The sequence below is a fragment of the Ovis canadensis genome, chromosome 4 (genome assembly GCF_042477335.2).
Source record: "Ovis canadensis isolate MfBH-ARS-UI-01 breed Bighorn chromosome 4, ARS-UI_OviCan_v2, whole genome shotgun sequence".
Taxonomy (NCBI): Eukaryota; Metazoa; Chordata; class Mammalia; order Artiodactyla; family Bovidae; genus Ovis; species Ovis canadensis.
In genome coordinates this window covers 76,887,503-77,010,220 of record NC_091248.1, presented here as the reverse complement: position 1 = coordinate 77,010,220, position 122,718 = coordinate 76,887,503, and the positions used below count along the sequence as shown (strand labels likewise).

The 122,718-nt window shown below is 39.2% G+C and overlaps 1 protein-coding gene across 2 annotated transcripts; it reads right to left on the bottom strand.

The window, feature by feature from the left end:
- Nucleotides 1–1,333: 1,333 nt before the first annotated feature.
- On the bottom strand, nt 1,334–97,155 carry DPY19L1 (dpy-19 like C-mannosyltransferase 1). 2 transcript variants are annotated; one of them, XM_069586702.1, is made up of 23 exons: nt 96,502–97,155; nt 78,151–78,175; nt 77,469–77,556; nt 73,407–73,544; nt 70,541–70,661; nt 69,756–69,849; nt 55,829–55,886; nt 44,321–44,412; nt 42,025–42,124; nt 39,725–39,802; nt 33,896–33,982; nt 31,717–31,776; nt 31,095–31,175; nt 25,654–25,755; nt 21,883–21,954; nt 20,483–20,532; nt 16,211–16,235; nt 15,243–15,362; nt 14,384–14,558; nt 13,538–13,637; nt 12,037–12,162; nt 3,946–4,127; nt 1,334–2,490 (listed from the first exon to the last, which is right to left on the bottom strand). In XM_069586702.1, exons 1-22 carry the CDS (start codon nt 96,797–96,799, stop codon nt 3,971–3,973), a joined length of 2,247 nt encoding a protein of 748 aa, XP_069442803.1. In that variant the 5' UTR covers nt 96,800–97,155; the 3' UTR covers nt 1,334–2,490; nt 3,946–3,970. The 2 variants fall into 2 exon arrangements, with proteins under 2 accessions (XP_069442803.1, XP_069442802.1); XM_069586701.1 differs by having other exon boundaries at nt 1,334–4,127.
- Between the last annotated feature and the right edge of the window lie 25,563 nt (nt 97,156–122,718).

The following is a 122,718-nucleotide window of genomic DNA, read 5'->3' as shown; positions in this document are numbered from 1 at the left end:
AATACTTAAGTGGTCCATACTACCTGTTCAGCACAGTGCAAGTGAGCTATACTGTCTGATTAAAAATTACCTTATTTGTTCTTGGTTAAAAAGCACATTATCTGTTCTTTGCTCCCTGCAAATTCCGCTGAAGCATGCTCCCTAAGAGGCAAAGAAAGAACTGTAAAATTCAGATCCCGATATAGGGACCCTCTAGCCTGTCCTGGTGGGATAAGCACTGTCAGGAATGGAGCGCCCCCTAGAGGCCAGTATTCCAGATAGTCCCTTCTCATCCATTAGAACAGCTTTTCTCAAGAATACTCCCTGTAAGAACAGCATAGCATTACCTGAGAACTAGTCAGAATGCAAATTCTGGGGTCCTATCTGGCTTACTACTTTTGGACTACTATAACAAGATACCACAAACTAGGTATCTTAAAAAGAACCGAAATTTCTTACAGTTCTGGAGGCTAGAAGTCTAAGATCAAGGTGCCAGCTGATTATTTGGTGGGAGCCCACTTCCCAGTTCATAGACTGCACCCTGTAGCTGTAATCTCACATGGAGGAGGCAGCGAGGAAGTTTTCTTGGGCCTCTTTTATAAGAGCTCTCATCCCATTTATGAGAGCTTCATCCTCATGACCTAATCACCCCAACTGCCCCACCTCCTAGTATCGTCGTCTTGGGGATTAGGGTTTTAACACATGAATTCTGGGGACACAAACATTCAGATGATGGCACCACCTTAGGCCAACCTTTGTTATGAGTAAGAAACCTTTGTGGTGAGGTGCAGTAGTTGGTTTTAACACGCCCTCCAGGTGATTCTGATTCTCACACTTTCAGAATTAATCTCCTCAAACATGTCAGAGAATGAAGGTGTTACTGTGTAAAAACTTAAAGAGGCATGAATTAAGCTAACCTGTCTTGCCTCCTAGCAGATTAAAAAAAAAAAAAAACTAAGTTGATGCTTGTATCAAACTAATACAAGGAGTTATAATTTAGAAAATGTCATGAGGTCAAACTGTGGTTTAATGTACGAAAAAAAAGCTTTCAGCAACTCTGGAATTACCCTGAAAATATGACTTTAAAGAATGATTGTGTCCCTTGACATAAACAATAAAGTAATGTTAATTGTATATAATGCCATAAACACGAGAAGAGTGTGGGAAACCTCAACAGCTATTCCACCACTGATGAAGAGGATTGAGTAGCTCCTAAGACCTTTAACCCTTTCCCTTTATTCAGGACTGCAATCTTCCATAGACCAGTTCGTGGTTATCTGACCACAGAATGAGGCTAAACATATGTACAGCTAAGAAGGAAATGAAAATAAGAATTAAAAAAAAACACTTTCCATATTTTTCATGATCTATTTTATTTAACATACATAGTACATGTAAACAACTGGCATAAAATTCATAAAAATACAATTCCCCTATGCATTATCAATTTACTCTTGATACATTCTTTCATTTTCTCCTTAGTATCATTGTCCTATTTTAACACTACACTGTTTCTGCTAAGCACTTTTAAGAGGCTTATCTTTTTTTAGGAATACTGCCCCAGCTTTTTTTTTCCTTTCCTACTGTCATAGCAATAGCTATTTTTATCACTGCCTTGCCCATCCTAACCTTCCTCACACTAAAGCAAAAATATTTTTAAATGCTAAAAATGCATAAAATACTGAGCTCTAATACTGTTTATCATGTGTATTGAACTTACTACTACTCTGTGTTGCCATAAAAGATATTTATAACCTTCAGCACCGGCTGCTACAGATGTGACCAAGGCCGAGTGTGCAGTGTAGCCCAGGGCGTCTGTTCTAAACTGACTGGCCTAAAACATAATCATAGCTTGCTGGTGGAGCTACATGAATAAATACTGCTACGAAAGGAATCTTCTGAAAATAATAATTAAAAAAAAACCTCTAATTTGACGAGTTTTACCTTTTCCCAGCATATAAAACAGTTATAACACTCTTTTAATGTTTTTCCTATGTGGAATTTCAAATAATTACATACATGTAAACTTACTGGGAAGGGAATTATTTAAAGGTGGGAAAAATAGAGAATGACTTTAAAAGTAAAATTTTAAAAAGACAGTAAATGCTGGATGTACAAAACACATTTCTGTGAGAAACAATGGGAAATAAAGCGGAGCACACACTTGTCCTCTCCCCACCCACGGCGGCTTTCATCCTCCCAGGCCTCAAGTGCCCACTTCCCGCTTTTCTGCATTGCTGCATCACTGCTTAAGTTCTCCTAATCCAAACTCCCCAGATGTTTCCTTGTTTTCTAAAACTGGCTAAAGACCAAGACCAAGAAATAAGTCACCCAGTGAGCAGGAAAGAGGGAGAGGCACCTGAAGCCACTGGCCATCTCAGCCAGGAGGCCCTGGGAAAGACGCGCTCTGGGGCAGGCTTGGGGCTGCATGCTCCTCAGCCTGGGCTGTCTCGGCAGCTGTCTGTTCTAAGCAAGCTAGTGCTTCCCCCAGACCAGGCTTGTCCTTGGGCCCTGGAGAGAAGGCAGAAAGAGAACAGCTCTTCAGAGGCTGCCTAGAGAGGGCCCCGGAAACCACCCCTGAGGACTCAGGTCTCAAGAACAATCCACAATGAGGTTAATCTGCCTGCGGTTAATAAAGAGAACACTGCGTAACTCAATGTGTAGTCTGCCAGTCATGGTTTGCTTAGAACGTTAAATCTTAAAACCATTTCTCAGAACTATGAGGGTTCACTGTTTTGTGGAATCTCATTTCACACAAATTAACTTCTAAGAAACAAAAATTCATACTAGGAATTTAAAGCAGGTTGGAAAAGTTTCAAGATACAAATAAACAGATAAGAAAAAAGTAAAGAGGAAGACTGAATATATTAGTTCCTCATAGTGAAATGATGGTTTTTTAAACCAAAATTATAACATAAGGTTTAAGGCTTCGTCTTATTAAAGACAGGCAATTTTAAAAGTAAAATATAAAAACTCCGTTCGTTTATCATTATTTATTTACTGTGTGACCAAAAAACTAGTCATATTTTATGGTATCTTAATAATAAAAGAAAAATTACCATATACTACAGTCTTCCACTATAAATTATATCTACTCACATACACATTAGTTGCTAGATGCATCTGTAGTTGTTCAAAATAGCTTTTCTTAAAACAATTATACATGAAAAATTTTAAGTGGTTAAAAGTTATTAAAATATAAACATTCGAATACTACTAAAAATGCGAAAAATACACAATTGTCATTAAACTTTTTAAACCAAGAATAAGTAACTGATAAGCAATTAAATGAGTAAATAGCACTTATTTGACAAAGAATATTGAGAAAGAAACAGACAGGCCAACATACACTAATGCCACATGGCTGGCAGTTATAGGAATCTGGTCCTAATGACTAGGTCCAAGAACTTGCATTTATAACGGGCAGGAAATGCTTTATTAACAAGGGTGACAGAGAACAGAGAATGTGAAGAAGGGAAATAAATTATAGGTCTACATAGCAAATATCCATGTCTGCCCCAGCTATTCTTACTGAAGTTGATGACAGGGGCTGACATGACTGAGGAGCTTACAATAATCACTGAAATGTTCCAAAGACAAGCGCAAAAGGCAGAGAACAAAGCAAGGGGCATCAATAGTCCACAAACTGTAAAATCAGCCGCTACACAGTTCAGAAGTGACTGTATTTTCACATCACCCTTGTAATGACCCATCATATTTTTTTATACAGGTAGCTTTGCTCACTTTAGGACAAATATTTAAGTCAAGTACAAGCATATACTCATTTGCATAGCAAATTTTAAGGGGTGCATTGAAATAGTAACCAACTGATAAAGGTATAAGTATTTTTACATTCAGACTGACCAAATAAGACGTTTTCTATTTGAAAACAGTTACCTATAAAAGTTTTGGGAATCTGAATTAAAAACAAGGCATGAGTTATTAGCAAAACATGGAAACCATTACTGGTGGAATTCTTTGTAGGCAGCAGTCACTCCTCTATAACTTCTAAGACTTTGTAAACACTGTTCTGGAATACAGTGGTGAAGTGAGGCTTGGACTCCTTTACTAAGAGGTTACATAAGGGAGGTTTCCCAGCATTAGCAGGATCTTCCACATCCCAGATTTCAGGCATACTGCATCCAGGCCTAGAAAAATTAATGTGCAGATTAAAAAAAAAATCACTGTATGTTACCTAATGGAAGATAAAGGAACACACTTTTTATGTTCCTACCCTCATTTCTTTTTCCACTTAAATTAGCTTTAAAAAAAAACAAAAAACACCCTACCATAGTTATTTTTAAGCTACCATAAATCCTTTCTAGAACAAGGTGAACACAGCAAAGGTGACAATAAAGACAGAAAAAGATATATAATACACGTGAGTTCAGGTGGTGGGGTAAAAGATCTCAGTTGAATTCTGCCTCAGCTACTTACCAAAAATGTGGTCTTGGGTAGTTCACTCAATCTCACTCTCCACACTGGTAAAATGGGACATACCCATGATGTAAGGGACTAAAGGAGAGATTGTATCCAGCATGATGCCCAGCACATAATAAGAGGAATACTGATGCAGATTACATACTGCATATACTGATGCAGAAAATCATACAGGATACCTCCAAGAGATCCCAGGTTTGGTTCCATACCACCGCAATAAAGCAAATATTAAAGTGAGTACCCAAATTTTTGAGTTGTATTGCCAAGTGCATGTAAACTTTATGTTTATGCTGAATTCTATTAAGTGTGCAATAGAATTACATATCCTAATTTAAAAATTCTTTAATGCTAAAAAGTATGTGAATCATCATCTGAATCTTCAGTGATAAGGCTTCATAATCTTTTTGCTGATGGAGGGTCTTGCCTCAATGTTGATGGCTACTGATCAATCAGGGTAACGGTTGCAGATAGCTGGGGTGGCTATGGAAATTTCTTAAAATAAGACAATATAATGATGCTTGCCACCTTAATGGACTCTTTCTTTCATGAACGATTTCTCTGTAGCACACAATGCTGTTTGATGGCATTTTACTCACAGTAGAATTTCTTTCAAAATTGGAATCAATATTCTCAAACCCTGCCACTGCTTTATCAAATAAATTTATGTAATATTCTAAATCCTTTGTTGTTATTTTAACAATCTTCACAGCATCTTCACCAGGAGTAGAGTCCATCTCAAAAAACCACTTTCTGTGCTCATCCATAAGAAGTAACTTCTCATCTGCTAGTTTCATCATGAGATGGTAGCAATTCAGTTACATCTTCAGGCTCTACTTCTAAAGCTAACCGTCTTGCTGCTTCCACCACATCTGCAGTCCCTTACTCTACCGCAGTCTTGAACCCCTCAAAGTCATCCAGGAGGGGTGGAGTCAGCTTCTCCCAAGCTCCTGCTAACTCTGAGACTTTGACCTCTTCCCAGGAATCACAAATGCCCTTAATGGTATCTAGATTGGTGAACCCGTCCCCAAATGTTTTTCAATTGACTTTTCCCAGATCCAACAGAAGAATACTGGCTATGGCAGCTACAGCCTTACAAAGTGTATTTCTTAAATTATAAGACATCGAAACGGAAATTACTTGAACTGTGGGGCTGCAGAATGGATGCTGTGTTAGAAGGCATGAAAACAACATTAATCTCATTGTACATTCATTCGAGCTTTGGGGTGACCAGGAGCATTGTCAATGAGCAGTTATATTTTGAAATGAATCTTTTTTCCCCAAGCAGGTCTCAACAGCTTATCACAGTCAGAAACCATATTGTGAACAGTTGTGCTGTCATCCAGGCTAGGAGCACAGGCAAAGTAGGTTTATCATAATTCAGTAGGGCTCTAGGGTTTTCAGAATGATAAATGGAGCACTGGCTTCAGCTTCAAGTCACCACCTGCTTTAGCCTCTAATAAGAGATCAAGCTCCAGGAGTTGGTTATGGACAGCGAAGCACGGCGTGCTACAGTCCATGGGGTTGCAAAGAATTGGACACAACTGAACAACTGAACTAACTGAAGAGAGACAGCCTGTTCTTGGAAGATTTGAAGCCAGGTATTGACTTGTCTTCTCTAGCTATGGAAGTCCTAGATGGCATCTTCTTCCAATAGAAGGCTGTTTCATCATTGAAAATCTGTTGCTTAGTGTACCCACCTTCAATAATGATTTCACCTACACCCAGATAATTTGCTGCAGCTTCTACATCAGCACTTGCTGCTTCACCTTGCACCCTGATATTATGGAGATGACTTTCTTCCTTAAACCTCATGAACCAACCTCTGCTGGTTTCAAACTTTACCACTGTGGCTTCCTCACCTTCTCAGCCTTTACGAAACTAAAGAGAGTTATGGCCTTGCTCTAAATTTGTCTTTGGCTTAAGGGGATGTTGTGGCTGGTTTGATCTTTCATCCAGACCACTAAAGCTTCTCCATATTAGCAATAAGAGTGTTTCACTTTCTTATAATTCATGTATTAACTGGCATAGCACTTTCTTTCAAGAACAATTCCTTTGTATTCACTATGTGGCTAACTGTTTGGCACAAGAGGCCTAGCTTTTGACCCATCCTGGCCTTTGATATGCCTTCCTTACTAAATTTAGTCATTTATAACTTTTGTTTCAAAGTGAGAGACATGCAACTCTTCCTTTCACTTGAACACTTAAAAGCCACTGAAAAATTATTAATTGGCTTATGTTTCACAGAATAGGGAGGCCCAAGGAGAAGGAGAGAGATAGGGGAACAGCTGGTTGGTGGAACAGTCAGGACACACACAGCATTCACCTTTGCCATCTTACATGGGTACAGTACAAGGTGCCCCAAAACAATTACAATAGTAACAGCAAAGATCACTGGTCACAGATCACCATGATAAATATAAAAATGAAAAAAGTTGAAATATTTTGAGAATTATCAAAATGTGACATGAAAGAGATGGGAATACCAGACCACCTGACCTGCCTCTTGAGAAATCTGTATGCAGGCCAGGAAACAACAGTTAGAACTGGACATGGAACAACAGACTGGTTCCAAATAGGAAAAGGAATATGTCAAGGCTGTATATTGTCACCCTGCTTATTTAACTTCTATGCAGAATATATCATGAGAAATGCTGGGCTGGAGGAAGCACCAGCTGGAATCCAGATTGCTGGGAGAAATATCAATAACCTCAGATATGCAGATGACACCACCCTTATGGCAGAAAGTGAAGAGGAACTAAAAAGCCTCTTGATGAAGTGAAAGAGGAGAGTGAAAAAGTTGGCTTAAAGCTCAACATTCAGAAAATGAAGATCATGGCATCTGGTCCCATCACTTCAGGGCAAATACATGGGGAAACAATGGCTGACTTTATTTTGGGGGGCTCCAAAATCACTGCAGATGGTGATTGCAGCCATGAAATTAAAAGACACTTACTCCTTGGAAGGAAAGTTATGACCAACCTAGACAGGATACTAAAAAGCAGAGACATTACTTTGTCAACAAAGGTCCATCTAGTCAAGGCTATGGTTTTTCCAATAGTCATGTATGGATGTGAGAGTTGGACTGTAAAGAAAGCTGAGCGCCGAAGAATTGATGCTTTTGAACTGTGGTGTTGGAGAAGACTCTTGAGAGTCCCTTGGACTGCAAGGAGATCCAACCAGTCCATCCTAAAGATCAGTCCTGGGTGTTCGTTGGAAGGACTGATGTTGAAGCTGAAACTCCAATACTCTGGCCACCTGATGCAAAGAGCTGACTCATTTGAAAAGACCCTGATGCTGGGAAAGATTGAGGGCAGGCGGAAAAGGGGATGAGATGGTTGGATGGCATCACTGACTCAATGGACATGAGTTTGAGTAGACTCTGGAAGTTGGTGATGGACAGGGAGGCCTGGTGTGCTGCAGTCCATGCTGTTGCAAAGAGTCGGACACGACTGAGCGACTAAACTGAACTGAACTGACATGGAGACACAAGGTGACCCTTTATTATTTACCAAATCCATTCTTACTTCCACTAAACAGTAACTGATATATTATTTTCAAATCTATTATATTACTGGTTTTATAGTCACCAATGTATTAATAATAACTGATTCAGGAAAGTAAGAAGTGGATGAGTGGATTCAAGAACTACCTGGTGAAAGGCTTTGATTATAAAGGACATTTATTTGTCTCCTTAAAATGGAGAGAGCTGGGGACATTCTTTAATCAAGTTATCAAACTTACCATTACCAATAACAGAACAAAGTGACAGGTATCTCCAAAAGTGACATAATGGAAGTACACAACACCATCTATACAGTGTTCTTGTCAAATTTTGCCAGACTGAATCTAATAATGTGGAATAAATTAGACAAATTCAAATGTGGGACATTCTTGCAAGACAACTGGCCTGGACTCTTCCAAATAAAATTTTCCATTTTTAAAATGTCAAAAAACAGAAAAACCAAGGAAAAATTATAGAGATATGACAACAGCTTGTGTTTTGTCATAGTTGCTTCATTTTTCTCTATAAGAGAAAACACCATTTCCAACAAGTCCCTTTAATTCCCAATGGCAGCCCCATGACCCTGCTCTTTACCACGAGGCAGGCACTAGACAGGAATGTACATGCTTTCTCCTTTTCAATAACATCTTTAATTTAAAGGGAACCTTCACTCAAAAGGTGTCAAAATATGAACCTATCAAAATAAACAAGTAGGCACTGTCACCTCAATGCCCTTCCTCAGAGGTGCTTCTGTAAACAATCCAGCATGCATTCTGCTTGACCTTTTTTATTCATGTTCAGACATACAAGCACACAAAAACATAGGCACAGACATTTATATTCACAGGTGCTCCTGGGTTGCTTTTACAAAACTGAGATTAACCTGGGACTCCTCACTTAGCAATAGAAAGTGGTCACTGTCCCATTTCATAAAGACCTACCTTATTCTTTTTCATAGGTGTAGTACTTTTATGTATTATTTAATCACTCTTTTATGGATAGATATCTTGGTTTTCATTTTTGTCATTATAAAACAATGCTGATATAAATAATTTTGTGCCTTTATCTTTCTATCAGCTAAGTTTTTAGAAGCAGTGCTATCACCATGTCAAAACGCTATTCAATTTTCACTATGCGTCTATCAAATTATCTTCCAAAAAGGTATTACCAGTGAGTGTTCCCACAAAAGAGTGTTCAGTGCACACTTTTCTTCACACCCTCGCTGATATGAGATTCTATTAACCTATGAAGATATGACTGGGCTTGGGTTTTCTATCTTTTAATTTTCTCACACATACCAAGGCCAAACTGTTATTATACTGCAGGCCAATGATAGTAGAGAATGAAACACCCATGAAGCACCAGCTACTGAGTTCAACTGCTTTCAGGAAAAGAAGAGGGCAAAGAGCCGCCTTTGTGAGCTCTCAGTATAACATCCTTTAGTCCTTATCTGAATTTTCTAAAGTTTCCCGAGGCCAGTCAGCTATGTATTTAAAACAGCATTAGTGAAAATCTCAATAATTTTCTTCTGAATCAATGTATTTTAATTTTATGTCAACTCTATTATGGGAATTAATGAGAAAGAGCAGAGAACTGAGAATAAAAAAGGAGCTAATTAAAAACTGAATCTATAACTTGTATTTGAGTATATTTTCCTACTTGTATTTGAACACAGGGTATCAAGTATTTCAAGAATAATCAAGCACACAATTAAGCCACTCTGTGAAGGAGAACACATATATATATAGTGCCCACCATGGCAGATATTAGTTTAAGCTCCAGGTGGATTAGTCCCTCTTCCTTTTCTTCTCCTATACTAGTTCCCCATTTGCTCCCCCTGTTCGGGCATATTTTTCTTTTCCAATCACATTCAACTGTCTTAGGCTGGCATGACAGAATTGGAGAGTGAGGGCCAACGCAGTAAGGCAGGTTCCAGCTCTGGTTGACAACTCTGGCCAGAAACTCAGTTCTTCCTACTGTGAAAGTAAGAGTACTGAGTATTAGTCCTTCCCTTCCCTCTTCTGAGCCCTCCATTTGCTTCTCTGTCAGAACAGAGAGCTCAGCTGTGTTTTGTTTCAAGCTTTGAGCAGAGTGCACCTGCCTAAGATTTCCTGAGACTTACAATCCTGTAGAAGATGGAGAGTGTCATTACTGAGGGGTAAACCAGGTGAGAGGAAGCCACTTCCTCTCCTTCCTCTCTCTCCACTCCTGCTGCCCCGAACACAACAAGGGCAATCAGTGCAGCAGGGGAAACCCAGCACAAACCTCCACCCCACCCAACTCTCAGCCTTGTCCCTGGAGGTGAGCTCCAAATGAAGATGATCAGAAGCCAGTTAATTCACTGCTGACTCTGTGCAGTGTGCAAGATTTATTGCCATACTTCCTAAATCTGTCTTTTGATCCTTTCTTGTGTACAAAAACCAGGGCTCTGCCCATCAGAACACGAGACTACAGCAATTATGCAACTCCAAGGAGCTCCATCAACATCTAAGAATGAAGGACGCTAGCCTCTGCAATTGTCACATATTCAAATATGCGTGGGTCTAGGGGACAATGAAGACTCTTGAATCAAGGTTCATCACTGGCTTGGGGAAGAGAACTCACAAAACAATTTTTATGTTCCAGTAACCTACAGGTGTTTCAGGTCGGCATCACTGAACTGGAGAGTCAGAAGGCAAACCCTGAGACAGTAAAGATCCCAATGCTGGCAGAAATCCCTGCCAAGAAACTGAGTCCTTATGACTGCAAGCATCAGGCCAACATTCATTCATTACAATGTCATCATCAAGTTGTTATGAGAGATGCTTACAACTTTTTGTCCTAAGTTTCTACAACAAAGTTAAAGGCTATGTATATAAATTTCATATATATCCTTATGTTCATAAAGATGTGGAGCATTTTCTCAATTATGACTCAATAACATTTTCTGTAGATCTTGATTAAATTCCAGTCACTTGGGACATATTCACTGGAAAATCATTCAACAGTAAACAATTATTTGAGTTTCTTTGTGGGCAACACTTGACAGATACTGCCTCAGAACTATTTTTACTCCTGAGTCAATATTTAATCATTTTATCTTAACACCTTCATGTATCACTGAAATACATGGTGAATGAGATTGATTAAGGCACAGATACAGCAATCTCCTGAAGATTTCTGTTTACTTAAAGAGCAATGAAAATTTTTTTTAAATAATAGTGTTCCATAAAATATCCTTGATTTCTGATAAAAACTACTTTCTATATTCCTTAAGGGATGATGCTTCAGTATTTTAGTAACAAGCTATCATCTGCTATCAAATCACCTAAGTGCAACAGTTCTAAACAGTCTACTTTAGAATTTACATTTGTTTTTAAAATCTTACCAACTCTTACTGCTCTAATCTGCTTAGTGAACTTCTCTGTGGAAATGGAAAAAATTTAAAATATAAACCCAAGAGAATAGGGGTTGCTGTAATGTTAATCATTTCCCCACTCAAATAAGATAGATATAAACAGTAAGATAGAAGTTTCACTCTAAGTCAGAAGTTCCCCAACCTTTTTGGCACCAGGGACCAGTTTCATGGAAGATAACTGTTCTACAGAAGCGGGGCAGAGGAGGGTTTCAGGATGATTTAAGTGCATTACACTTATTGTGCACTTTATTTCTACTACAAAGCTCCAACTCAGATCATCAGACATTAGACCCAGAGGTTGGGGGTCCCTGCTCTAAGGTGATGCTGGGAGAGGGTCCCCTCTATTCCAGGATAAATGCTGCAGAGATGTGGCATGGACAAAGCTGCTGCACTTCATTACAGTGAGACTCTCCATTACTTGGTTTCAACTCTGCAAGCCTTTTGAAAGAAAATACACCCAACTTTGAATTAGAGTTTTTCAAAAAAAAATCAAAGACAAATATGAACAATTTGGGAAATTATCAATAAGTGCACACGCAAATCATTATAAGTTAAATAGATATTTATAATGATTTGAAAAGAAAAAAAACTCCAAATATTTATCAGAAAGGTTTTTCGGCTTACACTTTGCTAAATATACAACTAGTAAAGCACTTGCCATGAGACTGAATTAACTTTAATGTCTTATGAATACAAAGTACTGTTGCTGAGTACTCACTTGGATCTTCTTATACACCACGATTCTTCCAGAATGTAGTAATTCACTTGTAACTTTATCAATTCTCGCTTCACTTCTTCAGCTGATTTTCGACTATACATCGAATATACTATTTTTGTTCTGGCTCTTTAAAGAAAAATAATTGGGCAGAAGATTTTCAAGATCAAAAGAATGCAATCAACCTATTTGGACAGAAGTACTGAATGGAACTAGAAGACTCTATAGAAAAATCAGGTCAAGAGAACATTCTTCACAAGAGTTCCTGGCTCAGGGGCATTGGGGAGGTCAACCAGAAAAGGCACAATAGCACAAGCGTCCTGAGAGAAAAAGTTCAGTTTAATGAATCCTTTCATCTCCAAACTTAAGTCTTTTGGTTTGTTTGATTGTTTGTTTTAAATTTTCCATCACTCTATCACTGATAAGAGTATGAGCTACACAAAGACAACTAAAGGACTACTTTAAAGGTGTGTTGTTAACTTTAAAGGTACGACAGTCCTAACTTTGATAACCAACAATTAGTATTAAATGGCTCTCCATTTTATTCATAATTAAAACAAAAAAATTAAATTTATTCAACACAATTGCTCCAGAAATTAGTTTGCTAAAATTGATTTTTTAATGAAAAAGCTTTTTATTTATAAAAGGTAGGTTCCACTGTTACACAAAATAATATATTAATAAGATTCACCAATCACTTAGGAAATGACTAGCTGACGAACCTAGAAATTAAAATGAAAGTTTAATCTTTTTCTTTTTCAGACAGAACACAGGCTTCCCTGGTGGCTCAGACAGTAAAGAATCTGCCTGCAATGTTGGGAGACCCAGGTTTGATCCCTGGGTTGGGAAGAACCCCTGGAGAAGGAAATGGCAACACACTTCAATATTCTTGCCTGGAGAATTCCATGGACAGAGGAGCCTAGTAGGCTACAGTCCATGGGGTCACAAAGAGTTGGACATGACTGAGCACTAAACATTTTCAAAGAGAATACAACATTCTAACTTATGAAAAAATAGTAGAAACAAAAAACATGATCATTCCAGTAGGGCTATATTGGTGAAAATTAGAGAATAAAAAATAAAACCTTGCCTTGAATTAGATTCCATTTCAACTGACTCCTCAGAGTTCAAGAAAAAATATCCTATGAGAAAACCTTAATAAAAACTATAGGCTAATGAGTTTTCTGGAGGAACTTACAGGTAATGATAACTAATAAGGACCTGGGTGTTTTGGAACCCTGTATAACACAGACACTGCATGATTTCCTTATGCTGCCAAGCAGAGAAGAGAACCCCAAAGACTGCAGGTTTCTTGTCCTATGGGGTCTTAACAGTTTGTACTGAACTTAACCATGTTATCTCAGTATTCTTTGTCCCCAGCCTCTACATACTCCAGTTTACCATATCCTTTTTGAAACACTTCTTGTTATGCTGCTGGTTCCCTCACTCATTTTCTATTTGTATGAAAAACTTGTTCTCAACAATGTGCTAATTGTGTACTAACCTTAAACCCGCATCTTCATAATGTGGATGATTCACAATGGGCCGAAGTGCGGAGAGTTTAACACTTGCCATTGTGGGCATGGCACCTGCAAACACTGCATCTGCAAAGCAGGAACAGAGGTCTTAGGGAGACACCTGGGGGATGTGACAAGCAGTCTCCCTCTGGTCAACTCAGTTACTTCCCAGGTAAAAAAGCTGAGGCCTGAATCGTGACGTAAAGATTCAGTAACAGAACCAGAATGAATTGGGTAGCTGATAAAATGGTGGTCAGCAACCAAGTCTGGATAAAATATTTTCCTTGTAAGACAAAGCCTCATCACTGAAGATTTCTGTTTCTTTTGGTTGTTTGTTTTTAGTGTCTTTTCCTGATTCTAAGAAGAAGTAACACATTGACTAGAGAAGTTTTACGGCACCAAGGAATTCTGGAAGATGATTTAATATTCAGTCACTTGATATTCGATGACAACAAAAAGTTCCCTTTGGATACATGAATCAAGTATCATATTCCTTGAGCTTATTTCAACAAGGAATGTGAAGGACTGAGATTAAGAATTTATCAGGAAAATAAGCATACCATAAATCATTTTAAACTGTGCCATGCAAAACTTCAGAAACATTTTTTAAAAATTAGAGTTTATGGAAAACAAATAAATTATTAAGAAAATACTTACAACATTTATTTTGCAAATTTCATAAGCAAGATTAACATTTCTCTCTTTCTGGATAATCGAGAAACCGGGTTTCTTAGAAAGATTAAAACCATTGGAAGTAACGTGAGTTGAGGATTGTACAGTTGTATATAAAACCATAAGGAAAACCACACCTAAATAATAAGACTTTTTTTTACCTGGTTTAGTACTATATTTAATCCATTCTATAAGTTCTTCTTGTGGCAAATTGCTGAATTCCCCTACAATATTCCACTGGGTTTGTAAATTTGCAGAACCTTGTATTGACATTGCTGCTAACACAGCAAAAACAATAGCACCAGGATGCACTTTGCAAAAGAGCCATCCGAACAGCTGAAATCAAATTAAGAACACATTGACAATGGTTAGTACAAAGCAGCCTGCATCCTGAAATAAGCAAAAGTTCTTCCCAGAGAAGAATATAGTCTCTGCTAGCATCCCAGATACAGGACTAATAATTCGAAGGAAAAGTTCCAGAAACAATAACCTGAGGGGTCAAAAGAATTCTACCATTAGCTTTACATAGGTGGGACATGATTTAAGAAATTCTTCTCTCAATTTGCTCTCTCTACTTCCAGATTCCAGTAAGGTCAGGCCTACCTAAATAATTTGCCTAACTCAGTGCAAAATAAAAACATGGGTTCATTGTCTGACAATTTTTAAGAAGTTCAAAGCAGTGAGATAGCAATGCATCAATCTAAGCGCACAGTCCTTCTGAGTGTGGGCCCCTGTGTGATCACTGCTTTCTGTCAATATCTACATAGTTACCATTCATGAATTTAGCCTGCACTGAATGAGTGTTTGTTGTATGCCTCGGACCATTTTAGAAGTTAAAAGGATAAATAATCTGCTTTGGCCATTAACTTTTGGAAAGATTATAACAAAACCATGAGGAACTTTAATTATAACAATTTAAAGAACTTTGGGCAATTTAATATTATTTTAGAGCCACTTAATAACAAAGGCTGGGGTAAAATGATCATAGCAGCTATAATACCAACATAACAATCATCTCACCTGTCTTGAGCAGATCAAGGAAGCCATAACGCACATGTGTGGTGTCAAGAAGAGTTTTAGTCTCATAATTAAAACACCAAGGACTGTATATGCTAGCAGTTGCAATGCGTGATAAACCAGCTGAAAGACAGAGAACATATTTTTTACTCCTAATATTCATGAAGTTAATATATTGTTAAACTGAAAAAGAGTAAAAAATTAGAAAAGAGTACTTTTTGTTAGAAACAATATTTTGATTTCTGAAATAAACAAGTCTTAAAATTCACTTTCAAACTTCTCCATTATATTAGAGGGCTAAAATTATAAAATCCTGAAGGCAAGTGGACCTATAATTCCACTCAGAATCAAGCCTAGGGTTAATAAAGCCAACACTTCTGAACCAGGTGGAAATATGAAATACAGTGTCATCAACTATAGTCACCACGCCATTGCTAAGAGGATCCTAAAAGTCTTCATCACAAGAAAAAAATTTTGAGTAACTATGTATGGTAACAATTTTAACTAGACTTACTGTGGTGATCAATCCACAAAGTATGTAAATTCAAATCATTATGTTGTACATTTGAAACTAGCATTATATGTCAATTATACCTCACTTAAAAATAAACAGGCTGAATCACCAGGAAATGGGAACAACAACCAGTCACATCTCTGAGGCCTCTGGGCAAGGTGAGCAGAGAGGAAAATGATCTCCAATCATGTGAAAGATACTCTGCAAAAGTGCCTAAATGGACCCCAGCAGTGAACTGCTATTACCTTGATGATGATCGAAACAGACCAAGTGAGTTTCCTAGCTACCTACTTTAACAAATAAATGGTCATGTTTGCAGTATTCTCATAAAAACACATACAGGCCTATTTTGAAGATGATTAGTGACTTACCAAAAGTGAGAAAATGAACTAGAAAGAAAGTCCAAATATATACAAACATTAAAACAAACCACATTTTGGCGATATTAAGTCTTTACCTCTCCATGGTCAAACTGGTGTTTTCTGAAATGGAAAAAGAAATACTACCATTGAATCACCATTGAAGCACTTCAATCATGCGCATTTTAACCTGACAAATGAGTTTTACAACTTCTGTAATATTGCCTCAGAACACATACGTGTAAACCAAAAGAACTAAAAGTTACAAACCAAACTGGTGCTACAGTCTTAAATCAGCTTATTTTGCACATCCTACATATCTGACTACAAAGGTATTTTTAGGCCAACAAGACTTGCTGGCCGCCATGTATCACACACCTCACGAGTAACAGCCTGACAAAGGAGAGAGTGGAAAGAAACTCTGAAGCCCTCGCAGTCCCAGAGCCCTACTTCCTGTCCCCAGCGGTCCCTCAGCTCCCACATAAACTATAAATGCCGCAGAGACAATGTAGGAAGCCACATGCAAGACTTTTTTACAGCAGCAGTTTTGAAACAAAAAATAGCCACAAAATGCCATCTTTAGTTTTGTTTGATGGTTTTAATTTCCTAAGAAAGGATATATCTTTATAGGCCCATCCTCCCCACAGCTCACTCTGGTCCCCTTCCCAGCACCCCAACCCTGTGTTGAGTCTCATCACAGCACTGAGAGCAAATTTCAAAAACAGGAATCCAGATATGCCATTCTTTACTTAAGACTTTCTAGTTCGTTGTGGGTTTGGGTTTTGTTTTGTTTTGTTTTGGTAATTACACATAGTCTTCTTTAGATGGTCCCCATCTTTCACCCTTGAAATTCACCTTCTACTGTGTTCCCTCTTGACTAACTGTGCTCCATCACACTAGACTCATTTTACGCCTTAAAACATCAGACAGCTCCTTTGACTCCCTCCCATATTCAGTGCCTCCCACCTTGATCACGCACACTCCATTTCCCTGTTTTATCTTCTCATAGAAAATAAAATGTTCAATTATAGGTTTACTTGAGTATCCTCTGAATTCCCTTACTGAGATGAACCCTTCAGGAGGACAGGGTACAAATCCATCCATCCACTCAATTCCACTGAACACTGAAGACACAGCAGTAAATAAGATTGGGGGCGGGGAAAAACTGTGCCCCAGAGTTTACATATAAGTTGAAGGAGACAAACAGAAAGCAAATTAGCAAACATTACATGGCAATAAATACCATGCAGAAAAAAGGAAACCAGGGAAAAGATGCAGGGAGTACTGCATGTCCAGGGTGGTATATATCAATCTGTGTGGTCACCAACTGAATGAACTCTGAGCAGAGCCTTGAGGACCCGAGAACTGGAGCCTGAGGATCCCCAGTGGAAGAGCACTTCAGGCAGAGAACAGACATGACAAAGCCTCATGGCAGCCGGCTCCTTGGCAGACTGACAGTAAAGACAGCATGATTAGGGAAGAGGGAGCCAGGAGGAAAATGAGCTGAAGAAGATCCCGCAGAAGTGTGCTGACAGGGAAGCACATTCAGAGGCTCAGTACTGCATTCACAGAATTTGAGATTCTCACCAGACACCCAGAGATGACAAACAGTGAGTCTATCTATAAATCTTAAGTTCAAGGGAGAAGTCTGAATCAGAGATACAAATATACAACTTGATAACACATGCCTTCTCTATCCTAAACACTGAAATATTTCAAGGCCTAGAACAATGCCCAGCAAATACAGTTCAATCTCTTTTTTTTTTTTGAATGAATGAACAAATGATTCAATTAACCCCTAATCTAGGTAATCTGGGTTACATAAAATCTGATGGGACTATCTGGTTTCAAAAATACTGATGTACTAGCAAAGAGTAAACATATTAGACAAATGAAGGAAGTGAATGGGTCCTCCTTTATTTTTCTTTCATTTCAAGTACAAATTTTCCATTACCATTTATTAAGCACCTAGAATGTTAATATGACCATTAACATTACATTAACTCTGGTCTTACAACTATTTATTATCCCAACTGACAGCTAAGGAAAGCAAGTCACAGGGCTAGTAAGCAGCAAAGCCAGGTCTATATATTGACTGGTTTCAGAATCAATACATTTTCTACTTCATAATGCTATCTTTATCCTCCTTTAACCCCTAAATCCCTGAATAAAGGAGACCCTGGTACTCCCATCTTGAGAATTAAAATGTGTATCCTACCCCTCCCCTTTTTATATTTGCATATGACTTTGGTACTTAATGCAAAACAAAATGTCAATGTGCCTTTCTCCTTTCCAGAAAGCTCTGATCCTACCTAGATTGAGAGCCCCATGAAGCTTAGTGTTTTTCTATAATTATTTCTATAGTTGAGTTATTATTGAAAAGACTCTCTTGTTTCTGTGAAAAGTTCCACCTTTCTCTTCTGGATGCATATTATAGTTATAACCTTTAGCCCTTTTCTGAGCTCTTAAAAATTTTTCATCTCAATCGAAGATAAATTTTGGCTTTATGTACTAGAAGCTTTTTCCTTTTCCCCAGCCCTCAAAGGTGTCAGGTAGAAGCAAGGGTACAGTTACAATAAATTGCTTCTAAATGAAAACAAGGATTGTCTCAAGAGTACGTGCAATAATTTATCACTGGGTAGAGGTTAAAGAATAATATATAAGGCTGTGTGTTATAAAAGAAAATATATAGACACACAAATTCAACAATCTCTACTGCCCCCAAAATAATTCTACAAAAGAATGAAACTAGAATTAAAACTTCCTTTACTCCATCCTCTAATCCCATCCCCTACTAATAATTATAAGCTTTATCTTTCCACATCCCTATGTACAAATAAACATATAAAATCTTCATATTTAAAATAAAAGTATAATCATCCTTTATATGTTTTATAATTTTTAATTCAAGGATGTATGATGAAATATCTCTATAAGGAATTCTACTTTCTGACTGGGTCATAATTAAACCAATACTACTGAATACTTTGGTTGTTTTCATTTTCACATTATACACACCACCACAATGGGCATCTCTATATCATCACCTCTGCATTTCTATGAGAGTTTCTAGGGGACATACTTGCACCAGTGAAACTGCTGGGTTAAAGGACAGGCCCACCATATGTTTTGCTTTATTGCCAAACTGCCTTACCACCCTTGCAAGCACTGGGTATTAATTTTTACAAACCTGTCAAGTAAAAAGGTTTCCACATTATCATGGGACTGAGCACTTTTTCATGTATCTATTTACTCATGCACAAGCCTTTATCACTCAACTACTATTCTTTCCTCATATGCCAGGCACTGCATATAAACTGCTGAATTGAACAGAAATGGCCATCTCCCCTTTCAGGAGATATAGGCAACAACCCAGCAGTTTGTAAACACATGGTGATAAATGCCGAGAGAAAGAAAAAGGGTGTGATGGTGGAGAATAACAAGCAAGGAGACAAGGGATCTACTCAGAGATGACTGGCAGAGAAGGCTTCTTATAGGAGGTGAGATTTCGGCAAGGATTAGAGAGCTGAGTCATGCCAAGACAGGCTGTGGGAAGCAGGGGGCACAATCACGGGCTTAGGGTACAACCACTGCAAGGGCAGGAAACCAAATTTCATGGTCAAAGAGCACAAAAGAGATCAGCGGGACACGAGGGTAGTGGGAGGGAAAATGGGAACGTGTTTTCTCAACTGCCTGTGTGTACCTTTCACTCATTTTTCAAATGGGTTTTTAGCATTTTTCTTGCTAACGTATAGAAGTTCTTTATGTGTGATGGTCATTACTACCTTGTTATGATCTGCAAATATTTCCCCCAAGTTGTATTTGCTTTAAATAACGCTTATGGTATTTTACCAAATAATTTATCTGATCAGCCATATCAACCTTTCCTTCTAGCTTATCGGTTTTATGCCATTCTTAACAAGGCCTCTAACCCTAACATTATAATAAACTCTTGGTTTATTTGGGAGTTTCATTTTTCTCTATATTTAAATCTTTGATCTATCTGGAATTTCTTTTACGTAAAAAGTGAGGTATAAGTCCACTTTTACATTTCCCTCTTCTTCTGCCAAAAGGCTGTCCATTGACTCTAAAACCATCAACAGAGTAATTTGCTTTACCTGCCAAACTGAGGCACAAAGCTGTGTCCTCCAAGTAGAATAGTGTAGGGCTACTGTCAGAGCATACTGGATGGGACTTAGAGACAAGTAAGTGATGTGCTTAGCTCTGCTCAGAGAGGGAATAAGGATAAAAGCAGAGAAGGGGGATGGCAACAACTGAAACATCAGTTCACATAACTATAAAATTAATACATTGTAAAAACCTACTTAGCAAACTGGAGGAAGTAACAAAGGCATTAATGCCATATTTACCTTATATGTGTCTGTTGTTTAGTTAAGACAACCCACATGTCACTCACAACCTGCAAATAGATTTTTAAACACTTTATAACAGCTGTACTGGGAAAAAAAATTCAAGTAACATATGTTCTAGACTTTCAAACTTTTACTTACTCTAAAATACAGAAGTATGGAGATGAGAAGTAACTCAGAAATAGTAATTATGACAACAAAATCTTACATTTGTATAATCCTATCTATAACCAACCCTGTTCAGATAGGTTTTATTACCATGTTATAGAGGAGCAACAGGCTCAGAAGGATTAAATGATCTTCCTGAAGGTGGACAACAACTAAGAAGGGTCTTGAAACCTGACCTTTCAGCTTCTAATTCACCTTTAGTGAATTCCACCATGTTCCAGTTTTTGGTAGTGCCTCTACTTAACTATACACATACAGGAATGATAACTATGATGCCCAAAGAGGAGGGTAAAGGGGCCGTCTGATTCTCACTCTTCCCTTGCTTTTTAATGGAGATGTGAGGCCAGTAACAACCTCTCCGGCCTTCCAATTTTGCATTTGCCAAAATGGTAATAATAGTATCTGTACCCTAGAATGTTACTGAAGAACCAATTGAAATAAGGTATGTGAAATATTTAGAGTGATTATAAATATATGATGTGAATAATAATTACAATACAGAATATTCCACAAATACATGACATTGTACTAACACAGAAATAATAGCTCTGAATTAGAAAACCTTTAGGGTCTATGATTTATTTTTCAATCACAGACTAATCCCAAGTCATTCACTTAAAACATTTGTAGTTATAAAGTTCACTAACTCTTGAGAAGAAAAAAGAATATTATCTCACTCTTTGCTAAAGATTGGAACTTCCTTGGCCTGATTTATATCTGGACTTAAGATTTCATTATCAAAGCTAAGTTGGCAGTCTATTTCTTTGGGTTTAGTAATACATTGTTAATATTCTATTTTTCCTTTTGATTAATAATAAACTCTATCCAGAATTTAACGAATACTGCACAAATGACTTAGAAAGGCATATGTTAAATATTTTAATAAAATATTACATAAAAGTTAAAAGTGAGTCAGTAATAATTTACATAAACAGACACAATTGTATGTGGGTCAATATGATCTCTCTGATCCTATCTTTCAAAATACATGACTATCAAAATGTAAGTGTCCTTTTCTTAGGTTTACTTTATGTTGGTAACTAGCACAATATTTTTTAAGATTTATAAATATTCATCAAAGGCTATTAGTAAGAAAATACAGAATGTGTTTCAATAAATCTATATAAGTATTGTGTTAGATTAACATGTAGCCTTGTATATGTAACTACTATGAAGAAATAAGAACATGTTTTATTATGAGAAAGTACTCATAAGGTAAAGGATAGACTTACCTTTCTAATGATTACAATAAACACAACAAGAACAACTGGAAGCAATAATGTCTTTGTATACCTCAAGGGAGTCTGAAATTCAAAGAAGTGTTTCGTTAGAGAAAAATGTTATTCCAAATGAAACTGCAAAGCATGAACCAAGTGAATTTTAAAACATGTTAAGAAACTTGTGCATTCACCAATCTACTCACTGATTCCCTTCATAAAAATGAAGATACATTTCCATAGGAATGAACTTCCCCAAAATGCTGAGTTGAAAACACTAACAGATACAGTTCCCAAACACTTGTAGTGTAAAGCACAACTAGAAACATTACTATTCACTTTTGCACAGTACTGTTCTAACTAGAGAGCCCAATATTCAACGAGGGTCAGCAGAATGGCAGGAGCTTTACTGTGCATTTTATCTCGAATAAAAATCACAAGCATGATGTCCACATACAAACACACACACACAATAATGATCAATGTTTATAAAAGGAGTAAAAACATTTTTACATTTTCTTCAGCAATAGGTAAAAAACTAAAAAAAAAACAACGCAACTTTTTTTAACTAAAAAAGCCCTACACATTGCAATCCTATACACCTCTCAATAATTTGAGATCACAGTCTCCAACAATTCTCAGCCTGAAATTTCTAAATTGTAATCGATTTGCTCATTATCAACACATTCCCTCACAAAAGTTTTATCATTACATGAAATTACGCATGCTTTCTTCAATATGTTTATAAACAGAAGGCTAGAGTCAACCATATTAAAAATACTGGTACATTTTAATTCTACAAAACATAAGGTAAGTAGCATTTTCTGATTTCCCTCTCCTTAGTCCAATTTTCTCACTTTCTATTCTGTATTAGATAAGCAATTTTGATAATTTATAATAACTATTATATTATTTCAAAAATTAGATATTTACTAATAATAACAATAAATATAAGAAAAGTAGTAAGATTGATGTTTTCTTTAAAAAGGAAGCATTTAAAAAATCATGTTTAAAATACTAAACAAAGTTTAATAGAGCTTAAACAATTTTAACATTATATTCTAAGAGTTTATTAGCGTGAAGTATGTCAGAAAGAGAAAAACAAATATCATATATTAATGCATATATGTGCAATCTAGAAAAATGGTACCTATGAACCCATTTGTAGGGCAGAAATAGAGATGGAGATGTACAGAACAGACATGTGGACACAGGGGTGTGAGGAAGGGGGAGTGGGGTGAGTTGGGAGATTAGGATTGACATACATACACCGCTACGTATAAGACAGATAGCTAGTGGGGAGCCTGCTTGAAGAGAGCTCAGCTCAGTGCTCTGTGGTGATCTAGAGGGGTGGGATTGTCGGTGGGGGGCGGTCTTAGAGGGAGGGGATATACATATACATACAGGTGATTCACTTTGTTGCACAGCAGAAACCAACACAATGTTGTAAAGCAATAATACCTTAATTAAAAAAAAAAGAACAAATGCAAAGGAAAAAAACCACAGTGAGAGATGTGTGCACATGCTTGTTCTATTAGAATTATAACTTCTTTTATTTTAATATTTCTCATAATTATTGATTTTATTCTAAGCATAAAAGCTACATATGCTCATTGCGAACACTAGAGAATGGAGAAAAAATAAAGGAGACAATGAATTTCACATTTTAATCAGTTATCAGCATTTCCTCCCTGATGGATTGTATATGTTCACGCCCTTTGCCCATTTCTGCATAGGTGGGTAGGGGGACAGTGTGGGGCTGTACTTTTAGTGCTGAGAAAGAGTGACGGTCCTTGATAAACTTCTATTGAACACTCTCCTAAACTAATTAATCTCTAGTTTCATTGATTTTATTTATCGCAAGAATCATCCCAGTTAGTCATTTGATTTTAATTTTTATAACATTTAATGTACAAAACTGTACATATAACAGTTTTAAGTAATATGCAGACAAATCTATTAATCATTCTTATATGCACTTTGTACTAATATGATGCTCATTAAAATATGAAGTTAAGAAATGTTTCTCAAATTAATTTTTCAAGCTTCATTTATATTTAACACATCAACTGAAATGAAGTTTGGCATATGATACAAACCTGATTTCCCACCCCAGTTCAATTTTTCAAATAATATTCACGAAAAAATGCATCTTTTATCATTTACCTGTGCTGCTCTCTGCTCTCTTCATTTCATACCAAGTACACACACAAAAACAAAGTTAAGTACATACAGATGGGGTCTATCCAGCATTGCCTATTTTTGGCCATAATGTTCCTGTTTTGATGTCTTTGTACTTTAAATACTGTTGCTTTCCATTTTCATATCTAAAAGGCAAAGATCTCCCTCACTGGTTTTTACTATCTTTCAATAGTACAATTCAATTAAAATATGACTACTATAGAAAATTTAGAAAATGCAAATTACAAAATAAAGTTAATCACTAATTACCTCTTCACCAAAAAAAAAAGAAAAGAAAACCAGTGTTAAAATTTTGCTGACACTTTATGTGTGCTAATCATAGCTCAATAAGATCACAGCATGTTGCTTACCCTATTATACATCTTAAGTGTCTTTCCATACCAGTATGATATTGCGTTAAATTGTTCCCTCTTCCCACCATGCACCAGATGCCCTCTCTCTGAGCCTGCACTGTGCTCTGTCTCTACAGCACAGTCCCTGTGAAGATACCTATGGAGATGAAGAATGGCAGGCTGGACACGGCTTTGCCATTTTCTTCAAATTGGCTGAAGCCACGCTGTGCCTTAGTAAACTATTTCTCCTATTACATAACTGATGATTCATACTCTCAAGGCTATGTAGTGGCGTGTTTATTTTCAACAATGTTAAAGGATTTACACTGAGCCCTAATTTCTCTGTTGATGCCTATACTTCCTTTACCATCTCCTTGAAGGGGTCTTGATCTGCTATACGCATGCATTTTAATGTTTTGCAAGATACTTTTCCCTATTTTCTTTCAGCAGGCTCAACATTATCACTTATACACTTTTTATCAGCCATTATGTGTCAAAACCACTTGCCAGAACACAGGAAATGAAGACGATAAGTCACTGGAGTAAAGAGTCATCTGCCATGTGGCACACTCTCTTCCAACTGGTCTGCAGTTCAATGGCTGACCCAGTGGGGATCAGGGAAAATGAATGTGTCAGCAGAGGACTATTGGCCAGTTCCGTACACACACACACACACACACACACACACACACACACACAGCTTTGAAGAAAGTCTCAGAGATAATTAAATAGCCTCATAAATCAGGGCCACATGGGTGGTGTGTGTGTAAGTAACACTGTAGACTTCTGTCTGACAATGCACTAAACTACTCTCAGATTTCCTTCTAAACACACGAATACAGTTTTAGAAAGACAAATGTTGTTGGAATGAAAAACCTGTATTCAATGATATTTCAAATCAATGAGATTATTCAAACAAACAATCACAAAGCAAGTGGAAACTGAAAAGCTTGAGAGTTTTACTGAATCAATGCTATCCTTGAAAGAAAGCAACTTGAAGTGCTTCTGTGTTTACTCATCCTAAAAACTATTGCTAGACTGAATGTATGTTTCTAAATTATCAAAATGAGAAGAGATCATATATTTCATGAGGCTGTGCTAACGTAAACAGGAACATCTTGATTTAAGCTGCAAGGTTTTCCTTTTCCTTCAAACTGAGATAAGAGCACAGAGGTAAGAATCTGAATAACAGGAGCACCCTTTATGAAAAATGAACTGACCAAAACCTAGAAAAGGATAAATCCCATCTTACCTCCTTCTCCATAAAGTCAAACTCTGCTGCACATGTATACAGTAAAGTGTCAAAATCCTTGTAACTGAAGAACTTTGATGTTAATAAGTTGCCAATATGAGCCTAGTAAGGAGTAAAGGGAGGCACCATTAGATTAGGCAGTACATTGCTATAACTCATTTCAATGTTAACAGCACCTAAAAACAGCTTCCAATGCATTGCAGAACTTGTTGTCCTAACACACGGCTGGTTTTGGACCCTCCAATTTCACAGTCTCTGTTCTTTGGCTAACAAGTGATAGCTCCAACAACACCCTGCCTTCCATGCACCATCAACAACATTCCACAGGCTTTCACCCTTGGGTTTTCCCTGCTCAAGGTGTTAAATCTTGTGAAATACACTACAAGGTATCCACTGGGCTTGGTAACACACACAGGCATCCATCAATCACAAAGGGACATCATGTTCTAGAGTAAAGAAAAACAAACATAATTCAGAATTTCTGAAAGGCAGACTGAAAAGACTTTTTGAAAGAAGCAGACAATGGGCAGACCTTGGAATAAAACACACCTTTTGACTGACAATCAGCATCTGTGTATTCTTCACATATCACCAAGTTCACACTTACATCACCTCATTTACTTCCCACAACGAGCCACGAGAGGAAGCTGGAATTATTTTCATTTAACAAATGAGAAAACATTTGCCTAAGTTTCAATTAATTATTGTCTAAAAGAGCAAGAACCGTAGGGAAGGGGGTAAATTATATCCAAAGCAAATCATGACTAAAATGATAAACAATACATAAACAAAGTGTGTGTGTATGGGGGGGTGTGGTCAGGGAGTGAATAGGAACTCAATGGCGATGGGATATCCTGAAGAATCTCAAATGCTGTGTCTTGTGGGGAAGAAATGTATGCTAATAAGTTTAAGAAACCAACAGGGAGAATACGTTGGCCTAAAATTGCATATGCAAACCACCAATCCAAGGAAAGGGAAAAGAATCTAAAAGGAAAGCAAATGCTTGGAAAATCTCAACAAAAGGAAAGAAAGAAGTCACAAAATAATGATAACTGCCATAAATGTAAAGACTTTTAGTTCACTAATTAAAGACAGATGCTCAATTAGAGTTAAGGGAAAAAATTCAGTATCATGTTGTCTACAAAAGATATGCTTAAAAGTTTGCAGAAAGGCTAAAAGCAGAAAAAGAGAACAAGATATACCAGATACAATAAACCACAGAAACTTGCATTAGCAAATGTAACGTCTCACAAAACCAAATTCAAACAAAAACACATGAAGAAGACAACAAATGACATTATATGCTCATAAAACGAACAACAAAGGAAGATTATACATATCATAAACATCTTTTCAGTGAATGGTATAGATTCAAAGTGTATAAAAGCACAACTGAAAAAGTCTCTAGGAAGAAAAAATAAGTTCACAGTATTTGTTGGATATGTGAATTTCTACAATGCAAATTATATTTTTCTAATCACAAATGCAGCAGAACTGGAAAACAATAACTAAGAAAGACTTTAAAAGTCCTTTCAGCTAGATACTGAATAACATAAAACTTATCTTCGGGTTAAAAAAAAAATCACAAAATAGTTCACTTGTAAGATGCAAAAGAGGTACTACTTTTGGGAAATTTATAGATTTGAAATGTGTTTATCATAATATAAGAGAAGTGAAAGCAAAAGAGCAAAGCACTTTCCCCCAAGCATCAGAAAAAGGTTCAGAGCAATCCCAAAGAAATAAGAATAAAGGAAATGAGGATGACAGATTCAGTCACAAAGAAAAATACAATAAAATCAAAGAGGAGTTTTTAATAAGTGATACTTTGGAAATATTAATATAATAAATAGAAAGTAGAAAACATAGCAAAAAATAAAAGCACCTCCTTATAGATTAATATAACATTGATTCTAAATCCAAAGAAGGAAAGTTAAAGAACATAAAAGACAATTTCACATATAAGTAAAAAATTTCAATAAGAATTTTTTCACTAACTGAATCCTATAATAATTTTTTAAAAACATGACCAATTTGATGACATATATGAAATGGGTGAGTTTCTACTAAAGATACAAACTACCAGTAACTTCCTAAAGAAAGTGGATTTGTAGTAGAAAATCTTCCCATGAACAAAACTTCAGATCCTGAGGGCTTCATGGTCAAATTCTAACAAACATTTAAGGAAGAAATAATATCAATTCTATATAAATTCTCACTGAGAACAGGAGATTGAACATTTTCCAATAATTTTAGCAAGCACAGAATTACCTTGAAACTAAAACCAGGCAAAAACATTACAAGAAAATAAAACTACAGATTAATGTTCTTAAAAATCAACAAAAGTCCTTAAAAACATTAGCTAACCAAATCCAGCAATATTTAGAAAAACTAATACATTGTAAACAAGTAAGGTTATCTGAGAAACACAATGTTGGATCAATACTCAAAAATCAATGAATGTGGGGACTTGCAGATACAGCAAAGGACAACATTAGTAAATACCCTCCTCCAGTAACAACTATGAAATTGGACAAAACTGTCAAAAATAATATTAGGTTCAAGAAAATGATCAAAAGGAAAACAAATGTAGAAAATTCATTTATTTTAAAAAAGGAAGAAAAAACGACCTCTGTGTGGAAATAGTGGGAGTTTGGGGCACTGTTGCTTTGGCCACTGGTATAGTGGCTACGTTGTGTTCAACTCTTGTTAGCCCATGCCATGACTGTACCCTGGCTCCTCTGTCCATGGGATCTTCCGGCAAGAATACTGCAGTGGGTTGTCATTTCCTTCTCCAGGGGATCTTCCTGATCCAGGAATCAAACCCAAGTCTCCTGCATTGATAGGCAGTCTCCAGCCATGCAGACAGATTCTTTACCACTAAGCCACCAGGAATTCCCACTTTGGCCAATAACACCCAGCATTACATCACCACTGCTTCCCTGAGCTCAGTCAGCCCAATGGTGGTAACTGGATGGGGCTGACCATGGAAGAACATCTGAAGGAGATGACTTGTTTGGGGGCAGAGAGAAAAAAAATCTGTGCACTGTCAGGGAAAGCAGCCAAGGGTTACAGCGTCAGTTTCAGTTTGGTGAACAGCAGATTCACAGACTAGCTAGAAATGTTAGAGTCTACAAAAGAGACAATCCATGAGGGGTAGATAAGTCCTCCCATCCCTGATGAATGGAAAGCTGTCCACAGAGGCTGAGGGATCTAAGAGAGCCCAAGCTCTCTACACATCCAATGACCGTCTGGAAGGTGGTATGCACATTCACGTAAGATCCAAGAAGGCGGGTAGGCACGGCAGAGAGGAAAAGAAGAGACAAACTCAACATTCAGATGAAAGTCAACAGAGCAGGTCTGAAGGGTATCCTTTGAAAAACCTGCTTGCAAGGTTGACCCCTGGCTGACATCAGGGAACCTGGATTCTGTAAGGACCCCACCACCCTAAATGATACTAGTGGCTTATACTGAACACCTACATTGCTTCTGGGAGTTTGGAATTTTGATATGTGTGAGGCAGAGGGTGCCTGTGTTATCAGCCCCCAACAAAAAGCTTGGGGCACTAAGTGCTAAACTTCCCTACTGGACAACATCGGTTTTTACCAAGGATGAGAAATCCAGGATAGGCCAATAAATGCCTCCTTGGATACCTAAAGGACAGGAAAGTATGTGTCTTATTATCTTAACAGAAAAAAACCCAATGCTTTTCAACAGCTATATGGCTTTGCCATTCTCTTTCCTCTGACCAATGTCAAAATTAAGAATTTGTGAGCTGATGTTCCTGATCAGTGTTACTTATTTCCAGAAATACCAATGCTGCCACTAAATTATTTCTGATTTAGACATAACTTTTTATATATTTTTTTTTTACCATGGTTCAACACCAGGCTGTTGACAGAAATGACAACAGTCACTTTAACCTGAATTAACAGTTTAACTGGATTGTCTTCCCCCGGTGAGTAGTCAGATTCCATAAACCTAGGATTTGAGCTATTTCCCATTTCTTCCTGCTCATTCTCTGTGTCCTGGTTGACTTAATCACCTTTTGGTGCTCATCTTCACAGCTGACTTCTAGGAACCTTCCTTGACTCCTCCTGTGTATTTGTGCAGCCCTCTGTACCTGTTTGTTTTCTTTTTTAATGAAGTTTTAAAAATACATTTTGCAGTTTTAAATTTTTTATTTATTTATTTTTGGCCATGCCACACAGCATGCAGGATCTTTAGTTCTCCAACCAGGGACTGAACCCATGCCCCCTGCAGTGAAAGCTCGGCGTCTGGACTGCCACAGAGGTTCCACTCTTTTTATCACGGCTTCTATTACACTGTTTTATAGTTGCTAGAAATTGTCCCTATATCCCACTAGACTGTGTCTTACTCAGTTTCGTATCTCTTGCATGCATTCAACTGCCAGGCCCAGAGCAAGTACACTGAATAACTGAATAAGTGCATTTTAGGCTATGCTTTTAAACTTTTAAAATATCTTTCCACAGGTTGTACACTACCCCTTTAATAGACCAGTGGTTCTCAATCTTTTTTAAGCAAACAATTCTCTTGTTCATACGAAAACGTGTATAGATGTCCACTATGTAACAGATTAAAGCTAGAATATCCTGGATGCAGAGAATCAACAAGGAGACTGGGAAGTAGACGGCCTCACCAAAGAGCCTGTGAAGTCCCAGAACTTCACAAAACTCAGTTTCAAAACCACACCTTAAATCTATTACAGGAGGAAGAAAGACAGTCAATTAAAATAAATTACAGAAAAAAAAAAAGTATGGTTTATGTTACTCTTTCCACGTTGGTTAGTGTCCTCTTTTAAGTAATGTACTCACCAAAATATCAAAATAAGCAAAATTACAGATAGGGTGAATCTTTTGCAATTATAAAACAGACTTCTCATTTTATTATCTCTCCTACCCAAATACCAAAGAAAGTAAAACCAATAACAAAAATAAAAATGTCTCTTGCAAGACTAACTTGGATTAAATCATCTATAAAAGCTTATAAATAAACCTTTCATAAGCGGTGACCAGAAAACTGGAAGAAAAAAAAAAGGAATGAGTCTATAATACAATTTATTATTTACGAGGCTCTGAAGGTGGGTGGTGTCTTTGTCTGTTGCAAAAGGGGATTATAAAGAAACCAGAGGAAAATAACTGCATAGGTCTTAACATTTAAGCTTAAGTCTCTAGGGCTTTCTTTAAAATTTTAAAACCTTTGTGATATAGAAAGACCAATAAAATAAGAGACTGTGTCAAAAATTAATTTTGATGAATAGACTATATACTTAGTCACATTTACTTTCTATTAGATAGATAAAATAACAGGTGAATAGACCCCACCTTAAAATTTAGCTTAAATAGTGGCACTTGGCAACTCTGGTAATGCATTCTAAGCCTGTTTATTTTAAGTCTTTCAAGTTTAAGCAAAAATATACTTACATCATCTGCAATACCAAAGATTTTAGATGTCAAATACTTTAGTATGACAGTTCCAAATAACCAAAAACATCCCTGGATAACCTACAAAAAAAAAATGTAGCAAAACAAAACTAAACCAATGCATCATACAGCCATTGCATAGACATAGCCTAGTAAGAAAAAAATAAATGCTTTAATCACATGTGAAGTTATTATCGCTATAGCCAAGAGAAAATGCTGAAACACATGCACCTTAAAATAAAGAATGTTACTTCAAAATCAACGGCTGTCACCAGAAAGAAAAATATATACAATCTTCTTATCAAAGTTAATATATTATAGGAGATTTACACAGCAATTGCAGTTAAATTCCCCTTCTACTGAAAGTTTCTTACACATGTACTGCTCCTCAGAAAAAGCATAGGTAATAAAATACAAAAATTGAAATTCTTTAACTACCTATCCAATATTAATCTTGCTTCACAAAAAGAGTAATTTGGCACATTAAAATTGAGCCCTAATATGTTATAAAACTGTTAGACCTTCTGCATTATATAGATCAATTCCTTGAAAGTAAAACATAAAACCAATGATATATTTTAGAGAAGGAAGAATGTATACATTCAAATAAATTGATTCTTACCCATAAACTAAGTTCAGATACATTTATTTTCAGGAAATATGGTTTCATTGCCAGTAAACCCTGCATGGAGAAAGTAACATAGCATAAAGTTAACAATTACAGACACAAATTCAGGTACCAAAAAAATACTTATAAATAACATGACCCTCAAAATCTAAAATTCAGCACAATTTTCATTGTTTCACATAGAATCAATACAAGCTTATTTGATTTCAAGAAGCCCTGTTTTGTCCAGAATATTTTAGGTCAGTCAGTCACTTTGTAAAGTTGAAAGAAAAATCTCCATATGTTAATTTCTATAATTGACTTCTATGACTGGTTTTGATTTACCTAAGAACCAAGAAATATATAACAATTTCAGAATTTTAGATAGGTGTCTTATAAGATTTTCCTTAAGTTAAAATATTACTAACTCCTTGAATAAACTAAAAATGAGTTTTTAATGAACCAACTAAATACTTCTCAACCAAATCTGATTTTTTTCCAGATACATAGCAAACTTCCAAAGCATAGTATCTATAAAGATCTAAATCTACTTCCAACTTGGCAAAAATATAGAGATCAAAAGATAAATACATGAACCCAAATTAAATCTTTTCAGAAGTTTCCGAGTATCTGAGAATACAAAATGTGTTACGATTAAGGTTTCAAAGTGATAACTAGAAATAAAAATAGACAAATGTGCATTTATAGGTAAATATACAAAAACAGTCTACATTCTGTACCTGTTGCCATCATTTATTTTTATACATCAAAATACTGATACATGAAATATGTAGCTTAATCTATACCTGAGACACACCTCAGTATCAAGCACCCAGCAGGAAGCCTAACACACTGTAGGTGTTCAACAGAACTGAAGAGAATTTCCTGCAACATGTACTTAAGGTTAGATTTTATTGATAGGCAATCTTCCATTCAATGGCTTTCCTGTACACAAGTACCAACAGTCATGTACTTCACCTTGAGTAATACCAGGACTTCCCCCATGTACACATGTAAATACAGAATTGAGTCTACTGTCACATTTCCTAATTATAAGCAGAATTCATGATTGTAAGAACTATCAGTAATAGCAAAGCACAGCAATTCAGTGAATGAGGGGTGTGTTTTAGTCATTATTGAAAACAGAGCATCAAACACATGATGACTGCTAATTTCTGTGCCAGAGTATACTCAAGTCGCACAACCTGAAAGGGATGGTGGTCTAGACTGGGAAGAGGTATTTGGGAAACAGAATCTTAAAAAAAAATTTACTTGTAAAATTGGACAAAGAAATAGCAGATTCCAAATTTGTTAATGGGTTCTAGAAATCAAGAAAGACAAAATGATCTGACTTACTTAAATGACCATTCTAGAAGTAGAATACATTTCAGTTAAGACAGTGCAATATGCTTTCATCTCCAAGAAACCAGTCTAAAACTAAAGCACATGTATGTTAAATATAAGGAATATTTTCTTTCCTCTTAGGTATGCAAAACATTGTAATAGAGAAATCCATTGACAAAAAAAAAGGAGTAACCACCTCTGCAAGTCTTTAAATTTAGAGAGACATATTATATTTAGAAAATCATTCTAATGAAACTGGCAGAAGGTATTAGATGACCCGTTACCCTAAGTCTGTAAGACTATCTCTCCATAATCTACATCTGCTCTTAGTGATCTAGAAAAATATAACTGAATCATTACCTGATTTAAATTATCTGAATAAGTCATACAAATAGACATGAAGGGAAAAAACTAAAAAAAAAACAAGTCCTGAAGCCTCTCTCTGACCACAGTGGAACAAGAAGGAGAGACTGCTGTGAGATGCCAAAACGAGGAAAGGGGGTAACAAAGTGGGGAAAGAAGAGAATAAACTCTGAAAAGAGGGGAGGAATCAAGAAAAAGAGGAGAGCATAGAAATCATTCTAAAATAAACCCTGGGCCAAAATTTAGGTGACATAAAAGATTAGAGAGAAAGGACAGATTGAGAGTACAAAGCAAAACGCTATGTTTTCAGGCATTAATTTTTGTTGTGTTTCTTTGGAAGTGAGAACTTAAATACATTATCACATTATATGTATTTAGTAAGACACTTGAAACAGTTCTTGAAAGATAATCCCTCATGAATCTCAAGCCAGCGATAAACTGGTAAACCATTAGTTTCAAAAACAGACATTTACTTAAGAACACTTACCCAAATAATTACCAAAGAGGAAGCATAATAAGAAGTTAATAACATTGAGTTTCCAAACATCAAAACAAAACAAAGTGCAAGAGAAATCTGAAAAAATCCAAGAAAAATATAATTAACATACAGAAAACCAAAAAAATGATTTCTATTCTGAAAACTGCACATGCCCATGATAAACAAAATTTGGACCATTCAAAAAGGAATATACAAGGAAAAGAGCCCGCATTCTATGCCCCACTTCAAAACCCCAGAAATCACCACCACCACCACCTCCCTGTGCATCCTTACATTCACATATACAAATTCTAGTTTATAACTTTTTAAAACCAGAAATGAAAAGTTGGTCCAGAAGCTATGCTATTGCTTGCTTTTATTCTCAGTTTGTTTCAAAGAGCTTTACGTATCAATTTAAACCAAGTTAATTCATTCTGTTGAATAACTGAAAAAAGTACCCTACTCTATAGATACGCCATAATTTATGCAACCAGTACTCTGAACACTTAAGTGCTTTCCGGTTTTGTCTTGCTGTTAGTTTTGTTTTTCCTATTATAAACACTGCTGAGAAAACATCCTTATGTATCTATCTTACATATTAGTACATGTCAACACATTTATGGGATAAATTACTATCGTGGGTCAAGGATACAAACATTTTAAAATTTGAGAAAATATTGACAAATTTCCATACAAAATACCATACTCTCCACTAGTAGGGTATGAGAGTTCCTGCCAATACACACTCCTACCAATATCATGCATTATTCTTTTTAAATATCTGCCAATCTAACAAACAAACAAAAAAAGGTTACTTCATTGTTTCATTTTTTTCTATTCACTTTTCCATTCTTAGGGATGAGACATACAGCATCTTCTATTTACTACTAACATGGTTTTGCGTGTATATGAATTGCCTGCTCCTAGTGTCCATTTTTCTATTGGGTTTTTGAAATTTCCTAAGCACTCCTTCATATATAATAGAGCACAGCTCCTTACAAAGCAAACATATTATAAATATTTCCCCAGTTCATTTTTATCTTTGTTTGTGATATTTATTATAACTGTTGCCTAAATTTTTACATTAGTCAGTTTATCATTCATTTCCTGTAAGACTTGAGAATTTACCTCCATTATAAGAAAAGCCTTTAAAAATAAAATAATCCATGCTTTCTTTCAGTAGTTTTATTTTTGATTCACATACATAAAATTTACATAAGAATTTTATAATCAGCCTAAATTTGAAAAAATGACATTTGTCTTAAAATTGCTTTATCCTATAATGTACATTACACTATATTTTAGCTACATCTGCCCACTATCAAATCTTTAGATTTAAAAATAGTACACATTGTTTCCATTTCTTTAAGTCTTCTTTTATATATATCAAGTGCGTAAAGTTTTCTTCATATAGATCCTGCCTATTAAGTTTATTTTAAAGTATATTATCTGTGTTGCTATTATATCAGCAATCTTTTCATATTTTTTGATTTTTTATATTTAGAAAAATTATATTAAGTATGAATAAATTAATATAAACTTCCATTGTTTCTAGTAGTAATTACTTTATTAATTTGGTTCTTTTAAGTATTCAAAAGCATATCAATTACAAACAATGATACTTTTATATCTTCCTTTTCTATCTGAGACTCTTATTTTTTAGTCAGTTGTATTAGTTAACATTTATGCAACAATGTTAAGAGTGGCAGAGATATATTTCTTAAATTTCTGGCATTAATGGGAATAGTTTTATTGATTCATCATGTTGCATGATACTAGCTTTTGGCTTAAAGTACATGTATGTATCAAAAGTTCAATGAAACATCCATCTATTTTCATTTAATTAAGATCTTAAAAATCAGAAACAGATGTTGACTTTATCAAATGCTGTTATAATATCAAAGGAAAAGGTGTTCAATACCATTAGTAAATGCAAATCAAATCCACAATGAGATATCACCTCATAATCTCACACCTGTTAGAAAGACCATTATCAAAAAGCCAAGAGATAAGTATTGGTGAGGATGTGGGGAATAAAAAGCCCTTTGTCCCACTATTGGTGAGTTAGTACACTATGGAGGACAGTATGGAAGTTCCTTAAGAAATTAAAAACAGAACTATCATATGATCCAGAAAATCCACCCCTGGCATATACCCAAAGGAAACAAAAACAGGATCTCCAAGAGATATGTGCACTCCCGTGTTCACTGCAGCATTATTCGCAATAGCCAAGACATGGAAACAGTCTAAGTTTCCACTGATGGATGAATGGATATGGAAAATGTGGCATACACACAATAGACCAAAACTCAGCCATAAGAAAGAAGGAAGTCCCTGCTATTTGCATCAGCATGGACGGACCCTGAGAACACTTACACCAGGTGAAATAACCCATTCAGGAAAACACAAACACCACATGATTCCACTTATATGAGGTACCTAGAGTAGTTAAAAGTATAGACATAGGAAGCAGAATGAGGGTTTCCAGGGCACTGGGGTGGGAGACGGGGGGAAGGAGTATAGGGAATATCTTGCTTCATTTTTATAAAATTAAAAGAGTTGTGGAAATAGATGGTGGTAATGTTTGCACAACAATAAGAAATGTACTTAACATCACTGATGTGTACACCTAAAACAATGAAGATGGTAAAGTTTATGTGTATGATATTATTTTATAATAAAAAATGAAAAAAATTTTGGAGGCAATTTCACATTTTCTTCCTTTATGTAATTATGGAGATTTAGGAGTTTGTAAAGCAAAGATAGTCCATAGTATGTAACTGATTCCATAGTTAGTAAGTGACATGATAAAGCATTTATCATTTACCCAAGATAGGTTCTACTATAAATTAAACCTGTGTCACGTTAGTACTTTTAAAACTAAAACTTTAAGTCAAAGTCCTCATCCATAGCTGCTTATGTGATGACAGACTAAGGGCTTAACAATTATTCTAATTTTTACTGCAATATAAAAAAGAAAAAGCATATTAAACACTTTGGGGGAAAAAAATCAAGTGTGAAAAAGGTTAAGTACTGTCCAATCCCATTCATACACAGGTTTGAAACTCTAACAAAATAATAGTAAATGAACCCAGGAATATATAGTTTTGCTTAGCTCAGAAAAGCAAGGTTGCTTAATGTAGAAAATCAATCAATGTAATTCTTCATAAGGTGAAGTCGCTCAGTCGTGTCCGACTCTTTGCGACCCCATGGACTATAGCCCACCAGGCTCCTTCCATCCACGGAATTTTCTAGGCAAGAGTACTGGAGTGGGTTGCCATTTCCTTCTCCAGGGGAATCTTCCTGACCCAGGGATCAAACCCGGGTCTCCCGCATTCCAGGCAGACGCTTTACCGTCTGAACCACCAGGGAAGCCCGTAATTCCTCACAGTAACATATTAAAGAGGGACATATACACAGGGTCTCTAGAAAGATGTAGAAAAGCATTTGATGAAACTGGGCCTTTATGGCTTTCTTCGAAAAAGTACGCAAAGCATAATGAGAACAAAAGACAAAGAAGTCCCAGAAAGTAGCTGGTCAGATCAGGACCAACGCAAGCATCAAGATAAATAATGAAAGTAGTGGATTACACTACAGTGAATTAAACAAATGACGCTTTTTCTTGGACACAGAGAGAAATTGATGAAAATTCGAATAGGAATGACACAAAGAGAAAAGACAAAGGGCCAGAAACATACCAAAACATGTTCAACTTTACTGAAAACCAGAGAAAAATGTAAATTAAGGTCATAAGATACCATTTTATATTCTCCAGATTGACAAAATTAAAAAAGAAAAAAAGATACAGAATAACAACGACTGTTAAATGTTATTGTTCAAAGTAGTCTAATCACTTTTGAAAAGCAATGTAATATTAAATTGTGAAACTGAACATATATTTAATTTACCACCTAAAAATTCTACTACAAGGTAAATAGCTTAGAGAAACTCTATATTTATGTCCCAGGAGCTATGTGGAAAAATGCACAGCATTACTCATAAAAGGAAAAAGAGGAAAAAAAATCTAAACATCTTTCAGTAAGAACATGGATAAACTGTTTAATTTATACAATAAGAAACATAAAGCAAAGAAAATGCCCAAACTCCAGTAACATACAAATTTCAGAAATCTGAGTGAAAACATATTTCACACAAAAATGAAACCATTTTATAACCTCAAAAACAATATAAAAACTTAATTATAAAAATCTATCATCTATGCATAAGTACATATATATGGTAAAGTTATAAAGGAAAACAATTATAATTTGAAAGGTCAGGCTCATGGTTATCTCCAAGAGAAGTGAGGCAGCTATATTCAGGACACAAGGGCTTCAAAGTAATGATGGTTCCAGTTTTCAGCTGGAGGGTAGGCTCATGATTGTTCATTTTATAACTCTGTTCATAATTTATCTTATAAATGTCCTTTTATAGGTACCAATTATTAGAGAACAAAAAATATATGGCTGTAGTATAAACCCTGATAGTTGGGATTTTTTTTCTTTTTAGTAATACAAGTGCCTGACTTAAGCTTTCATTGCAATCCACTTCAAATACAGCTATTTCTTGAATAAACATACTGCCAGCCGCAGGACTAGATAAAGTCAGGTCACCTGCCCCTACTGAGGCTCCTTTGTTTTAGAGATCTTTGTTAATTTCAATACCTGACCTCTGGGTCAGTCTTTTCCCTTCCTGTGATTTAAATTCCCACTCTTATGTTTTAAATCCACCAAAAAGAATGAGCCCTCAAAACCCTAGGCCATCATCCTAGATGCCAACAAAGGAAGAATCCCAGATGCACGCTTGCTCCCTCTCTCTCCTATACCTCCCCTTGTCCCCATGACCTAACTGCACGGTCCCAGATGTGCTGTGTAATTTCCAGGTCCTGTAAGTAATAAACCTTGATTATTTTTTCAAAATTTCCTGGTAATTATTGCTAAAAGGCATCTTTTAATGATAATAAGAACCACAAGTACCTGTCAAACCACAAAATCAGTTATTGATAGGCTAAGACTGGCACAAACCCATGGCATATTGTACTTACATTAAAATTATAGGAAAAAGAAAACAAAATTGTAAGAATTAATGATGGAGAAGGCAAATGTTTTTTAAAAAATCAGTATTCTTCAAAATCAACCATCCAGCCTTAAGACCTTTGCTCTATTTCATCAACCTGGAATAACTACTTAACTGACTCCCTCGCCTCCTTCCAGTCTTCGCTCCACTACCCTCCCCTCTTCTCAGTAAGACCTCTCCTGACCACCGCATTTGACATCTCAATCTCCCATCCACTGACAGCTGGCCCTCTTGACCTCCTTGGGGTATCATGGCTTATCCTTCTCTATAGTCCATACCACCTTCTAAAATACTATATAATTTACCAATTTACTACGTTTATTATTTATCTTCTGTCTTCTCTCCTTCCTCTACTCTTCTAGGATGTAATCCACATACATGCTGGGATCTTTGCAATTCTATTCACTGATATGTCCCATGTGCCTCAATAGTTGGTGCTCAATAAATGGATATTCCACTTTATTTTAACAGAAGGTTCCTGGATAATATACCATTCCATGGTCTCTTTCACGAATTATCTTTTTTACTGATAATGTATAAGTTGGGCACAAACTCAAATCAGGTAATATGACCCAAAATAAAATTTTCAGGGTGGCCTACTTAAAAACAAGATTTGTTAATTATATCACAGTTTTTGAGTAATACTTGTTTTAGTTATGGAACTATGTTAAAACCAGTTTCAGCCATGAATAAATCAAATATTAATCAGGAGCTTGTTTTAAGGTCAAGATATATGGAAAAAGCAAATTTAAAAATCATTACCATGTGCATATAAATGATCTTCCGTAACTTGCTTATGTCAATGTATCCCACAACATAGAGTGCAAATAATGATGCAATCTGAAATTTAAAAAGTTATGTGAAAATTTAAAATTATACATATATAATGAATAGATTGAAAAATTAAGAAAGGATTATCTTTATTCTGCCTCAAATTTATATTTATATAGAAAGTTCTTTAGTTTCCTTCTTACCTGCTAATTTATTATTAAACAAAGTGAATACCTTAATATAGCAAATATCAGTTGACTATTCTCTCCCAATTAACCATGTAAATTATCTGCTTTGCAGATTATCCAAAACAATACTCCTTTTAATGTCAGAGTGACTCTACTGCCAGCATGTATAATTACAAAGTGCCTTGCTCAAACATTATGAAAATGCAATTATAATGTGACAATTAATACATAATTGGGAAAGATACATTAAAAGCTAAAAAATAATTATTTAATGCATGTGTGTGTAAAAATATATTAGGTTCTGCTTGTTAGTCACACTTAAAAAGTATCTCCACTAGTGTTCTCCTTCATACTTGTACAAATATTCCAGTGTTGGCTATAATCAAATTTATCAAATTTCAAGCTAGACGTTCTTGTATTATAAAGGTATTAACTTTTTTTAATAGTTTTGAAGAAAACTGTGAATGTATTTTCCAAGAATTCTAAGAGTACTGGAGTTATTCATATGAATTAATTGATTATATGAATAAATTGATTAAATAATATACCTCTGAGTAAAATGGCTCAGCTAGTAAAGAATCCACCCACAATGTGAGAGACCTGGGTTCATTCCCTAGGTTGGGAAGATCCCCTGGAGAAGGGAAAGGCTACCCAGTCCAGTATTCTGGCCCTGAGAATTCCATGGACCGTATAGTCCATGGGGTTGCGAAGAGTCATACACGACCAAGCAACTTACACTTTCACTTTTTTAGGTAAAATAGAGAGGTATTCAAACAGTGTCTTTCTATCTTTCTTCATGGAAAAAGCAATTCAAATTAAATTCCATGCGTCTCTCACTACACAAATACTTTTCAAACAAACAGCAAAATAGCTGAATACTTATAAACATGTATCATAAGTTTTATTCATCAAGTTTTTAATCGCCAAGTAATCTACAATAAATTTTCCTAAAAGCAAGAAAACAATGTTTCCCTTTACCCAGATTTCTCCATGGGGACACATCATTGCTGAAGGGTGACTGATATGACACAACTGTGGACAAGTGTGCTGTTATTCAGTGTAAGCCCCCCCAGGGAAGCATATTACTGCCTCTTCTCCCTCCATGCAACTCCCCACGTTCCCCCTCCCCCAGATAGAAACCATAAAGCTGGCCATCTCCACTAACTGGAGGATAGGAACTCTCCCTTTCCATTCCAGGGGTTAAGCAATACACAACAGGCCTACAGGGTTTTAAGGAGTGACCCTCAGGGACATTTTAAACCCAAAACATTTAAAATGTCATCAAACTATAGAAGACGAGAAAGTCTAAAAGGTAAGATCAAATAAAGAATTAAGTACAAACAGAGCCACCTGCAATGCAGGAGACCCAGGTCCAACCCTTGGGTTGGAAAGATTCCCTGGAGAAGGACATAGCTATGCACTCCAGTATTTTTGCCTGGAGAATTCCATGGACAGAGGAGCTCAGCAGGCTACAGTCATGGTGTCACAAAGAGTTAGACATGACTGAGCAACTAACACTTTCACTTTTTCAAAGCTTCTCTTAAAAAAAAAATGATAGCAACAGCTAACCTGACATCCTGTTAAGTAGTGGTAATGTGTTAGGAGTCTTATAATACATACATGACCCCATCTGATCCTAATCACAACCCAATACAGTAGGTTATTTCATTGTCTCTACTTTATATATGAGAAAACTGAAACTAAGAAAAGTTAGGCTGTCTGTCCAACTAAGAAGCTAGTGAAGAGAGTTAGGTCTCAAGTCCAGGCTTGACGTCATTTCTCAAGCAAGACATTTCAAAGGACATTAAATAAACAACTCAAGTTGCTTTCTATGAATAGGAATAAGGCCAGTGTAAGAAAGAATCAAAGCAGTGGGTGCAGGGAAAAATGAGCTCATATTCTACTCCCCGTTCTCAAAACTCATTAATAAATAAATAAATCTTATTTATTGCCCTATCTTGAAATTTCTTTCAAAATATCAACTGAAAAAAACATTTTAGGACTTAGAATCATGTAACATATCAGTTCTATAATTTTAGATAACTAAGTTCTTATAATCAAATATACTAAACTTAATTCAGTTTACAAATGTAAGCACCTTACCTGAGTAAGAAGTACAAACTGAGCAAACTGCCAGGGAAGCATAAAAAATACATTGGAAATGCAGAGTGCAATCAAGCTTCCTCTGTAAAGTTTCGTAGCCCTTAAAAAGATAAAATAAGTTTAACCAGAAAAGATCCCCTGGAGAAGGAAATGGCAGCCCAGTCCAGTATTACTGCTTGGAGAATTCCATGGACAGAGGAACCTGGCAGGCTCTATAGTCCATGGGGTCACATAGAGTCAGACACGACTGAGTGATTAACAGACACACACAACCAGAAAACATTCTAACATGGCTCCAAACCGCTACAAATTAGACTCTCTAAACACAATCTGGTTGTAACGTATAAAATGAACCGATGGATTAAAAATTATGCCTACTGACAGCCAATTATAACAATTTCCTATGAAAAGTAAATACCGAGTATAACTGTAACAAAGGCTTCCCAGGTGGCTCAGTGGTAAAGAATCCACCTGCCAATGAAGGAGACACGGGTTCACTCTCCGGGTTGGGAAGATACCCTGAAGAAGGAAATGGCAACCCACTCCAGTGTTCTTGCCTGGGAAATTCCATGGACAGAAAAGCCTGGTGACTACAGTCCATGGATTTGCAGAAGAGTCAGAAAGACTCAGAGACTAAACAACAGCAATAACTGTAAAAAACAAAGTTTCCAAAGGAGAGAGGGAGAAATCAGAGTCAGTGTATCCACTGAGTTTTTTCAAACTATATTTTGGTGAATTCACAACCAAATATATATATGTAAAGCTGCATTCAATAGATTAATTTGGAGAGATAGATGATGTCTATGAAAAAAATCACAGAAGTAGCAGATTCTAAGCAATAAGTATTCTGCAGACAAGCAAGCAAGTGTTTAGGATATGGGCTGAGCAGCTGATAGAGGTTTCCTGGAGGAGATGGATAAAAGCTGGGTCCTGCATGAATAGGACACAGAAAAGAGAAGAGGAGGCAAAGCCAGGGGCGTTTCGATCTCTGATCTGAGCAGCTGTGGACAATCAGAGCATATTAGCAAGGGAATGAGAGGAAGAAAAAGTTTGCCAGCGCTGGATTTAAGACCGAAGCAGAGAGGAGGGTGAAAAGCAGAAAATAGAGACTGATGGGCAGTCTACTGTGTGCAATGTATTAGAGAAAAAAGCCAAGATCAAGAGAGTGGCTATGGAGACACAGCACGTGCAGTGGAGAATCAGGTGTTCCTTCAGCACATCACTTCTTCCCAAAGTGTTTGAGAAGGAAACATCTATCACCGTGCACCAGAACTAAAGGTTATGAATTCAGAGTTCAGCTTACTTGAATATGCTAAAGAAGCTCTCATTTCCATAATAAAAGAGGAATTTAAGGCAGAGCAATCAGGCTGGAGTTGCAAAGACTTTAAAAGCTAATACAAAAGCTGCCACCCATCCCATATTTTGTGAAAGGCCAGCCTAAAAACACTACCCAAGAGACAAAGCCACATATTCCTGCTAAGTTCATCATGGGGAAATCAACCACCCAAAGGGTTTGATGTAACAGACGTCAACCAGTTCTCCTGAATTCTGCACTGAATAGAGTTAGACTAGTCTGAGTCATCTCCATATTTTCATCATGCTTTGTTCTGTTGTTTCCTACACTCTATTTTCTTTTATCATCACCCTCTGAAACAAGGCAGCATCCATCTAAATTCTGTCTGTCAGTAGAAGGGGAGGGAACTATCCTCTAAACTCTCTACCAGTGTGATGCCTGCATCTCTATCAGGTCTCTAACTGAAGCCCAGAGAAACAGGGATGAGCCCAATCCAATCCTGCGTTTCTAGCAGGAATTCTAGCGTGTCTTTCTCTTTCTACCCCTGCTATTCAGTTCTCCGGGATGCTGAACAAATGTAGAGGGAAGAACTACGCGGGACAGTTCCTGACCTCGCCTGTTCTATGCACTGCTCCTGCGCAGCGCACACTCTACTGCCACCAGCTTCCCCACTTCTTCCTGTTTTCGGAAGGCTGCTGTGGTGGCAGAAAGCGACTTGGGGAAGCGGAGATGGCAGAAGTGGAAGCAGACTTGCTGCTCCTCCGGCAGCGTCTGTGGACCACTAACTAAAGGAAAGAAGACTAAAAGGCAGATTAAGAAAATGTTTGGGGTAGTCATATATTTTGAAGTTATATTCTTAAAATACCTTTATGAAAGCAACCTAGCAACAGCATCATCTTAATTATTTTATTATATTGTTTTCATAACGGAAGTTTAAAAATTTCCAGCTTAAGTTATTCAATGCAAAACAAACAACAACCTCTAAAAATAAGTCATAGTTACCTGAGAATGTGAGTCACAAGCAACATCTGAAGTACAAGGAATGGATATGAGAAACTTTCACGGAGAGGAGGTGTCCACATCACACGGGTACACTAAAAAAAAAAAAAAATTCATAGTGTATGGTACCTTTGCTAAATGTGTTGAGTAAGACATACCAACTGAAAGCTGCTATTAAGCTTTTCTCACAGTGTAATGGTGTGCCAGAAACCAAACTACTGATATTAACATTTTTACCAACAGCCAAATTAGGAGGAAGGCACACATGGCCTAAGACCTCATGAAACAGTAACATCATGAATTGTCAACAGCAAAGTCCTAAAAAGCTTCACCTGCAGCTTAAAAGGAAAAGAGGGAAAGCACCAGCAAGAAAATGTTCTGCCAAAACTAAAAACACTACATTTGAGCTGACTATGAAAATTAACTATAGTTTGTCTTCTTTCACATGAATTTCAGCAAAACTATTCATAACTAGTTCAATAACCTCAGATATAACCGCAGATGACACCACCCTTATGGCAGAAAGCAAAGAGGAACTAAAGCGCCTGTTGATGCAAGTGAGAGTGGAACAGCTGGCTTAAAACTCAACATTCGAAAAACTAAGATCATGGCATCCAGTCCCATCACCTCATAGCAAACAGATGGGGGAACAAGGGAAACAGTGACAGACTTTATTTTCTTAGGCTCCAAAATCAGTGCACATGGTGACTGCAGCCATGAAATTAAAAGACACTTTCTCCTGGGAAGATAAGCTATGACCAACCTAGACAGCATATTAAAAAGCAGAGACATTACTTTACCGACAAAGGTCTGTATATTCAAAGCTACTGTTTTTCCAAGTCATGTACAGATGTGACAGTCATATCACAAAGAAAGATGAACGCCAAAGAATTGATGCTTTTGAACTGTGGTGATGGAGAAGACTCCTGAGAGTCCCTTGGACTGCAAGGAGATCCAACCAGTCCATCCTAAAGGAAATCAGTCTTGAGTATTCATTGGAATGACTAATGCTGAAGCTGAAACTCCAACTGGAAAAGACTCTGATGCTGGGAAAGATTGAAGGAAGGAGGAGAAGAGGAAAGAATGAGATGGTTGAATGGCATCACTGACTCGATGGACATGAGTTTGAGCAAGCTCCAGGAGTTGGTGATGGACAGGGAAGCCTGGCGTGCTGCAGCCCATGGGGTCACAAAGAGTCAGCCATGACTGAGGGACTGAACTGACCTGATTCATAGCTAATATTTCAAACTCTCTGGGGACATCACTGTTAGTATTTTTATTGACAATGCCACTTAAAAGGAGCAGTCCACTTTTGTTTTTACTTCTTTGACCTGAGCTGCCAAGTATTTATTAAAAGTGGTACAGGAGATCAATAAAATAACAGAAATTCTAAAATAGTTATCAGCCTTTCTAAAAGCTAACTTTAGATTTGATTAAGTAATATAATAGTCCAGTTTTAGTACTCTATCATGTTTCTGCATATACATTAAATATATTAATAAGTCCATGTTTCAGTTTGAAGAATATAGCACTGGATTAAATGTAAAACAAGCTGATATCACTACTACTAAGCTAGTCACACTAGAAGAAATCATTGCCTCTTTCAAGTCAAGCAGGGTAAATTTAAGGAATATATAGAATGACAAAGATCATGATGGAAACAAGCCTTTATTTTAGCTCTGCCTTAGACTATTAGATATCTCTACTACCCATATAGAAAGTTTGAGTCAATTTATTTCTCTTTTTCTACCAAAACTCACCATTCCCTATGAAATTAATATAAATATAGATTTGTCAATGAACTTACATGGAAGAGAATATGAAAAGATTGAAAGTCTTTAAAAATGCATATTTGTTGTTGAGATGCAATTTTTAAAAATGTTAGTTTATTAGTTTATTAGAGATTTCAGTATGATTGATAGAAGAAATATATAACCAAAATTTATAAAGCTACCAATCTCTATGTAAAAACCAGTAAGAAAATATTCAAACTATATAATACACAATTTGAAAATTTTCCTTAGACTGTTCACCCACATTTATTTCATTACTAAATTCAACTACGTTGTCATCTTAGAAATTCATTTCTCTTAATAGCAATAGTCACTCAGTTTGCTAAAACTCAATTACATCCTCTGTAAAGTATGGATAAGAAAGCTCAATTATAAATTATAACAAAGAGCAAGGTCTTCTCCTTCTAAAATGTTAAGAGTGAATGAATTCAAATGTATGTGAAAGTGCTTCTTGTTGTTTCTCCAATAACACAGGGTGCTTTTCTAAATCTGATACAAACATAACTGCTGATCCAAATGATACTATACAATATGAAATTTTAAAAAGAGATTTATTTTAATCATACCTTAAGTAACAATAAATAGGTATTTTTATTTAACTATAATTTTAAGTGGAAAATAAAAATCTATAATTCTCTTTGTAGGTTGAAATGTAAGAATTAAAGGAGGAAATATACACATAACTGCTTCAAAAAGGATTGCAGAAAAGCATTCTGCACTCTGACAAAGAATAAGAAATTCTTTAGTTGTGAAAATAAATTCAATAAAAAAATCTTGCACTGTTTAAACTGTCCTCATCCACTACATAATTTTTAATCTATTTTGGCCTGGTAAGGGCTAAATCTTTTAGTCATGTACTCAAGAATCAAAAACAAAGGAATTTCAGCAATAAACAGCTTCATTTTTCAACCTCTCTTTTCAAATAGTTGATTTATACTACTAGAGATTTGAGCATAATCTAACTGATTTCTTTTCATAATTTAAAAATATAAATAGAACTGACTAGTCAATTATAACTTATAGTTAGTATTAGTATCAAATAGATCATGTTTAAGGCTTGTTCCAAGAGTTTTAATTAGAGTTAACATATAAGGTTTGAGCTTAAAACAATGATCCTACCTCTTGACTGCTGCACTGTTGTATTAGCTACAATATTAAACACTATACAAGTGATTCTAAAATGATTCCTGACCTCCATGGGTTTGGCTACTCCTTTTCTAAAGAACAGTATAGGTTTAGTATTCAACTATCCAGATGTCAACCATAAAAGTGCTGGATGCAACAAAAAACGCAGCAGCCACACGACATCATCTAGCTGATGTTACCTGGGCAGTCCCATTGCTTAGGCAGACCCTTAGCTTGGCATTGGCTTTATGAGCCTGGTGGGACTGCACCTTTATAAGTCAGGTAGGTTTCTTGGAGCGTCTATCTCTTTCTGTACCAGGTACTGATACACTGCCCAATTAAACCGTCAGTTATTGATACATACATCAATTTGAATTGGTAATACAATTTTTGCTTACACAAAAGTTAATGCTTCAGTGCCATATAATTGCTATTAACAAGCTTTGGGTGCTTGTGTGCTTAGTTGCTCAGTCATGTTCCACTTTTTAAGAACCTGTGTGCTGTACCCTGCCAGGCTCCTCTGTGGGATTTTTCCTCCACCTCCTAGGTGAAGGTTGTCATTTCCTCCTCCAGGGGATCTTCCCAACCCAGGGATCAAACCCAGGTCTTCCATGTCTCCTATATTGCAGGGAGATTCGTTACCCACTGAGCCATCGGGGAAGCCCTTACTATCTTAATAAGTAAGGTTATTGGTTATTGGTTATTGGTTATTGGTTCTATGGAAAGAAATGTTTATCAATTTTTCTCTCTGATCTTCCAGGATATCAGCATATCCTACCATAAAGTTTTCAAAAAAAAAAAAAAAACTTCTGTGAAATGAGTCAGCTTTGTTGGATAAGCAATAACTTACATCTTCATGACTCCATCCTTTGTAGCAATAACTCAAACCTGACCTTTCCTTACTTATTTAAACATAGAAAAAATCTCTGACAAGGTATTATCAACTCTACCACCTTTACTATGTGGTTGTAAACTAAACTCCTCAGGGTTATCAACATGCTCAATATTCTGTATACAGTATGAAAGTATTCGTCATGACACAAAAGCAATATAAATATAAAATGAAACAAATGATTCCAACTGCATTGAATGGTAAACCTAACAGAGAAGCAAAAATAATTTAGGTATATATTGAGCTATTTTACTTTTGAATTCTGTATTCCTTAGCAGAATATGATCTTAGGAAACAAAGAACAGCAAAGAAATCTTAAACTTTACTTAGTAGGTGTGTTGTTAGTAATGGTATTAGTGCACTAATTCTGAAATTATTTTGTATATACTACAGAATAAAGCAAATAAGTAAATACAATTACACTATGGGGAGGCAGAAGATACAAACATGGAGTAGGGGAAGGCAGAGTTTATAACACTGGATTGCTAGATCAGAATTAATGGAGGAATCAGTGTGAATTAATGGTTTTTGCTGAAAGAAGCTAGAAGTGACTACATCCAAGCAGTAATAAGTACACCAAGCACCCTGCTTTTGGTCTCTAAATACCATTTTCCACGCAGGATCTAAGATTCCTTGGAAAATAGCCGATTCCAAATCTAGGGACGGGAAAGTACTAAGTGATTTTGAAACAAATTTTTGGGCAAGAAAGTAAGTGTTCAAAGAACACTGAGGGAAATAAATAAAGAACACTGGCCATATCAAAAGGGCAGAGACTAGTACCAAAATACACATGTGCCTACACACACACACACAACTTAGGAATTAATCTAACAAAAATCTACAATATAAAAAATATTGCTGAAACAAGAGAAAGAAGACTGATATAAATGAAGAATAGCTATGTTTACAGATGGGAAGATTTGATATATTTAGAATGCCTCTTCTCCCTAAAATGATCTAGAGATCAAGGCAATACTAAAGTCCCAGCAGGTTGTATATGTGCTGAGGGAAGGAGGCATCATGGAAAACTGATTCTAAAATTCATATGGAAATACAAAGAACCTGGACTACTTAGAGCAACACTGGAAAAAAACAGAGTTAGAGACTTTTACTACCAGATATCAAACTTTTAAAGCTACAATATTTAAGATAGCGTGATAATGACTTAAAGATAAACAGCCAAACTGGAACAGATTCGAGAGTCTAAAAACAAATCTACCGATATTCAGTCACTTGATTAATGACAAAAGCATCAATACAATTCAATGGAAAAAGAACTGTCTTTTCAACAAACAGAACTAAATTAATTTAATATTCAGATTAGGGTGAAGAAGCAGAGACAAACAGAGACTTTCCCTGGCAGTTCAGGGGTGAAGATGTCACTTTCCAATGCAAGGGTGCAGATTCTATCCTTGGTTGGGGAACTAAGATCCCACCTGCCTCATGGCCAAAAAACCAAAACATAAAACAGAAGCAATATCGTAACAAATTCAATAAAGACTTTAAAATTTGGTCGACATAAAAAAAAAAAAAAAACAAACAAAAAAAAACACCCTTGAAAAAAGAAGAAGCACTGAAGAACAGTCAGGAGGCAGAGAGAAGTCACAATCTCATGTTGTGTTTAGCTTTCAGAAGACTGCTGAAATTGAATCCAGTGATGGACTGATAACTAAAAAGCTAAAAATTAACCTCCTCCAAATTCAATTGCTTGTAAGACCAAAGAGCTCATACCCTGGAGTGAGCATCTGGGAAACTGGAGAGTGAGCCACAGGGCAGAAATTTCCTTCATTCATTTGAAACTGGAGGAAAATTTAAATTAAAACTACAGCACTGCCCAGCTTAGCAAGACTCATGACGGGATCCAATTGCTTGGCTCTTACCCCACATGCCCAATATAGGAAAAGATAGTCCCTCTCTGATGGGGAAAAAGAAAAGCAAAAACAATTATTTAATTCAGGCTTTATCATTCTGTTATACAAAATATCTTGCATTAAATAGAAATCTATGAGACATGTAAAATCAAATATATAACCCACAATTAAGAGGCAAATTCTAGTCAGAAAATTTAAATCCATAGAGAACATTAATGTCGGAATTAGCATACAGAGAATTTAACTATAATCATTAGGTTTAAAAATTTACAGAAAAAGATGGATAAAATGGGTGAACAGACAGGAATTTTCAACAGAGAAATAGAAGCCCGGGGAAAAACTGAAATTTATAACATCTAAAATAAAAAATTCACTAGATGGGCATTAAAGCAGACAATGTATCAGAATAAAGTAACAATGAACTCAGGGACAAATAATATATCCAAACAGAGACAAAGAGAAACAAACAAACAAAAAGATGAAGGGAGTACCAAAAACCTGTGGGACAACATCAAAAGCTGAACATACATGGAACTGGAATCCTCAAAGACAGTAAGAAAGAGAACGGGGAAGACAAAATATCTGAACAAAATATATTTGCTTAAGTTTTCTAAAAACTGATTTAAAAAATCAACCCACGGAACAAAGATGTTCAGTGAAATCTAAGCAGGGTATATACAAAGAAGACCACATTTAAGTTCATCACCATCAAACCAAGAGAAATCAAATACAAAAAGAAAGCTTCAAACCACTATAGAAAACATATTACATTCAGGGAAACAATAGTAAGTGTGATAGATGACTTTGCAAACCATGGAAGACAGAAGACAAAGAATGACATTTAAAGAGCTTAAACATAAAGCTTTCAACCCAGAATTCTTATCCAGAAAAAAAAAAGCACTTAAAAAATAATGAAGGAAAATAAGGATGTTTTTAGAAAGGCAAAAGCTAAGAGAACTTATTGGCAGCAGATCTGCACCACAATGCTAAATAAAGTTCTTAAGACTGAAGAGAAATTACACCAGATGGAAACCCAGATCTGCAGGAAGAAATGAAGAACACCACCGAAACCCAAATTGAGACATCCAGCTATGAAAGATGACTAAGAGTTAACCAGGCATAGATTAGGAGACATGGAGAGGGAAATACGCAGGATACAGGAGAGAGCATGTGCAAAGGCCCTGAGACGGGAAAAGGGGCAGCCCCTTCTGGGAACTAGAGGAAGGAAGGACACAGCAGGACTGCGGCAAAAGGAAAATGCCCTAGAGCAGAGAGACCCAGAAAGGGCCAGGGCATGCAAGATGTGGTAGGCTGGTTTTCTACCACACTAGAAGCTATTACTAGCCTTCAGACTACATCAACAGATTCATCTCCAACTAAGACTAGCACACACTCTGTTTATGGACTTTGGGAGTTAAGTTTCACAAATACACACAGCACTCAATAGCCTGAATAAATAATACATCTTGCACTTACGCTATCTACGAAATGAATGCAAAAAATACTTAAATCATGTCGCTCATCTGCAGGTAACCTCCATGGCCTTTCCATCCGCTCCAAATGAACCTTACAATGACTGACAGGACTACAGAATCAGCCCTTTCCACATCCCACCTTCCACCTTTCACTGTCTGGCCTTATACCTTCCACTCTCTGCTCCTCCAAAGTGGCCTCCTTGCTTCTCCCCAAATAAATCAGGAAACCCCCCACAACCCCCCACCTTTAGCAGAAGACTGTTCCACCTTCACATCCACAAGGGACCTTTGTTTTACTACTGAAACATCTGCAGCCTCTACAGATCCTGACATAGGGTAGGCCCTCAGTATATGCTGTTGTTTTTTTCCCTATTTATTTTTTTGAAGTATAGTTAATTTACAGTGTTGTTAATTCCTATTACACAGCAAAGTGATTTGACTATATATGTTGTTTTAAATGAGTTGAATAAACACAAGACTCAGAACAAATATCCTTACCATTATTAGGAATGAAAGGGAGAAAGGAAGAGGAAAAGAGAAAAGGTTCCTTAAGTTGGCAAGAAAAGATCTCATCATAAAAAGCTAAACAAACCTATTGCACATAAAATGAATTTTTAACAGTCAAAACTGGAGAAAAGTACTGCATTTAGCTTTTTTTTAATGTGCCCATCTAAATGCTTTTCAATTAACATGCAAAAAATCAACCAATGCTATAAATATCTTATAATAAAAAAACATTTTAAAAGCAAAGCAAAATTGTTAGTTTTCATCTTAGCAAAAATTCTCAATAGGAACAGAATTAACATTTAATTAAAAAGTTTGATAAAACATCTGTATAGTTTTTATTATAAAATAAAAATTTTATATATAGGCTCAGTATTACTGATTATTACTATGAGCCACTAATAGCTTCTTTATTGTGTTTTCACATTTTTCAGATTTGAGGGTTTTAAATTTTCCTTTTAAATAATTTTAATCATTTATGCTACATAATTTGTAGTTCTTCTTTTAAAGCAAAAATTTCCCCTTGTAAAACCATCTGAGAAAGGAATACTTCAGAAAGTACATCATATAAAGAAATGGCAACCCACTCCTCCAGCATTCTTGCCTGGGAAATCCTGTGGACAGACGAGCCTGGTGGGCTATAGTCCATGGGGTTGCAAAAGAGTTGGGCGTGACTTAGCAACTAAACAACAACAATGAAAACAAAAATACCTATCTTAGACTCAATTACATAGCAAATTAAATAATGGAAATAGAACTTAAAAGCAGGAAACAATTCACAACTGTTTTTTAGCACATAAACCACTCACTCACATGATTTAAATAACTCTCCTAAGAAAGAAGGGTACCAGTTAGAAAACAGCCAGATATTCCAGGGCGACACACACTGTGATTCTCTGGAAAACTTCACTAAATATATGAATAGTTACAACCAGAGTAGATGCTGTGTCCCGGCCCCCCCAATATAAAAACTATGTACTTTAAACAACACTTTTAAAAATCAGAAGAAAACAAGGATCTGAAAATCTTACAATCTGAAAACCAAAATAAATAAAAAAGTATAATAAAATCATTTTCAGTTACTTGTGATCTCACAATTATTTTATCCAAAACTACAGTTTATGTTCTCAATTAATGTCATTACTCAAAATGGTCACATATACTTTAAAGCTACAGTCATTGCTGCTGCTGCTGCTGCTGCTAAGTCGCTTCAGTCGTGTCTGACTCTTTGCGACCCCATAGATGGCAGCCCACCAGGCTCTGCCGTCCCTGGGATTCTCCAGGCAAGAACTCTGGAGTGGGTTGCCATTTCCTTCTCCAACGGTCATTGATATAAGTACAATTATTTACTTAACTAATTCAGGAAAACTAGTTTTAATTCTAATCTTATTTAGTTAACCTTTCCTAAGTAGAAAGTAATCCCTAGGTGTGTTTCAATATCCCAAGTAGCTGAAAAGTATTAAACTAAAAAAAAAAAATCTATCAACCTGAAAAATGAACTGAACTACTTCACTGCTGAAAACTGAAAAGACTGCTAACAAAGATGTTCATGTTACATGAGTATCAAAATTATTAGAAAAATGTACAATCAAAAATTAATAACCCCTAATGTCTAGTCAAGGCTATGGTTTTTCCAGTGGTCATGTATGGATGTGAGAGTTGGACTATAAAGAAAGCTGAGTGGCGAAGAATTGATGCTTTCGAACTGTGGTGCTGGAGAAGACACTTGAGAGTCCCTTGGACTGCAAGGAGATCAGTCCTGGGTGTTCACTGGAAAGACTGTTGTTGAAACTGAAACTCCAATACTTTGGCCACCTGATGCGAAGAGCTGACTCATTGGAAAAGACCCTGTTGCTGGGAAAGATTTAGGGCAGGAGGAAAAGGGGACAACAGAGGATGAGATGGTTGGATGGCATCACCGACTCAATGGACATGGGTTTGGATGGACTCCGGGAGTTGGTGATGGACAGGGAGGCCCGGCATGCTGCGTTTCATGGGGTTGCAAAGAGTCAGACATGACTGAGCGACTGAACTGAACTGAATTATACACTGAGAATAACACAGTAGACCTTTCTGCTTCAGAGATGGTAATATTTAAAACTGTGCCTTGGCTTCAAAATTTTCAATAATCTCTTTCTTCGCAACATCTCACTGTGAACACCCAATGCTCCTTTCTTCCACTGTTAAGCAATTATTTCCTATTTCTTCGGGCATTCTCACAGATCTGTGCTTCCAAATGTTTTATGGTCCACACCAAGGCACTAAGCAGCATCCACAGTCAAAAAGAGCCAAATAATTCCTTTATTTCTTTGTTTAAACTTCAGACCAAATCAATTAACTGATGTCATGTTGCAATCAATTGTCAAATAACTCTCATCTATAAAGTCACTCTAGCTTTAAATTTCTGTGATTTTAAATACTATGCATGTGCTAGTTTAAGTCTCATTAGTAATCCACTAAATGATAAGAAAAGTAAGTTCAACCCCGAGTCTACAGTTTAGTTTTTGTATGACTACACTCAGACCTTTGTAATATGTATATATTCAAATATTATAGACAGTGTGGAAACACTTAAAAGGATTAAGTTACTTCACACAAAACAATCGGACCTTTTATATGAGAATTCCCCTCATAGAAAACTTTCATGAAAGAAAACCAAACATATATATATATATATATATATATATAACTAGAAATTCATTTATAATTATAATTAAGTTAGTAGAAGGATTTTATTGGCATCTTGTTAAAATTTAGCCTAAAATAAGTTACCAATAATAATACAATTACACAAGCTAATAATTACTTAGCAGCAACTATGTGTCAAACATTGCTCGAGACACATTACAGATATGAGCTCATTTAATCTTCCAATAATCCAATGAGATGGATAACATTATTTTTCCAATTTACAAAGAGAAAACTAGGGTGGGTGAGATTAAAGGGCTTGCCCAGGTCACTCAGTCACGAAATGGCAGAGTCAGGATTTGAACACAGGTAGCCTGGATGCAGAGACTATGCTTTTTACAATGTTACTCTCTTTAGAAAGAACTTAGATACATGCACAAATTTATAGATACAATAAAACATTCTGCAAAGGACACTTAAAAGTGTATCAAGGTTTAATATAAATGCATTAAAATAGAAACATATACTATAGCTCCTACATCAAAAAGTTACCCCCCACAAGAAGTTAATGGATACATGGCTAGCTTATTTTTATTACAGTTAAAACAAGAGTTTTCACAATTTTAAATTATATACAGAATTAACACAGACCCACTATTTCTTTAAGCCACTAAGAGATATATCAAAAGATACAATGGTTATAAAATTTAAGATAAATGCTAGTGTTTAAAATTTCAGTCAAAATAAGATTAAACATTTAAAGTCTGCTGCTGCTGCTAAGTCGCTTCAGTTGTGTCCGACTCTGTGCAACCCCATAGACGGCAGCCCACCAGACTCTGCCATCCCTGGGATTCTCCAGGCAAGAACACTGGAGTGGGTTGCCATTTCCTTCTCCAATGCATGAAAGTGAAAAGTGAAAGTGAAGTCACTCAGTTGTGTCTGACTCTGCGACCCCATGGACTGCAGCCTACCAGGCTCCTCTATCCATGGGATTTTCCAGGCAAGAGTACCAGAGTGAGTTGCCATTGCCTTCTCCTATTTTAAAGACTACTACTATAGATTAAATTTAAAGAAATTTAAATTTCTATATATTTCTATATTTTATATTGGTAAAATTTTGTATTAGTAAAATGTCTTAAAATTTTAAGAAATACTTAAATGAAAATCATTATTTCTAGAAGTAAAACCCCTAAACAGTTTGAAAATATTTGTTTACTACCTACCTCTCCATGATTGAAAAAGAAGCACAACACTGTAACCAAGCCTCCTAAACGGCTGCCGCTGGAAAAGAATATAAGAAAATGTAACTCCAGTAACAGAAACCAGGTCGATCCTAATAAAACCCTGAAATAACATAGCATCTGCTAGTACTACAAAAAGTTTTAGCCACACTAGAACTCTATTATTTACAAAACAACTTATTTCCTCTGATGTAACATTAGTTTAAAAAAAAAAGTTTTGTTTTTTTTAAAAAAATCATTCTCCATGCTCAAAATGTACAGAAAATCAGAAACTGACAAGGAATAAAAAATTCTTATTCGTCATGTTATTGTGTACCATGCAACCTGATCTTTCTTTTTTCATTTTTTAAACTTCTTTAGTACCAACTATTTTTCTTTGTATATAATATATATTCAGGAGAGAGGATGGATGCTAGTACAGAAAAGTCCTTTATGGTCAGAAAGCTGGAAATCACCATACTGCCTCCTGCTCTTAGAAATTCACAAAGTGTGTTAGCACGTTAAAGATTTAACTAATTTAGTACTTCCCAAATCCCATCGCCAAGCTATCTTTATACCTGCTTGTGAAACACTCGTTTACAGATTAAGTTTTATCATTTATTTTCAAAAAATTGGGAAACACAACACAAACATCAAAATAAGAGAATCTGGCTTATACCTCTAGCTAAGAAACCACAATGGTATAGTTTGACAGTCCTAACAGTTAAAGCTTCACTTGCTCAGATAAGGGTGAAATACGTCCCCATTCTACTCTGACCCTGACCAAAAGCATCTGGGCAAAGGAAAGGAAGGCTCTTTTCAGGTTTGTTTCACCATTTCTTTCATCTCTACTCTTGAGGTCTTTGAGTTCTCTTTAGCTCATGCTGCTTTCCTGTAATTTTATCCAGATATCCTTCCTTCCTTCTATCCACCCAGAAATATGTGTATATCACAGAAAAGCAACAAAGAATCAGACACAGGTATTCCAGGCCATTATGTTTATTCTTCAGGGTGTATGAAAGAGGAAACACAGGGGAGATACATGAGATGGCAGGAATAATTCATGTACGGAGAACATACACCCTCCCCAACATCCCCAGAAGCAAACAGGAAGGGCTGGGACAGTCAGCCTTGGCTCAAGAGGGAAGTGGAGTCTGCATGTTTAGTGGCAAGGAGTTTACAGAGTTGCTATTTTCCCCATAGAGTTAGGGCACAGAGCCACTTGCTGCTCAAGAGAACAGGCAGCAGTGCTAAAGGTTGAGGAAAGTGGAGGAGGAGGTGTCTGAAATACCACTTGCACTTAGGAGAGAGGTAAGGAGGGAAAACAGAAGGGCTCTAGAGCCCTCTTTAAGGGATCAATAGAAGTTCAAGATCACAGATTGTCACAGAGACACTAACAATAAGGCTGTGTGGTCTTTCTCCACTGGTTATTAACTTGGACCGGCACAAATGAAATATAAAGGGGCAAAAAAAGCATGCTGGCCAGACAGCAGTGAAGTGATGGATTACAGAAATAAGAAAGGCAGATAAAGGAGCTGGAAAGGGTACAGGACTTGGGGTTCTCTCAAGAGGCATAGCATGGCTATTTCAAAAGACCAGCAAACAGGCAAACTCTAGGCTCACTTAAGTGATGAGACTTTAGGAAGCTTAAGAATGTATTATGGGACTTCCCTGATGGTCCAGGGGTTAAGAATCTGCCTGCCAATTCAGGGGACACGGGTTTGATCCCTAATCTAGGAAGATTATGCATGCCGCAGGCAATTGAGCCCGTGCCCTGCAACTACTGAAACCTGCACACCCTAGAGCCCGGGCTTTGCCACTAGACAGCAGCCCTGCTCGCTGCAACTAGAGAAAGCCTGCATGCGGCAATGAAGCACCACTGAAATTAAAATTTTTTAAGAAAAAGAATGAGTTATGGATTTAAATAATTAAATGTTTAAATATTAGATATTAAAGAGACAAATATATTTTAACAATTTGAACATATTCTAACAAGACAAAAAGCCATAGATCTATATATTTTTAAAAAATGGTTTCCTGCCAGCAACCCTCCTCCAATCCTATTCACCAAAGATAATCAATAACATTTGTTGTGTGTCCATCCTTCCAAATTCTCTCTATAACCACACAAACACATATTTTAATGTTATTACTGTTAACATCCCTCCAAAATGTTCCTTTCCTAATCAATCTGTTATTCCTAATCCATACATTTAACCCAAAGCATTCTTTTCAACAGACGTCATATACTGCACAGTACAAACACTGCAACTTGTTCCACCCTTTCCCTGTTATCGGTCATACAGATGTTTTTCAGTTCCTTGTTTTAATTTTTTAAATGATAAAATAACATCTTTGCACATGTAAAAGATAGTGTTTTCACTTCTATCACATAGACCTGTGAGACTGTCAAGTCAAAGAATGTGGACTTTCCAGAAAACCCACTCCAGTCCACACCCTCACCAGTGTACGAAGGGTTGATTTCACTATAACACAGAAGCCAGTGTGCCCAGACCCTTTTACATTTTGCCCATAGAAGGGTGGAGATTTTTTCTCACTGTTATTTTGATTTGTTCTTCCTGCCTATTTGTACAAAAGCATTATGTCAGTGGGTTGTTTCATTTTGCTTTCTTCATTTACTCTTCTGTGAACTGTTCTGTTCACATTCTTATCTGTTTTTCTACTGGATTCTCTGTTTCCCTATTTAAAGATTAGGGATATAAATTTTTTACTGTTATATATGTGACAAAATCTTTTGCTATAACTTATGATTTATTCTACAATAAAAAATTTAACTTTATGTAGCTAATTTTATAGTAAAATGTCAATATTTTTTCTTTTTTCCTTCTGCATTTCCTGGCTTGTCTGTGAAGGTCTTCCCCATCTCAAAATTATACAGTGTTCTCCTATAGTAAGATTATAGTACAGCATCTTTTGATTACAGACAGCTTTGCTTGACCAGGCAGAGAGGCAGATTTTCTGGTATATTGAGGCTCTGCATAGCCAAGAGCAGAGAAAAAACTGCTTATCGACAAGGAATGTTCTATGTTCCAATCATTAGGAAATGACATGACTTGCAATAAATCCAAAACAGTGTTCCCAGCGTTTAACTTCCTACCCTCTGATATTTAAAGACTATCACATAGGTCATTTTATTTTGCTAAACAGAAAAGATGTAGCAACCAGAATATTTAAAATCATTTTTTTTCCATTACAGTTGATAAGTTGATATTTCAACATTCCCTAGTGGTTAAAAAAAGTTTCTTCTGCAATATTACCACCAACTGTCAGAAAATATGAAAGCTCCTATTGTGCAAATTTTAAAGCATTCTAAGCTTGGTAAACATTTGCCACAGTTATTCATACATCCCAATTAACCTTGGACCTTAATTTCCCTAGATATAAAATAAGGGGATAAGAATATAAAAAATCTTAAAAATACTATCAACTCTAATGTTTAATCTTCTTGTAATTTTCTTCTTTCCCAAATCTTTCTGTAAAGTGGATTTAAACCAGTCATCACATTTTGGTAGGCTCTGTTAATCATTGTGGTTTTTACCTCTATATACCAAAGAATTATGAAACATGCAAAGTTCAAAATAAAGAAACAAAAGTAATCATTGTTGTTGTTTAGTCACTAAGTGGTGTCCAACTCTTTTCTGACCCTATGGACTGCAGCCTGCCAGGCTCCTCTGTCCATGGGATTTCCCAGGCCAGACTACTGGAGTGGGTTCCAGTTTCCTTCTCCAGGGGATCTTCCCGACCCAGGGATCAAATCTGTATCTCTTGCATTGCAGGCATTTTCTTTACCGTTGAGCCACCAGGGAAGCCTGATATTAAATTACCCTGTGTAAATGCTTAGGAAAGAGAATATGAAAGAGTAATTTAGAAACAAATCAATCAAGAGGATTTCAAGTCTTGAATTTGAGATGTAAGCCTCAGCACCTGCTAGACCACCAGACCTGACTGAGAGCAGAGCATCCTCCCTCGAACTTTTTAATTGTTTAGTCCCTATGTTGTGTCATGACTCTTTGCAACCCCACGGACTGTAGCCTGCCAGGCTCCTCTGTCCATGGAATTCTCCAGGCAAGAATACAGGAGTGGGTTGCCATTTCCTCCTCCAGGGGATCTTCCTGATCCAGGGATGGAACCTGCAACTACTATTTGGCAGGCGGATTCTTTACCACTGAGCCATCAGAGAAGCCTTCTCTTAGGGGCAGGGATATTTTGAACATTAAGAAAAGAAAAAGTAAAAGGTGAGAAAGAGAATGAGAATCAGGAGGGCTGAGAAAAGTTCTAAGCTTGGTCCTGCCAGTCTCTTATAAGCAAATAATCAATGCCTTTAATTTAACTCTCTGTCTGCTAGGACCAAGGAAAAGAGTTTTATTTACAAGATTGTGAACTTCTTGATACATCACTGCAACTGTTGTAGTGCCAAATATTGAGCCTCTCCTAAGGCAGAGATTCAAAAGGTATCTTTAGAATAAGTGAAAACATAAAAAGTCTTCAATCAGAACACTGCTGGCATTCATTTTGGGGAACCTTGTGGTTAAATATACATTTCCTGTCATTGGTACTGGGACCTCCACTCCATGATGCACAATTTCCTCTCCATCAGCTCAGCCTCTACCCAGATGCTTCCTTCCCCTCCTGCCTTGAAACCTCACTCTGCTGGGAGAGTCACTCTGTCAGGCTCCTACATGGTTCTAGGCCCAGAGGTGAGGCCAGCAGCCTCCTCTATTGTCATCTTCATTAAACCCTGCTCATCAGAGCTCATTTCTCTCACATGCTCTCCTCAGAGCGGTCATCTCCCAACACTCTAGCTCATTCCCATTATTCACAGCTTTCTCCTACCTCAAAGGCACACCGAGTTTCTTAACCCTCTGCTGAGCACCACTGGAGAAAATTATACCAATGTGCAAACCTGTGCTGTCCTAAAATTACAAAACAAAATTTTAAAAACCTGTCAATCACAAATCCTCATGAACTATGCCTCCCAAATACCTTGGAGACCGTCCGCTTCTTTCCATCCCACCCCCACTAAACTAGCTCAGGCCACCTCCCCCTTCCCCATGGACGGCTGCAACACCTTCCCACACAGCTTCATTAGGCTGTGCATCCATGCTCACGCCTCCTACAATATATTCTCTACATTATGCCATCGTTACAAATAAATGAATACAACCACACTAACTATCCACTCAATACTTCACTGGCATTCCACTGTTCTCCGGAGGAAATGCAAACACCTAAACATGTCTAGGATGCTGTGTGGGATCTGGTTGTGTATGTACCCCCAGATCCCTTTCACTATTCTTCCTTCTACCCCAAAACCTGTGCTCCAGTTGCACTGTACTGCTACAGTCCCTCAAATGGAATCACAATGACTGCAGTGAGCAAAACAGCCTGGTGGGGAACAGGACTGACAGCAGAGGAAGAGAGTCTAGGCAGAGAGAGGCCTACAGGAGAAAACCACGGTATCCCAGGAAGAGCGGTGCTGGGAGGTCCCAGAGATAGAGAGAGAATGCCAGACTGTGCCAGGGAGACAGAATGCTGGGGGGCAAAGAAAGAAGTACAAGGATGCCAGAGATATTCTGAAGAAAGAAACCAACGGGGTTTTGTGACCACTTGGACGTCAGAGGTAGCAAAAGGGGATAGTCATGGATATCTTCTCAGGCTCAGACTTGGACAACAAACAGTGTGGTTAGTGTCGTTTGCTGAGATAATGACACAAGAGGAGGCAGATTTTGTACAAAAGACACCAATATTTTCAACTAATAACTTTCATCAATTTATGCATGCTGAAGAGAAATACTTATCTTTTAAATATTCATATACAACTGTTATACCAAATGATTCAAGACGTGCTAACCCACCAAGCTAATAGAACATTCAAAACAAAAACAAAAAAACAAGGAGCTGGAAAAGTTTGAGCTAATACAATTCACAGCCTATTTAAGACACGTTTTTAACCAAAAATCCAGCCTGTGTAAACAGTAAATGCTGATTAATGAACAAAAAATGTCAAGTAAAATAATGAAAAGAAATTAGCATAAAGGATAAGAAATTCAACTTCTCCTTAAAACAGGTGAAGGGCTAGGGAAAAGTAAAATCTTGATATAAAATCTTAGTTCTGCCACAAAGACGAAAAAGAAAAAAAAAAACCCACTGCATCACTTCATAGGTGACTTGGGTTGGATCATGAGAAGGACATGTACGAAAATTGGTTATATTAATTATAACTATTCACTTCAGGACACAAAGTGAAAGTTGCTCAGTCATGTCCAACTCTTTGTGACGCCATGGACTATACAGTCCATGTAATTCTCCAGGTCAGAATACTGGAGTGGGTAGCCGTTTCCTTCTCTGGGGGATCTTCCCAACCCAGGGATTGATTCCGGGTCTCCCACATTGCAGGCAAATTGTTTACCAGCTGAGCTACCAGGGAAGAAAGGAGGGCATTAAGCAAAATTAAAAGGGAGGTCTGACATACAGACTAATCTTCCAAGTCCTCAAGGTGTCTGGAACCTATTTAGAAATAAAGTAGTCAAAAACAAACAAACAAAAAAAAAATTCTAGTATCAAGGAAGCCACTGTGAATCTCCAATGGCCAAAGAAGATAACAGAAGAACAGAAAACCAGAAGAGCATTTTCTTTGCACTGTGTGACTGGTTGGTTCCTCATGTAAAAGAAAAGGCATTTTCTGATGAGTAGCTATGGTCTACCAAAGAATGGCCAGGCTTTTCTCACAATGCAAACTGAAGGAGGATCTGCAGGTAACAGACAATGCAAAAAACAAAACTTCAAGCTCAAAACTCTTTAGAAGAGCTGGAAATTTCATAGAAACTACACTAAAACATAACAGGTAAAATAAGGGAGGGGGAAAAAAAACCCAGAAAATTATATTTCAATCCAAGAGTCCCCTATCCAAACCATAGGATTTTGAGGAAAAGAGAGACAATGGAGAAGAGAAAGTCATCAAAGAAGTAATATAGAAAGTTTCCCCCAGAAGAATGCACATGTCCAGAGGAACAAAGCCGTTAGAGTATCTGATATAAAGAATGAAACAAAATCTACTACATCATGACCTTTACTTAAGATATGGAAAAAAGAATCCAAAAGCTGCCAGAGAGAAAAAATGAACCAGGTACAAAAGGAACTGATGGCAGAACAGCACCTAACTTTTGAAAAGCTATAGTGAATCTCAGAAGACAGTGGAATAAAGTCTAAAGAAAACTAAAGTACTGAATTAGCCAAAAAGTTTATTCAGGTTTTTTAGGAAAAATCCAAATGAACTTTTCTAAAACCAGTCAAACTATTGACCAGTATAGTGTGGAGCCAAAAGACACAGGGTTCCAGGAGAGAGGCCCCAAGGTTTACGAGTGGGAGAACGGAAATGGTGAATTTTACATATTTGGCAACATATAAATTGTTTTACAGTTTACTTGCGGACTGTGAAGAAAGCTGAGCACCAAAGAATTGATGCTTCTGAACTGCAGTGTTGGAGAAGACTCTTGAGAGTCCCTTGGGCTGCAAGGAGATACAACCAGTCCATTCTAAAGGAGATCAGTCCTGGGTGTTTGGATGCTAAGCTGAAACTCCAGTACTTTGGCCACTTCATGCGAAGAGTTGACTCATTGGAAAAGACTCTGATGCTGGGAGGGATTGGGGGCAGGAGGAGAAGGGGACGACAGAGGATGAGATGGCTGGATGGCATCACCGACTCAATGGACGTTGAGTTTGAGTGAACTCTGGCAGTTGGTAATGGACAGGGAGGCGTGGAGTGCTGCAGTTTATGGGGTCGCAGAGTCGGACACGACTGAGCGACTGAACTGAACTGTGGTTAATGGACACGACTGAGCGACTGAACTGAACTGTGGTTAATAATTAATCAGTATACAAAAAGTGAAGGAAAACAAAATAATAGATGACTCTTAACTACAAGAAAATAATTGTTTCCATGTAAAAAACTATTTACCCTACCAGACTCAGGGCTTCCCAGGAGGGACAGCAGTAAAGAATTTGCCTGCCAATGTAAGAGACACAAGAGATGCAGGTTTGATCCTTGGGTTGGGAAGATCCCCTGGAGGAGGAAATGGCATCCCACTGCAGTATTCTTACCTGGAAAATTCCATGGACAGAAGATCTTGGCAGGCTGCATTCCACAGGGTCATAAAGAGCCAGACACGACTTAGTGGGCCAAGCACGGAGCACAGCACTTGACTAAGCAGTGTGCAATGTTTATACGGTCATAACAACATAAATATGGACTACTGTCTGAAAGTGCTTTCTCGGGACAAAGAAATGGATGGGAGATGGGGACAGACAGGGCAAGGGACTGGTGCTTCATTTCATCACAAAAGCCAACACAGAAAATAACAACAATTAACTTTAAAATCACACTAAAAAGTCTCATACCCAGCTGTAGAATAGAATAAAAAAATAGCTCAATAAACTTATTTGGGAACTTGCTGATTTTCACTGGACAAAGAACTATAAGTAAAACAATCATAAAAATTTCCCAGGTAACAGGAAAACAGACATTCTTATTCATTACCAAAGGAAATAAAATACTATATTGTACTGCTTTTTTAAGCGAGGATAGTGGGTACTATAGAAGATAATCACAGAGATGCATGAAACATAAAATAAGGGGTTTCATATAGCTGTTTCTTATAAAGCCCTAAAAGAAAAGTTCAGTAAAAGTATTTTCCATGGAGAACAACAAACAAAAGCCCAGGGAGACAGCAGGGTCTGGAGAGGTAACAGGCAGCTTAGGCAGACTCAGAGTCAACTTTACTCACTGCTCACTGTTTTCTACAGAAGATCTGCTCAGATGATGCTTAATCTAAAATAGAAAGCCAAATGCTGAAGGAGCTCCAAAACCAAGAAGAGGTATTTTCTGGGCACCCTGGAGAACAATGAATGGAAAAGGGCTCAAAGATTCTATAACATGATCTAAAAATCATACTCAAAATCAGGTGCTGTAATGATTCTATTTCTTGTCTTATGAATTGTGGGGAAAGGATTTTTATCCATCCTTCAGCTACAGTTTCTATACGTCTTTACTACAGAAACTCTAAAGATGGTGGCAGCCATAATCAAAATCAGTGAGAGACTAAAGAAAAAATTAAGCACAAAAGTGCTGGGCACAGCACTTCTCTGTGAAGACCTTGAATGGCTTCATGTCATTATTTTACCATCCTTAGACTAAAAGCAGACAAAAGAATGGCTTGGCCTGGATGCCAGATAATCTCCATAGAAGGGGCTGGTGGTACAGGCGGATGAGACCACATTCTCACCACTGGCGCGACCAGATTGCAGTAGAGGAAGGAACAGGAATTTTAAAGCTTGGACTGGGGGTGACAAGGACACTCAAGCAGTAGTCCAATCAAAAAAATCTTGTTTCCATTCTGTTCTCTGAGAGGAAAATGAAGAGATGTTCCTTGGCAGAAGGGAAGGAATCAAGAAACAGACAGACTGAAGGACAGTGACGAATAAAGAATAACTACTTCGTACAAGGAGGGATGAACTCTATAAAACCAACAGGGGGATGAGCCCTAAAACAGAAACACATCTTCTAAGGGACATCCCTCTTCCAGGGCTAATTCTGTCCTATATTAGTTTTCCACTAATAGAAATACTCAAGGTTTGTTTTGAATTCCTCCAAATTTCAAAGGAAGGCAAAATGATCAAAGGCAACAAACTTGTGAAACAGATGTACTTCTGGAGCACACACACACCCCCAGACAGACACCTGTATCAGAGAAGTAATAGAGACAGAAGACAAGTCCAGTAGGAGTGAAAAGGAGAGTGAGATGATATGGAGAGGCTAGGCCTCCTTGGGTAAAAGGCCTTTCAAATTCCCAGTTTCAGTTTTTACGAGGCCCAAATAGTTGGGTTTCCTGTTCCCTAATTCCACAAGACCTCTGTATCCCAGGACCACATTCCTCTTTTATTTGAACTAGTCAGAGTATCTCTGGTGAGCTATTTAGAAAAAAGAAAAAAGAAATCCTGTTTGGAAACTCTCTTATTATTTGTATACATCTTTTATATAAATAAAATTTATAATAAATTTTATTTAATATGTATTTTTTTCCAGAGAGCTGGCTGTTAAACATTTACCAGCACACCATAACTTCAGGGTGAATAAACAGTTATATATACCATCCAATCTATTCTTACTTAACAATCTCAATTTCCAGAATAATACTAAAATCAAACAACAAAGAAGAAAAGGATTAATATTACTTGCATGACATCTGCCCTTCAGGTCCAACAAGAAAAGCTTTTGGTATTTATCAATAAGAGAATTCCATCTCTCAGGAATGAATGAATTTCCCCAAGAAGCAATGAGGACTTTCCTAACTGCCTGCTAACTAGTCTCACATGTTCCAACCTCCCTGCAGAACAGAGACATGCAGGGTCTTGAGAAACTGGCCCCCAGAAACTTAGTCTGCAGCTGAGAAATATTAGATTATCTTATGAAATACATAACTGTAACTATGACTTAACAACACAGCTTGTAGAAAATAATTAACAATAGGTATTTTGAAGAAATACTAAAATACTGAGAATTCCAGACAAAAAGGTATATTATGAATAGGTCGTGTTTGCAAAAATACCTTACTTCATCTCCTCAAGTCAGAGCTTGGCAGCCCAGCCCCATTTCACCGCTTGTCTATGCTTTCTGTTTTCCCTTCCACTTCCATTTCTGCTGAAATGAACTGGCTTACTTGACTTCAGAAAACTTATATATGTATTATTTTAAAACAAATATACTTTTGGATTTAAAAACACCATACTCAATTTACCTATACATTTCTAATCTGCTTGAGGGGGGGTTCATGTTTGGGAACGCATGTAAGAATTAAAGATTTTAAAATTTAAAAAATAAAAAACTAAAAAAAAAAAAAAGAAATTTCAACTTTCATTTCTCAATAGAAACATAGTTTTTATAAAAAAGATTCTAAATTCAATTAAGATATCCTCCTCTTTATTCTTAACCCACATGATAAGAAGTCTGCAGCTTTATCCCCCTTTATAAAATCAGAAGGGTGGCAAACCTAACAATCAAGGAAGAAAACATTAAGAACAACCTAGTAATTTGAGACTTCTAAAAATATTCATGTCAAGAACATTTAAAAATGCAATGAAAAAAAATGATAGAAAAAGTGATAGAAGACTTGATTCACCGTAATATAAACCAAGGTCCCTGCTAGAGTATAATTTACACACCTGGGCCCCCAGGGTGCAGTATAACTGTCAAGAGAACAGAAGTGACTCCACAATGCTCATTTGGGGATGGGTGAGGCTAGGAAGATTCTAGATTTTAGGATGTGTTTGGACAGGACTAAAGAGATTATGCAGGGAAATGAAAACGTGTGACACTAGTGTGGTCTCTTTACCCAAGCACAGCTCCATAGGGCAGGCCACCAGGCACAAGAGGCAGACAACACCAAGGGGGCCAGCGGGGCTCAGAGCAGTGAAATGGGTGCAGCTGAAACAGGACGCAGCACTCAAAGCTGGGGGAAGAACCAGAGACAGCTATTTGGAAAGACCCAAATCCTCTTAAGGTAAAGTCACTCCCTCCTGCTACCCTAAGCAGTAAGTGGTCTATAGATTTTTTTTTTTTTAAGCCTAAAACTACAGTAAGAAATAAGACTTTACACCACAACTCAGCACACATACATGTATATACATATATACAATAAGCAACAAACAGAAGTTTCTCTAAATAACATCTATTTTATAAACTATGGAGAAGGCAATGGCACCCCACTGCAGTACTCTTGCCTGGAAAATCCAATGGACAGAGGAGCCTGGTAGGCTGCAGTCCATGGGGTCGCTAAGAGTCAGGCACGACTGTGCGACTTCACTTCACTTTATAAACTATGGTATGTGTTATTATTTATATTTGTATTCTTTTTTCACGTAAGTAGGAATTGCTGGTCCCAACTCACTAAACTGATCTTAAAATCCCCTATGAGGTAACGCCCTCTCATTTGACGAAGTGGTCACTGGTTGACTTTGGGGTGAGGTGGGTGTCAAAGGTCACATGAGTTCATAGCTCAGCTTTGAATCTTGTCCCTCTATTGGTCACATTTCTACTTCCTTCACTTGCTTGGAAGAGGTTTCCAACCAGTCTAGCATTAAGGTCATTCATCAACAACCCCAACTCTTTGCTCCAATCTGATCTTCCACAATCCCTCCTCAGTCATTTGTATCCCAGGGAAACTGATCTGCTTTCTACCCCCTCCCTATCCCAAAATGTCCACCTATGCCTCTCCCCAGGGTTCTTTTCGACTCCACCTATCCACAGTGCTCTGATCCTCCAAGACAGAGCTAGATCGACTGCTCCACACAGAACAAATTTCTCCTGCCTCCAGAACTGAAAGCACTTTATCCTTGCTGTCTATCTTCTACTGACACACGCCCACCACTGCTGCCATCTCCAACCTCACCCCACCCCCATGCTCTCAGAACCCAAACATGCAGTCTCAGAAAGGGACGACTTAGTATGCACTTCAGGTCCAGACTGAACAAATGAACATGGAGGGAGAATACTGCTCTCTGCAGACTAAAAAATTTCTGGCCAGGGCCCAAAGCACCAAGAATCCCTCAACCAAACCCAGAGCCTCATATTCTCTGCAGCAGATATTATGTCTTCAGCCTTTGAAATAATTGTCATAGTAAGCATTATAAGAAAATGATATTGCATGCTTACTTTTAATGTTTAGAAATTCTTCTTTCAATTAAAAAAACAGCATAACTATAAGTTAGCAATTTAGTAAGAATGTCATGTTCCATGTTTTAACTTCTCTTTAAGTCTGATTTCCCAAATGTAATAAAGACAGCTGGGTACTACTCAGCAAAATGAATAGATCCCCACCCCCCCCAAACTCATCTAACTTTGGCTCCTCATGAGACAAAGCACCCTGGCTTTGCTTTCCTTCAAAAGTCAGCTTCCTCTCCTGCTTACCAGATACTTCTGTTAAGTTAGTTCTGTGTATCTTGTTTCAAAAAGAAAATTTTTCACATCTTTTAATCATGAATTTTCATTTCAGTCTCCCCTAATTACATAATTCAAAGAACTTATTTAGAGCAAAGTCAGAAATATTAGCATCAAAGTATCTTAAATCTTTATGCAAATATATTTTAAGTTGATCTTCTAACAGCTTCCTCATTTGACAAATATTTATCAAGCAACTGGTATATACTCAGACACTAAGCTAGGATGCAAGAGATCTTTGAGGTATTAAACTGAAAATGCCACACTTCCAAAGCAAAGAAAACAACAGGATAATAGCAGATTCGCATGCATTAACCCAAATTGAAAATTACATACATATGCTATACTTCTGGACCTCAAAGAATCAGGAAGAAGTCAAAAAAGAAAATTCTAAAAATACTCTGAAGCTAAAATAATTCAAACAAGTAGTAGAAGGAATGGTCAAAAAAAGGAGAAATGGAAACGCAAAACTCAGAAAATATGTTAATCTTTTAGTTTTAGAAATGTTGCTCAACTATGAAGTAAATGAAGGCAGTTATTAAATATCTGTATAGACTATATTTCTGTTTAACATTAGCAGAATAGTCACTAACACCATTTGACAATAAATGGTCCTTTCCCTTATGTTTCCAATATTTTAGGTAACCAATATATACTGCTTATGTACAAAAGCCCATGAATATTTAATATTTATCAAATATCCCTGCCCTCCTCTACTTTATCCTTTAAAATTATTTTAAATGTGGCTGGCTATGCCAATAGTGAAATCAATCAATAGGAAGTAATTTTTTATCTACTAATAGATATATTAGAAATGACATTGTCATAAAACTGAACGATAAGTCAATCATTATCTCACTGTTCTTACTATTCTAGTATACAGTATAAACCATACATATTAAAAATGAATAGTCTTACCTTAAATATGTGCCATATATGAAGAACAATGCCATCATTAGTCCATTTAAAATAAAAATTACAGCAACATAAAAGCAAGCAGGATCTCCCAATCCTTTAAAAATTAAAAAACAAAATGTTTTAACTATAGATTAATTTATGTGTCTGGCAATTCACATTAAATTGTGACTATTTTGAAAATGGTTGCCAGACACACTAAATGGTTGCCTGGGTTCCCATCTGAGCACATGACACCAGTGTGAAACATAGGTGAGACCAGAGAAGTAGCTGTAGCGGTTATAAAACAGGGCTGCAAATTCATGGAGACTCCTCCTGCAGAGGTCTGGGGTCTGTGCCCCTGCTTTTAAGTCTGGCTGGGCTTGTGACTGCTTCAGCAGGCCATGGCAGAAGCCGTATGGAAGAGGCCACGCAGTATCCGACTTGGAGCCCTGAGCAACCGCATGAGAAGCCTAACTACTCTGAGATACTAATACAAAAGCACAAGACGCGTGAAAAGGGCACTTGCAGGTGCTCCAGTGAGGCTCAGCTGGGCTCAGCCTTGCAGGTACCCCAGTCAAGCAGCCAGAATGTAAGTGAAGTAGCTCCAAGTTAATTCCAGTGTTCCCAGCCATTTGAGTCTAGCAGAGTCCTCTGACATCGCAGAAACAAACCAACCATTCTATACCCTGCCCAAATTCCCTACTAGCAGAAACCATAAACACAATAAAATTGTTGTTTACACCACTAAGTTTGCCGTAAATTTATTGTACTGCAACAGACAACAAGACAATATCACAGCAACTTGCCTTCACAGCTTTCAATAGGGCTGAGTCCTTCTCCTCTGGTAACTGTCCAACATATCTTGGTTTGAATACCAATCAAATCCATTATTTTGGTATAAATCCTGTACCAGCTGGCTAAGATTACCTAATTGAAAAAGAAAGGGAGACATTTTAAGAAAAAAGTATCCTCAACAGTTTCCTTACTAGAATATTTTTGAGATATTTTGACAATTGACAAATTTTCCCTTCCTGTACCATTCCCATCTGGGTCTCTTTAAATCTAGTAAAGAAGCTTCACAGTCCCCTATGTAGATTCTTCACTGGTCAGTCTTCACCTGTTCACCCACGGCTAAGAATAAGATATAACAAAAGATATACAATCTGTAATCTTCAAAAGCTATAAAATTCAACTAAGGGACATAAAACAAGAGTTGAACAAACAGAAAGATATTCTATCTTCCTGAACAGATTTAATTTTTCAAGATGTGAATTCTTCCTCAAATTAATTCATAAACATAAAACAAAGCTGAGCAAAATCTCAAGTGTCTACTGAGATGTGTTACATGGAAAAATGACAAAACGGAGATAACTGAAGAAAATGTCCTAACAGATAATAAAATTTGCTACTTATATAATTAAAACAGTGTGATGCTGGCACAAGAATAGCCAGACAGATCAAAGGAACTATGGCAGATGCAGTGGAGTGCCACAGGTCTCTCTTCGGGGCTGAGGCACTCAGCCCCTGAGCAGTTGGGAGGGGTGGCGGCTGACAACCCTCAGCTGCGTCTCTCTCTGGGAGCTACCCTCTGCAGTAGAGAGTAAATTCACTAAACGTCACCCTCCCCAAGGGTAACTGCAGCCATAACTAGTCAACAGGGGGGAATATAAAGGTCAGAGGCCCTTGCTTCAGGTAGGACAACTCTGTAGGGTCATCCCAGTTCCAGAGCTTCCCCAGAGATTGGCTGAGGCCTCTGCTGTGACTGGATCACAGCTCAACTCCTCTGCCTGCCTCCTCCTAATTCCTTCATCCCCCTTCAGATATTGCCCCCAAGGGAGTTCCCCTATATACTTCAGGTACAGATCTCCATCTTAGAGCCTATTTCTCAGGACCTCAACATAAGGTAACACTAAACAGAAAGTCCAAAAGTAGCTGAAAGCATATGTGTATAATAATTTTGGAAATAATAAAAGAAGCAGGCAGAAGATGGACCACTCACCCAAGTGTTAGGTTACACAGAAGACCATTTTGAAAAAATAAAAGGTTGGATTCCTGCCCCAAAACTGAGTATTCAAACAAATTTCAGATAAATTAAAACTGTTAATCTCAAAAACATAATTATAAAAAGAATAAGTTTTGTTTACATATATGAATGAATAAAAAACATAAATCTTAAAGATTCATAGACATGATAGCTCTGACAAGAAAAAATACATTCACATCATACTGTAAAGCTAAAGGGCAAACAAAAAGCTGGAGAAAATGTCGTATCTGTATAGCATAGTATTGACTTCCTGCATATAATGAGCTCTTACAAAACGTCAATAAAAATATAGACAAGGGCATGAACAAGCAATTAGTTTTAAAAGTGGAAGTGCATTTAATACATAGCACTGAAAATATACATGTACATACACAAATATATAACAATGAACAAAATGCATCACATGATCTTAATTTTTTTAGCCATTAAATTAGCAAGGATCCAGAAAAACACGCATTTTCAAAAACACTGCCTGTGGTAATTTTCATTAATAAATCCTATCCAGAAAGCATTTTGGCAACATGTACCAAAATCATCAAAGCCTATATTCTGTCGAACTAAACAGTTCCACATCCACAAATTTATAGTTTAAAAAAACATAAGTATACGTGTATCCCCATCCACAAATTTAGAGTTTAAAAAAACATATGGATATGGGTAAAGATTTTGCTTCAAGAATGTTTATTGCAGCTTTAGGATATTTTAGAAGTTGAAAACAACCAAAATTTTCATAAAAGATGAACTAAATAAACAATGGCAGATTGTATTACTGCCATAAAAAATGATGCTGTTGAGAAAAGATGATTTAGGAAGATGGTTTTAAATATTCTTAAAAGACAAAAAGCACTTATAAAAAAGTGTTGTGTGATCCCATTGCTGGAACAGTAAATGCAGACATGTACAGAAAGTACTCAATAAGCACTTTGGTGGTTATTTATTGGTCTCTATCTCCTCCATAATTAAGCAGGCTAACTCAGTTCATCTGGAAATTAGCCTCCTCTTACTCAATGGGAAATGACCAAGAGCCCTGATTAGTGCTGGTACTGAGCCCCAGCTTCAGATCTCACAGCACCAAGGCAGTCATGGCCCTGCTGCAGCAGGCAACACACCTTCTAGCAGCAACAGCATGCTAGGAAGGGGGGGCCAAGGGAAGCATGCTTAACAGGAGAACCTCAAGAAGGATGTCACTGAGGAAGTCACAACCCAGGTAGGTCCTGGAGAATGCCTAGGGATGCATTAAACAGTTACTCATAGCACTGCCTTCCTATCTCAGCTCCTTTCTTCCACTCCCACTAGGGGAAATGTGCATCTGATTAAATGAAGAATCTCAGATAAGGAAGAAACAGTATTCGGCAAATGACATGTAAAGGTAATGTAATACATATAAACACACAAATCTAGTTTTCATATTTTCTAAACCATGCAATCATAATACTCATTTCCATAAAATCATTAAAGACCCCCCAAATTAATAATGATTTTTTTCATATTTCTTTCTAAGATACCCATTTACTTTTTTAAAAAAGATAAAATTTAATATATTGAACTAGATCTGAGACTTAGAATCACCATTTAATATAAGCAATACTTTATAAAGTAAAAAAATCATAATTGAAAAAGTATCTTACCTCAGGGTAAAGATTGAACCTTTTTAATGTATTAATAACAAGGGGATATTCAGTCAGTTTATCATTCATAATCATCCATACTCCATTCAAAAATGAGGGTGCTTCCACAATAGTCTTAAAGTAGGAATAATACAGTCCCTAAAACAAGCACATGTTATAATAAAAAGTACATAATTACTATGCCTCGTATTAGCTTAAAATAAAACTTAGTATACCGTTTTTTAAAAACAAAGCAATCCACACACGTAACAGCTACAATTAATTTCACAGGATTCTGATCACTAATAAATGCTCAGGTTGTAAAAAACTTACATATTTTAGCATGCTGCTGCTGCTAAGTCACTTCAGTTGTGTCCGACTCTGTGCGACCCCATAGATGGCAGCCCACCAGGCTCCACCTTGTCTTAATTGAACAACTGATCTCAAAACAACTTAAAAAACAGCTTTAACATTGAAAAAGTCATATAACTCAGACAGCATGCTCATTTAGGAAACCCCTATAACCCTGGTGTGCTGCAGTCCACGGGGTCGCTAAGAGTCAGACATGACTGAGCGACTTCACTTTCACTTTTCACTTCATGCACTGGAGAAGGAAATGGCAGCCCACTCCAGTGTTCTTGCCTGGAGAATCCCAGGGATGGGGGAGCCTGGTGGGCTGCTGTCTATGGGGTCACAGAGTCAGACACGACTGAAGCGACTTAGCAGCAGCAGCATAACCCATACTAATCGAAGAGTTAGAAAAGGCTTCTTTCAGAGTTAGAAAAGGTTCTTCTCAGCTCAGCGTAAGGTAAGAAGCCTACAGAACTGGGGCTGTGAAAACAGAAGAGAGGGACCGTGGTAGTACTCCCATTTTGAGGAAAAAAATGCTTTACTAGTAGTTATGTATGGATGTGAGAGTTGGACCATAAAGAAGGCAGAGCACCGAAGAACTGATGTTTCTGAATTGTGGTGCTGGAGAAGACTCTAGGACAGCAGGGAGATCAAACCAATCAATCCTAAAGGAAATCAATCCTGAATACTCATTGGAAAGACTAATGCTAAAGCTCCAATACTTTTGCCACATGATGTGAAAGGCTGACTCCAAATGCAATATAACTGGTATCTTTATAATAAAAGGGAAATTTAAACTGAGATATAGGGGAAAATGCTTCATGAAGACAGAGGCAGAGATTGGAGTCATGGTACCTTATAATGCAAGGCAAGGATTACCAGAACCATGAGAAGCTAGAATGAAGTCTCAGAGAGAACACATTCGGCCATCACCTAGATTTTAGACTTCTAGCCTCCAGAACTGTGAGAAAATAAACTTCTGCTCTTTTAAGGTACAAGTACTTTGTTATGACAGCCCCCCAGGAAACTACAACCTACCTTGTTTATAGGTTTGATTTTGGAATCACATAAATATCTTATACAACTAAAATTTAAAACAAAAATGTTTATATTCCTAAATATCCAAAAAAAATATAAGAATTATTTATTAAATTGGGAAAGGATTTCAAACAAATTTAAGGTCAAGGCTGTATACTGTCACCCTGCTTGTTTAACTTCTATGCAGAGTACATCATGAGAAATGCTGGGCTGGAAGAAGCACAAGCTGGAATCAAGATTGCTGGGAGAAATATCAATAACCTCAGGTATGCAGATGACCCCACCCTTATGGCAGAAAGTGAAAAGGAACTAAAAAGCCTCTTGATGAAAGTGAAAGAGGAAAAGTGAAAAACTTGGCTTAAAGCTCAACATTCAGAAAACGAAGATCATGGCATCTGGTCCCATCACTTCATGGCAAACAGATGGGGAAACAGTAGAAACAGTGTCAGACTTTATTTTTGGGGGCTCCAAAATCACTGCAGATGGTGACTGCAGTCATGAAATTAAAAGACGCTTACTCCTTGGAAGGAAAGTTATGACTAACCTAGACAGCATACTGAAAAGCAGAGACATTACTTTGCCAACAAAGGTCCGTCTAGTCAAGGCTATGGTTTTTCTAGTAGTCATGTATGGATGTGAGAGTTGGACTGTAAAAAAAGCTGAGCGCTGAAGAATTGATGCTTTTGAACTGTGGTGTTGGAGAAGACTCTTGAGAGTCCCCTGGACTGCAAGGAGATCCAACCAGTCCATTCTAAAGGAAATCAGCCCTGGGATTTCTTTGGAAGGAATGATGCAAAAGCTGAAACTCCAGTACTTTGGCCACCTCATGCGAAGAGTTTACTCATTGGAAAAGACTCTGATGCTGGGAGGGATTGGGAGGAGGAGGAGGAAGGGGACGACAGAGGATGAGATGGCTGGATGGCATCACCAACTAGATGGACATGAGTTTGAGTGAACTCCGGGAGTTGGTGATGGACAGGGAGGCCTGGTGTGCTACGATTCATGGGGTCGCAAAGAGTCGGACACGACTGAGCGATTGAACTGAATTTTACTGTACACTCTTAGCTGAATATATATTAAAGTCAAAAATAAAACCACAAACAAGTTTTAAACTATTTCTAGTAATCATTTTTAACAATATATTTGATACTTTTATGCCTCAAATATAGGTAACGTGAAACCAAGAATCTCAGGCTAACAGAAGAGATACAAATTTAATATCAAAAAAGTAATTAATCCTAAATTTGAATGTAGAAATATAAATAAATAATTTATTTTTTCTATTAAAAAAATTGTTTCCTAATTCTATCTACTAAAAAGGCCTAGGCACAATGGCCAATCTAGTATAAAATACTAGCAATGAATACCTCTATCACCAAAATTGTGGCCTCTAAATACCATTTGCTACTGGAAGGAATCAGGGCTCCTTAGAATACTGGATGATTCCAGGTCTGGAAAGGAAATGTTCTGCAGTACCAGAAAGTTAAGGAAGCTACAGAATACTAGTGGGGTCATATCAAGGAGAATGTGTGTGTACATGTGTGCGTGTGTGTATGCACACATGCTCAATCATTTCCAACGCTTTGCAACCCCATGGACTATGCAGCCCACCAAGCTCCTCTGTCCACTGAATTTTCCAGGCAAGAATACTGGAGCAGGTTGCCATTTCCTACTCTAGGGGATCTTCCCTAGAGGGAAGGGATAGGGATCAAACCCATGTTTCTTATGTCTCCTGCATTGGCAGGCAGATTCTTTACCACTGAGCCATCTGGGAATCCCATATCAAGGAATCACAGAGCCAACTGCAAGGGCCCTCACCAGCAAAAGACAGGTAAGTTTAAGAAATCTGTTAAAAGCTATCAGGCCATAAACATACACCCAAAGACAGAACTCTGCTTGTCACCATTAAAAGATGCTAGAGAAGCAACTCATGTTTCCGAAAAGTTGTAATAGAAGGAAAGCATCAAGCATTTTCCTGTCTTTCTTGTATAAAGTGTAGCTCAGAGAAAAAGTCCAAATAAAGAGGAACATCAAAAGTTCTTCTTTATGGAGTTATTATGCTAAAGCTGAAACTCCAGTACTTTGGCCACCTCATGCGAAGAGTTGACTCATTGGAAAAGACTCTGATGCTGGGAGGGATTGGGGGCAGGAGGAGAAGGGGATGACAGAGGATGAGATGGCTGGATGGCATCACTGACTCGATGGACGTTGAGTCTGAGAGAACTCCGGGAGTTGGTGATGGACAGGGAGGCCTGGCGTGCTGCGATTCATGGGGTCGCAAAGAGTAGGACACGACTGAGCGACTGAACTGAACTGAACTGATGGTTAGTAAATGCCCATTCCCCCAGGTCACTTAAACTCTGATTGATATTTGAGGATACTGAGTAACTGGTCTTCAATATTTTCAAGTATGACAATGATACTGCAGTTAACAAAAAAGTCCTTTGAGACATACATGAAAAATATTTACAGATGAAATGATATGGTATCTGAGGTTTCCTTTAAAAAGAGATGGCATGAAAATGTAGATGACAGAAAAATGGCTATGTGTCTTCAGTTGTTGAAGCTACAGGAATGGGTAGGGGGAGTTGGGTCTACTCTTTCTACTTTAAAATATCTTTGAAAATTTCCATAAGAAGCTTAAAATATTTAGGTTATTAAACTACTACAATAAAATACTACATGAAAACTAACCATTTCAGTGCGAAAAGCCATCTCTCTTTCCAATGTTGAGAGGTGAGAAAAATGACGATCATTTTCAAAGAGGTGTGTTATATGACTCCTATAAAACAAAACAGTAACAAAGCAACAGTGTTGAAACTTATACTAAGTATAATTTTTAAAGAAACTCTAAAAGCAAAAATAAAATATTAATACTCTACGTATTTGCACTTAATTTTGTGATAAAACTCAAATAGAACAGTATCCATAGTTCTTCCATTCAATATATCTTATATTTCCACTAAAATTTCTCTCTATAAGAAAACACATCAAATTAGATTTTAAAATTAGAATGAACCAGAATAATGATACTATAAGCCAAAAACAATAAAATTATAGATTAAACTATAAATGTCATTGGGTTACTATTTCAGAAATGTCTGATTTATGAAATTCATATTTCTTCCTATCCAGAAGATTAAAAAACTTAATCTTTCCAATATGAACACTATATTAATGTTAAAAAGAGTTTCAAATATAACCTCATTAATAATAGATCTCTTTTTATTAAAAATTGCATTTTCTGGCTCTGATTTATCAATTAAACTACATTTGCATACTAGTTTGCTGCATGTAATATATATTCATCCTTATACTGGAATTATAGGCTGTAAACATCTGCCTAAAATATACCATAGGAGAAAAACGTTCTTACCAGTGCAACACTGCTGCAAAGGCAGCTGCAAGAAAAAAAGAAACATAAATCATTATTTTAGCATTAAAAGTGTTTTCACCTTACAGAAAAGCATTGCAAAGATAAACATGATAAAGTCTGGGAACTGTAGATCCTGAACTCATAGGGAGTGGATAAAGAATAGGGACTCTTCAAAAAAGGTCCCAGAGCTCTGCTTAAAATACCAGTGGACTAAATTATAAAAGAATTAAGCATATAGCTATAATTTTCATTCACTCAACAAAATAAATTAGGAGCTATTAATATTATTTGCCAACAACCATACAAGAAACGTTTGGATGGTAAGCTCCACAAACTCAGCTGCAAGAAGGATAGAACCAATGGTGAGAGGCAGAAGAATAAAGATATGGTAACTTCAGGGAACAGGACTGGAGAGGGACAGAAAAAAGGAGCTATCACTTTGATACATGCTGCAATATCTGAATTTTTATAATAAGTTTTAATATTTTTAAATAAATTTAAAACAAAACAGGAAGGAAGAAAAAGAGGTGGAGAAAGAAAATAGAAAAACAGAGAGAAAAACTGGTAATAAAACCAGTTTCGTACAAGAATCAATAGTTTGCCTTCTGTACAAGTACAAAGAACACATTAAAAAGAATCCAGAAAACAGTATTCTTATATCACAAGATTCATCCTATTGTAGGCTTCTGATTAAATAACTACAAGGAAACCAACTATGAAATACTCTTAGAAATTAAAGACAAAGAGCTCAGATCTTATCGTCTTATTTTTATAGAGGTATTTCTATTTAAAATTTTTAAAATTCATTTTACCTAGAAGATACTAATGGTTACAAAAGACAAAGAGTTACTCTTTCTAGATCATTGAAACTACAAATATTTAACTAGGTTTATCATTTGACATTTGTTTGTCAAGGGTTCTTTGAGCTTTTGAAACTTTGATTTCTTGTTGAGCAATCTACTGTCCACTTCCTTTAAAGATGTCATACCACCATAATAAAATTTGGGCTTTATTTGCTTAATGTCTTAACTATTATGTCCTGAATAAATCATTCTTCTGTCATAGAATGTAAATACCACCTTTATCATACTGAAGAACTGTTACATTTATACTTTGGTAATCCCTTAGAGATTATAATTTTTACTTCATTGATAAATAAATATGGGAAGAATCTACCTGTTTACAGCACATATATGTTATTATCCATAAACATATAGATTCAATTATTCGAACTCTCTTTACAATTGCCCCTGACAAAACTCCTATCAGTAGAGCTAATAACATAAACTTAACTCATATTTCTTATTAACTCTTTCCTGGGAGTTTTAATACTTTCTCCCCTTCTAATAAACATGAAATTTTGTTTTCATTATACTTCACTGGATATTGTTAATGTATTTAGTTTTGAAGTGTATTTATTTGTAATGTATTTCCTTTGCTATACAATTGATTCTTTTAGGGTGTATTTTTGTTTATCATCTCTAATTCTCCATTTTAAGTAATATTTTAAAACGATAATTTTGTTCCTGTTTAATAATTTTACTATTTTAGTTTATTCTTCCCATGTGACAATAATAATAAACTTCTAGAATAATACTAAGTAATTCTGGTAAAAGAGGGCAAACAGTATTCTAGGGACTTTAACAGAAATGCATTTTACATTATGCCTTTAAATTAGCCTCTGACCTTCACAATTCTCCAGTAATACATATGATTTTTCAAGATCATCAGCTCTCTGCTCCCTCAGCATACTATAATTTCTCAGAAGGAAAAAGACACAAAGTCCTTTTGGTGCCTTCCTTAATTTAATCCTTGCAGCACTAGTCAATTCTTGGATTTCTCAGCATCTGAATGACCCTCTTTCAGTTTCCAAGGCTGATTCATAATCTGCCTTCAATTCACAATGTTTTAAATTCCTGTTTTCATTTCAATTTAACAATAACAATAGTTAATTAGTAGCAGTAGTAGTAATAAAGCAGCTAACATTTGAATTCTTATTACCTGCCAGGCATTTTTAAGTGCTCTACCTGAACTAACATAATCAGTCTTCACAAGCATCCTATGTGTTAAGTACCAACACCTCCCTGGTATACAAATAATAAGGGCTTCAGGCAGCTCAGTGGTAAAGAATCCACCTGCCAATGCAGGAGACACGAGGTGCAGGTTCAAAGGGGAAGATCCCCTGGAGGAGAAAATGGCAACCCACTCCAGTATTCTTGCTGGGAAATCCCACAGACAGAGGAGGGCTACAGTCCATGGGGTTGCAGAGTCGGCAGGACTGAGCGACTTAGCATACAGCACACATAGAGATAATAAGTTGATTCTCAGAGAACTTTAGAAACTAGCCCAAGAAACAAAGCGGATAAACAGAGAAACGGAAGTTGGAAGCAGGAATTCTGACCTAAGAACCCTGTACTGTGTGGCCTCTTGTGGAGGACGGAAGGGCTGCAACAAAGGCCTCCTTACCCTGAAGTATCTTATTCCCCTTCCATCTTTCCTTTATTATTTTAAGAAAAAAGAAAAAAAAGGCTACAATTCATCTGTTGTTACAGGCAGTGTATTCTATAGAAGCTATTTTTATATAAAAGTATAGAATTATGCTTTAATTTATACAATTGAGATAAATTCTATGTATATGTCATCTGAAAATGAAAACCCCAGTAAATAAAGCAGATACTGCCCTGTGAGCACATAATTTAAGCATAAAGACATATAATGACAAAAACTTCTTAAAACATCCCCAAAGAGCTTTTCATGCCTTCTTGCCTACAGAAAAGATTATGATTTTCTCTAAATATATTCTGGTGATTATTAATCCTGTGTATAGTCTTTTGGGAGTTCACAAAATTGATAACCAATTTTTCCAGTTTAACACATATGTTATTTTTGTCATTCTAAACATCAGAACATTAAAAAAAAAAAAAGCTTTCAAAAATTCCAAAACTATTCTATAAGAAAAATGGTGTTCAAAGAGTGAAAGTTTGCTTTGTAATCTAACTCAAAAGACTGCAATCCTGTGACTGAGAATTCTGTAAGGCTCTTAAGTTTTGCTGGAAGCACACAAATTACCAATACTCTGAAACTAAACTGGCCACTCCTTCCACTTTCTGATTAAAGAAATTTCGTACCAGATTATATGTCACATTACATCAATTTTCAGCCTTACAGGATTTGAGCTCCTTCTTCATTGAAAATTATTATTCTCCAGTTATTAGAATCTTGTTTAAACAAAATAGAATGCAATTCCCTGAGGGGAAAAACAATGTTTTACTGAATTCTACCATAGTAGTACTTAGTAAGAAGCTGAAAACAAAGTCCGACTCAAATGCTGAATTAATGCATATAAGGGGGAAAATTAAATAATCCTAAATCATGTCCACATAATAAACCAAAGTTGAATATACTTTGATAGTTAGCTATACACACACACACACACACACACACACTCACACACACACAGTGTGCATGTAATTGTTTTGTTTTCAAAAATAGATTCCCCGTGATCAGTGCAAATCAGACCCTTTGCCCAGGTGCAGCCTGCTGCCTAAGCCTCCAGGTTCTCAGTCCTGAACCCCAGCACAGTGGCGTTCCAGAGGCCCGCCCCAGCTCTGCTCCCACTGACGCGCCTCTGTCCAGCCACAGCTCAGAAAGCGCGGAGGGGGTGGCCCTTGTTGCTCCCCACCGCATCCATGGCCTGCATCGTTTCACCGCTGCGACGAGGGCAGAAGGAACAGAGAAAGAAACAGGACAGGAGGTTACTCCATGCTGTTTTGCTCAGTCTTCAAGGGCTCCTGAAGCCCATCCCCTCTCCAACCAGCGGATCCCCCGGATCTCTCCCAACTCTCGCAGTCTCTCTGTTTCTCCAGGCTGCCTTGCACTAGCAGGTGGCTCAGAAGTCCTGGTCTCTTCCGCAGACCCTCCCTCCCACCCACCCAGCTGGGATTCCTCGGAAGTGGAGCTCCGCGACCTGCTTTCCTAAGGTTCCTCAGCCGAGTCTTCTGCATGCTAAAGCTGGACACCCACCGTCCTTTCTCTCTTCCTCCTCCTCCTCAAGCTAAAAGCAGGAACTGCAAAGCTAGGGTGCTGTGGCTCCCTTCACCCCTCTGTGACAACCTGCTGGCCACAGAAAGTGAAAGTGAAAGTGAAGTCGTTAGGTCATATCCGACTCTTTTCGACCCCATGGACTGTAGCCCACCAGGCTCCTACTTCCATGGGATTCTCCAGGCAAGAATACTGGAGTGGGGTGCCATTTCCTTCTCCAGGGGATCTTCCCTACCCAGGGATCGAACCCAGGTCTCTCCCAGATGCTTTAACCTCTGAGCCAGCCACAACTGCAGTTGCCCACCCACCCTACACTGAATCCCTTTGGACTTCATAACTAGGACTTGCCTTAATTCTCAGAATACCTTCACAAGCTCTCTTGAGTCTCACAGCAATCTTGTATTCATTCTCATTTTACAGATGAAAAACTGGGCCTCTGAAAAGGTATTTCCCCCAAAGCAAGAACCTGGACACAGCCTCCCTCCTGAGCCTCAGTTTCTCTCCACAGTGACAGAGCTGCCTCCCTTTTGATCTTCATGCACTTGATGACTCCATCTTGTAACAATATTTATATGGAGAAATACACTCTAAGTCCAAAATGACTTGCAAAATTTAAAAATACAACTTATTCCTAAATTGAGGCTAATCCGTACTTAAAACATTCTGCAGCTTTGGCCTCCCTAATGCCCAAGTGACAAAATGACATAAAAAGAAGTTAAGAACTCTTCTTAAATCCACTGGACAGGATTTTCAAATTAATTCTGACAAGTTCCATATTAAACCTCTTCCTAATAGTAATAACAGTTGTTTTCAAGGGACCACGCAGAGTTTAAAAGTTTCTTTTCAGAAGCTGAAGTCACTAGGAAGTAGTCTAGCTGTTTCACACCAACAGTCTTTCCTAGAGAAGGAAGTCGACTTCTAAACATACAGAGTTAAGCATCTCCTCCCCATGTCTGAAGTCCCATTGGCTTTTCCATGGCTCATACCATGGAGCCCACATTCTGTGTCCCACCACACACCCTTCACATAGGCTACACAGGGCAACGATCCTCTGAAATACCTAGCATTTTAATGATGCTTCCTGATAGCTTCCCTGATAGCTCAGTTGGTAAAGAATCGGCCTGCAATGCAAGAGACCCTGGTTCGATTCCTGGTTTGGGAAGATCCCCTGGAGAAGGGAAAGGCTACCCACTCCAGTATTCTGTCCTGGAGAATTCTATGGACTACTGTCTATGCGGTTGCAAAGAGTCGGACATGACTGAGCGACTTTCACTTTAATTATGCAATATTCCTGAAAACTCTTAATTCGTCCTTCAAAGTTAAAGGCATTCAAAAGTGGTATTTAGAGAAGCCTGTCCTGCCAATAGGTATTAAACCTTGCTTGTTGTATTGCTGTTGTTTAGTCACTAAGTTGTGTCTGACTCTTTGCGACCCCACAGATTGCCCGCCAGGCTCCTCTATCCATGGGATCTCCCAGGCAAGGATACTGAAGTGGGTTGCCATGTTCTCCTCCAGAAGATTTTTTCGACCCAGGGATCGAACCTGTGTCACCTGCATTGGCAGGCAGATTCCTTGCCGCTGAGACACCAGGAAAATTCATTACACCTTGTTAGGGAAGTTAAAATGGAGGAAATCTTGGGAGAGCAGGCCTCTGATCCGCTTCTAACCTGCTGGACACTGCCTGGAATCCATGCCTGCCTGCAAGCACAGCAAGTCTGGAAGCACTTTAGGTAAGAAAGGGAGTAGGTCTTAGAATTTTCTTGAGCCCCTGATTGTCTGGCCAACCCCCTCTTCCCTGCTCCGTCTCTAAGATGTCTTGGGACTCACAAGATGAAACAAACGGCATTGTAAAAGAGCTGCTTTTTTGTATGCAAACTAATGATGGTATCAGTTTGTGAGTCAGAATTATAGCGGGATCCCTCAAAGCTGCAATTTGAAGTCTCACCCGCAGTCTGGCCACTGCCTGGGACCTTTGCTCAGCTGGGACTCCAGATTGCTCTCATTCAGGACTCGCCAGCGCTGTTCAAGTCTGGATGTTGGTGATGTATTGTTGCTACACATGTATGTTTCACATATATGATAGTGAAGGACAGGGAAGTCTGGTGTGCTGCATTTCATGGGGTCTCAAAGAATCAGGCACAACAGCAACTAAACAACAATGCTATTACTTCTGTCCATTGTTTCTAATTTTTTTTCTTTTAATGAGTGAATGAGTGTATATTTAAATTAAGTCAAATAATCTATATAAGGTTGGAATTGTTTATGTGTTTGTAAGGCACTCTTTCATTAATGAATCCTTCAAACCTAGAGCGGAAGTAAAAACTTTCCACCAAAGTTACCTTTATCACAGTCCCCTATGCTAGAGTACTTGAGACTAAAATATAAGCCAGCATCTGCGCCTTTAAAGATAAAATCTTCGACAGATAAGATTTAGGTACATAAAATAATGAAAACATCCGCACCCAAGCAAATAGCACAAAGTCTATGAACTGTAAGAAATCTGAGATAGCAGATCAATAATGGCCACTCAGGGCAGGGTTTATTAAAGTGGGATTGGGTGGGCAGAAGTGAGGGGGAGAGGTTGGATTCAGGACACGATTACAACTTAGGTGAGGATTTATGTTGAGTAGCCAAGACAGCTACAATAAAGCTGGATGTGGACTCTGATCCAACATAGCAAAAGAGTTCCCATCACTGATATTGATGATACAGAATACACATGATACTCACAACAATGAGTTATCAACTGAAGGCTCACTCACTATATATACGGTGTGTCTGGCTCTCAGAGCTCTATGAACACCAGCGGTGTAGGGAATGGGGGGGGGGGGGGGGCGGGTATTGTCATAGCTACTCAACCAGTGGTACCAAGAATGGGAGCCAGCAGAGCACCCCCTGGGTGAGACCATTTACTCTCACACTCATGCCACACAAACATTATCATTTTTTACTGTGCGCCATGATGTACAAAAACAGGTTCCGAAGCACTTTCAGTCAGTAAAGAAACAGAACAAGATTCAGAAAGAACATCATAAAGCAGCAACATAGAGCAAAAGTGATCTAAACCCTGGGATTGCATTAGAATCATCAGTGTTGCTAAATAAAACTAGAGATGTCTGAGTATTAATCCAGGGCTTCTAAATCTGAAATTCCAGGTTTATTTTAATACTTGAATGATTCTAATATACAGTCAAGGTTAATTATCACTGGTACAGAAACGGCTGGAGCAAAATATTCATACTTGTTCACAAAATGTAAGCTTTGGCTGCTTTGTATTCCACATGTTTTCTAGCAATAATTAGGTCACCTGGGAGCTTATCAGAAATTCAGACTCTCAGGTCCCATTCCAGATCCCCAGACCCCTGAGCTGATTTATAAACACTTCTAAGGGCAATATCTCAATACTGACAGCACACTGAATCATCGCAGAGCTTTGGACATTGCTAGATCTGGTACTGGGGATGATTCTAACATGCAACCATGGATGAAAACACTGATGGTGGTGGAGCATGTTAAGACTGCATTCCTGAGCCCCCACTCTCAGAGATCCTGATGCAATAGATCTCACTTGGGGCTTGGAAAGCTACATTTTTAACAATTGTTATTATGAAAAGGGAAACATAAATTCAAAAGGTATTCTGAAGGAAAAACTGTCAAAATCCTGACAGCTGAGAATTAAGAAAGGAAAAGAATTAAAATTAAGAATCAAATTATTTTTTACATTCTTAAGAAGAAATATTCCTTGGATTTCATATGACTTATTCAGCCTCAGTCTCATTTGCATCAAATGTGAAATGAGGGTTTTTACTTGGTTATCTCTACTCCTAGCATTTAATAACTCTGCATAGCTACAACTGGGGACTTCCCTGGTGGCACAGTGGTAAAGAACCTGCCTTCCAATGCAGGAGACACAGGTTCAATCCTAGGTTGGGAAAATCCACTGAACAAGGAAATGTCAACCCACTCCAATATTGTTGCCTAGGAAATCCCATGGACAGAGGAGCCTGGTGGGCTAGAGTCCATGGGGTCACAAAGAGTCAGACAAAACTTAGCAACTAAACAACAACAACAGCTACAACTATTAACACTAATAAGGACTTCAGATTCTCCAAAGGGCCTCCATGATTATTTTCTGTTTTCCTTTTGGATATTTCTGCTCCCCAAACTAAAAGCCGTGGCAGGTTTGACCCTTTTAATTTGTTTTCTTGTTTCAGTAGGCAAAAAATGCACTCAATTGATTAATAGGACATTGACTCTCAAAGTGAGAAGCAGGATTATTTTAAAATTCGGTCATGACTGGAAGAAAACTATATAGCTCCTAGATAAGATCAAGAATTCACAGTGGTCTATGTAATTATACTTGTAAGGTTGACTATAGTTAATTTGAATCTCCTCCATATATTTGACACTGAGCAAAATAGTATCTTACAACAGTTAGGGGAAAATTCAGAAATTTCAATTATCATGAATAAACCTAGCTATTTATCAGTTGCAGTTCACTGAGCACTTTTAAAGATTAAGCAAAAAGACCCCAGAATTCCTTTTGAGGCAAAAAATGGTTCTTATTTTCCCATGAGGCCCAAGGTCACATGACTGGGATAAACCAAGGCTTCCAGGAAAGCCTGGGTTTCATGCCTCTGGTTTCCTTCTAGTTGGAAGCTCAAGCAGAAAAAAATGCCAATAAGCACATTTAACCAAAAGGATGTACTGGCATAAAGGAGAAAACTCCTGAGAAATAATTTAAAAATCAAGGACAAAGGTTTACTTTGAGGTGAATGAAAACAGAACACGGAATGTAAATACCACCAGCCCCAAAGAGTATAAAAATTAGACTTCTAAACAGAGAATTATACAATGTAAATTTTCACACTTTAAAAATATTTATGTATACACATACATTAAAGTGTGTTGCTTGCTCAGTTGTATTTGACTCTTTGTGACCCCATGGAGCCCACCAGGCTCCACTGTCCATGGAATTCTCTAGGCAAGAATACTGGAGTGGGTAACCATTCCCTTCTCTGGGGGATCTTCCCAACCCAGTGATTGAACCTGGGGTCTCTGGCACTGCAAGCAGATTCTTTACTGTCTGAGCCACCAGGGAAGAAGCCAAATATTAAAAATATTTATGTATATACATATATTAAAGCAGGCAATACTTAATACAACTACCCAATACATGTGTTTTTAAAGCAATAAATTCTAGCTTCCTTTTAAAATCATATCTTCACCTAACATGGACAAAAATATTTCAGAAATCAAAGAGTAAGTTACATTAGCAATTTTAATAAAGTAACTTTCTCTTGACTGAAAAAAAATGCATTTCAGTTTTTAAAGAACAAGTAGCAGGATAAAATATACACCTGAAATAATATGCTAGGTTCACTAAATGCTTCTGAGCAATCAGTGAAACTGTAAAGCTTTAGTAAATCTAACAACAAAAAAAATGTAGAAGCTGCATCTCTTCCCTAGAGAAAAAAAAAAAAAGATCCATATATACACAGTACACCCCCAGGCCCATCATATGAAGCAAGAGATTTTAACAAGTTCATTAATCAATAAGTCATTAAAGTTTTAAGGTTATAGCTATGGATTCTCAAGGCTATGTATTCTCTCCAAATTTCAAACTGCTCTTGGGTAGCATGTTTTGCTTATCTGTTAAACGATTAAGAAAACTATGACACTGATTTTTAATATTTTGCTCTGCTTTTTTTAATGACAATCCCAACCAACCAATCAAAAACAATTCAAAATTTAGTAGTTTCCAAAAAAAAAAAAAAATAGTTATGCAAAGACAAAATGGAGGCTGACAGGTTGACCATAAGGATTTAACAAACAGAGCAATTCCCTAAGTGAGCATAAGCCACCAAAGTAGAACTCTTGCTAAAAACATTATTACGTCTTGGAACATATAATTAGGTGTTGGGACTACTAAATATGTTCCCATTACAGTATCTTTGACAGTTGCCTTAGATTGTAGATCTGAAACCTACAATTTGACAGATGTATCAAACAAGTCAAGATAACTGTTGTTTAGTTGCTAAGTCATGTCTAACTCTTTGTGACCTCATGGACTGTAGCCCACAAGATGACTCTGTCCGTGGGATTTCCCAGCCAAGAATACGGGAATGGATTGCCATTTCCTTGTCCAGGGGATCTTCCTGACCCAGGAATCGAAGCTGAGACTCCTGCTTGGCAGGCAGATTCTTTACTACTGAGCCACCCGGGAAGCCCCAAGAAGCCAAGATACCTTAACTTTAATCTCCAACTTCCCTCAGTGAATTCACAAGAGATGTCAGGCCATTCACCTCTCTCGCTTTAGTTTCCTCACATATAAAACTCCAGGAGTTAATTTTTAAGTTTTAGATTTTCATGAAACTTTCAAGGAGATCAAAGATGAGAGGAGTGAGAAATCAGGTCTTTTGTTAGGGGCATTAAAATGGAGGAAGTCTTGCTCAGGCTTCAGGAGACCAGGCCTCTGACATGCTTCTGACCTCCCTGGACACTGCCCAGATTCCATACCTGCCTGCAAGCACAGTAAGTCAGAAAGCACTTTAGATAAGAAAGGGAGTAACTCTTGGAGCTCTTGAGCCCCTGGAGGTCTGGCCAACCCATCACTGTCTAACGAAATCCTATGACTCACAAGGTAAAACAGCATCAGTTCAGTTCAGTCGCTCAGTCATGTCCGACTCTTTGCGACCCCATGAATCACAGCACGCTAGGCCTCCCTGTCCATCACCAACTCCCGGAGTTCACTCAGACTCACACCCATTGAGTCAGTGATGCGATCCAGCCATCTCATCCTCTGTCGTCCCCTTTCCTCCTGCCCCCAATCCCTCCCAGCATCAGAGTCTTTTCCAATGAGTAAACTCTTCGCATGAGGTGGCCAAAGTACTGGAGTTTCAGCTTTAGCATCAGTCCTTCCAAAGAAATCCCAAGGCTGATCTCCTTCAGAATGGACTGGTTGGATCTCCTTGCAGTCCAAGGGACTCTCAAGAGTCTTCTCCAACACCACACTTCAAAAGCATCAATTCTTCGGCGCTCAGCCTTCTTCACAGTCCAACTCTCACATCCATACATGACTACTAGAAAAACCATAGCCTTGACTAGACGGACCTTAGTCGGCAAAGTAATGTCTCTGCTTTTGAATATGCTATCTAGGTTGGTCATAACTTTTCTTCCAAGGAGTAAGCGTCTTTTAATTTCATGGCTGCAATCACCATCTGCAGTGATTTTGGAGGCCCAAAAAATAAAGTCTGACACTGTTTCCACTGTTTCCCCATCTATTTCCCATGAAGAGATGGGACCGGATGCTACGATCTTCATTTTCTGAATGTTGAGCTTTAAGCCAACTTTTTCACTCTCCTCTTTCACTTTCATCAAGAGGCTTTTTAGTTCCTCTTCACTTTCTGCCATAAGGGTGGTGTCATCTGCATATCTGAGGTTTTGATATTTCTCCCGGCAATCTTGATTCCAGCTTGTGTTTCTTCCAGTCCAACATTTCTCATGATGTACTCTGCATAGAAGTTAAATAAGCAGGGAGACAATATACAGCCTTGATGTACTCCTTTTCCTATTTGGAACCAGTCTGTTGTTCCATGTCCAGTTCTAACTGTTGCTTCCTGACCTGCATACAGATTTCTCAAGAGGCAGGTCAGGTGGTCTGGTATTCCCATCTCCTTCAGAATTTTCCACAGTTGATTGTGATCCACACAGTCAAAGGCTTTGGCGTATTCAATAAAGCAGAAATAGATGTTTTTCTGGAACTCTCTTGATTTTTCCATGATCCAGCGGATGTTGGCAATTTGATCTCTGGTTCCTCTGCCTTTTCTAAATCCAGTTTGAACATCTGGAAGTTCACAGTTCACGTATTGCTAAAGCCTGGCTTGGAGAATTTTGAGCATTCCTTTACTAGCATGTGAGATGAGTGCAATTGTGCAGTAGTTTGAGCATTCTTTGGCATTGCCTTTCTTTGGGATTGGAGTGAAAACTGACCTTTTCCAGTCCTGTGGCCACTGCTGAGTTTTCCAAATTTGCTGGTATATTGAGTGCAGCACTTTCACAGCATCATCTTTCAGGATTTGAAACAGCTCAACTGGAATTCCATCACCTCCACTAGCTTTGTTCATAGTGATGCTTTCTAAGGCCCACTTGACTTCACATTCCAGGATGTCTGGCTCTAGATGAGTGATCACACCATCGTGATTATCCAGGTTGTGAAGATCTTTTTTGTATAGATCTTCTGTGTATTCTTGCCACCTCTTCTTAATATCTTCTTCTTCTGTTAGGTCCATACCATTTCTGTCCTTTACTGAGCCCATCTTTGCATGAAATGTTCCCTTGGTATCTCTAATTTTCTTGAAGAGATCTGTAGTCCTTCCCATTCTGTTGTTTTCCTCTATTTCTTTGCATTGATCGCTGAAGAAGGCTTTCTTATCTCTTCTTGCTATTCTTTGGAACTCTGCATTCAGATGCTTATATTTTTCCTTTTCTCCTTTGCTTTTCGCTTCTCTTCTTTTCACAGCTATTTGTAAGGCCTCCCCAGACAGCCATTTTGCTTTTTTGCATTTCTTTTCCATGGGGATGGTCTTGATCCCTGTCTCCTGTACAATCTCATGAACCTCATTCCATAGTTCATCAGGCACTCTATCTATCAGATCTAGGCCCTTAAATCTATTTCTCACTTCCACTGTATAATCATAAGGGATTTGATTTAGGTCATACCTGAATGGTCTAGCAGTTTTCCCTACTTTCTTCAATTTGAGTCTGAATTTGGTAATAAGGAATTCATGATCTGAGCCACAGTCAACAAAGAGCATGGTAAAAGTTAAACCAGAGCTGCATTTTTCAATGAAATCAGTTTGCAGCCTGAGATTATAAGCAGGAGCTCCCAAAGCTGCAATCTGAAGTCTCACTGGTGGAGTGGACACTGCCTGGGACCTTTTCCCAACTGGGACTCCAGATTGCTGTCATTTGGGACTTCCCAGCACTGTTCAAGTCTGGGTGTAGGTTGGCCAAATTTGGTGAGGTATACGCTGTTACTTCTTTCTATTGTTTCTATTTTTCTTTTAATGATTATAGATTTAAATTAAGTCAAATAATCTTCTATTAAAAAATTGAAACTCTTTATTTGTGAGTAACGAGTGGTTTCTTTCATTAACAAATCCTTTGAATCAAATATGAAAGTAAAATTTTGGCAAAACGGTCTTATTTTAAAAAAACAACAACAAACTTTTAACATACTAGAAAACAGTAGCACTCTGCTAGTTATGTAAGTACTTTATGATTAGTATGAAAACATGGGGAAAAGAGTCTGAGCTGTGACATTTGCAGCACAACACAAAGCAGTGGTTACTGTTAGGAAGTAACAGGAAAACACAACGCAGAGCAGTAGCTTATTAGGCAAACTGGAGTTGGTGTGAAAATAAGCATAAATCCTCATTCTTCTCAATTAAAACAATATTCTCAAATTAAAAATCTGTCAAGATGGCAAGTTTTCATAAGTTACTGGCCAAGTGATTTATAAACTTCATTTTAAGATATAGTTGGTGCTACTGTAAACTAGAAGATAAACCCTTGGTCACTGCAATGAATCACTCAGAATTTCTGTGACTGATTTTGGTGACTATGCTATTAGGTTAACATTTGCTGCTATGATTAAAATTATAAAATGCCATCCAAGAATCAACTACATGTAGTGAAAGTACTGAAAAACACACTTGATAATTTGTTACTTTGGAAAGGAAGTCAAATATGAGGAAATATGTCAGGCAAACATGAAGATAAATGAGCTCTTCAATGCACTTACGAGGGGGGTGGGGGAGACAGTAATAATGCTAAGAAAATAAAAATTAGTATTAAAGCAAAAATAAAAGTTACAATAGTTGTAGATTTATGCACTCTAAAAATTAATTCTTCTGGTTTTTAAACTTGTTCCTGCTCAAGGACTGCTTTTTATAGGATTAACCATAATGTTTATAAGTAGTGTTTAAGAGCATGAACTCTGGAGCCATACTGCTTGGGTTCAAGTCTTGACCTTTCCACACTCTAGGGGTGACCTTGGGCAAGGTATTTAACGTCTGTGTGCCGCACATCCCCCATTTGGTAACACGGGTATGACCATCAGTGCCATGGTAAGGACTGAGTTAGTAGTGAAATGAGTTTGAGATAAGTCAGTTAATCTAAAGTAGCTGGAACTGTGCCTGGTACACGGTGAACCGCACATATGCAGAAATGCTATCATCAATTTCCAAGAATTTAGTATCACCCATTTGCTGAAGACTCCCTATTTTAGGTTCCCATTCAGCCCTTTTATGTCCCTCACCTACTTGACATGTGTACTTGGACTTCTCGCAAAGGTCTCAAAGGTAACATATCCAAGATAGAATGAATGCTTGACCTTCTCCCTTAAATCTGTCCCCTCACCACATCCCTAGTCTTCACCATCTCCATGAATCTCCAGTTAATACAACAGACATATCAGATGATAAATGGCAGCCCACAGTCCATGTTGGGAAAACAATAGAAATTAAAAGAAACCTTGGCAAACTTTGTTGTCTGTGTCCACGTTTAAAAGAACGGAGGGGCAGTTATACTAGTTCCAGGGGACTACTGCCAAATAGGAATGTCAGCTCTGTGATAAGGGACATAGATACTCAGATGCTCCGTCATGCCCGACTCTTTTGGACCCCATGGACCATAGTCCACCAGGCTTCTCTGTCCAAGGAAGCCTGTGATGAGGGACAGACTGTTCCTAAAGGGAAGCAGAACATCAGATTTTAAAGCTACTGACGCTTCCTTCCACGTCATCCCACCCGATTCTGATTTGTCTGACCTGTGGCTTAGCTATCAGGATTTTTTTTAAGTTTCCAGGTGACACTAGTATACAGCCAAGATTGAGAACTAGTCTAGTCCAGGCCTCCCATTCTAATATGTGTACAAACTGAGACTCAGAAAAGCTACATGCTTAGCTCAGGCACCAACAAGTTTGAAACAGGTACAGAATCAGCAAACAGTTCTTCCAAGGCTGTTTACAAACAGCATTTTTTGAAAAAGGACAGAACAGAAAATCAGGGTGTACTGTATATTACAGGGTGAGTATAGTACATGATCTTTTAACTTTAAATATTGTGTACATACTGATCCTTAGTCTCCATTTCCCTTTTCAAATTCATTCTCCTCCCTTCTCTGCCTTGTTCCCAGCCCCAGGAGGCTGACTCTACACAATGATTCAGCTGGGCCTCCTGCCAAAGGTCAGCCAGTGAGAGGCACCAGTGGGAGATCAGAGGGTGGTCAGGAGTGTCTGGGATCCCTCCTCTTGGATGATCTTGCCCCCACTGCACAGCTTTCCCTGTGAGCTCCGGAGGGAGCCTCCTTTCCATTTCAGGTCCAGAAGTGGTAGCATCTTCCCACTGGTGACAATCCCTGGGTGCTTGAGTGTCCTTTGTGGGTTCCTTAAACCTGCTCATACTTCTGAAAACAGGCCACTTATTAAATCTGTTTCCTGCCAGGACATTGACATACACAAATAGTTTGACAGACAGACACATAAATGTACAGGGTTGGATTTTCACAACTGTGAACAGGTTTAATGGAACTTATGTTGCTTACTGAAGGTTATATCAAAAAAGTTGGAGAAACACTCCTGGTTTTTTTCTACTACACCACTGCCTCCCCTGGCTGATAAAGGGAGCTACTAGGTTGAAATTTCTAAAAATAAACATTTCAAAAACCTTCTTTATGACTGTTACCATTACCATTCTTTATGACTGTAAACAGTGCCTAAAAGAAAGACATGGTTAATAAAACGGATTTTTTTTAACAGAGCTTATACTGCTGAACAGTGGAAAGGGCCACTTTGACAAGAAGTGAGTTTCCCACCACTGCTTTGCACATGTGGACGAGATGACAGACTAGGAACGCCAAGTCATTCTCTCTTTAAAATGTGTGCTTCTATCAGGGAGAACCAAATGGTTAAAATTTCTTCCAAAACATAAATGAAGCAATTTTTGTCATAGCAAAATACTGTACTAAAAAACCACACCATGTCAGCTCAACTATCACTGATTTGTGGAGGGGAAAGAAGAGTGAAATGAGGCAGCTTTCAAAAATGTCCAAACCCTGCTCCTTTTCATAGGATCTGAAAGTACAGATCCACAGAAAGAACTAAACATCCCAGGTCCAACTATTCTCCAGAACCATCTTTCAACCATCTCTCAGAAACATAAGCTGCCCTATGGCCTCATGTAAACAGCTATCAAGGACAGAAAGTCTCTAGACCTTGGTCTGATCATCCAACCTCCATCCATCTGATGGCCGCACTGCCCAAATACATCCAAAACTGTGGGACCTTCACTGTACCTCCTCCCAATACCCGAACTGCCACACTGCCACAGTAATATAAAATTGTACTTAGGTCTGAGCATTACTAGATCTAAATACCCATCCGATATAAGATTCAAAGGAAACGCAATTAGGAGCAAAGAAAATATGCACAAAAATGGCAACAGATATTCTATGGTTTGTTTCCATAACCTCCCTGAAGGAGTGATACCATTCCATATTTTGCTACAAAGTGGTTAATGTTTACAGCAAGTAGTCCAGAAAAAAAAAAGCAATTTCATCCTGTTGTGCATGCGTGCTAAGTCACTTCAGTCCTGCCCGACTCTTTGGGACCCTATGAACTGTGGCCCACCAGGTTCCTTTGTCCATGGGATTCTCCAGGCAAGAATACTAGAGTGGGTTGCCATTTCCTCCTCCAGGAGATCTTCCAGATCCAGAGATTGAATCCCACGTCTCCAGCGGCTCCTGCATTGCAGGCAGATTCTTCACCACTGAGCCACCAGGGAAGTCCCCTTTATCCTGTCACCAGATATCAAATCAGTATTATGCATGTGCTTTTATAATAGCAACTAAAACTTATTAAATGCTTAGATACAAACTGTCTAGCCATGCTGTACCCCAGCTCCTTTGAGTTCTGCTCCTCAAGACATGCCCTGGAGTAAGCAGGGCAGGTGATAATCCTGTATCATAGAGAAGGCAACACTCACAAAGGAAATAACTTCAAACTTAAACCAAACTTAAACACCTTGAACTGGATCAGGAGCCTCTGTCTCATCCACTGTACCATGCTGCCTCCCCAAGGTGAATTTATCTAACCTGCACACTGACAAGATTTTTCATGCTCACTACTGAAAAAAGAGAAATATACTGAAAATGCTGAATTTTTTAAGCTTGAATCTATCACAGAAAAAAAAAGTACCCCAATAGTAATATCAACCTACCTGCACCCATTAAAATGTGTGTGTGATGACTGTGGCTTTTTATAATTGACTGGCTTCTAGTAATGCCTGTGATCTCAGGGGAGGCTGATATGCTATATTTCATTCCCTGATCTATACTGAACTCCAAATTCTTTGATATCACTAAGGGAATTAGAAAGGACAAAGAGTTAAATAATTCAGTAGCCGAAGTCCATTAATGACATTATATAGGAAAGGCAGAGTTACATCTTTTTACTAGCTGACTTAGAAAAATCAGGCCTATCATTCAAACTGCTATAACTTGCCTTATCAGAATGTCAATTAGGAAACAAAGGAAATCTTAAGTCGTTCCACAACACGTGAATGTTTCAACTTTATTTTCTTCAGCATATCATTACATATTATCCGTTTGGTCAACGCAGTGGATGGAGAGGAGAGCCCTCCATACCAATCATTGCTAGGTCAGCAGGGTCCCAGCCTGGGCGCCCCAAACACAAAGCGACCTGAAAAGTACTTGCGGAGGGGGATCACAAAGTGCCATCGGCGGTGTTTGCAGTCAAGACGAAAAAGGCACGCTAAAATTTAATGATAAGTTTAGCAACTTTCTAGAACAGCGGACGAGCTTTTGCTTTGAGCTCAGCAGAATCGCTTCCAACCCAAAGCAAACCATCCTCCCGGACAGGGGCCGAGATAACGGGAAGGCGGCCGGTCCGCGCCAATCAACAGCGCCTGAGTCCGGTTAGCGCAGACCTGCCAGTTCGCAGCCAGGCCGGGCAGCTGTTGATCTCGGGGCCATTTTTTTTTTTTTTTTTTTTGAAGCAGAGACAGAGAGCAAGTAGGAAGGGAGCGAGGAAGGCTGAGCCTGAGGGAGGGGGAGTGAAAGAAGAGGTAAGGACGTCCCAGGAAAAGTCGAAGAGGGTTGCAAACTGGCGGGGACCGATCGGCGGAGCTCGGCGGCGCGGAAGCTGGAGGAGAGCGGAGAGAAAGGGTAGAGGGGGCCCGCGCCTCAAAGTTGCGCGTCCCGGCGGCGCCCGCGCGCTGGGCTGCTCACCTAGCAGGAGCGTGGTCCAGGTTCGGCCGCGCCCCGAGCGCCGCAGGCCCAGCGCCCCGCGCAGCCCGGCCGCCAAGCGCCCCCCGAGGCCGCCCCCGGCGGGTGGCGCGGCGGACTCGGCTCTGGGCCCCTTCCTGCCCGCGGCGCCCTTGCGCCGAGGGGACGGGGGCGCGCGCTCGGGCCCGGGCTCCCCGGCGCCGACATCTGGCGACCCCCTCAGCGGTGACTGCGAGGCGCGGGGCGGCTGGGGCGGCTTAGGGGCCGCCTCCCGGTGCTTGTTCCGCGCCTGCAGGACCATCTTGGCATAGTCGCGCCCGCTCGCTGCGCGCGCCCGGACGGCGGCCGGGAAACGCCGGGCTGGCGGGGCGGCCCCGGCGCCGCTCACTCTCCGGCAGGCGGGCGGGCGGAGGGCGGGCCGGTCCCTCCCCACGAGAGGGGAGGCGGGGAGAGCTGCAAGGCCGGGCGGCGGCTGCCTGCTGGCGGTGCAGCCGGGAGGCGGCGCCGGACTCGAGCGCCTGCAGCCGTTGCCGCTGCTCCGGTTGTCACGGCGACCGCGGAACGCCGGGGGGCGGGGGCGGGGACACTGTGAGCGGCCGCGGCCCCGCTCCCGCCGCCCCTCCGCGCCGGACGCGCGCTCCCGGCCGGCCAACGCGCACGCGCGGACTTCCGGCGGGGGCGGGGGCGGGGGCGGGGGCGGGGGCGGGGGCGGGGGCGGGGGCGGGGGCGGGGGCGGGGGCCAACCTGGGGCCGCCCCGCGACCCGTGCCCTGCTTCGGACCCGCATGGGGCTCGGCCAGACGAGGGCACGAACCGCCTTCCGGGAGCAGCTGCCCCTCCCATTGGCAACGGCCGGGAAGAAGAAAGGGCCCTCTGGGGGAGTGGGCCGCTGGTGGAAGTTTCGGACCCGATTAAGGCTGAAAGTGGAGCCCAGGGAAGCCCCCGTGGCCCCAGCAGCTCGTAGCGGGAGCGGCCGGACGGGGTGGAGGCTGCGGGGGCGGGAAGGCGCTCGGGAATGACCACGCGGGGGCGCTGTGCGAGCGCTCTGGCGCCTCGGTGGCCCAGCCGCTGGAAGAAGAACCTAACAAAGTAGAGCCCCTGGATCACGTTACTCCACGACGTGTGGCCTCCCAGTTTAGATTGCTGCTGAAAGCAGCTCTCTCGCTAACGGATGCGACAATCAGGGCAGCCTGATTTAAAAATGGCATCAGAGTACCTCCAGGGGAGCTGATAAGGATCGAGACCCAAGTGTGTGCCTGACATTAAAACTGAAGAACCGGGGTAGGAGGTGACAAAATTTAATGGACAGAAAAGAAAAAATGATCAACAAGTGTGTTCTGTTAGTTTCAAATGCTGTAACCTTGTGGCTTGAAAGAAAGCAGAAAAACTTTACTTGCTGTTAAAACACAAAACTAGTCGAAAACCCATTTTTCTTTCCCTTAGCAAGCGGAAGGCATGACTGATGGGCGCCTAGGAAGACTAGGAAAACTAGGCAGATCCCAGTCACCCTTCTCCCGCCACCCCACCTTTGCATTCTTTGCACAAAACCCTACAGCCACGTGGATAAGTTCTTTCCTTGCAGTGTCCAGTGGACTTGTTCCAAAAAATTGTCCTTAATTTCCAGTTTTGTAACTGAAGCCACATCATTATCTCCGTTATAATTCCAGGTGCTTCACGTGGCTATGGATCCTCGCCCTTAAGTGTTTTTGTCCAGTGATTTCGTTATTTAAGGAAGTTAATATCAGCATTCATTCACTGTTATGCCTTTTTAAGGGCAATTATTTTGTAAAGGGGAAAAAATTGCCGTGCTAACTAGTAATCCCTCATATTCTGTATTTTGTGAATTTAAATTTTCACTTGTCTTTCATCGAAGCGGGGAACAACTATTTTTAGACTCTTTTAAAAAAAATTATTGAAGTGCTATTACAGAAATCTTAGATTCTGAAATAATGTGTCAGATGATCCAGTGTGCTACCCTCTGGATTCAACTGGTACCGTTTTTGCCAGAGAAAACACTTGTTGAATGAATAAGTGAGTGATTGGGGGAATGAATGCAGGGGATAACAACCAGATGAAGATGGATGATGCTGTGTTCTGCAGTGCGTCTGACAGTTACTCAGTTCCAGCTCTCCTCTCCCTTGGTCTCTTAATTTCTAGAGGGCAAAGAAACTTTACTTCTCAGCCTCATATTGTCCCACAGAGCCTGACTGTGAAAGTTTGTTAAGCTGAATTAAAAGAGGAGCACCTGTTGTTTAAGACACACGCAGTGGGTTTTGACCAGTGCTGAGTCCCTTTGCCAAGTGGAGAATCCCAGAGAAAGGCAGTCTGGTGTATTAGTCAAGACACAGGCTAATGATAGGCCCATATTTCAGCCTCTGGCCTGATATGTACCAGCCCTGTGACCTTGGCTGAGTTACCAGACCTTTTAGAGTCTCCATCTCCTCATCCCTAAAATAAAAGTAATAAAGATGTCTACCTTACAGATCTGTAAAAAAGAAATAAATACGACAGTGTATGTAAAGTGAAGTCGCTCAGTCGTGTCCGACTCTTTGCGACCCCATGGACTGTAGCCTACCGGGCTCCTCTATACATGGAATTTTCCAGGCAAGAATACTGGAGTGGGTTGCCATTTCCTTCTCCAGGGGAACTTCCCAACCCAGGGATCGAACCCGGGTCTCCCACATTGTAGGCAGATGCTTTATCGTCTTCCATCAGAGTAACTGCTCAGTAGATGTCCAAAGCAGTGGATGCTGTCTATAGAGGATGGTAAGTCCTCTGTCCTCCCAAAGCCTGAGGCTGACAGTCGAGAATGGATGTGAAGATGCAGGGGAGTAGAGTGCGGTAGAACAGGGACAGCTGTGTGATCTTCCAACCAGTCCCACCCTCTCTGGGCTACAAGTTTCTCAGCTATCTGAGCAGTTGCTCCTCCCCTTGAAGTTCCCTGCTTCCCACATGTTCTTTACAAATAAGGACCGTCTTTACAAATAAGGACCATCTGGTGGATCGTTAAGCTTGTATAAAATGGTAAGCAACTCCTCTTACTTCTTTCTCCCCTCCCCCAAGAAAGAAGGCTGCTTCACACAGAGAGGGTGGTAGAGCAGAAAATGGAATAGTCATGAAGGTTATGTGCCAGATTTCACTTTGTTGAAATGCACAAGAGCAGACAGCGCAGTGTGTTCATATTCATATCTTTAGGCTAAGGACTGCCACATAGTGGTGAATGCTGGGGAGATGCAGAGAACTGAAGGCTGCACTTAAAAAAAAGTGTGTTGTGTGCAGATGATCCTATGAATTAATTCAAGATTATAATGAATATAGATTAAGTATTACAATTACTGACCAACTTTAATGCCCTTTTCCCCAGGAGTTCCAGATGTACCGGGAAAGTACTTCCTTATGTGACCTTATAGAAATACTGGATCAAAACAGACAAATTCTGAGGAGAGAAACCCCACAGCGCAGGACTTCCCGGTGGTCTAGTAGCAAGGGGGGCCTGGGTTCAATCCCTGGTCAGGAAACTAGATCCCTCTTCCTGCAACTAACACCTGATGCAGCCAAATGAATAAATAAATACGTTTTTGTTTTTGTTTTTTAAGAAAAAGAAACCCCACAGAACAACCACACGTGAATTCCTCATCTGGTCACCAAGGTATAAGCCCAGTCCTTTTCTTACTAAAAGCTACATTTTGGACATTTGAAATAAAAACTTTTAATCAAAAAAGTAATTTTGTAAAAAATGTTGGGGATGGAGAAATAAGAGATTAAAAGAAGGAAATGAGCATAGAAATAATAGACAAGTAAATGCCCCCAAATAAAGTTTAGCAATATTATAGAGACCAGGGAAATACTGTTAAATGAACCACAAAAAGTAAAATTTGGCCAAGGAAGGCTGCTGGGAACCAATTTTCTTATTTGTTTCCACTGGCATTTTCAAAGCCCTATTAAAAGCCCTATCCAAATTTCCCCCTTTTCCTCTCACTCCCTCTCCTACCCGCAGAGTGAGAGCAAAGGAAGAATCTTGATCGGGCATCTACTTCTCATTTCCTTAGAGTAAGTCACTTGATCTCCTTTTGCAGAAGTGTCTGGGGCTCAAGTTCTAGATTCTGACAGCTGTGTCCCCCAGTGGTTGCTCGTATAGAGGAACCTGTGTAACCAAGGCACACTTTACAGAAGCCTAAAACGGGTGCAACAAAGTACATCTGTATAACATTCAACTTTCTACAAAGCTCCAACATTAACTTGTCACTGTGTTATAATGTATTCCTTTAGGCTCTGGTGAGAACAAATGTAAATTGCTACTTTATTGCTTTTCAGATTCTATCTTCTGTCTTTCTGGTAGCTGACCTTGTAATTTTAACTGTTCATACTCCAATGAGTGTTCCTGGGAAACTCAGAAAGTTCATTATTAGTCCTAGTTCCAGTGCATCATCCCTCTTACACTGTTGGTGGGCATGCAAACTAGCACAGCCACTATGGAGAACAGTGTGGAGATTCCTTAAAAAACTGGAAATAGAACAGCCTTAGGACCCGCACCCCACTCAGTACTCTTGCCTGGAAAATCCCATGGATGGAGGAACCTGGTGGGCTGCAGTCCATGGGGTCGCTAAGAGTCGGACACGACTGAATGACTTCACTTTCACTTTTCACTTTCATGCATTGGAGAAGGAAAGGGCAACCCACTCTAGTGTTCTTGCCTGGAGAATCCCAGGGACGGGGGAGCCTGGTGGGCTGCCATCTATGGGATCGCATGGAGTCGGACACGACTGAAGCAACTTAGCAGCAGCAGCAGCAGCAGCATGACCCAGCAATCCCACCGCTGGGCATACACACCGAGGAAACCAGAATTGAAAGAGACACATGTACCCCAATATTCATCGCAGCACTGTTTGTAATAGCCAGGACATGAAGCAACCTAGATGTCCATCAGCAGATGAACGGATAAGAAAGCTGTGGTTCATATACACAATGGAGTATTACTCAGCCATTAAAAAGAATACATTTGAATCAGTTCTAATGAGGTGGATGAAACTGGAGCCTATTATACAGAGTGAAATAAGCCAGAAAGAAAAACACCAATACAGTGTACTAACGCATATATATGGAATTTAGAAAGATGGTAACGATAATCCTGTATGCGAGACAGCAAAAGAGACACAGATGTATAGAATAGTCTTTTGGACTCTATGGGAGAGGAAGAGGGTGGGATGATTTGAGAGAATGGCACTGAAACATGTATAATATTATATATGAAATGAATCGCCAGTCCAGGTTCAATGCAGGATACAGGCTGTTTGGGGCTGGTACACTGGGATGACCCAGAGGGATGTACAGGGAGGGAGGAGGGAGGGAAGTTCAGGATGGGGAACACGTGTATATCTGTGGCAGATTCATGTTGATGTATAGCAAAACCAATACAATATTGTAAAGTGATTGACCTCCAATTAAAATAAATAAATTTATATAAAAAATAAAGTAAAAAAAGAAAGAAACACTCCATTACAGAGGGGCATGTCTCCCTAAAATGCAGTTCTATTACTGAGGGCTTACTATGTCCTTGGTGTCTTAGTGGATTTTAGAGACATTAAAAATTCAGATAAACTCTTCATCCCCAAAAGGCTTGCAGTTTAGATGGAGAGGCAGGGTAAGCCAGGAGCACATTTGATTATGCAGGAGAATGTGTGATTTAGAGCCTAAGTACTGAAAGAGTTACAAAGAGGAGAGACCACGTCTGACACGATTTAGGAGTTTTCAGGGAGCAGATGAACCTTGTCTAGGCATTATTGGAACAATAGAGCTTGCTTAAACAGAAGGAAGCTTGGAAAACACATTATAGACAGGGAACAGCATGTTTCTGAAACCCTTGTGTGCCTGGCCCATAGTAAGTGCTAATAGGAACATCTTAAATCCTTTTCAGAATGAGGAAGGAAAGAAGCAACTAATTTAAGGAATAAATAGATTAAAAAGACTGGAGCATGAAATGCTTAGAGTGCTCACACATGGATTCTGGGTCCCAGAGCCCCCAGATCTCTCTGCAACTGAGCAGACTACTTGCTAAAGGATGCTGAGCATTCCTGCCCCCGTCTACCCTCCACTCCACCACCCCAGTGCCCCACAAACACACCCAGGTGGACTTAGAAACACTGGAAGCCAATGAATTCCACCATTCGCCTCTAATTTGGGCAGAGACTTGCTAGTATCCAACACGACTTTGCTGACTCATAGCCTGAGCCTCATGCTCACCTGCCTCCGGATGCAGATAAGGTGGGGGATGGGTTCACCTGGACACTGAATGGTCAGTGCTTGAGCCCATTCTCCAGGATAAGCAACTGAATATATCACACAACTTATCTGCTCCTTGCTAAACTGTTTCCTTGACCCCACCTATCTTGTGCTCCCTGAGGCCGACAATCCATCCCTCACACACTCAGCTCATCTCAGTAGTCTCAAAACCTTGGCTCTTTTTAGAGGTCCTTTCTCCTATGACAGGTTCATTCCCTCATTAAGGCCACCCCCTCCTTTCCTTGGATCTCCTTTCTACCTCCGGAAAGCTCCTCCGGGGCCCTTGCTGTCTTTGCCTTTCATCATTGCTTTTCTCTTCAGGCAGCGCCATTTACTCTAGTCCTGGCCCCCAGGCCTCTTAATTCCTACCATTGCTACAACTAACTTGAGCACCTTTCTAACACTGAGCCTCTCAGCTCCTTGATATTCTCGCCTCTGGTGACCTGCATTCCTACTCTATGTGACCCCCCACTCTTATAGTCCTACCCTGCTCTTTGTCATCATCCCAATCTGGCTTTACTCCTGCAGTTAAAATCCAAGCAACCCACCTTAAAGTGCCTCTAAGTCTCCTTGTTATTCCACCCCAGTCCATCACTGCAACTCCCTCTGTCAAGATCCCCACCCACGCCCCCTGCATGGTCCTTCCATCTCACTCACCTGGCAAAATCCCACTGTCTGACTTCAGATCCCATGCTACTGAGGAATGCTGGAGAAATCCCACAGCCTGGAAGGCAGGAACTCCTATGAATTCTTAGTTTCCACTGGCAACTGGCCCTGAGTGCTGCCCGGAAGTCGTCCAACATGCCCCTGGTCCCATTCTCCATAGCAGATACAGCAAATGTTCGCTGTTCAATGTATAATGTATAATTCCTGCTCCCCAGATTCATGGGTTAAAACCAAATCCCCAGTGCGATGGCATTTGGAGCTGGGGGGATGTAATTAGAACCTGAAAGCAGAGCCCTCAGGAAAGAGATTCGTGCCTATGAAAGAGACTTGGAATTCCTTCTCCCCCTTCCATCATGTGAGGATACAGTGAAAAGAGGGCCGTCTTTGAATGGGGAAGGAGGCCCTCACCAGACACTGAATTTCCCAGCACCTTGATCTTAGACTTCCCAGCCTTATCTCTCTCCATTCCCCAGTCCCCTCTGCCCTCTGTCCCCCTGAACTTCTTCACATGCTGTTCTCTTAAACTGTCACACTTCTGTTCTGCCCAGCCCCTGGCAGTTCTAGCTAACTGAAATCCTCAACCCCTCACTTAGAAATCATCTTCTGCAGGAACTCTCCTCTCCTTTCTCCCCTCACATCCTGAGCCATACATCTAGTAACCTAAACTTTCCCTTGTCATATCACTTACCACTGTCAATTTGCCTGTTTATTTGTCTGACGTCTCTGTTAGACTGTAATTTTCTTGAGGGAAAGCTCTGTATTAGGTCAGGTTCCCCAAGAATCTCTAAGATAAAAATTTGTATGCAGGTGGTTCCAGAGTCGGGGGAGGTACTTTCAAGAACAAAGCTTTTAAGGGAGTCAAGAAAGTAGAGTTAGACAAAGAGAAATCGAACTGCAGACCAAATGCAGCAGAAGCCTCGATCAATCCAACAGGGAGCCCTGGAGCTAGGGTGGCCCTTCACAATCATTCTGAATTGTGGCAAGGGTCCCAAGTCTGTGACACCACGCCAATTGGCTATTGGAGGTGGCCTCTTGCAAGGAGTGAGAGAGACGTGGGCAGGCAGCTCCATAGAATGTGTACGGCTAAAAGCCAGTCCCCAAAGGGGTTCAATGGTGAGCTGTTAGCGACCTACACCCCTGGCATTAACTCGGGGGAAGTCTGGGTAGCCTACCGTAGGCCCCTCTGCTCTGTGCTATCTCAAGGCCTGACACTCCAGAGGTGCCCATTCTCTTTGTACATAAATCATCAAATGTATGATTAAATGAATTAATTAAAATAGCAGAAAACAAGGTTAGTAGATTAAATATATTAAGATTTGGAGCCTTACAGAAGGAAGGACATTTTCTATTCGAAAACAATGAACTCTAGTGCTCAAAAGATTAATGGGTTGTAAATAAGATTTGAAAAAAAAGCAAGCAGATATGCTCTGAGGATATGAATTTGTGGCATGTGGATGGTGGGGATGGCTGAGATGATAGCAGTAATGTCTCTGCTTTTTAATATGCTGTCTAGGTTTGTCATAGCTTTTCTTCCAAGAGGCAAGCATCTTTTAATTTCATGGCTGTAGTCACCATCTGCAGTGATTTTGGAGCCCAAGAAAATAAAGGCTCTCACTGTTTCCATTGTTACCCCATGTATTAGGTATACTTGATCTCATATATTAGTTATAAGCAAAGAGTCACCATTTGAAATGTCAGGACTATAAATCAGATGTAAGTCTAACCTTCAAAGGTATTCACTGTACATTTCTAAACTATAATTTTTGATCAGTTTAGTAGATATATTTAAAAACTAAAATATTTAGTTGTTTTACTTCCCGAGCAGCTATTAATTCAAGTCATCTCAGCCCTTGCCACTAATCCTGGTTTGTTTTCAGAAACTAATATTAAAGGCAATAAGCTGTAGATAGTTTGTAGCCATCTCGAGATGACCTGAAGCCCACAATACTCAGCAATGTTGGAAATTCCTTATTTTTTTCCTACCTGAAACTCCACGTTGCTATGGTGTCCATTTTGTCCCAGGAAATAGTTTAGGGAGGAGGAACAGGTAAGGAACCTTTGGCTCTTCAGAGGAAAGTGGCATGGGTTCCAGCACTTGATTTTGCAACCAAATAAGGGATGTTGTGTCTGGACTCAAGACTGCTCTTGCGAGCACTAAAGTGCAAAGTTTGGTGAAGCAGAGCACTAGCCCTGGCATCTTGCTGGAGAGGTGGTACACATCATGCTGGGTTGCTGGAAGCTTTGGGAGGCTCTGCAGTATGGATTCTGTGCAGCCTCAGGAGGAATCAAGATCCAGTTGTCATCGGCCCCAGGGTACCGAGAGAATAGGGGCACAGTAAGAAAGAGCTTACCCCAATCCTTTCTGACCTGTCCCAAATGGCCTATTTGTTGGGTATAGTGGACAAAGGAGCAAGAAGTGGCAATGACTGAGCACACAGCCCCAGAGTCCATCCTCGGGCCTATGACTGCACAGTCCATGAACTGCTATACATATCTGAGGAGTTTCCAACTCAGGATTGGGGGCACTGGTACCAGGTGCAGTGGTGTTTGTGATGCTTTGGGGCCAGTGCTTTTCCTGACACTGTTCAAAGTGTGAAAGTCAGAGAGGGTTGAGCTGGGCGTCCAGGGTCCCCTGAACAAATGCCACAGCAACCCACCCAGTGCTTGGCCCAAGTGCCACATCTTGCTTTGTGCAGCGTTTCATCACCCTTGGGTATAGTACAGCCCTGTAAGCAGTTTTGCACAGCATACTCTGCAGTTCCTTTGGCAGCTTGTCTCAGCACACTTGGTTCACACACTAGACTAGGTGTTTGCTTGTCTTTCTTCATTTCCCAACATGAGTTAACACAATCAGTCCTTTAAGATTATCTGCAGGCACTTCATTCCTTCGTTGTCATCTTCAGACTTCTAATCTGCAGTATTATTTTGTTCATGGGAGTGAAACTTGCATGGTAAATCCGATACAAGTTACCTGATAAAACACAGAGAATGAAAGAATGCAAGATCAGCTCTCCATAACAGTCATGGACAAACAGAGCAATGCTTGAGCACACTTGAAGTCCACTCCAGCCAGACTAGGTGCACAATGAAATGAGAACGCTGGGACGTTACACACCTTTATTATTCATTACGGCTAAGATAAATAAGCTACAAGGATGCATTGTATAGCACAGGAAATAGACCCAGTCTCATATAATAACTTCAAGTGGAGTATAATCTATAAAAATATTGAATCACTATGTTATATACCTGAAACTAATATAATATTGTATATCAGTTACACCTCAATTAAAAAGAAACCTTTTACAATTCAGCAAGTTAAATGAAATATTTTTAAAAATTAGTTCATCTTCCTAATACCTTACCACGTTCTAAATTTCTTTTCTTCTGTAGCTATCTGGACCAATGCATGTGTTTCAGAAGCCACTGAGTGAATCGGTTGGTTGAGGAAGAAAGAGTATGGTGAGACAAGAATTGTTCCAAGGAGGATGATCCTTGGAATGGACAGGAGGCAGAGGCAGAAGGCGACAAGTCAGGGAACAGACAGCTCAGTAGAAGCACAGAGACAGAGACAACACTGATGTCAGGGGCCGTTCAAGCAGCTGGATCAGCACCTCTGGGAAGCTGCCCTGAACCCCCAGGACAGGCCACCTGTTGAACTCCAGACCTGCCTCGTCAATACTTTCCCTGGAGGAGTTAACCTTTACCAATTTATTTACTGGAACTAAGTGCGCAGTTTTGTTTTAGAGATAGCATTGCTGCCTTAACAAGTAGAGCCAAGCGAAACACCTGGAAGTTTGTTTTCTGGGTTGGTTTTTGGCTCTGACTGGTCTTCAGTGCTGCACAGGCTTTTCTCTCATTGCAGCAAGTGGGGGTCACACTCTGGGTGTGATGCATGGGCTTCTCATTGCGGTGGCCCCTCTTGTTGCAGAGCACGGGCTCTAGCACTCTGGCTTCAATAGTTGCGGCCCATGGGCTCAGTAGTTGTGGCTCCAGGGCTCCAGAGCACAGGCTCAGTAGTTGTGACCCATAGGCTTAGTTGCTCTGTGGCAGGTGGGATCCTCCTGGACCAGGGATCGAACCCAGGTCTCATGCATTGGCAGGCAGATTCCTCACCCCTGAGCCACCAGGGAAACCTGGAAGTTTGTTTAAAATGCAGATGACTGGCTCATGCCCCTAGAAAGTGAGAAGTTGGAGTTGAAGCCACAGGTAACCTGTGTGTCTAGCCAGGAGGCTTCTGACAACACATTATAAAACCTGGCCTGGGTGATAGTATAAGAGTTACTTACTTTATATGAATTCATTCTGAGTGTTTGGCGGTTGCACTTCCCAGTAAATTAAGATTGTTTTGCTTCTATTTTGCATTTGTTGAAGACAAAGTTTTTCTCAAATCCCTCTATTAATATTTATATTATTAGTATTTAATAATCTATCAGTATTAGTACTTAGTATTAATAGTAATATTAGTCTAATAGTATTACTATTAGTATTTAATAATCTGTACATTTGAGAAGGATAAGCAAACAAATTGTGCCTGTTGAAAAAAAATGGACAACGCAATAGAGATTCATCTTCATAGAGTTTTTTCTTCATCCTTCTTTTTGGGATTATATTTTGGATGAATAGCTATTAATGTTCATAATAATTCTTCTTTAGTAGTTTAAGATGGATCTTGGAAATAAGTCTTGAAAATACTGCCCAGAAAATGAGTAGGTAACAATAGGCTATGTACGATTAATAAAACTTTCCTGAAAGATTACACAATATATTATTGTGAGTCCTGCCGGAAGCATCTATGGTGTCACCTAACCCTTTTCTTGGAACATGAGGTCGGAGGAAGGAGGTACAGGGAATACCCACAGGCACTCAGTGTGGATCCACAGGCCTGCCAAGTCGCACCCTGGAGCTCTGGCAACATTAACGTTACCTGGGAGCCTTTAAGAAATGATGCCAAAGCCCAGACCTGACTCAGATCAATGAAATCAGAAAGAATGAGCATCTGTATCTTTTAGAAGCTCCCTAGTGACTCTGCCAAACAGTGAGGCTGAGATCCAAAACTTTAGGGAAAGAGGAAATTGATCTCTGTTTTTATTCATTAGCTGCATGACATATTTTTAGCATATATTAACTTATCTTTATGCAGGGTCTGTGCAGTAAAGGAGAAAACACGGACATTCAGGGAATGCAGGATGCTGTTCTGATCAAAAAAAGCGGCTTTCCCACATCAGAGGCATATCTTGTCCATGGCACTCATCTCTACTTGAGTCCCTCTTCAACACTTAGATCAGCTCACAAATGTTCATTTAATTTGCAGAGAACAATAGTACACAGCACTGGTTTGAAAACTCTTTGGAAATTCAACCTGGAAAGCCAGGGATTCATCTGCTAAACTCCTACTCTTCTGCTCAGCCCAGCCTTGGCTTTACTTCAGCTTGGAAACCTTGAACAGGAATCTCCCCTTCTCCCTGCCCCCTCCCTGGACTGGGCAGGAACAAAAGAGCCTGAAAATGATGGACGTAGGGAAGGAGAAATGAATCAAGGTACAAGTATGAAGAGCCAATAAAGAGAGTCATGAAGTATTTTGGAGGAAAGCTCCTTGTGCCAAATCTCATTTTTACTGGAGCTACCCAAGCCCAAGACATATTTCTGGAGCCAGCCATAGAAGAGGCCCATGGAATTTTAAGTATCTTGAAAACAAAAGAAATCCAGGCTGAGATGTCCAATGTATTTATATTCAGGCAGAGTGCAACACAGTAATGATATATTTGTTCTTTACATCCCAAAACAACATGACATACAAAACATTGAGGAAAACCCTCAAAAAAGGAAAAGGTTCACAATAACAAATAATAGTAGCTGCTATAAAACTAGCCTTGGCTAGATTTCAGGCACTGTTCTGTGTCTTTTATATACATCATTTAATCCTCCTCACAGCAACCTACAGGGTGCATGCTTTTATTATCCCCATTTTGAAGGGGAGCAATCACAGAGAGGCTGAGTAACTTGCCCAGGGGCAGAGCTGGTTAGAGGGAGCTGGGGTAGGGACTCCATGGGGCCACCCTGCCTCACCCTTGAGTCCATGCAATCTTGTGTGGTGGAACATTCTTAAAAGACAGACACCGTGAATTGTGGTTTCCTTTAAGAGCTAAAAATTGCTTCCTTCCAAATAAAGGCTATCCAACAATTGCAGGCTTTCACAAGAAAGAATGTTCAGGGCAACTGAGTGTGGCAGATCACGGGGATTAACTTGAGTTCTCTTTAATTTGTATATTGTTTTCAATGTAAGTCATTGGCAGACTTGGGAACCCTATTGTTAGTAACAGATGACTTCCACCATCACTGACAGCCCACTGCAACACCCCAGCGGGTTGTAACACCACCATTGTGGGAACCACCAGCCTGGCAAATAGACCTAAGGAGGAAGATATTTATGTGACTGAGTTGGAAAAAGTAGCTGGAAGGTGAGTGAAACTAGATATCAGCAGTTTGTGTCAGGCCTCCCAGCGCAGTGCTTTCTGGAAAAGTGGGCAAGTAAACGAGTTGGCTTTGGAACATACACATCACATTGTTGCAGCTGAGCCGGCAGAGATAAGCTTCGGGGCATCCCAGCACCTGCCAAGAATACAGGACAGAAGCCCCAGAAGCCACAGTATTTATAGTCTAAGATAAAATCACTCCTGGTTGAGAATTCTCCTCTTTGACACAACAAATGACAGATGCTGGGGGGGCTTCCCTGGTGGCTCAGTTGGTGAAGAATCTGCCTGCAATTCAGGAGACCTGGGTTCAATCCCTGGGTCAGGAAGATCCCCTGGAGCAGGAAGTGGCAACTCACCCCAGTATTCTTGCCTGGAAATCCCATGAATAGAGGAGCCTGGGGGCCTGTAGTCCATAGGGTCACAAAGAGTCAGACATGACTGGGCACACATGCATTAGGGGAAGAATAACCACTTCTCCCAGGACGTGTGGAGGCTTCCATTTGGGCATTTTGGCCCCTAGACACCAGGTCAGCGAGGTGACTTTGGTCATGAGTTCATCTGCATTAGCCCCATTTAACCTCCATTCCCCCAAAAACAATCTAGCCAAGAAATATTATTCCCATTCAGTGTGAGGAGAAACAAAAGCTCTGTGGAGGTTTCAATGCAAAACGAAATTCTTTGAGTTCTTGCCATGAATACGAGACATCTATATTCCCTCCCCTAGAACAAAGGCATGACTTTCCACACCTCCTTGAAAACAATGACCTGTGAGGCTGGGTCACAAAAGGCCCTTGACTTCTGCTTTCCACTCTCCTGGGATAAGTCCTCTTGGAGCCTGGGCCTTGGTATAAGAAGTCTAGCTGCCCTGAAGCCACCGTGCTGAAGAGTCCATACGGAGAGATCACAGTGTTAGGGAAGAGTATCCTGAGGAGCCCCAGATGAGATATTCTAGCCCCTAGCTGTCTAGGACTCCCCAGGCCAGCAACCAGACATATGAATGGAAGAGAGTTTAAGAAAACTGGAGCCTGGCCACTGTGCAACTTTGTAGAAGGACCAAGAAGTTCCTCACTGGGCTCCATCAACCCCACACAGTGAAAAATAATACATGCTCATTTGTTTTATGCCACTAAGTTAAGAATGATTTGCTGTGCAGCAGGCTTTAAGAGAAGTCACTTTCCAAGATCACTAAGGAACTTCCCAGTGGAGCTGGGGCTGGAATCAGTTCATTCCATTCAATGCAGTATTTAATAACCAGAGAGGAGTGGCCCCTGGGGACCAGACAAGAATAAGATACTGCCCAAACCTTCTGCAATCAGGGCCTCCACCTTACACCTCCTCCTGAAGGCAGCTCCTCCATGCTGGAGATAGATGGGGTGGGTAAGCCCCACTGTCACTGGTTTCTAGAAGGAATTGGCTCCGGGGCATTCTGGCTATTTCTCTGCAGCATGCTGTGTACAGGTGGCTTCTGGCACCAACAGGTGCCAAGCCTGCCGCCAGCCTTGGCTTTCCCTCCAGCCCTACTCTGATGAGCTGGTTGGCTGTGTTTACAATTGAAAGCAGACAGCATTGCAAAGGTAGGTAGTTACCACACAGCCTGCCTGCAGAGTGTAGCTTGGCTCTGATGAATTATGTCCAGTCCCTGGTCTCACATTTGGCTGGATCTGCAGGAAAAATATGTGTGTTCTAGGCCCCAGCTGATCATTTAATCTAGCTTCTGTTCTAACATAAACATTCTCTGTTAAAATTGTAAACTTTCAACTGCTTTTTGAAAATAGATTGTTATAAAGGCATAAAATATATAAAAATCATTTTTACTTTGTAATGAGCTCAGGGCTGTTGGGTGGCCAGCACTCACTCAGACTCATGAGGTTGTCCTGTAAGTCAAGGAGGAGGCATTTACAGCAAAAACCAAGGGAATGGAGCCCCAACCGCAGGGTACAGCAGTCCTATGGTATTTTCTGCTAGGCAAAAATAGTACTCTTTTTCATTTCTGAGGTATATGTAGTGTATTTTCATTTAATCTTCACATTTCATGAATGAAATCAACAAATATTGATCAAATATTGACTTGACTAGATATCAAATCAGTTTTGTTTAAAAAATGAGAACTAGCTTATTTTTGCCTGTCATAAAATCAAAGCCCAATTAAAATTTATTTGCCAAATTTATATTGCTGCTTTCTAGGTCTCCTTTAATCAAAGAATTCCTAAACATAAAGAAGAAGAAGAAAGGGGAGGGGAAGAAAATGAGGGAGAATTCAGCATTGTGATAGAGAGTAAATATTATGTTTAGAATATTATGCACAGTGCCTGGCCTATGATAGATACTCAATAAGTGCGATTATAGATCTTTATTATTCTGCTTTGTCTCTCCAAGGCCTCTTCACCAGGAAGATACAAATGAGGTCAAACTCACGGGGCTATTTAAATTTATTTTACTGCTCGGCTGGCTCACATCTGCGGAACCTTTGAGCATCCTGCACTGTAAGTTCCACACCAGCATTTCTGGGACTCTCCGGACATGTCTGTCAGGTGTATGAGGACTAGCCTGCTGACTGCCCTGCGCATCTGCCTGTGCCTTGCCTGTCACCGGCATACCCTGCTTTCAGTTGCCACAGCCTGGAAGCTTCCCCTGATGGGAGAAGAGAGGTCCAGTTTCTCTGCCACCCACCTGCTCTGGTGACCTGAGCAAAGCTGACAGCAAAGTGTGGGGAGAGAACCATCTCTGTGTTAACAGCTGTGGGAGGAATGCTGAGCAGGGCTCCTTGTGACTTTCTGTGTTAGAAATTTGCAGATAGAATGGTCATTTTTAAATAGGCATTGATGTCTTCTTCCCTCTCCCCAAGAAACAGACAAGCACCTGCATCCCAGGAGCTGGGCTGGGTGGGCACCAACAGCTCCCTTTACACCAGGCTTGGATTCTTTACTCTCTCCAGCAGTGAAGCCTGTGCTGTCAGTGCCAGTTTACTGCCCTCAAACCTCTTCTCTTGGAAGGTCTTCCCCGCAACCCCGGGGGGTCTGTTCAGCTCCCTACAGCGTCAGCCCATGGTGGGCCCAGCTGGCATCTCTTCCAGCATGCTCTTCTGCTTGTGCAAACAGGCTGCTGCAGGTCCATGTCTCGTCTGCTGGTTATTCACGCTTAGCCTCCCACCACTGCTGCTTCACACCTGCTCTGGGGAGCACTGCCTCCTGCATCTCCATCCTCCTCAAGGAATGGCCACTGTGGCTGCCACAGGTTCTGTCCAGCTCCCACTGGACTTGGCTCTTCCTGACCCAAAGTGACAATTCTGGCAAATGAGAAGCCTGGCCTCTCAGGTGGATGGGAAGAAACCAGTATGCATTGAGCACCCCACTAAATGTCGGGGTGTCTGGCCATGTCTTTCCTAGCTGTCCAGGATTTCCCTTTTGCAGGATGAGTGAGAGAAGGTTACTTTGCCGTAGCCAGGAGCCTGACTTCGAAACCAACTCTGACTGAATCAAAACTTCATGCTTCCCAGAACTTCCCTGTCTTTGCAACCCCTGAGGGAATCTTTGCCTGTCAATGGTCACACTTCATGGTGTCATGAGAGTTATTACAATTCCCTCAAGAGCTAGGCTGAACATGACTCGGAGTAACAGTTCTGACCACCACGTTCCTCCCACATGGCCCCTAAACTAGCCCTGGACCAAATCCCCATCACTAGTTACGCTGCACCTTTCTTGGGGTCTGCAGTTACGGTCCACAGCCCCTCCTTGAGAGTCATCCTAAGCTCTGAGGCATTGATATCTTCCTCCAGTGAATCTCCAGTGTCTCCAAGGGACCTGGGTCCCCTGGGAACATGGGGCCCCTGGTGGCATTCCTAGTGATGTCTACTCTTTCATTACTGATACTGGTAGTTTTTGCTCCCCCACCATCCCTGTCTGTTAATTTAACTGGAATTTTATGCATTTTGTTGATATTTTCATTGACTTTGTTTATTGTTTTCTGATTTCACTTTCATTGATTTTTGCTCTTATCTCTATGTATTCCTTCCTTCTGCATACTTTTGATTGAATTTGTTCTTCTTTTCCAATTTCTTAATCTGGAAGCTTAGACTATTGATTTGAGACTTTCTTTTTTTTAATATGAACATTTAATGTTATAAATTTTTCTCAAAGCACTTCCAATTGTTATACTTTTATTGTTATTCATTTTAAAATATTTTCTTATTTCCCTCCAAACTTCCCTTACTTCTTTGACCAATGGACTACTTGGATAGTATTGTTTAGTTTCTAAATGTTTGGATGTTTTCTAGCTATCTTTCTGCTTTTGATTTTTTTAAATTATTTTATGGTCATACATATTTATTACTGTCTACATACCTGAGCACTTTCAATTATTCTTTTTTAATTTAGGTTTTATATAATGACCCAGAATATGCCCATATAGGCACTTTAAAAGAATGTGACTTTTGCTATTTTGGAGTAGATCGGCATCTATTCAAATCCACTGGAGATTTTTGGAGTTTTTCTCTCTTCAAATTCCTGGATACAATTGATTTTTTAAATTTAATATAAATTTGTTTATTTTAATCGGAGGTTAATTACTTTACAATATTGTATTGGTTTTGCCATACATCAACATGAATCTGCCACAGGTATGCACGTGTTCCCCATCCTGAACCCCCTCCCTCCTTCCTCCCCGTACCATCCCTCTGGGTCATCCCAGTGCACCAGCCCCAAGCATCCAGTATCATGCATCAAACCTGGACTTGCAATTCGTTTCATATATGATATTATACATGTTTCAATGCCATTCTCCCAAATTGTCCCACCCCCTTCCCTCTCGCACAGAGTCCAAAAGACTGTTCTATACATCTGTGTCTCTTTTGCTGTCTCACATACAGGATTATGTTACCATCTTTCTAAATTCCATATATACGTATTAGTATACTGTATTGGTGTTTTTCTTTCTGGCTTATTTCACTCTGTATAATAGGCTCTAGTTTCATCCACCTCATTAGAATTGATTCAAATGTATTCTTTTTAATGCCTGAGTAATACTCCATTGCGGAGAAGGCAATGGCACCCCACTCCAGTACTCTTGCCTGGAAAATCCTATGGACAGAGGAGCCTGGAAGGCTGCAGTCCATGGGGTCACTGAGGTTCGGACATGACTGAGCAACTTCACTTTCACTTTTCACTTTCATGCATTGGAGAAGGCAATGGCAACCCACTCCAGTGTTCTTGCCTGGAGAATCCCAGGAATGGGGGAGCCTTTTGGGCTGCCATCTATGAGGTCACACAGAGTCGGACACAACTGAAGTGACTTAGCAATACTCCGTTGTGTATATGTACCACAGCTTTCTTATCCATTCATCAGCTGATGGACCTCTAGGTTGCTTCCATGTCCTGGCTATTATAAACAGTGCTGTGATGAACATTGGGGTATATGTGTCTCTTTCAATTCTGGTTTTCTCGGTGTATATGCCCAGCAGTGGGATTGCTGGGTCATAAGGCAGTTCTATTTCCAGTTTTTTAAGGAATCTACACACTGTTCTCCATAGTGGCTGTTTGCATTCCCACCAACAGTGTAAGAGGGTTCCCTTTTCTCCACACTCTCTCCAGCACTTATTGCTTGTAGACTTTTGGATCACAGCCATCCTGACTGGTGTGAAATGGTACATCATTGTGGTCTTGATTTGCATTTCTCTGATAATGAGTGATGTTGAGCATCTTTTCATGTGTTTTTTAGCCATCTGTATGTCTTCTTTGGAGAAATGTCTGTTTAGTTCTTTGGCCCATTTTTTGATTGGGTCGTATATTTTTCTGGAATTGAGCTGCATAAGTTGCTTGTATATTTTTGAGATTAGTTGTTTGTCAGTTGCTTCATTTGCTATTATTTTCTCCCATTCTGAAGGCTGTCTGTTCACCTTGCTTATAGTTTCCTTTGTTGTGCAGAAGCTTTTAAATTTAATTAGGTCCCATTTGTTTATTTTTGCTTTTATTTCCAATATTCTGGGAGGTGGGTCATAGAGGATCCTGCTATGATGTATGTCAGAGAGTGTTTTGCCTATGTTCTCCTCTAGGAGTTTTATAGTTTCTGGTCTTTCATTTAGATCTTTAATCCATTTTGAGTTTATTTTTGTGTATGGTGTTAGAAAATGTTCTAGTTTCATTCTTTTACAAGTGGTTGACCAGTTTTCCCAGCGCCACTTGTTAAAGAGATTGTCTTTAATCCATTGTATATTCTTGCCTACTTTGTCGAAGATAAGGTGTCCATATGTGTGTGGATTTATCTCTGGGCTTTCTATTTTGTTCCATTGATCTATATTTCTGTCTTTGTGCCAGTACCATACTGTCTTGATGACTGTGGCTTTGTAGTAGAGCCTGAAGTCAGGCAGGTTGATTCCTCCAGTTCCATTCTTCTTTCTCAAGATTGCTTTGGCTATTTGAGGTATTTTGTATTTCCATAAAAATTGTGAAATTATTTGTTCTAGCTCTGTGGAAAAGTACTGCTGGTAGTTTGATAGAGATTGCATTGAATCTATAGATTGCTTTGTGTAGTGATAATATTGATTTTTGTTTGTTTGCTTTAGCAACGAATCAACCTCATTAGGTACAGATAAAAAAAAAATTCTGTGGAACTGGTTTCATCTCAGGTCAGGTCTCCAAGTGACTGTGATACGGTTTTAGGTCTGACTCATTCATGTGCAGCCTGGCAGTAAGCCCAGAGCCATGTTGGTTTGTTCACAGAATTTAGAGCATTTGTCTCTCCAGTTCTGGCCTCTCCAGGGTTTCCCACACACTCTTCAGTTCCCATTCCAGTCCATTTTAGTTCACTGATTCCTAGAATGTCAACATCCACTCTTGCCATCTCCTGTTTGACCACTTCCAATTTGCCTTGATTCATGGACCTAACATTTCAGGTTCCTATGCAATATTGCTCTTTACAGCATCGGACCTTGCTTCTATCACCAGTCACATCCACAGCTGGGTATTGTTTTTGCTTTGGCTCCATCCCTTCATTCTTTCTGGAGTTATTTCTCCACTGATCTCCTGTAGCATATTGGGCACTTAGCAACCTGGGGAGTTCCTATTTCAGTATCCTATCATTTTGCCTTTTCATACTGTTCATGGGGTTCTCAAGGCAAGAATACTGAAGTGGTTTGCCATTCCCTTCTCCAGTGGACCACATTCTGTCAGGAAGCAACAGTTGGAACTGGACATGGAACAACAGACTGGTTCCAAACAGGAAAAGAAGTACATCAAGGCTGTATATTGTCACCCTGCATATTTAACTTATATGTAGAGTACATCATGAGAAATGCTGGGCCGGAAGAAGCACAAGCTGAAATCAAGATTGCCAGAAGAAATATCAAAAACCTCAGATATGCAGATGACACCACCATTATGGCAGAAAGTGAAGAGGAACTAAAGAGCCTCTTGATGAAAGTGAAAGAGGAGAGTGAAAAAGTTGGCTTAAAACTCAACATTCAGAAAACTAAGATCATGGCATCTGGTCCCATCACTTCATGGGAAATAGATGGGGAAACAGTGGAAACAGTATCAGACTTTATTTTGGGGGGGGGGCTTCAAAATCACTGCAGATGGTGATTGCAGCCATGAAATTAAAAGACGCTTACTCCTTGGAAGGAAAGTTATAACCAACCTAGATAGCAGATTGAAAAGCAGAGACATTACTTTGCCAACAAAGGTCCATCTAGTCAAGGCTATGGTTGTGACAGTTGGAATATAAAGAAAGCTGAGTGCTGAAGAATTGATGCTTTTGAACTGTGTTGTTGGAGAAGACTCTTGAGAGTCCCTTGGACTGCAAGGAGATTAAACCAGTCCATCTTAAAGGAGATCAGTCCTGGGTGTTCATTGGAAGGACTGATGCTAAAGCTGAAACTCTAATACTTTGGCCACCTCATGAGAAGAGTTGACTCATTGGAAAAGACCCTGATGCTGGGAGGGATTGGGGACAGGAGAAGAAGGGGATGACAGAGGATCAGATGGCTGGATGGCATCACCAACTCGATGGACATGAGTTTGAGTGAACTCTGGGATTTGGTGATGGACAGGGAGGCCTGGCGTGCTGCGATTCATGGGGTCGCAAAGAGTCAGACACGATTGAGCGACTGAACTGAACTGAACTGAGCTGAACTCCAGTTCCCAGGGCCACTGGTACCTGGTTCCTCTGGCCAGAAAAATGGACTCCTCGTAGTTTATTTGGATCTGTTCGGCAGTTCTATGTGACTGGCACTACATTCAGGGCAGAGTGGTGAGATAAAAGAGAGGAAACAATAATGGAGCTTTCCCCTATCATCTTTGGGACACAGAGAACCCTTTTTGCCTGATCCTCTGACCAGAGAAACTCAATTTTTTTTTCCTCAGGGCTTTAGGTGTTCATAACACAACCACTGCAATGAAGTTCCAGACTGGGGCCACCCTTGTGTTACAAATAAAAAAAGAGGAAAAAATTGGATGTGTCCCACACTTTTCAGGTTGCAGGGGGGCCCCTTTCTTGTTTTGGTGACAAAGGTAGGTTCAGATTTCTGATGTCTCTGACTGCTGTCCAGTTCCATAACTGGGCCCACTTTCCTGGGAGAAGGGTGAAATAAAGGAAGAAAAATGACCCCAAATACTGGTTTTTCAATTTTTACTTTCCTCTGCTTACTTTTCAGATTCCTTAAATATCTGAGTTTCATTGTGTCGATTTTAGCCCTAGTTAGAGAAAGAGGGTACAGAGGGCTTACTTCGTTTTGGCCAACAGCAGTTGCAGTAATATTAAATACCTAACAATTATTGAATTCTATATACAATTTACATCTTCCTGTCCTTCCCTTTCTGGGAAGGATTTTTAAAATGCTGAATTTGTGGGGATTTTGGAAATGCTGTGGGCCTCTGACTTCTGCTTTCACTGAGAAGTGCTGAGAGTTTCACGGGGGGAAGGGGGGTGTCCATTAGTCCATATGCAGCTCTTTTGCAAACTGATAACTTCAACCTCCCATGAGTCATTATGATCCAGTGTCCATGCAGTGTTCATACATGTTTCTGTGTTTATTTTCACATTCTGGAAATATAGGTGCCTGTAATACTGGGTGTAACTGTCGGTTTATTTGTCTGTCTCCTCCTGAGGGTCCTCAAGAGCAGAGAATTTTTTCAGAGGCATAGCAGGCTGGTGATCATTTGTTAAAATTGTCTGATTTTGCCTTGAAAGTGACTTTCTTGGCATGAGTGCCAGCATTTTTCTTGTCTGTTAACCATGTCTGAGGTTAATAACCCGTCACACATCTCTGAGAGTTATCCTGTACAGGCTCTGCTCCCTGAGAGAGGGTCAACACTTCACAAACATCAGTGTTCTTCAGCTGTCGGATGTGGTCACACTGAATATTCTCTACTTCAGGGACAGGTAAACTAAACCATGGCAAAGCCAAGTGTCTTTGGACTCACCCTAAAGTTACTGATCACCATGAAGAAGTTGAAAGAGAGAATCTGCATCAACCCAAACTCATAGCAGTTCTGATCTCAATTGCCCTCAGCTGCCTAGTTGACAGCTCAATATACATTAACACTCATTTTCACTCTTATATTAAGACATCACTTAATAGGTTTTTGGACTTCCTCTGTATCTCTGGCTGCATGAACAATCAAATGCAGCAGCGCACCATGCTTCACAATCAAATGCAGCAGCGCGCCATGCTTCACAATCAAATGCAGCAGCGCGCCATGCTTCATCATTGTTCTCCCCCACCACCATATCATTTCCTTCTTCTTGTGGAGCAAAAGCCTTAAAAATGTTTTTTTTTTTTTTCACATTCTGCTGGTTTATGAGTGCAAGGCAATTTTATGTTATTTTTCAAGTCTTTTACATACTTGGGGAACTTTGCCTTTGAGAGGGATCAGCAAGATGTCACATTAGCCATTCACTTCCATGTCCTAAATTGAGCGCCTACCCTGTCTGGCTGAACGCTCCATTCATATCATTGGGAACGGCTCCACACCCTCAGGAGCTACACGGAGTTGCACACACATCTCAGACCATCACAAAGTTGCCTCAGATGAGAATTTCATTTCCTCTAGAGCGGAAGAACTGTACAAAAAAGATCTTCACGACCCAGATAATCATGATGATGTGATCACTAATCTAGAGCCAGATATCCTGGAATGTGAAGTCAAGTGGGCCTTAGAAAGCATCACTATGAACAAAGCTAGTGGAGGTGATGGAATTCCAGTTGAGCTGTTTCAAATCCTGAAAGATGATGCTGTGAAAGTGCTGCACTCAATATACCAGCAAATTTGGAAAACTCAGCAGTGGCCACAGGACTGGAAAAGGTCAGTTTTCATTCCAATCCCAAAGAAAGGCAATGCCAAAGAATGCTCAAACTACTGCACAATTGCACTCATCTCACATGCTAGTAAAGTAATGCTCAAAATTCTCCAAGCCAGGCTTCAGCCATACATGAACTGTGAACTTCCTGATGTTCAAGCTGGTTTTAGAAAAGGCAGAGGAACCAGAGATCAAATTGCCAACATCTGCTGGATCATGGAAAAAGCAAGAGAGTTCCAGAAAAACATCTACTTCTCCTTTATTGACTATGCCAAAGCCTTTGACTGTGTGGATCACAATCAACTGTGGAAAATTCTGAAAGAGATGGGAATACCAGACCACCTAACCTGCCTCTTGAGAAATCTGTATGCAGGTCAGGAAGCAACAGTTAGAACTGGACATGGAACAACAGACTGGTTCCAAATAGGAAAAGGAGTACATCAAGGCTGTATATTGTCACCCTGCTTCTTTAACTTATATGCAGAGTACATCATGAGAAATGTTGGACTGGAAGAAACACAAGCTGGAATCAAGATTGCCGGGAGAAATATCAATAACCTCAGATATGCAGATGACACCACCCTTATGGCAGAAAGTGAAGAGGAACTAAAAAGCCTCTTGATGAAAGTGAAAGAGGAGAGTGAAAAAGTTGGCTTAAAGCTCAACATTCAGAAAATGAAGATCGTGGCATCCGGTCCCATCTCTTCATGGGAAATAGATGGGGAAACAGTGGAAACAGTGTCAGACTTTATTTTATTGGGCTCCAAAATCACTGCAGATGGTGACTGCAGCCATGAAATTAAAAGACACTTACTTCTTGGAAGAAAAGTTATGACCAACCTAGATAGTATATTCAAAAGCAGAGACATTACTTTGCCGACTAAGGTCTATCTAGTCAAGGCTATGGTTTTTCCAGTAGTCATGTATGGATGTGAGAGTTGGACTGTGAAGAAGGCTGACCGCCAAAGAATTGATGCTTTTGAACTGTGGTGTTGGAGAAGACTCTTGAGAGTCCCTTGGACTGCAAGGAGATCCAACCAGTCCATTCCGAAGGAGATCAGCCCTGGGATTTCTTTGGAAGGACTGATGCTAAAGCTGAAACTCCAGTACTTTGGCCACCTCATGCGAAGAGTTGACTCATTGGAAAAGACTCTGATGCTGGGAGGGATTGGGGGCAGGGGGAGAAGGGGAGACAGAGGATGAGATGCCTGGATGGCATCACGGACTTGATGGACGTGAGTCTGAGTGATCTCCTGGAGTTGGTGATGGACAGGGAGGCCTGGCATGCTGTGATTCTTGGGGTTGCAAAGAGTCGGACACAACTGAGTGACCGAACTGAACTGAACTGAGAGCATTTTAAATTCCAGCAAATGGGCTCTATTTAAAAAAAAGAAAGAAAGAAATGCTGCAAAGGCCTGTGCCCTTGTCTTTTGTTCAAGGCTAATCTTGTGCTTGACTCAGCAGAGAAGCCTGCAGTCTGGACAGCAGAAACCTGAACTTCCCCAAGAACAAACAGGGTCCCTAAGTCTGCCAGTGAGCTTGGTGCTGAGTCAGCTGTGCAACTCAGTGTCTCTGCAGCTCCCCACTGAATCACTTTTTAAAAATTTTGTCTTCCTTTTTTATTGAGATATAATTGACCTATTATTGTGAGAATAGAAAGAGCAGGAGTCCTGCTGTGAGCTGGAGTTCCCAGGTTTGCAGAATGACCTGTGTGCCTGCCTCCCTTTCCCTCTCCTCTGCTGCACCAGCCAAGACTGGCTCCCCACCCCCACGTTCAGCCTTGCCTTGCACCCCCAAGCTATACCAATCCTACCACTGCTCCTTCTGTCACCAGCCATGAAAAAAATGCTTACAAAGTACTTAACTGAATTAAACTGGGTTGAATTCAGGGTCTAAGTATGTTACTAAAAAATCATCAACATAAACTTTTGGAAGGCCTTTCTGGAAAACATATTGAATGGAAACTTCCTTACCTTTCAAATGACTGATAGCATATGCTGTGAGACAGTCTATTTGTTATCCATTTTCACTTTTGTTTTGCAACAATAATATTTAAATTATTTCATCTATCTTCTAAAATTTCTTGTGAAGGTAGAACTCTAGAACTCCAGTGTTTACATCTCTCTCACCTGAATCTAAAAATGTCTGCCATTTTCACATTTTAGTGTAAACTGCTTTGCTCTTCCCCTCCTCCTGAAATTAAGGTGTCAGTGGCAATGCGTCTTCACAGATCATGGGCTTTTAAGAGCCAAAGGCCTTACAGATCATCTGAATTAAGAGTGGAATGGGGATAAGAAGCATGTGTTCAGTCATGTCAACTCTAGGCAACCCCATGGACTGTAACCTGCCAGGCTTCTCTGCCCATGGAATTCTCCAGGCAGGAATACTGGAGTGGGATGCTGTTTCCTCCTCCAGGGACCTTCTCAACGTAGGGATTGAACCCATGTCTCTCGTATCTCCTGCATTGGCAGGCAGACTCTACCACTAGTGCCACCTGGGAAGCCGAACTA

Coding starts and splice junctions, on each gene's coding strand:
- DPY19L1 (XM_069586701.1), bottom strand. CDS start 96,799: ATGGTCCTGCAGGCGCGGAACAAGCACCGGGAGGCGGCCCCTAAGCCG. Junction 31,176..31,716: donor TATCTGAACTTAGTTTATGG/GTAAGAATCAAT, acceptor TTTTTTTTGTAG/GTTATCCAGGGATGTTTTTG. Junction 21,955..25,653: donor TTGACTTTATGGAGAAGGAG/GTAAGATGGGAT, acceptor TTTGAATTTCAG/ACTCCCTTGAGGTATACAAA.